This window comes from Oryza glaberrima, chromosome 4, assembly GCF_000147395.1.
Source record: "Oryza glaberrima chromosome 4, OglaRS2, whole genome shotgun sequence".
NCBI classification, from domain to species: Eukaryota; Viridiplantae; Streptophyta; class Magnoliopsida; order Poales; family Poaceae; genus Oryza; species Oryza glaberrima.
The window spans coordinates 605,365-748,451 of NC_068329.1; the positions used below are offsets into that span (position 1 = coordinate 605,365).

Consider the following 143,087-nt stretch of genomic DNA (forward strand, 5'->3'; position numbering starts at 1 on the left):
GTATTCAGGGACGCGTCCTGCTTGGAATAGCTCCCCGGCTGAGCCGCCGTCGTCTGGGAGTCGAGGCGCCGCCATAGCGTGACCGGAGTTGGAAGGAGCGCGGTGCCGGATTTGTTCCAGGAAGCCGCCGGCGTGAGGTGGAGGATGGTGCTGCCATTGTTGCTGCTGATCTCTGCGTCGTCGAGCAGCGCCAAGGTGTCCTCGATACGCGTGGAGGGGAAGCTGTAGCTCGTCTCGTCGCTGCTGCTACAGCTGCATGCAGATCCAGACGACGACGACGCTGCTGCTGATGCCGCCAACGACGACGAGCAGCAGACGAGGAACAGCAACCTCAGCATATTTGGACAACCCATGGATCTAATACACAATGCAAGGCTAGGCTACCTAGCTAGGCATCTCATTAATAGCTAACTTGCTAATAAAACACTGCTAATGCGGGGTAAACTAAATGTGCAGATAATGGTCGTACTTACATATATACGGAATACGTCGTACACATGCAAATGGAATAGTAATAAATTAATTAGTACTCCCTCCGTTTCTAAATATTTGACACCGTTGATTTTTTAGCACATGTTTAACCGTTCGTCTTATTAAAAATAATTTGTGAAATATGTAAAACTATATGTATACATGAAAGTATATTTAACAATAAATCAAATGAGAGAAAAATAATTAATAATTACTTAATTTTTTTAATAAGAAAAATGGTCAAACATGTTTTAAAAAGCCAACGGCGTCAAATAGTGACAGAACAGGATCGAAGCCATTAAACCACCTGCTGATGTACTCCTACCAACGTCGGTCCCGGTCCAATTGCTGACGAGCAAGTCTTCCCCATGTTGTCCTTTTTAATCAAGTGATTATACCATTTTTGAGAAGTTAGCGGAGATACCATATGTTTTTTTTTTTCAAAAAAGAAATTGATATCTCTCAATTAAAAACCGTTTAGTAAAATTGACATCCATATATATGTTTTTTCTACACCTGTTTAGTAAACCGACACCATTCTCCCAGCCAAGCGAAGCTAATCGATCTCCCAATTCAGCCCTCTAGTCACTGTCTCCACGTGGCTCTCGTCCTGTTTCAGGGAGTTTCTAACATTATTCTCTCCTATTTTTTTTTTGTTTGACGTTCTAGTTCATACTCAAAAGGCGTTTTTTTATTTGACGCTCGTAGATCAGAAGCCCTCCTCTCGTACGCATATTTCTTATCTTCCCTCCTGTATAGACGAAACGTATCAATCAAAGGGATAAGGGTGAAGGGCAAACAAGTCAATTCACAACTTTCTTAATTTAATCGAACCGGTCGGTAACATCAAAAAAAAAAAAGAACTGGAGGGAGTATGTAGTTATAGAATATCTATATCTATATCTAATAAAAAAATACATAAGGCTTCCGATTTTTATTTGGTCTGTCCTTTTTTTCCTCACCGTTCTTTCTTTCGGTTCAGCTTTTTTCCCACATGCGGAAGGTTTTTTTCTAGTGCTCGGGCATCGGTTTTTCTCTTTGTTTGGGATTTTTTTTTGTGGCCAGTCTTTCCGATCTATTATGATTCGAAGGCATCTATTTGCAACACCCCTTCAGCCGCCGCCGGGCCGAAACCAAGCGCCGCAGCCACATCAATCTGCCTTCCCATGCGTTTCCTCCTCCAATTGATTGCAAAAACGATTTCCCACTCATATCTCATCATTTTCCCCATGATTTTCTCTTTTAATTTGACTTTAATTCATCGCATTTAATGGCTGGCCGGCAAGCTTCCCCGACTGTTTTTATCTCGAGCGATCAAAAGCCATCAACCAATTTTTGGGATATCGAGAAATATTCGACCGAATTTGATGGGGAGGATCAACTTTGGCATAGTATGGACACGGGTCTTCATGAAGTTGTAAGACAATAGTCATGGCATAGTACGGACATGGGTCTTCATGAAGTTGAAGATAATAGTCATCTGTGCGAGTCGGGCTTATGGCTTCACTTGTGGGTTGGGCCAAAGAAAGACTGCCAAGTGGAGTGAGGTAACAGAGTAAGCTGAGTCTGAGAAAGAATGAGAGAATGAGCTTTCAGCCCAAAATCAAGGCAGAATTTTCATTAACTTATTCAACTGTAATGTATAGTGATTCTAATATTTTAATTTATTGCTTAGCTCCTAATAGCTATGGTAGCACTGAAAAGATATATTTACCCGTTGCAACGTATGGACATTTTTCTAGTAGAAAATAAAGTAAAAATCAAAAGCTGGGAAACCTAGTTTTTAAATTTTCAGAAGTTGACCACCGACAAACTGCTTCTGAGAATGATAATCTTCGGCAAATAATGACTCTATCTCTTCCCAGGTTTCACTCATTTCCATTCCCTATAGAGGGATGGCAGTCTGCCTGGCGGATGCTGGAGGCGAGGCCTACGAGTCCGTAGGCGAGTTGCGGCGGCAGATATGATCCATATCGAGCAGCACCCATATATAGTGGATCCATGTCGAGCGGCGGTGGATATATCCATGGTGAGCTGCGGTAGATCCACGACGAGCAGTGGTGGTCGCCTCGGTCTTTGTCAGTTAGCAGCTACAATACATGCAACTGTGGGGGTCCTAGAATCTCCTTGGAATGTTCCCCTCTTCTTATGATTATCCTATGTTCTTGTGATGAATTTGTTGAATGTGGCTTTGTGATGAGACATGTATTAAGAGAATGATTCTTTATTTGCTTTATTACTTAATCTTGTGGTTGAATCCGGTTTTATGATGCATCGGTTTGGCTCAAATCGAGCCGTGCTGCCTCTATTTCTTTCAAGTCGGGCAAACTCATCGAATTTGGCACTTATGAGCACCTCTCATCAGTGTTAATCATCGTAGTGTTGGTTCTAAAACCGGCGTTGCAGTTTGGAACCGATATGATAGTGATGTGCTGGTTGGTAGCAGTGAGCTCAACTACCAGAATAACCGGAGTTATCACTGGATAAGTTGCATCTCACTCTCACGCACGTGTAACTATGACGACCACTAACTCCAACGTACCAAACAATTTAGTTCACACTGCCTCGGTTTATATGAAACGGCTAATTATGTACAAGTAGAAACTCAACGTTGTAGTTTTAACGTGCAAGTAGCAGGAAAAATTTCTGTCTGTCTGTCTGATTACTGCAAGTCTGAATCTGAAGATAGATAGCCTTTTATTTTTACATATGTAAACACGAGCGAAATATCCATACGCTGTAACAGGAGAGGAAACCCTTGTTATACGCGCGCACGTGCATCACTGGTGGAGAAACAATTTTTACTTCCGGTTGGAAACCCCCCTATAGTCCCGGTTTTTCAAGCGGGAGTCACAATCTAGGACTAAAGATTCTATCTTTAGTCCCGGTTCAAATATCCGGGACTAAAGATCGAACTAACCGGGACTAAAGATGTGGTCCCAGTTGAAGGGTTTTTTTCTTTTTTTTTTCTTTTTTCTCTTTCTTTTCACTGTTCTTTTGCCCAAATCATCTCAATTCACAGCAAATTATTCACAACATTATCTCAGATCAAACATTCACAACAGAAAATCATTCACACAATAGTTCATCCCAAATCATTCACACAATAGTTCATCCCCAAATCATTCACAACAACAACACAGATCAAATCACACATTCAACGCAGATCGTATCAATCAACACAGAGCGAATCGCACATTAAGGAAAAAAAAGAAAAAAAAGAAAAAGAAATTCCACGATAGCGCCGGCCTCCACCGCCTGCCGCCGCACCGGCCTCCTCGCCAGGCGTGGCCCTCCGCACGAGGCCGCCGCCCGGTCGCCTCCCCCTTCAGATCCGGCGGCGGCCGGCCGCCTCCCCTCCGGATCCGCCGCCGCCTGGCTGCCTCGGCACGAGGCCGCCTCCGCCCCACCGCGCAAGGGCCCCGCTGCCGTCGCTCGGCTGGCCGCCGCGGCGCGAGGCCGCCTCCGCCTCTGCCCGGCCGCTAACGAAAGAGAGGGGAGGAATAGAACGAGGAGAGGAGGAGGAGGAAGAGATGGGAGGAGGAAGAGAGGGGAGGAATAGAATGGAGAAGAGACGGGAGGAGGAAGAGATAAGGTTAGGGAAGAGATAAGAATATAATTTATTAACTCCTCGATCTCGTGCACGCCTCGTCCTCTTCGCCACGCATGCACGCATGCCGATCTTTTGTTCCGGTTTAGGCTATCAACCGGGACTAGAAATAGATCTTTAGTCTCGGTTAATATTACCAACCGGGACTAAAGATAATAGGGATCTTTTTTTCCGGTTGGTGTTACCAACCGGGACTTAAAAATAGATCTTTAGTCCCGGTTGACAACACCAACCGGGACTAAAGATAAAAAAGTAGGTATAACATTTTGAACCGGAACTAAAGATAATCTTTAGTCCCGGTTTTTATTGCAACCGGGACTAATGTTGATTTTGGCTGACTGACCAGAGATGGTTTCTCCACCGGTGCATGCACTCCAACGTCGGTCCAATTCTGCTGACCAGCAAGTATTTCCACTGGCCTTTTTAGTCATCGAGGTGTTTTACAATGATTTTTAATTACTCGTTGTAGATACTATTAGAATAGTTCATATTCTATAGTTTACTGGTTAGTATCCATTTACAATTTATTTGTTTGTACTATACCTTGTCCATGCTGGGCCGTGCTCCACATATATAATTAATCTGTTTACAAATTAAGCTGTGGCTAATGGTTCGTTGGGCCATGACCCATATTTCATTGGGAATAAGTTCATTTCAGATCCCTCAATTTATCGCTGAGATCGAAATTCATTCCTGTACAGCAAAACCGGATACACCGCATCCCCTAACTTCTAATGCAAAACCATGCAAACGAGGTCTCTCAGCAGTATTGTCCTCGGTTTTGGCTGACGTGGCGCTAATGTGGCACTTTTGACTAGGTCTACGTCTCACGTGACATTGACGTAGCACTTACGTGGTAATTCGATCCAAATATAATAAAACTTGTGGAACCCACATGTCAGTTTCACACAAAAAATAATAAAAAATGATGGAGCCCATGTGACCCCACATGTCATCCTCACTACTCTCGTCTTCTCTCTATCCTCTCTCCCCTCTTATCTCTATCCTCTCTCTTTGGCGGGAAAGCAGCGGAGCGCGGGCGCCAACCGGTGGGAGAGGAGCGGCACGCGAAGGCCCAACGATGGTTGTTCTGTTGTTTTATCTCCTCCCTTGTTTGTTTTTCTCCAATTTCTATGTTGAGTCTGTTGCATGGCCGAATTCTGTTCTAGTCATGCGTAGGAACAAGGCCCGGCTCGTCACAAAAGGCTACATGCAACAACAGGGTGTGGACATCGATGAAGTTTTTGCACCGGTGACAGGAATGGAGTTAGTGAGGATGATCCTCCCTGTGGCGGCGCAAGAAGACTGGCGTGTTCAACATATGGATGTCAAGTCAGCATTCCTCAATGGGGAACTCCAAGAGGAGGTGTATGTGCAGCGCAGCCCCCCCCCCCCCCCCCCCCCCGCCTCTGGCTTCATGTTCGAGAAACCCGGACAAGTGTTGAGGCTAAAGAAGGCACTGTAGGGTCTTCCCCAAGCACCAAGGGTGTGGTACGCCAAGCTGGACGCCTGCCTCAACTCACTCAGCTTCTCCCGCAGTAGCCATGAACACACTAGGCATACACGGTGTGGGTCGAGCAAGCCCCTAGTGGTCGGCGTCTACGTCGACGATTTGCTGATCACATGACCCATTAATAACGACATCGGGCATTTCAAGAGGGAGATGATGGAATGCTTGGGGATGAGCGATTTGGGATTGCTCACCAATTACCTAGGTATCGAGGTACGCCAATATGGTCATGGCATCTCTCTCTGTCAATCCTTTTATGCTTTGAAATTGTTGCAGAAGAATGGTTTGGAGAATTGCAATCCTTGCTGCGTGCCGATGGAGCCAAAGCTGAAATTGATCAAGGCGAGTACAAGCCCACCTGTTGATGCCACAGCCTATCATAGTATTGTGGATGCACCGCGGTATCTTGTCAATACAAGGCCAGACATGGCATTTTCTGTGAGCTATGTGAGCAGGTTCATGGCCAAACCTCGTGAGGATCACTTGGTGGCAGTCAAACACATACTTCGGTACATTGCTGGGACACTGGAGTATGGTGTGTGATACACTAGGGGAGAGGTAGGGAAACTTCGTCTATGTGGCTACTGCGATAGCGACATGGCCAAGGACGTGGATGATTGCAAGAGCACCACAGGCGACATCTACTTCCTCGCACAAAGTCCCATCACTTGCCAATATCAGAAGCAATAGGTGGTGGCCCTCTCCTCGTGTGAAGCTGAGTATGTTGTAGCAACGTCTATGGCGTGCCAAGGCGTGTGGCTGGCTAGGCTGCTTGAAAAAATCATGGGAGCGCCGCCTGCTATGCCGCTGTTGAAGGTGGACAACAAGTCCACCATTGCACTGTCCAATAACCCCATCCACCATAACCAAAGTAAGCACATCCAAACTCGTTATCATTATATTCGAGAATGTGTTGAGGCAGGGAAAATCGACATCGACTATGTGAGTTCATCGCTGCAACTTGCTGATCTGCTGACCAAGCCACTGGCTCGGGCCAGATTCTAGGAGCTTCGCGAGCTTAATTGTGTTGTCAATGCCAAACATGAGCACCACAAGAATTAGGGGGAGATTGTTAGAATAAATTTTGTGTTTTGCTTAGCCGCTGGTTTTTCTGCTGTTTTATCTCCTCCCCTGTTTTTTCTGCACTCTCTATGTTGAGTCTGTTGAGCCTGTTGCATGGCCGAATTCTGTTCTGGTCATGCGCTCGTGGAGCTCTGCCGTGTGCGATTCGTTTATTATGAATATAAACAGGCAGAAGTATATATATTACACAGCAGACCGCAATAGCTAATTGATTTGCATAACATATCACATGCTCAGGCATTCAAATGATATGATCATACTGCAGGATGTTGCAGTGTGTGTTACTAATCTGTTCGATGAAATGCTCCGCTGAAGAATTACCACTGTGCAGTGGACATTTCGAGCGGCAAATCTGAATAAGGCCATATTTGAATTTGAATATAGAGAAAACCAGAAAAATCATGTAAATCTATAGAAAACCACGCAAATAACATCGATACGAACACCACGCAAATGGCTTACCGCATACTGATATGGACAGCACAACTAGTATCTCCCGCCGTCCCATAATATAAGGGATTTTAAGTTTTTGCTCGCACTGTTTGACCACTCGTCTTATTCAAAAAATTTGTGCAAATATAAAAAATAAAAAGTTGTGCTTAAAGTACTTTGGATAATAGAGTAAGTCAAAAAAAGTAAATAATAATTCCAATTTTTTTAATAAGACGAGTGGTCAAACAGTGCAAACAAAAACTCAAAATCCCTTATATTACGGGCAAAGGGAGTACACGGTACCGATTTTAATTTGGAGACAATTTTACCTTTTTTTTCTACTAGCAAATTTATTTCTTTACCCTTTGTACCTATACTAATACTTAAAAGATATAGATGTTACCTTTCATCGAGGAGCGTCGGATCATATATACTTATATAGTTCATCCCCACTAAGTGTAGTTAATGTTATTTCTGTCTTATTTCATTAAGCCACATCACCCCAATTATTTTTTCCCTTTGGATAATATATCTATGGTTCAAATTGTCTCTTCTTTCTTCTCTCATAACACCATGCAATCTCAATTATCTTTAGACTCAAAATTCATAAGTATCAATTTGTTTTAGTTGTAATAATCATATTGCATCTTATTGGTATATATTATGCAACTTAATTTTCCACAGCAACATGGCGGAGGATTCATCTAGTTTTTAGTATTTTTGCAACGCAATCACCATAAAAGATCTCAAAAGAGGAAACATTAACAGTTTGAGATATTGCCATATTCTTCTCCAGGGAGTGTCTGTTTTGAGATGTGTCGGCCATCCCATCAGTGCTTTATCCACGACGATGGCAAAGGAACCGGAGGGCGAGCGATGAAAAACCATCTCCCAATTAATGGCCTATTCAAACTCACATCTAAAAATATAGTATCATCTCCAAAGTATATACAATACGTAGTACGTACGATAATTTCATTTTATTCACATTCAGTTGCCGGAAAATAGTACTTGGTGTATTGCCTAATTCGCTCCGTCTCCAGCGCCCGTCTCCGTGACACCATGTAGCACACCACTAGGGATGGCAACGGGGCGGGGCGGGGGCGGGTTGGGCTGGAACGGCCCCGCCCCGACCCCCGACTTCACCCCCCGCCCCTGGCCCTGACTGGAAATGCGGGGCCAAATCAGGCCGCGTCCCCGACCCCTCCGGGGCACCGCACCCCGACCGGGGCCCCGCATTGGATAAAATCTCCATCCCATCAGCACAAAAAATACAAGATAATCATCAATGGCAAATATTGTACATAATTCACACACCATCAAAAACAGCATAATTGTACATAATAGACTTAGTGTGTGAAGCCATGAATCGCCGGCCGCTGTGCCTGTGCCCTCACCGGCCGCCGTGCCTGTGCGCCATGCCGACCACCGCGCCTATGCCCTCGCCGTGCCTGTGCGCCCTGCGCACCACCCGTGCCATGTGCATCGCCGGCACTCGGCAGATCGGAGGGAGAGCCGGAGAGGGGAGAGGAGGGGAGTTGGGGATGGGAGAAGCCGAGAGGGTGACCGGCGACCGCCGTGCCGTGGCGCCTTGCACCGCGCCGCCGCCTGTGTGTGGGACGGCAGACCGGAGGGAGAGCCCGAGAGAGGGCGACCGGAGAGGGGAGAGGAGGGGAGCTGGAGATGGGAGAGACCGAGAGGCCGACTAGCGACCGCCGCGCCCTGGCACTGTGCCGCACTGGGCGCCGGTGCGCCGCCGCCACCGCCTGTGTATGGGTCGGGAGGGGAGATGGGGAATGGGGAGAGAGTGGGGAGAGGGAGAACTAGGGTTTTGTTTATATATGTCAACATTTTGTTGGGTTGGGCTCTTTTGGGCTTTATATGTGCTACATTCTGAGAGTTTAATATACACCCTCAGGGCCCCGCGGGTCACCCTCGGGGCCCCACGGGTCACCCGCGGGTGAAATGTCTCCACCGTCCCCTCCCCGCTCAAATGCGGGGCCCCGGGCCCGACTCCCCCGCGGGTGACAAATTGAACCCGCCTCCGCCCCCGTAGGGGCGGGTCCCTGCAGGGACCCGACCCCGCGGGGGAAATTGCCATCCCTATACACCACCACCGACGTCACAGTCACCACCGCCGCAACGGCACCGAGCACGGCGAGCAGCGCCACCAGCCACGGCGACGGCGGCGTGCCCTTCTTCACCTGTTCATCAACGTCTTCTCATTGCAGCCGCCCGTCGCCCGGGATCCTGTCCACCGTGAGGTTCCAGTCACGGATGCCGAGGACGGCGTCCCTGACCGTGCCGGCGAAGAAGCCGACGAACGCTCTCTGTGTGATCCGCCGGCCGGGGAGGTTGAGCGGCAGGTCGATGACGGATTTGGCCGGCCTTGCCTCGCCGGCGGCGGCGACGTACACCCACAGGTGGTGCTCGACGGCGCCGTACTCGATCCACACGGTGAGGCCATGCGGCGCCGCCGTGCGGTTCGCAGACACGGTGATGTTGAGGCCGACGTTGGGGGATCGCCGGCCATACGAGTTCACCATGCCGACCTCGACGGTGGCGAGGCTGCCGGTGGCGTTTGGGGTTGGTCGTCATCATGGCGCCGCCGTCGGTCGGTGCCGAAACGCCGCGGTGGCTCGCCAGCGGCGGGAAGCTGTCGAGGAGGACGACGAAGGCGACGGCGGAGGAGAGGAAGGTGAAGGTCGTGTTGAATGACGCCTCGAGGGCCGGCGGCATCCTGGCGGCGGCGGCGCGCCAGAGCTGGAGCGTGTCGGCGAGGAGGAGGAAGCCGTCGGACTCGTTGAAGACGGGGAATGTTAGATAAACACAGATTAATAGATATAATCTGTTTATGTAATCGGTATGCATGGAAAGGTGTTGGTTCGGATAGATAGATAGGATAGAATCATTATCCCTTGTATTTAGGATCTCTGAACCAACACAGCCGTGTATACATATATCTGTAATCCAGCGCGATTTATCGCTTAATCAATTAACACGCAGCGCGTCCACCGCGGCGCTTACCACTCGCATCTGATATTTTTCAGGGAACAGCTGGGCGTCGAAGAGGAACGTGGCGGGAGACAGGATGGACGAGTTGGTGGCCACCACAAGGCCGTTCGACGCCGCCCTGCCGCCTCCGACGGCGGCGAAACTGTAGGAGACGACGTCGGCCATCGCCGGAGAGCCGGAGACGGCGAGCAGCAGGACAAGAAGAAGAAGCTCCATGCTGTATAGCCACTACTGTAGTAGCTAGCTAGCTAGTCGGCCGGTGAACTGATTTTTTTTTTTCCAATTTTGATTGTATGCAACGGCCAGCCGGCGACGTACGGAACTTAATTTATACTGTGACAAAAAGAAAATGTCAACCTGCAGGTGAAGCAACCAATGCATGCATGAGTGCGTTAGGTCGCTTGCATTGTCAAATAGTGGTTTATCTGTTGCTAGTGCTACCAGTTAAGTAATGCTTTCTCCATCGTTTTGCTAATTAAAAACATTTTTTTCAAATATATAAAATACATGCAAGTTAGTTTTCTTTAACCATAAAACATAAAATGAGTCCCAACAAAATAAATTATAATTATGTAACTTTTTAATAAAGTAAATAGTTAAAAACCAGCATTATATATATTAAAAATTGGAACGAGTAGTAAGCAATTTGCTGAATGCATGCATGCATGATATATACTGTAATTCCATGGTTGGTCTGGATCCAACGTCAAAATAAGGGGCAGTTTAGGAAACGGGAACTCACATATCGGATGTTTGACACTAATTTAGAGTATTAAATATAGTCTAATTATGAAACCCATTCTATAACCTTGGACTAATTCGTGAGACAAATCTTTTAAGCTTAACTACGCCATGATTTGACAATGTGATGCTACAGTAAACTTTTGATAATTATGGATTAATTAGGCTTAAAAAATTCATCTCGCGGATTTCCTCTCATTTATGAAATTAGTTTTTTACTAGTCTATATTTAACATTCTAAAATAACGTCCAAACTAACATCCGATGTGACAGGGAGTAAAAAGTTTTAGCCCTATCAAAACAACCCCTAAGCCTCCAAACACTGACAGTGGTGTTGACGAAGTTAAAGTGACGTGCTGGCCGGAAAGCAAATTAAATCAGATGTTGAAATCCGTGCCACCACGTGTCAACGTTTGGGCTCACCTGCACGGCCACACTGGCACATATGAGCTGCCAGCATCAGCATATCCGACGCATTGGCGTCGTGAATTATTCGTAGGCAACTCAAGGCCTCAATTACGTACAATTAATTAAGCTAGCCTACACACTAACCACGACGGCGACTCTCCCTCTTCCGGCCGGCCGACCGGCGGGGCTCCACCGCCGCCCCACCGTCGCCCTACATCCTGAGCGATTGGTCGAGGAACTGCATGCAGATGTGTACGCTTACCCTAGTTGACTATTCACAGTAAAGAGAAATGTAATTTGAAGAAGTCCACTATACTACATGATAGATTTTTTCATACAATCCAAATCAATTTTTGCAGCTGGGAGGGTAGCCCATGTGCACTCAGGTATCTATGAAAATTAAATTTTTGCACGCAGGTAGAGTAATCGTATGCGAAAATCGAATAGCTCTAAAGCCAACTGTGAAAATAAAAAGTCACAAAAAAAGTAGTAATTCCAAAAATCGAAACCAAACCTAGCCCCGAAACCATAACCCTAGAACTCAGAAGCCGACACCACCGTCCTCATCGCTTGAAGCCCGCGGCGGATCCTCGCGTGGGGATGGGCGGGTAGAGAGGCAGCGGGATCCACGCGGTAGAGGGAGGAGGCGCCGGATCCGAACCTCCCGTCACCGCAGCCGACACATCCACTTGCATGGGGTACGGAGCGGCGACAGGATCTGTGCAAGAGGGCGAGGGAGTGCCGGATCCGCTCCTCTCATCGCCACCGCCAGCGGGATCCCTCTCGCCTGAGCCCATTGCCGCTCCCGCCACTCTCGCCCAAACCCGTCATCCTCGCCTGCCATGTCCTCATCGAAAGGAGAGGAAGTGAGATGAGTGGGAGAATTGGAGAGGGAGTAAGAGGAGTGGTGGACGGGAGAAACTCAAAGGACTTAGTGGGGGAGAGAGAGCGGGGGTAGGAGAAAAAAGGGTGGGAAGAGAGGTGTATTTTCGCATGCAGTTCTTGAACCGTGCTCAGGGGATCGATTTTGCAAGCGGGAGCAGTTATGTTCCACCTATAACCTAAAAGAGGATCTCGTCCAAAAAAAATTAATTCTATTGTAGTGATCTCTTCAAATATTTTTTTTAAGAAGAAATTGTGAACATGTTAAAAATTAAACATAAGATTTAGGGTTGAAACCATACCTTTTATCACTGTACTATATCTCTTACTCCACTTGACTAGCTAGCCAGAAATCAATTGTACATGAATAGGAGGCTAGCCATACATATATAATTAATATTCATTGATCGATGGTAGTCCCTCTCTTCAACGATCGCACATTCTGACTTTCTTGAAAGCTTTGTGATTGCTAACAATTTTGATTTGTCATGCGAATTGAGTTTTTTTTTTTTAGCTTCGTCAGCACGAAAACAACACTTCCGTTGCCTGCTGTGTTGTTGTTGCTACCGGTACTGTCGCCGCACTGCACCGCCAGTAGCTGGTAGCCCTACTTGAAGCCCTTTGAGGTGAGCACTTGAATAGCTCTACTTGAGGCTCAATCAACACAGTTTCGCTACTCCCATATATGGGTGTGGTGGTGTTGTCATTTGTTTGTGGATGCTTTGGGTTAGGTTGAGGCATATCGTTTTCTTGTGGATAAGTGTGAATATCAAGCCTAGTACCTATTAGCAGTGAAAACGGATCGGATAATATCATATCCGATCCACTTCGTCTCGGGCCGGAGCAAGGATATTTATGATACGTGTTTTTTTAAAATCTGGCAGATTTTGATGCTGATGTAGATAGTACAGTCATACGTGAGTAAGGGGCTCGAACCATTCTCGCACTTTTATTGTGATGAACATGATAATAATCTATATAGATTTGTGCCACCCAAAGGTGTAATACCCTACTTCTATTGTGATGGTTTTCTCTCCCTTTGAAGGATCTTAAGAGTCTATCGACTACATAGCACATGACCGAAGTTTAAGGAAAGATTTTATTCGTATCCTTATATATTAGGTAAGTTTTGACAGCAAGAGAGCAACTCCCTTTCTTGCTTGCTTAGTTTGCCTCGGGGCCAACCTTGGTAGGGCCTAGCATGCTATTCCATCAAATATCTTTCTTACTACTCGGCGTCATGGTTAAGATATTGAAAAGTGTCAAACGCGATCATGGTTGTATTGAGAATGAGTAACTATTTATATACGTGCATGGATCTCACTCATCAAATACACGTGGTGGTTACGTTAGACACTAGACGGTATATTATTCAGGATGCTCACAGGGCCAGCCAACCCCAATGGGGCCAACTGTGAGTTGGGCACCACGAGGGCTCGCCACGCAAATTAACCCGCAGAATCCACTAAGGTTGTGTTCTTACCCCAAGTTTTCAACTCATCTCCCTCGTTTTCCGCGCGTATGCTTTTCAAACTACTAAACGGTGTGCTTTTTGCAAAAAGTTTCTATATGAAAGTTGCTTAAAAATCATATTGATCCATTTCTAAAAAAGAATAGCTAATACTTAATTAATCACGTGCTAATGGACCGTTCCGTTTTCCGTGCGCACTGTTCTGGTTGGAAACACGCTAGAGCGAACACAGCCTAAGGCCTTAGGTCAGCCAGGAGTGGGGCCAGCTGTGAGTTGGGCACCGTGAGGGCTCGCCCGCGAACCCGCAGGATCCATTAAGGCCTCAGGGCAACCATGAGTGGGACCTGCTACAAGTGATGTTTGGCAATAGCCTGCCACGAACCCTAACTTAATCCACGCACGTGCAGACCATGCCTGGTTGGCAATTGGGCCCTCCTGTCATTGTCTAGTAAAAGGCTGTCATTGTCAACCACGCCCTCCAATTACCCATGCTCGTGCGAGGTATGACACAATGGAAGTGATGGGTTTCAATTAATTACTACATTTGCGCGCCACCTTGTCTTCCATGCTTCATGCCTCAGGGTAAATAATTGTAATTGTCCCATCCAACGTAAATGGTGCAATCTTACAAAAACCAAAGACCACCCTGAATGTGTCGTCCAATTTTCGTCTAAGGACTGGCATAAGGTACCTTGATATTCTTCTTGTTTTGGGATGAGCCAAGTGCCACCCAAATTGATCCCCACATGTGGATCATGTGCCGGAGGGACTGACTCATGGCACCTTCATGGGTAACCCGGTTCTTGTTTACCTATAGTACTGGTAACAACGACTTCTCCCATCTACATTTTCTTCTTAACAAATTATAGACTTCCACCTTTTATTCTTCACCTACTTAATTATTCTTTTTAACCCATCATAGCCTTCTCCTATTTAATTTCATCTAATTTTTTTATACACATGTTTAAACCTAAAACTTTTATTGAACGGAGATAGTAGGGTTTAAATAGGATGAGAAAAAAAATCATTAACCAGCCTTCTAATATCAATTCTAGGTAACAGACAAAGCCATGCATTATATGAAATTAGGGTTCCTCCTTTTTTTTTTTGTCATCCAAAGAGTTAAAAAAATTAAAAATATAAAAAGCTAAAATAATAGAATAAATGTCTCCTCAACGAATTATAATCTATCTTTTATATTATATTAAGATAGTCTCGAAAGAAACCACATGTTCACCGTGAAGGATACAAATTTTCACATTAATATAAAAAAAATATTAACGTTACTATTCCCTTGAGAAGCTAAAAAATTGGCGGTCAACTCGATCTAGCTAGCAAGCCGCCAGGCCGGCAGTAGCGATCCAGGAATCAGCATCCTCCCAAAAGCCCCGTAATTATGGAAGTCAGCGCTTTATCGCTTGTTAATTATCAGCTCTAGCTAGCTGTTCTTCTCCGCATCTCGAGATTCATCTAGCAGCTGTGTGCGTGTCTGAATAATACATGCAGTGCGTCGCGTGCAGCATCAGCATCAGCCATTAGGGAAGGAAGGGGGTGGACGTGAATACTGCACAAATGGATCTTGTCAGAGATCGATCGATCGAGTTAGGCCTAGTTAATTTACCAGTTCCTAAATTTTTTTTTTCTAAAAACGTTAGTTTCTAATTCTTTTTTCCAAAAACGTCACATCGAATATTCATTCGATGACATATGTATACAGCATAAAATAAAAATAAAAATAAAAAAACTAAATGCATAGTTTTTATGGAAATCGCTTGACGAATCTTTTAAGCCTAAAGAGTCTATGATTAGCTATAAGTACTACAGTAATCCACCTATGCTAATGATGGCTTAATTAGGTTCAAAAGATTTGTGTTACGGTTTTCAGACGAGTTATAAATTAGTTTTTTTTATTTGTATCCGTAAACCCCTTCCAACATCTGATCAAACGTCCGATATAGCACCCTAAATTTTTTTTTTGCGAACTAAACAGGGCCTTATCCAATTCCCAGCTGCTTTCGCAACCTCTCGCGATCTGCCTCCCTTCTAGTCCTACTCCACTTGCTGCTGATCGCATCGCATCGCATCGCATGCATGGCGCCGCGGCTTCATCTCATCGAGCTCGACCGACCGACGACGCGCACATGCCTTCCCTTCCTGCCAATGGCCGCGCGTCAGCCGGAGAAGAGAATCCATGCATCGTCTCGCCGTCTAGCTTATTAATGTGTACTCAGTCTATAGTATCGAGATGTCTATCTATCTAGTCGACCGGCAGCCATGGCGCCCGGAGAAGCTCCAGCACGAAGCTTCGTGGTCGTCGTCCTCGCCGTCATCGCGCTCTCCGCAATCGTCGCCGTGGCCGGCAAGAAGAAGGCGCTGGTGATGACAACCACACGGCCATTCCTTCTCGCTCAGCGCCAGCCCTTCAATTATATTTGTGCTGAACTATAGCTTTCTGCTCTTCTCTCTTCTAGTCCACCGTGGACGTGGAGGACGAGCTCGACGCGGCGCGCGCCGCGATACGGCGGGCGGCGCGGCAGCATCACCGCCGCGGAGGCGGAGGTGAGGGCGGCGATGTCGGCTCCGCCAATTGGCTGAGGTTCTACGGCGGCGAGGCGGACTACGACCTCCTCTCGCGCGTCTACCGCAACCCGGCGGCGTTCTACCGGTATGGTTATTAGCTGAGCCATCGATCCGTACGCCGCGTCGTCTCCGTCGATCACGAGCGTGCAGTGCACCATGGTGGATGCAGGAGCTACGTGGAGATGGAGAGGCGGTTCAAGGTGTACGTGTACGAGGAAGGCGAGCCGCCCATCCTGCACGAGGGCCCGTGCAAGAACATCTACACCATCGAGGGCCGCTTCATCGAGCAGCTCGAGCTCATGTCGCCGCCGGACGACGACGGCGGCGTCCGGACGTGGGACCCAACGCGCGCCCACGCCTTCTTCCTGCCGTTGAGCGTCTCCCAGATGGTCAAGTTCGTCTACCGCCCGCCATCCCAGGACCGCGCCCCGCTCCGCGCCATCGTCGCCGACTACGTCCGCGTCGTCGCCGCCCGCCACCCCTTCTGGAATCGCTCCGCCGGCGCCGACCACTTCATGCTCTCCTGCCATGATTGGGTAAGTTAGTAGAAGCTTAGCTACATGTGCAGCAAGGTTTTTGATGGTTTTTGTGATGACACGTGTTCGGCGGAGTAGGGGCCATACGCGTCGCGTGGGCAGCCGGAGCTGTACACGAACGCCATCCGCGCGCTCTGCAACGCCAACACGTCGGAGGGGTTCAGGCCGGGGAAGGACGTGAGCGTCCCTGAGATCAACCTCTACGACGGCGACATGCCGCGGGAGCTCCTGGCGCCGGCGCCGGGGCTGGAGTCCCGCCCGCTCCTCGCCTTCTTCGCCGGCGGCCGGCACGGGCACGTCCGCGACGTCCTGCTCCGCCACTGGAAGGGACGGGACGCGGCCACGTTCCCGGTGTACGAGTACGACCTCCCCGCCGCCGGCGACTACTACTCGTTCATGCGGCGCGCGCGCTTCTGCCTATGCCCGAGCGGGCACGAGGTGGCGAGCCCGCGGGTGGTGGAGGCGATCCAGGCCGAGTGCGTGCCCGTGGTCATCGCCGACGGGTACGCGCTGCCGTTCGCCGACGTGCTGCGGTGGGAGGCGTTCTCGGTGGCGGTGGCGGTGGGCGACATCCCCAGGCTGAGGGAGACGCTGGAGAGGATACCGGCGGCGGAGGTGGAGCGGCTCCGGCGAGGGGTGAGGCTGGTGAAGCGACACCTGATGCTGCAGCAGCCGCCGCGGAGGCTGGACATGTTCAACATGATCCTGCACTCTGTCTGGCTCAGGAGGCTCAACTTGAGACTCCACCATTGACCTGCAATGCAAGCATCCCACTCCCACACAGCACAGCTAGTCAACAGAGGAAGTGGATTTTTGTGTCTTTTCGTTTGTGCATGACATTTAAAATTTTATCAAAGAAATTTTAAAAAAATTATCAAGATAGAACAATATATGATATAACATTTCGCAAACAAACAAGTTAAAATTCGACTTATACAATTTGAAACAAAAATAACAAATTTAACTGTGAACTACGCGTTCTATTTATTTCAATTTGTTATTTTTGTTTCTACTTGTATAAGTTGAAATTGAATATGCATGTTTATAAAATGACATATCACATATTGATCTATCGTACTATTTTCTTTTCAAATTTTTTGACGATTTTTTAAGTGATATGTAAAAATGAGAGGATATCCCCTTAAAGGTAGAGTTTTCCACCAACAGAAAACTCTCTCTCACTCTCTCTCTCTCTCTCTCTCTCTCTCTATATATATATATATATATATATATATATATATATATATATATATATATATATATATATATATATATATATATATATATATATATATATATATATATATGGGAAGTGAATTTTTTTCCTCTCGAGGAACATCCCCTTCTTTTGGTTAAGATAGATTAACATATGATATATGTTTCTATAAACATCCAAGATTAAATTCTACTTATACAATGCAAAACAAAATTATCTAATTTGATCAGACATTGCACGTTCTATTCATATTCAATTTGTTATTTCTGTTTCTTCTTGTATTAGTTGAATTTGAACATGCATGTTTATATAGTGACATATCACATATTGATTTATCTTACTAAAATTTTCAACTGCTTGTTAATTTTTTAAGCGACGTGTAAAAATGAGAAGATATCCTTAAATAGAGTTTCCCATGTATATGTAGTACTAGAAATGTTTTCATTGCAATTCAAAGCGAAAACGCCATCTGGAGGAAGATCAAGCAAACATACGTGGACACTACATGGAGTATTTTATAGTCTTTTAGAGGACCAAAATGTTATTACAGGTCGTTTTCATAAAAAGAAAATTGTTACACTGGAAGTGATGCCTGCTCTGATTTTGGAAACCAAAACCTCATGTATTTTTCTGTACCAATCCTTAAATCAGTAATGGTGCATATAGATATAGCCAATCTATAGTATATCTTGAAATAAATAAAGGCTAAATAGTTTAATTCCTTTGGTAAGGTTGATAGGACCATTTCCTATCAGATAAACAATAGTGAAGTCACTACTTAAAAAAATTTTCATGACACCACCCTTTTATTTTTATTGGCGGCTGTAACAAACACACACTTATGAAATTGTATTGGAGAAATTCAAGGCGAAAATCGATTTTCGCTGGCTATCACTTAAGATCTCTTAGGTGGCAGCCAGCAGCTACTAAGGAACAACACCAGCGAAAAGCATCACCATTGAAAAAAAGGTGACATCAAAAACCGTCGCCCACTACCACCCACGTATTTTCCAGATCACACCCTCCGCGTTCTCCTATGCTCCTCCTCATCCTCTCCAGATCCACCCATCGACGGCACCACCCTCACCCAACGTCAACCGTCATACCTTCTCCTCCTCTCCCCAACGGTGGCGGGTCCAGCGACGGCGCCTCACGCAGGTGGTGGCCACTTCGACGGTAGCAAAGGGGAGGGGTGGGGGCAGTGACCGGCGGCACCTCTCCCTTGCCCATCGACGTTCCCCTCTCCTCCTCCCTCCCCACCGACAGCTCGTGTAAGCGGTTGTGGCTCCGCCGGCGGCAAATGGGAGGGGAGCTACGGATCCGGTGTCTGCGGTGCTCGAGAGAGGCTAATTTGGCGGCCAGGGCTCCTTGGATCAACGACGGCATGGCCCTCGGCAATGTGTAGACCCCCGTTTTTATAACAGGAATCATTCGTGTAAACAGTACCATTTCCCTGGATCAAGTAGTTTGGTACACACGAGTTCATAGCTGAAATACCCAAAAGCACATACACGAGAGTCTAGTGCTAATTATTACATCATAAGCCCGCAGGCATTCTCTTAAATCATCGAACCGAGCGGTCCGGAATACATCCAAAAGCAGAAATAGATGAGGCAGCGGAATTCAGGCAGCGGCATGCCATTGCCATAGGCAACGACCGTAACTAAGACCTACTGAGCGCCATCGTCTTCTTCTCCCTCCTGGTAGTAGGCATAGGGATCCTCCGAAGCTTCATCTCCCGCTTCTGATTAATTTTATATTTGCAAGGGTGAGTACCAACCGTACTCAGCAAGCCACCACAGCAAGAAATGCACATGATAGGGGTATTCAAAGGATAGCTATGGTTCCTTTGCGCAAAGCCAGTTTTGTAATTCTTTTCGCAAGCCTAAGACCTAGCACAGACTAGTCAAATTTTAGTACCAGTGTTCATATTAAACAATGACGGTTCTGTCCACCATCCATTGTGATCCCAAGGATAGCTTCCCGCCATCGAGTCGTTATGGTTTTCTGAGGACGTCCACATTCCCACCTCTCAGGAAGTGGCTCCATCAGCATAAAAATCATCATGCAATATCCCATCCCACACAAGTTAAGAATTTAGAGTCTAGCCAAGTGTAATACATGTCCCGGTGCTCAATAACCGCGAGCACGGCTATTCGAATAGATTTGGTTTACTCACACTGCAGTGGATGTACACTTTACCCGCACTCCGCAACTGCCCAACACATGAGCCTCGTCCCAACACATGAGACGCGTCACGGCAAAGCTTTTCGATAACCTCGCATTGGCAGTACCCGCTCCATGAACTTAAATCCTCTTGCACTCTGGACGTCCATGTTTCTAGCAGTGAGAGGAGTTCTGGCGCTCCCGGGAAAGAGAAGTCTCACACACATATTAAATTAGGGTTCAAGTTAAGTTCTCTCTCTCACACACTCATGGCAGTCCTACCAATGGCGACACCGATGTAGGGCACGCCTCTCGGCCCTACCTCAACGGCTGTCCCATCGTAGCGCACCTGCCTCACTCAGGGGTGAACCATCTATGCAGGGATACTGCCTCCGCTCGGCTATCTAATCCGCTAGGTCTATACCCATTCGAGAAGTACGGTTGTACGGGGGTCGTTTCATGCTTAACTTCATGGCTCGGTCCTTAATTGACCGGGGACGGTACTAGCCTTTTCCAGATACCACCCAAATCCTCCGTCCGCCCCAGTCGAAAATAGTTGTTTAGTTTTATTTTTCCTTTCACAAATCATGTCATCAATATCATGGCAATGTGGCGCTCATGTCTCCACATGCCGCATCTCAATTACCTTCCCAAAGGTAATTGCCCAGTCATATAGCATTTGATAAATATGAGTATGCATAATTCTAGAATAGCATTTCTAAGCAATTGTCATAATTGACTAGGGACTCATACGTAAACATGGTTACGAAGGAATAAGGGCAAACAATAATCAAGGCATGGCATAATCACAAGTAGGATGTTCATCATTGCATGCAATTTTATTTGTAAACAAAATAATTTCGCAATTGGGATCAACATGTTCAAGGAATAGTGATGACTTGCCTTGCTCAAGGTCTTGCGGGTCTTGGTCCTCGCTTGGATCCGCAACTCTCTCGGGCTCTACAAGTACGTGCGAAGAATCGATTTTGAATTCGGTTAGAATTCAAGTAAAATCCAAATAAATCCAAATGGAAGTCGAACGCGAAAGTCGATTCTTTTATATTAACTTTACTATTCGCGGACTAGGGCAAACCCAATTTCGATTTATATATCCTAAGCTATTTTGCGGGTGTAAATATTTGGTTAGCATAAGTTTTTGATTGAATCTACCCGAGTATTATATTCATATATTTGGTTAGAAATTTCTATTGCGAGCTAAACATCGGACGGAATCCTAAAATTATCTTATAATATTATACGATTTAATTTAGTCTATGACTAAATGATTAAATATAATATACGTCTAAAATTCCTAGTGATTAAATCCGAATTTCTATCGTGAATCGATTTCTTATAGAGATTACCCAAATATAATTTATAATAGCCTATAAGAATTCATCTAATTAATTATATCTAAATTACTACCGCGAATTGATCATTTGTAGAGATCATTAAAAACAATCTACAATAATCTATATAATTCACCTAATTGTTTAGTTTTTAAATACATCTATGATTATAGCATTATTTTGCAAATACTATATTTTCGTTAATCCTATACTTAAATTCTAATATTTTTAAGTGTCCTAAATTTCTCCTAATTTTTCCTACTTATTTCCTTCTCTTTTCCCCCTTTTTCTTTTCCTTTTCTTTTCTTTTCTTTTCTTTTTCTCTTCCTTCTTTTCTTTTCTCCCTCTCTCTTCTCTCTTTTCTTTTCTCTCTCTCTTCTCTCTTTTCTTTTCTTCTTCCTCCTCCCGGCTCCTCCCTGCCCCTCTCTCTCTCTCGGTTCCCTCTCTCCCTACCCGAGCGGCGACGGCGGTGGACGCGAAGGGGGGGGAGAGACGGCTCACCGGCAGCGGCGGCGACGCAGACGACGGTGGCGCGGGGACGATGGCGACGGCGGCGCAAAGCGCGGCGCGGCGCGGCGGTTTTGTGGCGGTGGCGCGGCGGCTCTAAGGTGGCGGCGCGGCGGTCACGACAACGGCGGCGCGTGGGGAGAGGGAAGGGGAGGAGAGATGGGGTGGCCGGGGTGGAGAAGAGGAGAAGGAAGGGGGCGGCCGGCTTTATAGGGCGCGGGGAGGGGAAGAGAGAAGGGAAGAGGGGAGAGGGGGGGGCGCGCGGCGCGAGGCGCGGCTGCGGCGCGACGCAGCAGCGGCGGAGGCAATGGGCGACAGCGATGGGACGGCGCGCGGCGCGAGACGGTGATGCGACGCGCGATGGCGACGGCGCGGCAGCGGTGATGCGACGGCCGAGCGGCGACGGCGTGAGGCGACGAGACGGGCGCGTGGCGCGGCGACGCGATGAGCGACGGCGATGGCGATGGCGCGGCGACGTTGGCGCGGCGTGGCAGGGGCGGCACGGGGCTCGAGGCGGCGCGCGGCGCGAGGCGGCGACGCGACACCGGCGCGGCGCGGCAGCGGCGACGCGACGACGATGGGACGCGCGGGCGCGGGGCGCGAGGCCGACGGCGACGCGACGGCGACGATGGCGACGGCGGCGCGGCGGGCGGGCAGCACGAGCGGCAGGGGAGGGGTTAGGGCTAGGGACGCGATCGAACACCTTCGCCATAATGAACAGTGCATTTTCTTATTTATTCCACTTTTAGTTTATTTCCCCTATAAATTTGATTCTATAATTTCTAATCTTTGCATTCATGAATTTTACTCAACATTTGTGTTATTCCGACTAATGGATTCACTCTAGATTAATTTATTCCATGTTTTATATATTATTATTATAATTTACTTGAATTTAATTAGAGTTAATTCTCATTCCATTGCTCTTTAAATTTGATGGATATAAATATGGTCGTAATAATATTTTACTCATTTCTATCCATACCTAATCTTTATTTTAATTTATATTTATTTTACCAATTTATTTTTTAAGGTTTATTCCTAATTAACTATTCTTTACTCACGATTAATAAACTTCGAGATCAAATCCAAATAAAATAAGCGAATAGGATCGGCATGATGCAATTAATTTTTAAAGTTTTTGAAAATCCGTATTTTTAGAGTTTAGATTTTTGTCGGTCGAATTTTCAGGGTGTTACAAACCTACCCCCCTTAAATAAATCTCGTCCCGAGATTTCTTACCAGTTTTCGAATAGATGCGGGTATTCTGTCCTCAAGAATTCTTCGCTTTCCCAGGTGGCTTCGTCCTCGGTGTGATTACTCCATTGTACCTTGTACATACGCCACACTTTGCTCCTAGTCCTCTTTTCGGCTTCATCCAATATCCGGACCGGGTGTTCTGGATACGTAAGATCATTGCTAATGTGAATCTCTTCCAGCGGAGCTTGTTCTTCCGGCACTCGTAAGCATTTCTTTAATTGAGACACATGGAAGACTGGGTGCACATCAGCGATATTCTCTGGTAACTGTAACTGATAGGCAACTTCTCCTCGTCTTGCGACGATCTGAAAAGGTCCCACATATCTTGGTGCTAGTTTTCCTTTGACCTTAAACCTTTTTGTTCCCCTCATCGGAGAAACCTTTAAATAAACGTAATCTCCTTCCTTAAATTCCAGGTTTCTTCTTCGAGTGTCGGCATAACTCTTTTGTCGTGATTGTGCTACCTTTAAACGGTCACGGATCAAGCGAACCTTTTCTTCGGCTTCTTGGATAATGTCAGGTCCAAATACCGCCCGTTCTCCAGTCTCAGACCACATTAGCGGGGTACGACATCGTCGACCAAACAATGCCTCATTGGGCGACATCTTTAGGCTTGCTTGAAAGCTGTTGTTGTAGGAGAATTCGGCGTAGGGCAAACATCTCTCCCAGTCCTTGCTAAAATCCAGCGCACAAGCTCTCAGCATGTCCTCCAGGACCTGGTTGGTTCTCTCTGTCTGGCCATCTGTCTGTGGATGATAAGCTGTGCTAAACGCAAGGTAACTTCCTAGGGCTTCATGGACTTTCTCCCAGAAATGCGAGGTAAACTGCGTGCCTCGATCAGATATAATCCTCTTAGGTACACCATGAAGACATACTACCCTGGTCATGTATAACTCGGCTAGCTTGGCACTGCTGTAATTCGTCTTAACGGGGATGAACCTCGCCGTCTTGGTGAGTCGATCCACGATCACCCAAATAGAATCATATCCTGTTGCGGTCTTGGGCAATCCAACAATAAAATCCATACCTATCTCATTCCATTTCCACTCGGGAATCCTAAGGGGTTGCAGCAAGCCTGCCGGTCGCTGATGCTCAGCCTTCACCTTTTGGCACACGTCACAGAGTGCTACGTATTCCGCCACATCTCTCTTCATGTTGGGCCACCAGTATCCTTCCTTCAGATCTTGATACATTTTCGTACTTCCGGGGTGCAATGAATATGCCGACTCGTGAGCCTCCTTTAAAATTAATCCCCTCAGTCCACCCTGTTCGGGTACGTAAATTCTCTTTTTATACCATAGGACATCTTTTTCGTCAGTTGAAAATTCCTTTGCACGTCCTGCAGCTAAGCGTTCCTTCACCTCTCGGATTTCCTCGTTGTCCTTCTGCGATTCTTCTATTTGGGTTCTCAAAAGAGGTTGAATGTCCAGGGTGTTTATCTGTCCACAAGGTACTACATGTAGGTTCAGCTGAGCTATTTCCTCCCTAAGCTCAGGGACCATCCCTTCCATTCTCAGATGATTGCAATGGCTCTTACGACTCAGAGCGTCGGCCACAACGTTTGCTTTGCCTGGGTGATAGTGAACCTCTAGATCATAGTCCTTGATTAATTCTAACCATCGCCTTTGCCTCAAGTTGAGATCTGACTGGGTGAAGATATACTTCAGACTCTTGTGGTCAGTGTAGATATCGCAATGGTTTCCAATCAGATAATGTCTCCAAATCTTTAGCGCATGAACCACGGCTGCGAGTTCTAGGCCATGGGTAGGGTAGTTTTCCTCATGTGGTCGCAATTGTCGTGACGCATAGGCCACAACCTTTCCGTCCTGCATCAGTACTCCTCCTAGTCCTTGTCTCGATGCATCACAATATATGACAAAGTCTTTCCTATTGTCAGGGAGAACTAGAATAGGTGCCGAGGTCAGCTTTTCTTTGAGCTGCTCAAAGTTTTCTTGACACTGTTCTGACCATACAAACTTCTTTTTCTTCTTGAGTAATTGTGTCATAGGTCGTGCTATCTTAGAGAACCCCTCAATAAACCTTCGGTAGTATCCGGCCAAGCCTAGAAAACTCCGAATCTCGGTCACCGACTTGGGTGCTTTCCATTCCGTAACGGCCTCTACTTTTGCAGGGTCCACTGCTACTCCACCGGCTGAGATTACGTGACCCAGAAAAGCGACTTCTTTTAATCAGAACTCACACTTGCTGAATTTTGCATATAACTTATGCTTTCGAAGTTTCTGGAGTACCAATCGTAAGTGTTCCGCATGTTCTTCCTCATCTTTGGAGTAGATCAGAATGTCATCGATGAATACTACCACGAACTTATCCAAGTAATCCATGAACACTTTGTTCATAAGATTCATGAAGTACGCTGGGGCATTGGTTAGACCAAATGACATTACGGTGAACTCATATAATCCATAGCGTGTTGAGAACGCGGTTTTGGGTATATCCCCGGTCCTGATTTTCAATTGGTGGTATCCTGATCGAAGGTCAATTTTAGAGAACACCTTAGCTCCTTTGAGTTGATCAAAAAGATCATCAATCCGTGGTAGTGGATATTTGTTTTTGATGGTTACTTCGTTCAGTGAGCGGTAGTCCACACACATTCTCATGCTACCATCTTTCTTCTTGACGAATAGCACTGGAGCTCCCCAAGGTGACGAACTGGGGCGTACAAAACCCTTTTCTTGCAACTCCCTGATTTGCTTTTTAAGTTCTTCTAACTCATTGACCGGCATCCGATATGGTCTCTTGGATATGGGGGCAGTTCCGGGTATCAGGTCAATAATGAACTCTATGTCACGATCTGGTGGCATTCCAGGTAAATCTTTTGGGAACACATCAGGAAATCGCTGCACTACGGGCATTCCCTTTAGGGGTAGCATGGTAAATATACCTCCAGCACGTTCGGTTAGCCTAGGATCTTGATCTATGGTTGCTCTCATATCTGATCCCCATGGTGTGGTCAGGGTAACTTCTCTACGTCTACAGTCAATTACTCCTCTATGCTTTGCTAGCCAATCCATGCCCAATATGACATCAAGGGTCTGTGGTATCAAAACCATAAGGTTGGAAGGAAACACCACATCCCTAAGGCGAATAGGTACGTCAATGCAAGCTTTGTCCACGGCTATTTCACCCCCAGGTGAATGTACTAACATTGGTTGCCTTAGTTTAACTCTGGTTAAATTGTGTTGTTGACTTGCTTTCAAAGATATAAATGAATGCGATGCTCCCGAATCGAAGAGAACTTTAACTGGAGTGGAGTTGAGTGAAAACATACCCATCAGTACGCCTTGGTCTTCCTGGGCCTCTTCAGCTCGAACGTGGTTCACTTGCCCGCGTCCAAATCCGGTAGCGGTCCTGTTAGTCTGCGGAGTCCTGAATAGACCTCGTCCAGCAGCAGGGGTAGCAGTCCCGTGAATAGCCGTTGCATTAGCTCCGGTGCGAATGGGTGTCTTGTTTGGATGAGGACATTTATTGGCGAAATGCCCATACTCTCCACAGTTGAAACAGCTTCCCGGCCTTACTAATCCAGTGGCGGCCTGATTCGGTGTAGGAGCTCGGTTCTGAATGGTAACCGGCCTATGGAAATTGCTGGAGGCGGCAGGTCGACTGGTTGTCACCACTGTTGGTCTCCATGCCGAGGAGGTTGTCCCTTTAGGACGCTGGGGTGCGGTCTGAGGCGGGCGGTTCATGGCAAGCCTCCTTTTACGATTGTGCTCCACGACCTTCCGGTCGTTTTCCAGCCTAACGACCTTATTAATTAGACTCTGGAAACTATCGTGGTCTTGTCCAATCATGGGCCCACGCAACTCGTCATTCAAGCCTTCAATGAATTTGTCGATCTTTTCCTCTTCGTCGGCAAGATCTCCAGTCGCGTAGCGTGCCAACTGAGTGAAACGGTTCAGGTACTCTTGTACTGTGGTATTCCCTTGCCGTAGTCTCCTGAACTCATTCTTCTTCATCCGCATCACTGCGGCAGGCACGAAGTTGTCACGGAAGGCTGTGGTAAATTCTTCCCAGTTTGGTTCTCCAGCATCTTCTTCCCGAGCTTCTTTGTATGTGTCCCACCAGTCTCCGGCTGGTCCTTCCAATTGGTTTGCCGCAAAGATCACTTTATCGGCCTCCCGTACTCGAACAAGAGTTAGCTTCTTCTCAATGACCCTTAACCAATCTTCAGCATCCATAGGTTCTTCAGCTGTGGCGAATGTGGGTGGCTTGGTCCTCATAAATTCTCCAAAGCTTGATCCGCCGCGGTTGCCTTGGTTATTTGCGATGGCTTGCAGAAGTTGGGTTTGGGTGGCCATAATTCCGGCCAGAGTGGTTAAGTCAGGTGTCTGAGTTTCATCATTGCTGGTTGTTGCCCGACGTCGGCTTGCCATCTGTGCGGGTTGATTGATTGAGTAAGTATCCTAATTCTCTAGCTATCTTTTACGGCTTTATCCCATTAAGGGGGGGGGATTGTTTTGATGTGAACTTTGTTTTGCCAGCATGGTGGAATAAACTCATTTATAACACAACAACAATATATATCATAAATAACATCACAGAGTTTCACAAATAGTACATAAATCATGATGCAATCGACTGCATACATACGCAGTCCAAATAAGATTCATCCAAAGATACATTGAACTAATCATCAAACTACTCGTCCATCTAGGTAGGGAGGGGGGTGTCTCGCATGCTATCCAAAAACTAACTGAAGCGAGATCGAAGCTGCAATAATCCTCCAGTCTAGTCATCCAGCCATCCGCAGGATCCTGGGGTAGGTAGAGGGTGGTCGCTGGCACGCGCAAACCTGAGTCCCCACGGCTCAGAAGTAGTGGCCTCTGGATCTGGCTTGGGCCTCTTGCCCGGAGGTCGTGTGCTCTTGCGAGCAGTGCTGAGGGTGCGAGGGCCTCCGAGGAAGGTGATGCGGGGAACAGGGGTCTCATCCTCTGAAGGATCAGTGATGTCTGGCTCGATCTCTGGCTCGGTGTCGGTCCCCTCTGTCTTGGAGTCGACCTGGATCGGAGTCTCCAAACTAGAACCCAGCTGCGGAGAAGGTGTAGGGATCAGTGGAGTGTGCACAATCTCCGGGGCAGGTGGCTGTGTCACTGTCGGGTCCACCAGGTAAGGTGCTGACTCGGTAGCTAGCATACTAGCCTCTCCCAGAAGAGCGTGGAACGCTGGTGGGTACGGCGGGGTGAGGAAGAAGTAGCGGTCACGGCCTACTGCTGTGGAAGTAGAAGCCCCTGTGGTGCTGATCGTGGCTGCTCGAAGCTGCTCCTCCAGCTGGCTGACGTGCTCCTGACTCTCTCTCAGCTGCTCCTCCAGTGTATCCATCATCCCGCGGCGGTCGTTGTACTGGTCAGATAACTGCTGGAACTGGTCGCTGTGGATCTGGAGCTGTGCCTTCAGTGAGTCTATCTCACTGCCCCAAGCCTGGTGCTCCTCCTCCAGTTGAAGCTGCTGCGCTGTGAGGTCGGTCACCTCAGTCTCTAACTCTCCCATACGTCTCTGGTGGTCGTCAATCTCCAACAGAGCCTCCTCGTAGTAGTCATCTACTGCCTCAGCCCATCGTGACAACCGAGTCACCATTGGGTTGTAGCAGCAGGGCGTGTCCTGAACTGTGCAAACTGAGTTGCCCTCCTCCCGGAACGGGTGATGAGCAAACTCGGTACTCGCTAACTCAGCTCGGTGGATAGAGCTGAGTCGGAGGAAGGCCTCCCGGGCTGCATCCTGCATCGCGGTCTCTGGCAAGTCTCGGTAGTGACGTGTCTGAAAACTATAATCCAACTCGGAAGGGACTCGGGGGTGAACCTCGACCCGAGCCTCCCAAACTGAACCACACTGTCTCACTCGGTATGACGGGAACCCAGAGTATCGCAGACGCCTCAACATCCGATGCAGCTCAATGACATACCCCTCTGATTGAGGTAAGCTCAACTCCTAGGTAGCGGGTGAATCCTGGTCTGCCATCTAAGTTTAAGAAAAACCCAAAGTTAGCTATGAGTAAAACTTGTTTTATGAAGAAAATAGTTAAGAGTAGGATGAAAATCGTTCCGAGTTTTGTAAACATAGCGTTTTTATTTTTGAAAGTATTACTAAATGGGAATTTCTCCCTTGGCCAAACTTAGGAAAGGGGTGGGGCGCCTTTTGGTCTTTTCCTACAGTCGTATGGCTCTGATACCAGCTCTGTAGACCCCCGTTTTTATAACAGGAATCATTCGTGTAAACAGTACCATTTCCCTGGATCAAGTAGTTTGGTACACACGAGTTCATAGCTGAAATACCCAAAAGCACATACACGAGAGTCTAGTGCTAATTATTACATCATAAGCCCGCAGGCATTCTCTTAAATCATCGAACCGAGCGGTCCGGAATACATCCAAAAGCAGAAATAGATGAGGCAGCGGAATTCAGGCAGCGGCATGCCATTGCCACAGGCAACGACCGTAACTAAGACCTACTGAGCGCCATCGTCTTCTTCTCCCTCCTGGTAGTAGGCATAGGGATCCTCCGAAGCTTCATCTCCCGCTTCTGATTAATTTTATATTTGCAAGGGTGAGTACCAACCGTACTCAGCAAGCCACCACAGCAAGAAATGCACATGATAGGGGTATTCAAAGGATAGCTATGGTTCCTTTGCGCAAAGCCAGTTTTGTAATTCTTTTCGCAAGCCTAAGACCTAGCACAGACTAGTCAAATTTTAGTACCAGTGTTCATATTAAACAATGACGGTTCTGTCCACCATCCATTGTGATCCCAAGGATAGCTTCCCGCCATCGAGTCGTTATGGTTTTCTGAGGACGTCCACATTCCCACCTCTCAGGAAGTGGCTCCATCAGCATAAAAATCATCATGCAATATCCCATCCCACACAAGTTAAGAATTTAGAGTCTAGCCAAGTGTAATACATGTCCCGGTGCTCAATAACCGCGAGCACGGCTATTCGAATAGATTTGGTTTACTCACACTGCAGTGGATGTACACTTTACCCGCACTCCGCAACTGCCCAACACATGAGCCTCGTCCCAACACATGAGACGCGTCACGGCAAAGCTTTTCGATAACCTCGCATTGGCAGTACCCGCTCCATGAACTTAAATCCTCTTGCACTCTGGACGTCCATGTTTCTAGCAGTGAGAGGAGTTCTGGCGCTCCCGGGAAAGAGAAGTCTCACACACATATTAAATTAGGGTTCAAGTTAAGTTCTCTCTCTCACACACTCATGGCAGTCCTACCAATGGCGACACCGATGTAGGGCACGCCTCTCGGCCCTACCTCAACGGCTGTCCCATCGTAGCGCACCTGCCTCACTCAGGGGTGAACCATCTATGCAGGGATACTGCCTCCGCTCGGCTATCTAATCCGCTAGGTCTATACCCATTCGAGAAGTACGGTTGTACGGGGGTCGTTTCATGCTTAACTTCATGGCTCGGTCCTTAATTGACCGGGGACGGTACTAGCCTTTTCCAGATACCACCCAAATCCTCCGTCCGCCCCAGTCGAAAATAGTTGTTTAGTTTTATTTTTCCTTTCACAAATCATGTCATCAATATCATGGCAATGTGGCGCTCATGTCTCCACATGCCGCATCTCAATTACCTTCCCAAAGGTAATTGCCCAGTCATATAGCATTTGATAAATATGAGTATGCATAATTCTAGAATAGCATTTCTAAGCAATTGTCATAATTGACTAGGGACTCATACGTAAACATGGTTACGAAGGAATAAGGGCAAACAATAATCAAGGCATGGCATAATCACAAGTAGGATGTTCATCATTGCATGCAATTTTATTTGTAAACAAAATAATTTCGCAATTGGGATCAACATGTTCAAGGAATAGTGATGACTTGCCTTGCTCAAGGTCTTGCGGGTCTTGGTCCTCGCTTGGATCCGCAACTCTCTCGGGCTCTACAAGTACGTGCGAAGAATCGATTTTGAATTCGGTTAGAATTCAAGTAAAATCCAAATAAATCCAAATGGAAGTCGAACGCGAAAGTCGATTCTTTTATATTAACTTTACTATTCGCGGACTAGGGCAAACCCAATTTCGATTTATATATCCTAAGCTATTTTGCGGGTGTAAATATTTGGTTAGCATAAGTTTTTGATTGAATCTACCCGAGTATTATATTCATATATTTGGTTAGAAATTTCTATTGCGAGCTAAACATCGGACGGAATCCTAAAATTATCTTATAATATTATACGATTTAATTTAGTCTATGACTAAATGATTAAATATAATATACGTCTAAAATTCCTAGTGATTAAATCCGAATTTCTATCGTGAATCGATTTCTTATAGAGATTACCCAAATATAATTTATAATAGCCTATAAGAATTCATCTAATTAATTATATCTAAATTACTACCGCGAATTGATCATTTGTAGAGATCATTAAAAACAATCTACAATAATCTATATAATTCACCTAATTGTTTAGTTTTTAAATACATCTATGATTATAGCATTATTTTGCAAATACTATATTTTCGTTAATCCTATACTTAAATTCTAATATTTTTAAGTGTCCTAAATTTCTCCTAATTTTTCCTACTTATTTCCTTCTCTTTTCCCCCTTTTTCTTTTCCTTTTCTTTTCTTTTCTTTTCTTTTTCTCTTCCTTCTTTTCTTTTCTCCCTCTCTCTTCTCTCTTTTCTTTCTCTCTCTCTTCTCTCTTTTCTTTTCTTCTTCCTCCTCCCGGCTCCTCCCCGCCCCTCTCTCTCTCTCGGTTCCCTCTCTCCCTACCCGAGCGGCGACGGCGGTGGACGCGAAGGGGGGGGAGAGACGGCTCACCGGCAGCGGCGGCGACGCAGACGACGGTGGCGCGGGGACGATGGCGACGGCGGCGCAAAGCGCGGCGCGGCGCGGCGGTTTTGTGGCGGTGGCGCGGCGGCTCTAAGGTGGCGGCGCGGCGGTCACGACAACGGCGGCGCGTGGGGAGAGGGAAGGGGAGGAGAGATGGGGTGGCCGGGGTGGAGAAGAGGAGAAGGAAGGGGGCGGCCGGCTTTATAGGGCGCGGGGAGGGGAAGAGAGAAGGGAAGAGGGGAGAGGGGGGGGGGGCGCGCGGCGCGAGGCGCGGCTGCGGCGCGACGCAGCAGCGGCGGAGGCAATGGGCGACAGCGATGGGACGGCGCGCGGCGCGAGACGGTGATGCGACGCGCGATGGCGACGGCGCGGCAGCGGTGACGCGACGGCCGAGCGGCGACGGCGTGCGGCGACGAGACGGGCGCGTGGCGCGGCGACGCGATGAGCGACGGCGATGGCGATGGCGCGGCGACGTTGGCGCGGCGTGGCAGGGGCGGCATGGGGCTCGAGGCGGCGCGCGGCGCGAGGCGGCGACGCGACACCGGCGCGGCGCGGCAGCGGCGACGCGACGGCGATGGGACGCGCGGGCGCGGGGCGCGAGGCCGACGGCGACGCGACGGCGACGATGGCGACGGCGGCGCGGCGGGCGGGCAGCACGAGCGGCAGGGGAGGGGTTAGGGCTAGGGACGCGATCGAACACCTTCGCCATAATGAACAGTGCATTTTCTTATTTATTCCACTTTTAGTTTATTTCCCCTATAAATTTGATTCTATAATTTCTAATCTTTGCATTCATGAATTTTACTCAACATTTGTGTTATTCCGACTAATGGATTCACTCTAGATTAATTTATTCCATGTTTTATATATTATTATTATAATTTACTTGAATTTAATTAGAGTTAATTCTCATTCCATTGCTCTTTAAATTTGATGGATATAAATATGGTCGTAATAATATTTTACTCATTTCTATCCATACCTAATCTTTATTTTAATTTATATTTATTTTACCAATTTATTTTTTAAGGTTTATTCCTAATTAACTATTCTTTACTCACGATTAATAAACTTCGAGATCAAATCCAAATAAAATAAGCGAATAGGATCGGCATGATGCAATTAATTTTTAAAGTTTTTGAAAATCCGTATTTTTAGAGTTTAGATTTTTGTCGGTCGAATTTTCAGGGTGTTACGCAATGACGGCAGCGGGATCGCGGGGCACCGTCGGGAGAGCTCCGGCGCGCGGGTTGCGTGGATCCGACAGCCCCGGGTCCTTTGATCGACGACAATGACGGGGTCACAGGCGGGAGAGTTTCGACGCGGGGTGTGGGGCGAGGATTGATGATGGCATGCCCCCTGTCCTCCCGGATTTGGTGGCGGCGGGTCCGGTCGGTGGGCCTTGGAGCAATGGATCCAGTGGTGATGAAGGCAGCGTGGTCGCGGGCCGCGAGCGATGGATCCATCGATGGAATCCTGGGGAGAGATGCGTGCTGCGGTGAGGCTGGGTGTGGATGGCAAAGTTCCTCCCAAAGTCGCAAGCAGGCTCTAGATACATGGTGCCTATCGGCCTCGCCGCGCCTGCACACTAGTTGCCGTCTACCTCATCCTCTTCATTAGTTCGCTGATTTGTTGCTTTCAATTTGCATTGTGGATTTGTTGTGCATGAGCTTGGGAATCTGTAGTATATGAATTTGTATTGTGGATGAAATGGTTGATTTGTGCATAAGCTTGGGGAATCTATCGATTTGTGATCCATTCCTAGATTTTTTTTGAATTTGAGGCTGGAATTTGGATCTGTTTTTTCCCTTTTTCGCAAAAAAAGTTTTCATTGGCACGCCTGTGATAGTGTGATAATCAAATCTTCACTGGCGGTGCCTCTAAAGGGCTGTCTGCCAAAATCCCTTTTTTCCTACCGGGCGTGTTCTGCCTACGAAAATCATTTATTTTCACTGGCTTTTGATCGCTAGCGGCTGGCAGTGTCACCAGAGAAAATTGATTTTGGCCATTAGGAAAAACGTTTTTTTTAAGTAGCGCGTGAAAACTACAAAAATAATAGAGACCAAGCGAGATGACCACATAAAGTTGATTATCCTGCTAAGCATAGAAACATAAACAGCAAGTTCTTTTTCTCATATCTCTTATATATATATTTTACAAATTGAGTAAGACTTTATGGGATATACAAGCGGGGCAGCTGATCCCTAGATAGCATGTACAGTACATTCAAATGAAAGTTTTCATCAGATATATTTAGTATAAATTTTTATAATTCAACATGGAAGTGTGTTTATTAGGGCCTAGATGAAAATTAAAATTCCGTATGATTTGAATTTAAAGTTGTATGATTTGAGTTGGAAGCCCGGTGCTAGAGGGTTACAAAAAGCAACAAAAAGATTGGGAGGGATTATTGAGGCCCGTAGACGGACGTGATTGGGAAGGGCCGGCCGGTTACTCTCGGCCCAATCCACGGGGGAGGGATATATAGGATACGTTTCGTGTCCGTCGTCTGATATCCAGCAGACGCAGGCAAACGGACGGGTGAAAAGAAAACCCTAGAAATTAAAGCGATCGATCCAATCTAAGTTGGATAGCAAGAGCCGAGAGGACATGGATGTGGAGGCCTTGTGGAAGAAGCGAGTTGTGCCAAGCTTACTCAAGATGATTTCGATTATTTTGACTCTTTGATCCAAGATATGGAGGTCACGGGTCAAAAGATCATGCCGCCGCTGCGGATTATCAGAGATCCAGGTATAGTAAATATCACTAGAAAATTTTGGCTCACCGTCTAGTTTAGGCCGTGCATAATAATTAAGAGCGCTCTCAATTATTATATATTAATTTCTATGTTTTGTGTAACGTATAGCCGATAGTAGTACCACCGTGTGTGCCGTCAATTTATTTGGGGGGTCAGTTTAAAATTTTCTCTGGAGATAAGTGCTGCTGTTTTGTTTGATGCCAATTTTTGTGTCCTGAGAAAAGAGGATCCATTGGTATTTCAAGGTTTGTTAGGGTAATAAACAGTTGTTACATACTGTAGTTACACAATAGATTTATTTGGTTGTTCTTATTTTCGTGGCTATATGTAAAGTTTGATTTGTATCATCAGATTATTTTATGATTAGATTTTTTTTAATCACAAGGAGTCATGGCTTCCTTAAAATATAAGAATATCACACTTGGCTTTGCCATATAAAACATATCGGAGTGGAAAAAAGAATAAAGGAGGAAGGGAAAAAAATAGAAACAAAAGGGGAGCGTGGCTGGTCTGGTCAAAAACAGGCCCAGCAACTCCTCTTCCACCTGCTTGGCCACCTGAGCTGCAGCCAATGGTGAACCTACATACACTTATCTCGGTACACCAAAACCGGGTAAGATGTAGATTTGTAACCATTTTACCCTATATCAATTACAAAATTACATAATAATTATACTATTCGTATGTATTATACATTTGATGTTTTTTTTTCCGGGTTCATCACTAGCTACAGCCTAAGTGATACGGGCGGACAGTTTCACTCACATGTGCACAAGTAGAGGCAGAGCGTGAGCGCGCAATGTGCGGGAAGCACATGTCATGGGATTATTGGTTCCACGTGGTGTACAATTTTGCAAGCAAACCTACCGGCTTTAAGATATTAGATTGCTATATATGCATCATAATTATTTTTTTCTCGCCACCCATGTGTGTTGCTAGTAGTATTTCTTTTCTTTGCTATTTATTATTCTATATATGGTAGCAAACATGTAGTATTAAGCCCTCATACAGTAGCAGCATTTTATATCATAAGATGTTATAACTTTTTTATAAGTTAAACTTTTTTTCTCTCATCAATTCTATAGAAAAACATCAAACATTTTCAACACAAAAGAAATATATAGTATCAAAATATATATTCAATAAGAAATTATATTTAATAAAATTAATTTAGTGTTATAGATGTTGCTACATTTTGCTATAAATATAGTCACACTTAAGGAAATTTTACTTTGAAAAAAATCCAAAACATCTGATAATATGAAATAGAGAGACTAGTAATCTTTAATAATGTCTTTTTATTCAGCATTATTATTATTGATCTTTCTGGTCTCAAAATTAAGAATATGTGAAGAAACTGTGGGGTTGGGAAAGGCTGCTGCCATACGACTGCTCTGTTACATGGTCTCATTATGCCGAATATCTTCACAAATATTACGATTGCAATGCTCCAGAGCAAATTCTTGGTAGCAGCAGTGCTGATGCAGCTGAAATTGTAAGCAACCAGCTTATTTCTTTTTTGCTAGTCTTGTTAGCTAATTAAACAAATGTTTGCTCGCACCAATTATTTGCAAACACTAACGATGATCTGCGGTGCGATGGTTGATTTTAGTGTCTCAAGAAGGAGAAACAACTTGTGTCCAAGTGGAATGGTTTGAAAAAGGCTGATGATGTGGAGATGATCTCACCCAGCAAAACAATCATTCTGAGTAAGCTCATATATATAGGAGCGTGCACATTCAGGTGGTGTTTGGATCCAGGGACTTTAGTCCCTGTTTTTAGACACTAATTTAGAGTATTAAATATAGACTACTTACAAAACTAATTACATAAATGAAAGCTAATTCGCGAGACAAATTTTTTAAGCCTAATTAATCCATAATTAGAGAATGTTTACTGTAGCATCACATAGGCTAATCATGGATTAATTAGGCTCAATAGATTCGTCTCGCGAATTAGTCCAAGATTATGGATGGGTTTTATTAATAGTCTACGTTTAATATTTATAATTAGTATCCAAACATCTGATGTGATAGGGACTTAAAAGTTTTAGTCCCATCTAAATAGGGCCTCGGTCCTCAGCACGGCAGAGGGTGCATTTTCTGCTGCTTCTTGCGCCGCTTTTTTTTATAATGGATTTTCATTAATCCGGCCTCTATATCCACGAAAGATATACACAGCCAAAATGATACAAGAGCACTGAGACTCATTCCTCAACGAGGAAAACACACAACAAAAAAAGAAAAGAAAAACAGAACGACCTCGGCACACCCCTGCTTCTCTTCTACTTCCTGACATACTCTCCTGAAACGACCAAATTTGACGAGTGGAATTCGTCTAGTCGCCGCCACCCCTAGTGTGCCGTCGCTACAAACCTCCGTTGACGCTATCTTCATCGTTTCAGGTGAGCTGGCGCTACGTGCCACCAATTAGCCCACTTTCATCCATCGTCACTCGTCATTTAGTCGGAACTAGCCGACGGGATCGGCTTCCACTTTGCCGGATGCCTCCATGCCCATAGTGTTGCAGTCGTCGTCGGGGAAGCTCTTCCGCCGCTTTGGTGGTACGAGAACCGAATTCTGTTCCTCTCTGTTTCTGGTTAGGGAAATTTCACTATTTTTAAGAAGATATCAGGAGATATATTTTATAGTATATCTCCAGGTACAAAATTTTGGTAGCTACGTGTATTTTCTCAAGGTTCGTATAATTTTTCCTGGTTATCGTTGTGAGATAAAAACTAGTCATAACAAGATAAGATAAAATGCAAGTGATCCGATCTCTTTCATGCAATTCTTGAAAGCGTTGCTGGGTGTTCATAATTTGGGAATTAATTTGCACAACTACAAATTAACTGGCGTTCTTTTCATGGATTTTTACTGCAAAACAATGGTTTCTAGTGTATCGCCACGGAGGCTGACCTGATCTGCGAGTCGCTGAGACGCGGTGCCGATGCCACTGATTTCTTGATCGAGCAGAGCTGTGAGATCCGCATGTGTGCCTTGAGCCTTATGAACTGCAATTCGGACCATTCTGTTGCTGCCGCCGCCGCCATGATGGTATGTGCCTGCCAAAACCAACTTAATTTTGTCCTGAATTCATCCTTTTTTTTTAATTTTACTACCAACTTAATTATGAGCACTCACTTACTGATGGATGGCTTCAATTCAAGGGTATCGCAAAGGAGGCCAAAGCTAGGATCGAGTGGATGATAAAAATGAAGGAACTTCTTGATGACTTTAACTTGCCTGACGATCAGCTCATGGAAAAGACTTTCTTTGCTCCTGGCGGTCATGTGGATGACATTGCTTCTTCTGAAGCTGCAAAAACTACCAGGTACTGACATAATTTTTGCTGACTCTGAATGTCTTCAAACCTACATCTTCATCAACTTTTAATTGTTATGTAAGCTCATGGTTTACAACATTATATATCGTCTCTTGACTGGCATCTCTCTTTTGCAGGGACAAATAGTCCAGTTGAGAATATTCAGGAATCAGTATGGTTTTGTTGGCTGTAGATCGGAGGGCGTCAAATTAAAAAAAACAGTTATATGTTGTGGACTGAAGGTTGAGAGCACTGAGATATCTTGTCAATGTTTGTTCCAAGTAGTCATTGACATGTTTTCAAACAAATAATAGGGCTTGTTTCTTAAAAAGTGATAGTGAATCATGTCTTCTATATGCAGTTGCATGTGTACCTTGCTGGCTTTCTGAAATCTGAAATATATAAAGAGCACAAAATTCGGCTTCAAACTGTTGGACGACAGGGACTAATTGCACTTCAATTCTACAGCTTGTGTCAAATTCGACAGGGACAAATTCTTTTTTGCTTGTATCATTGTACCATTGTACAATTGATTAGGGAGTTACTTTCCTTTTGAGGTTATATGTCAGTATGTTACGGCCAGCTAGTACTACTACCAACTAGGAGCAGGGTTCACTATATCGGTTTAGGGTTTTTGATCGGGGTCACCGAAATCCCGTAATTTTAGAAATTTCGGTCCGAAATTTTGAACAAAATTTAGTTGAATTTGAACAAATATTATCTAAATTTATGAAAAAATTCAAAAATTTCGGCTGAATTAATATCATATCGGGGGTCACCGAAATGACCGATTTCGGAAATTTCGGTCCGAAATTTCCAACCCTGACTAGGAGTGCTCAATGCTTATTTGGAAGGATGAACAGGTGGCTATGGCATGTGCAAATGTAACTTGAGTAAAAGAAAATATCCTCGTTTTGTCTCTTGCAAGCAACCAACAGCAGTCTTTCTCTTCTTTTTTTTTGTGCCAAAATTTCATTTTTCATCAGCATTTATTCTCCACATTCAAAAAAAAAGTTCCGATTTCTGAAATATATATTGATTGATAAAACTGAGCATTGGAGAAGATCAGCTCAAGCGACATAACCAAACCTTTGATTCTGGATGGAGCAAAGTACCTCTGCACAGATGGAGTATAACAAGAGATAATAGCACAGGATTTAACATGGAAGCCAGATTTTCACACGGTTCATGCATATGGTGCTGGAGAAAATTCAGATCACAGACAAAAGCAAGCAAAGTCTGCATGTTAATTAACGAAATGATCACCATAGCAGATAAGATGAAACCAGATATACAAAGATGACCACTGGACCAAAGCGCCTAATCCTGCAGAGGTATAATACTAAGCATTTTCCTCAACATTGCCAAGCACTTCATTGAGTTTAGACTTGAGACAACTCTCTTGATCTTCCTCAATAGAAGATTTCTCGCTGCATCTCCTCTTCGTCTTGGGTGTATCCTCAGACCTGGGACTTCTCACTTTGTCCTTCACCAGAGAGGCACTTCAAACTGAGAATAATTAATATGGTCTAATTACAGAGAGTAAGCCTGTCTAATTTCACTGATCAGCTAAGAAAGAAAAGACGGCAGCGCCAAATCTGGCTTAATGCAGGCAGCATCTTTTAATTAATCGAGTGAGGAAACAATAAGAACTGAATAAATGGTTCCTGGTTCTTGAGTACCAGATCAATGAACATAGTGCCTAATGCGACAATGACAAGAACAGCAACAGTGTGTATGAAACACCATCATGCATATCTTGTAGCATTTATGGTCATGAAGAAAAACATTATTGGTCCATCCATTCATGAATCCTCAATTAATTATAAGATGTGCAAGACACTAATCAAATATTTCTGAGAAAAAAAGGTGGCAATTAGCTCACTCCTGATCACAAATAGCACAATTCATAACTAGGCCTCGGCCAAATTCCAAATCATGCTGCGGCCAAATTAAAGAAATTTAATTAACAACATCAACAGTACTTTGACCACCAGCCTTTTCCACTGACCTTGGAAGAAGGAAAGGAAGACTGTTGCAGTATGGTCATCATAACATCCAAGGCTCTGATCCTGATCAATCGGCTCTCCTCGAGCTCACAACACGGAAGTGATAATGATTTGCTGAAGATGACAAGCTTGTTCTCTTTCTTCATCCAATCACACAGCATTTTAGCCTCCTTTGCAACACCCTTGAATTGAATCGAAGCAATCCATCATTTTAATTAATTTGCAGTTATGTAGTGGCAATACATTTAGTTTAAGCGCATTAGTGTTTTGGCAGAAGGATGACGCACCAGCATGGCACCGGCGGCAACAAGAGATTGGCATCCTTGGAGATGGAAAAGGCTCATGGCACACAGGCGGATGACACTGCTTTGCTGGATGATGTCATCCGTATCAGTAGCGCCATGCTTGAGCAACTCAAGCATCAGCTCAGCCTCCTTAGCGATACACTTAATTGGATCCATTCGTTTAAATTACATTATTAGTCAACACACGGCCAAAATGGGCAAATAAAATATTGAGTAAATTTTAGAAAACCCCAACTTTAAGATGCACAAAACTATAAGTATTATGACGCATGGAACATAAACACAGTTCTTATGGTCTACGTGTTTCATAAGACCCCGCCTTTATTAAAATCTTGGTTAGTTACAGCATATTTGAAACAATATTTTCAAAGTAGCGAAGAGGTGAGTCAAGAACTTAATAAATAATTTTTTTAATACATTCTATGTTTAGAATTTTATCTAAATTTTCTCAACATATACAAAGGTGGGGTTTCGTGAAACTTTCGAACCATGATATCTGGGATTATATCCCACAAGGCATAATACCTGTATTTTTCTGTAGCTTTGACCATAAAACATGGAGTTTAAGTTCACTCTAAAATAATCTATCTGGATGCTAGCTAGCTTGCTACCCAAAGGATTACATACCAGAAAAACTACTACTGCAAAAGCAGCAGGAGGCATTTCTTCACCCCCTGCAGAAGAAGAAGAAGAGGCAGGAGCAGCAGCTATGGTTGAAAGTGCACGATGCTTGATCAGGCTACTCTGAACAATGGTGTCGACGGGCAAGATATCCTCCTGTAAAGGTGTCATCCGGCTCTTCCCACTGGTGGAGAAACCATCTTTGGTCGGTCGACCAGATTTTACAATAGTCCCGGTTGTATTAAAAATTAGGACTAAATATATCTTTAATCCCGGTTTAAAAGCTACAGGGTACTTTTTAATCTTTAGTACCGGTTGGTGTTACCAACCGGGACTAAAGATCTATTTGTAGTCCCAGTTGATAACACCAACCGGGAAAAAAAAAGAGCACCATACGCTTTACTCCACTAAAGATCTATTTATGGTCCCGGTTGGTAAAACCAACCGGGAGTAAAAATCGACGCGGAGATCGGAGAGGTGTGCGTGATCGGATCGAGGTATCTCCTCCTCTCCTTTAACTCCTCTCCCCTCCTCTCCTCAGCCTTATCTCCTCCTCTCATTATTAACTCCTCTCCTCAACCTTATCTATTCTTCTTCTTATCTCTATTCCTCTCCTTCTCCTCTCTACTGCCAGGCCGGCGCGAGGGTGGCAGGGCGTGGAGGGCCGGCCGGCCGGCCGGCGCACGGCTTTCTCTTTTTAATTCCGAATTTCAACTATTTCTAAGTTGTATTTCTATATGGACTCTGTTTTTCTTTTTGTCCGATTAATATGAGAATTTCTAAGCCGTGAGAGCGAACGCGGATGCTTCTTTTTCTATTCCTTTAATAAGTTAATAGATGGGATTTTAAAAATCGAGCATAATTATTGTTTGGATTCATTTTTTTATTTTCTATAAGTCCCGCCAAACCATTAGCTGCTTTGCTACTATACTCTTCTACGGCTCGCAAGTTGCCTCCCCTCTTTATTGTCATTGAGATTTTAAAATCGAACATGATTATCATTGGGATTATTCTTTTTTTTTACTTTTTAGAAGTCCCAAACCTTCAAAAATTGGAACTTGTAGTTTTTAGAGTTTATTGTTGTCACGCCCCGAACTAGTCCCGAGCGGAACTAGCCCGTGACGCTCCAAATTAACCTGTTAATCGATACCAGTCCCAGGAAACAGTGCTGGTATCACAGGAAGACAGAATATCACAGCAACAGAGGTCTCTTTATTATAGAGTAGGGGTACAGTCATGTTGGGCTGCGGATAGATCCCAAGCTCACAACTGCATTACAAAAGGAACGCGGAAGCCAAGACTTGGACCACATATCACAGGCGCGACTTGGGAACTAGGCCAAAACCCTAAAACTCGTCGTAGCCGGCTTGCTCCTGGAAGAACTCCTCATCGGCAGGATCCACTTCATCTTCTTCAGCAACTGGGGGGGGGGAATATTTATATAGAGCAAGGGTGAGTACGGGAGTACTCAGCAAGCCATGGGAAATAAGTGTTTAATGCAGGCTTCAAGGAAAGGCTGTTGTTTTTGCAATTGATTTTATTTGAACTTATTTCTGAAACGACTAAGTGAGTGCTTCTCAAACGACACGGGTGAGACAGTGCGTCTCGTCCGGTCGGAGTATGTGCAATGTACCAGTCTTTTGAATTGATCAAGATTGGCACCCGGCCAACAGCTTTCAAACGGCCACCCAGGCCTGGCTGATCCCATCAGCTGCAGATTTTCCAAACATCAAACCCATTTCACAACAACAAATTTCACAAGGCAGTAGTCAAACAAAACTACGCTAGGAATCACCTCACATCCGCCCATGACCGTGGGCACGGCTGTTCGAACAGTTTAATAACCTCTGCAGAGGGGGTATACTTTACCCACACGACATTACTAACCCGGATCATCCAGCCCGTGCAGAACGGCCACGACTGGAGACCATAAGGCTTTCATAACAAGGCATTTCGAAAGCCGACACAGGTTCACCATATGCCAACGAGAGGGGTCCCAGACCAACACCAGATTAGGTCCCAGACCATACTGTGCCAGGAAGCCCAGGGGTCCTCCCCGACACCACCCGGCGAATCCACATGTCTCTTGGCATCAAGGCTCCCCCGATTAGCTAATTACTCAGCCAGGGGTGTCCCATTCCACCCATGTGGTCGTACTTGTCTTATGTTCGGATGAAATTCCAAGGAAACGGTCCTTAAGTGCAAGAGCGGGAAACCGTACACCCGGTACGTTCCCCGGTCCGCGATTTTGGAAATTCATTTAGTTCGCAAGCACCGACCCAGGTGTTGGGTTTTCCAAGTCTTTTGTAAAACCCAAGTTTTACCCAAGATTTTCCTCAGATTTTAAGTTTGAAGGCGACCGTCGATACCCGTGCAGGGTGCACAATTACCGAGGCGCAACTAGGTGGTTACAAGGGAACATGGTATAGCAATTACAATGGAAGGATCAGATGCAACAAGTTAGGTAGGCACACCGGTCTGCCTTGCAGACGGTGTAAACAGATTAAGTGCAATCCTATCTAAGCATAATATTTTTCAAATAACATAATTAAATTCAAATATAGGCTCAAGATGTTCAAAGGTGGCTTGCCTTGCTCGAGATCTTGAGCTTGATCCTCGAAATCCTCGCACTGCGGGTCTTCGGGCTCCGAAACTACACGCGAAACGGGACAACTCAACAAACGGCGAAAATAAGGCCCTATTACTGACCCCTAAGCGTGCCATTAGATAGATCTCGAGATTTGAGGATTTTTGGAAGTTGAACGGAGTCAAACGGACTTACGGTTGGGAAGATATTGAATTTCTAAGATTATTGGACTTTTGGTCTAAAGGAAAAAGGATTTATTTAAACCCTTTTGAAAAGAAAAGAAAGAGGGAGGAGGAGTAGACTTCCCTCGGGCGCCTAGGGCGCGGCCCGAGAGAGGAAGCGCGGCTCGGCCAAGCTAATGGGCCGGCCGGCCCAAGAGGACTCGGCCCAGTAGGGCGCGCGGGAGGGGAGGAGAGAGGGAGCCGGTGGACCGGGCTCACCTCGCGTGGTCCCGGGTGGGACCCGCTTGTCAGCGACTCGGCTCACCGTGAGCAAGGTGCACGCGGGCGTGCTAGGGTTTTGGGAGGGAGGCGCGGCGCATGCGCGCGGCTTGCGGAGGACGCGGTGCGGCGGGCCCACGCGCAGCCTCACGGCTCGCGGTGGACCGCGCGCACGGGGAGGGAAGCGGAGGGGCGGCTAGCCGGGTCAGTCGGCCTGGTTGCGGCCGACGTGGCGCCGACGTGACGCCTACGTGGCTGCCACGCGGACCGGCGGGAGGTAGACGACGATGGCGGCCGAAACGGACGGCGGACGGCGGTGGCGATCGGCGGAGCGAACCACGGCGATACAAGCGAAAGCGAGCACATCGGAAGGTTGCACGGGATGAGGGGAGACGAGCCAACGGCTCGGATTCGCCGGGGGATGCTCGACGGCGACGGATTGCGGCGGCGGCAACCGGCGGCGGGAGAAGGGGGAAACGGCGACGAGGTCACGAGGGGTCGATTCCCGGCGGTGAGAGCATCTACGCGGCTACGGGAATCCATTGCTAGCGTCGGATTGGGCGGAGCTACGCCGAGCGAGGCTGGCGACGAGCGGGCGCTACGGAGCTCGGGCGGCGACGGCGGTGAGCACACGGCGAGCGGCGGCAACGGTCGGGGCGGCGCCGGCTAGCTACGGGGAGGCTACACATGCTTCTACCGGAAACTAAGGGGAAGGGATGGATTGAGGAGGGAAAACGGGGGGAGGCACTACCGCGATGAGGAAGGGCGCAGTGAGGATGGGCCGATGGCACGAGAGCGATCTCTCCGGCCTCGGGCCGGGGAAGAGGAAGGAGAGGGCGCGCCCGGAGTCCCCTTCCGCGTCCTTGCTCGTGCCGGCTCCTCCGGCACACGCGTCGGCGGCGGTCGGCGAGAGGGACGGCAATGGCGCGGGCGAAAACAGGGAAGGTTTGGGAGGGGAAAAGGAAGGGAGGGTTCTTGAGTTTATAGGGCGGCGATGCCGGTTTGTAAACCGACCTTGGGGCGGTCAAGGAGAGCGAGCCAGCGCTCGGCGGTCAAGCGGCGCAGAGGTGGGGGAAGGATGACGTCGGCGGGGTGAGAAAAAGGGGAAAAGGAGGAGAGGAAAAGGGGGCTTGCCTCCTTGCCGTTTCGGGGAAAAGGAGGAGGGAGAGGGGAGGCGACGCGGCAGAGGGGGCGGAGGGCTCTGCCTCCGTCCCATGGAGGCACGCGCAGGGAGTGGCGGGGCCGAGCCGATGACGACGGCGATGACGGCGGGGGCGGTTTGGAACGGAGCGGCGACACGGGCTGCAGGCGCGGGCAGGCGCTGCAGAGGCTGACGGCGGCGGCGACGGGGGCGGGAGCGCTCGGCTCGGCGCGGCTCACGCGCACGCGTGCGCTGCGCACGGGCAGAGCGGGGGAGAGGGAGAGAGAGAGAGAGAGCCGGGGAGGGTAGGGGGAGATGGGCCGAGAGGGATTCGGCCCATCGAACCCTAGGGAGGCGAATTAGACTTTTGCGGAGGGATTTGATTTGGGAAGGATTTGGATTCGGGATTGAACTCGACGACAGATCGGGGATTTGAGATCTGAGATGGCACGGCACTAGACAACAAGCAAAGAAACGGATATCGCAATTAGGATTTTTAAGAGCTAGTTTTCCCGCTAGGCACCACGACGGAACGGGCGCTACAATTGTCTCGTTGGGTTTCATTTTTATAATTTTTAGAAGTCTCGTCAAACGCTACCACTATATTCCTCTATAGCCCGTCTGATGCCTCATCTCTTTATTGTCATTGGGATTTTAAAAATCGAACATAATTATTGTTTAGGTTCACTCTTTTGCCAAACCGTTAACAGCTTTGTCACTGTACTCTTCTACAGCTCGCCCTCGACCTCCCATCTTTATTGTCATTGAGATTTTAAAATCGAACATGACTATTATTTGGGTTTATTTTTCTACTTTTAGAAGTCTCGAACCTTTAAAAAATGGACCTTGTAGTTTTTAGAGTTTATTGTCTCGTTGGGTTTCATTTTATAGTTTTTAAAAGTGTCATCAAACGCTGTCACTATACTCCTATATGACTCGTCCGATGCCTCCTTTCTTTATTGTCATTGAGATTTTAAAAATCAAACATAATTATCATTTGGGTACATTTTTAACTATCTAGAAGTCCCGCTAAACCATCAGCTGCTTTTCCACTGTACAACTCTGCGGCTCACCCGCTGCCTCCCCTCTTTACTATCATTAAGATTTATTCAAATATAATTATTATTGGGGTTTATTTTTTACTTTTTAGAAGTCCTGCCAACTGCTGTGAAGTATTTGCTTAACGTCATGTCCGCTACCCCTTCTTGTAATCGTTTTTAGATTCTATTTGAAGTTTTATTAATAGTTTTTGGATCTCCCATCCGCCATCACCAATCTACTTCTTTATAGGCATGCTGCTTCTCTCATCTTTACTGCCATTTGTCATTTGTGTTCTAGATGGAATTTTTTGTTTGAAAATTCCATATTTTTCATTCCACAATTTTTTGATTTATAAATTATATTCCTACTTGAACTCTTATAATTATTTTTCTATTTTGAGAATTTCGTTTATTTTGTATTCAGAATTTTAATTAATCTCGTCACGCGTTCTAGATGGTCGTTTCTTTCATTAGTCTTTATTTTCTATTACAAATTTTAGTTATTTATAAATTATATTCCTAGTTGAACTCTTGTTTTTCTTTTTCTCATTTCAAAATTCATTTTATTTTTATTTTGATTTTTAATTAATCCCGTATCGTGTTCTTTATGGATTATTCTTTTAGTATTTCTTTTTTATTATTTCTAATTTTAGTTGTTCAAAAATTATATTCTTACTGGAACTCTCTTTTTATTTTTCTAATTGCGGATTTTATTTATTTTGTATTTCGAATTTTAATTAATCTCGTATTGTGTTCTACGAACTCTTCTTTTAATATTACTTATTTCTCAATTTCCACTATTTTTAAATTGTATTTCTACTTGAACACTTCTTTTCCTTTCTTATAATTTTTTATTTTATTTTATTTTTATTCTGGAATTTAATTAATCTCGTATTTGTTTCTTATATGGACTCGTCTTTCAGTATTGCTTATTTTTAATTCCAAATTTTAGATATTTCTAAATTGTATTCCTACATGGACTCTCTTTTTCTTTTTTCGATTAATGTGGAAATTTCTAGCCTCCACAGCGAACGTGGTGTCTCCTTTCAAAGCTGTTTCAATAATACAATAGATAGATAGATAGATTCCCTTCTCTTTTATTTTTAACTCAAATACAAAACCAACAAGAACTAGATATCTAAATGAGCAAATCAAGTCATATCTGATTTTCCATTTGTTTAAATTATTGTTTTATTTATATTAAAGAAAAAAAATTAAGATTCACCTCACTCTGAGAGGTTGTGTCGCCATTTCTCGTTGTCGGGAATGGGTCTCCGTCTCGGAGCACAAAAATAAGTGCGTGTGGAAAATGGATCAAAGTCCTGTGCATGAATCAATGGCCTAAAATTCGAAAGTTGCTTATCCAATTTTCTGTCGCAAGAAATCTATAACAAATCCGTAAAAAGATGAGGAAATATGGAAAACGAAATAATACGCTAGTTAACGTACAAGCTTATACACCTATATATAGTCCTATATGAATATGACACTAGTGCTTAGGTTCCATGTGTCGTCGCTTGCGCACAAAGCGACACACCACCACAGACACCATGGCCGCCACGCCCGCCACCGACCCGACCACCGCCAGCAGTATCACCACCCACGACGTCCTCTTCTTCCCCCCGCCGCCGTCATCGCCGCGCAACCTCTCCACGGTCAGCTCCCAGCCACGGACGCCGGCGATGATATCCCCGATCGTCCCGCCAAAGAAGCCGACGAGCGCGGTCTGGGTGGTGCGCCCGCCGGCGAGGTATAGCGGCACGTCGAGGAGGGCATTAGATGGCCGTGGCTCGCCGGCGGCGGCGACGTGCACCGACAGGCGGTGCTCGACGGTTGCACGTCGCCGCCGCCGGCGTCGTACTGGATCCACACCGTGCTGCCGCTCGGCGCCGTAGTGCGGTTTGGCGTGACGGTGACGTTGAGGCCGACGTCGGGGGACTCCCTGCCGTAGGACTTCACCGTGCCGACCTCGACGGCGACGAGGCTGCTGGTGGCGTTGCCGTCGTCGCCATCGGCGGCGGATGAGACGTTGCTCCCACGGAGGCCACTCCGGTCAAGGAGCGGTGGATACCTGTCGAGGAGGATGACGAACGCGACGGGGGCACCAGGAGAGGCGGCGACGGTGAACGTCGTGTTGAAGGATGCCTCGCGAGCCGGAGCCCCGGCGGAGCCGACGCCGTCGCGCCAGACGTCGATGTCGCCGGAGAGGAGCAGGAAGCCCTCGGAGACGTTGAAGTCGTGGGGGAAATCGGGGTCGAAGAGGAGGCGGGCGGTGGTGAGGACGGACGCGTTGGTGGCGGCGACGAGGCTGTCGTCGCGTGTCGTCGTCGCGTTGAAGGCCGGGTAGCTGTACGACACAACGTCGCCGGCCGCCGCCGCCGTCGCGACGCCGAGAAGAGCTAGGACGACTAGCATCATCTTGTACAGATTATAGAGAGATTACATTTATTTGTGATGGATAAGAGAATGGGAGATGCGTTGATTTATAGCTGAGGTTTGGATCGATGCAGATTAGTGCAGAGGTCAAACTTACACTAGGAAAAGTCAGCGTCTCGATCAAAGCTGAAGATTGGTCAAACTAGCTAAGCTAGTCAAATGGATCAGTCTCCCTGCTGTTCTAACAATGGATTATTATATAAAAAATGCTTGTTGTCGGTCGCCCGATGAAGAGAAAAGTTATCGGGCTGTTATCCCATCCTCCTGCCTGCTTGGCATGTATACAAAACTTTTTAAGCGAACTTTAAATTATTTTTTCTCCTAAATTATTTATTCAAATCATGGTTCTATTACACCATTAAATTTGTTGCAATTAAATATTCAAAACATGACCACACATGGATATATTCCGACGAAAATTTTTTTAGGTTATTATTGAATTATCTTTAAATGTTGCACGATGTTTCACCAGGTATATCGGAATTGTTTCACTGATTAGATCGAAAATGTTTCAATCGTTTAAATCGGGTGTTGTTTCACCTTATATAAAAATAATGTTTCAGCAAATAGCGAAAAAATGTTTCAGTTCACTGCAACATTAGATCTGTACGCAGTGAAACATTGTTAGTACACTAGGTTAAACAATTTTCGGCGGAAAAAAAATAAACTAAATTCCCTTAATTGGGGGTTTTCAAAATATGTGGGTTTTTTTGTTGCAATGGAATGTTTTAGTTCTCTGCAACATTAGATCTGTACGCAGTGAAACATTGTTAGTACACTAGGTGAAACATTTTTTGTGGAACAAAGTTTCCAAAATATGTGGGTGATTTGTTGCAACGACGTGTTCCATAATATCATAATCCACTACAACATTTGATCCATATATAGTGAAACATCATGAGTATACTAACTGAAACATTGTAAAACTACTGGTTGAAAATCAAAAGTGACCATATGCAACATTCAAAAAAATATCAATAAAAAAGATAAAATATTTTTTTGTCAAAATATAATCATATGTTGTCTTGTTGTAAAGATTTAGTTGTAACGAATTTAGTGGTGTAATCGGATCGTGAATTGGATAAGTAAATTAAGAGAAAAAATAGTTTGAAGTTTGTAAAAAAAAATATAACCATCCTACTATTGTTTAGTGCTATGAATGCATGGCTTCTTCTGAGGCTTGCGTCTATGTGGTGGCAAAAAAAAAACTAGGAGGAGGCGCCCGATTTTTTATTAAAAGTTCGGGCGCCCGATCCGTAGATGAATGCTTATTATATTTATCTCTGGTTGATTAAAACTTAAAAGTAGAGAAAAAACTTAATTAAAACTTATAAGTAGAGAAAAAACTTACGTTTCAGAGAACATGTGAGAGTCAACTATTAAAAGCTACTCCACTTCACTAGTAACGCTCAACATGCTTTGCATTTGCATCGCTTTGAGAAATTCATTCGCTTCTCCGTGGTTTCTCCACTAATTAATTAACCATGTGGACTAATCAAACATTATCATACATATTGAATAGCTAGCTAGTATGTCATCTTTGAACATGAACTAAGGTTCACATGGCTTTTGATTTGTCCAGGTTCGTACGTATACGGCTCTAATAATTAGGCGGAAATCTACACATCCTCATCTCTTGTCCACCTCTATCTCTACTTACTAGCAAGTCCACCGTTAATTGTGCATTGCAACAGAAAGACGAGGAAGTTAATTAACAAGAGAGAGAGAGAGAGAGAGAGAGAGCGAGCGAGCGTGATCGGCTGACTGTTGAGTGAGATGACAACGTGGAAAGATACAAGGGGTGGTCAGGCAAAAATGCCGGCCGGAGCAAGAGGAGAGATAATTTTCCCATACAGAAAAATTAATAAAAATGAGTTTATGGTATAAAGAAACTTTCCGGCCAGCTTCTCATCCTTGAAATCATGGAATTTCATCTTGTTAACTTTGTGGTAAAAAGAAACTTTGTTTTCCCTTGCAGTCATCCCTCATCAGAAGAAGAAACACAGTTGCAAGCAAGAAAAACCAATTTAGAACCAAGCACTCATTTATTGAGTTCTATTACACACAAATCAAATCCAATTCTTGTGTCCTTGAGCAATCAATTAACATTAACGCGAGGGTACTGTACATGTGGCTGTGACACACAAACACAAACAGCCATAGGCCCTCTTATTCCACGCATAAAAGCAAACGAAATCAAACTCATCATCCACAACTCTTGATGCAAGCACACAGCACACACAAAATGTTGATATTAGTTTTCTTGCACACAAATAAATTATACACACGTAAACAAACAGCGGTTTAATTATTCTTCTTCTTCTTGAGATCAATCTCTTTTTGGAAAACATATACGTACCACACAAACGGCAAGCATAGTAGTCTCACTCGATCAGATGAATGAATCGCTTGTTTGCAAACACACAAACAAGGAGCAGTAATCTCACATGATCGAATCAGATCATATACAGCTTGAAATCCATTCACGGTTTTAATTAATTAATTAAGCAGCACGCAGCAGAACGTACGTGTAGATAGCAGCAAATGTTGGCTTGCTTACCTGCAGGTTAGATTACGCAGACGTACATGAGTAGTCATACTAGCTTGTAGCAAAAATAATGCATGGAACAGGAAATTAAGATTTGGATAGTAATTTGCCGGCCCAATCATCTAGTAATTATTTAATCTAATTAATTAGTGAGATATTATTCAAAGGTGATTTAATTCGTAAGACATATATAGTGCGTACTATATATACATATACAGTGTGGAGCAGAAATTAGACAAAATAATTAATGGTGCAACTAATGAATAGGAGCGTTATGTATATGTGCCTTGACCATGGGCTATGTGTCTTATGATAGAAATCGAAGATGTAAACCATTTGCATTATCTAAAAAATATATATATACCTTGGCTGCATGGAGCTAGCGAGGATCAGAATTTAGAAGAGGAGGGAGCCCCTGGGCAACTTGGTCCTGTAATAGGCCGGGTGACGCGGGTCGAAGAGAGATGGGTGGTGGGCTAGGTGACGCCGGTAGGAGGGGTGGTAGAGAAGGGATGGGTAGATACCAGCGTCGAGGCCGTCCCACTCCAAGCTATCCCACACATCCTTCTCACAGTTGACAACGGGGCGCAGGGGGAGGGGATGGTCGATGAGGGCCGGGAGGTGGCGGATGCTCTTGCAACCCCTCATGGTGATGGTCTCGAGTGCTGGTGCGCACATCTTCGACTCGCATACCTGCTCTAGGCTGGGGAGGTCATGCAGGTAGATGCGCTTCAGCGATGGGAAATAATGGACTAATTTTTGCCGTCTCCACTCCGGCAGGTCATCCTCGTCGGGAAAGATGTGCCTGAGATCACCGCAGGAGATGACATGCAGGATCTCCAGGCTTAACATTTGAGTGTATTCTGATAGGGGGAGCACAAACTTGAGCCTCGGGCAGAAGCAGACATGTACGCTCTTTAAATATCTTAAGTTGTCCCTAGATTTATAAATGATTCCTTTGCTCCAGATGCAGGTGGCTCTGAGGAGATGATCCACCAAAATGGTCTCTAGCCTCTCAAATAACTGATGGCATCCACTACCGAAAGATGCAAAGACGGCTTGCAGCTTGGGGCATCTCTGGATACAACAACTTTCTAATTCCCAAACAGTTAGCTTCCTGGCTGACTCGGGTAATTTGGGAATAACCGAAGAGGTTATGGAAGAGTTATCATGCACATGGAGGGAATCAGTATGTCCAGTTAGCAGTGTATAAATATCTCTGATCCCGCCTGGGCTCTCCACGTTAGTGACACTAACTCCTTGCCCAATCTCAACATGGCGATCCAGTGGTTGTGACCATGGTAGCATAGTATCGTGGTCATGAGCAGCAGCAAGCCCCTCAGTCAATGACGCATTGATACTACTAGTACTCACCATTAGGGCCCCCCCAGCTACTGCTTCTTGTTCGTAGTAGCAGTACTGATGATCTACAATCCCTATCTTGTTCTTCTTGATGCTGCTTCGACCTTTATCTTTGTTAATGCTACATGAACTTGCTAGTTTGTGCAGATTTAAATAGAACCGCTTCTCGATTGATTGTAAAGCAGGTTGCAGACATAGGGACTGAATAAACCTGGCATCTCCTGTGATAACAATGGCATCATACTTCATCTGGTGGTCGATACAGGGGGGTAAACAACAACAAGAAGAAGAACTCCCATGGATAGTGTCAATGCGTAGCACCTTCAGATTCCTATGGGTTGGCCACCATAGTACTGCACGCATCTGTTTGCAGCCCATTAGAAAGACACACTCCAGTTTTGGCACGTCAACAACACTGAGATCAAGCTTCTTGATTGATGTGCGTGATAGATCCAGCTCCTCAAGGACTGGAAATGTTCCACGCAACTTGAAATGCTCCAAATGCTTACAACCTTGTAAAGATATCTTTAAAATCTTGCAGCTTGTGTCTGACCCTACATCGAAATTGAACGATTCAACTGACGGGGGAAGGAGTCCTTGAGGGCCAATCTTCTCCAACCCAACACAACCATCTAGTACAAGAGTCTTGAGATTAATAGGCCCTGATAAGTTGGGCAAAACTTGTATGTCTTGGTTTCCAGTCAAGTCAAGCAACTCCAACTTCGCCATGCCCATGAATTCATCCTTCTGCCCTGTCTCCCAATTGCTGATAGGCTCAATTACGCGAAGCTTGTGAAGATTGCGACCCAGTCTTCTCCATGCAAGACTGTTGCTGCCCCAAACCCTTCCATTCCTTATATTTACCTCCCTGATGTTCTTACCCATTTCATCTAGTGCATTTTTAGGTATAGTCCAATCTGTGCTGCATATGTCCAACACCCATAGCTTCTGAAAAAATTCCATGGTCGTCGTTTCTCTTTCTTGTTTCTCCCCTGCTTGTTCCTCATGTGCTTGGTTCTTGGTTGGTGTGTCTTGCTCTTGCATCTCCCCTTCCCCTGATTGTGCTTCAATGATGTCCTTGCAAGTATCTAATCCAAGGAACCTTAAGCTCTGACAAAAATAGAATGGAGGTTCAGAAAAGCTGAATGCACACCTGCATAGTTTCAGCACATGAAGCTTGCTCGCCTGATGAAACATGTCAATTGGAATGGTGGTAATATTTGCCATGAAAAATGATGTTGACTGATCTGTAGGTACACTTCCCTTTTCACTTGCATCGCCAGGAATAACAAAGAACCACCGGACCGGCTTTGCCGTGCTGTCAGCAACAAACATCCATCGCCTTGACAGAGTACTATTGAAAGCATATTCAAAAAAGTTGGTCAGTATTGCATTAGATGTGTAGTCATCCAGCCATATCTCTCGATGCAAAGCTGCAGCATGTTTCCATGCTTGGTCTGGATCGCCCCCTCCTTGTATAATCCCATCGCAGACCCAGTAGTTGGAAGCATGGGTGGTCCAGTTGAAGTCGATGATTTTGCTACCCGCAGAATGCAACATCAACAAATACAGGCAGCAATTGGTAGCTGTTTCCTGGGTGATGCCAGGGGCAATCTCTCTGGTCTCCTCCTGTAGAAGTCTCTCAAGATGTAGACGAGAAACCCATTGATCACAATACAACTTGAGATGTTCACCTCCTACCTCAAGATTCCCACTTAACCTAAGCCTCCCTCGAAATGTCCATAATATTTTACAACCCAATGCAAGCCATCGACATGTTGTAAGTTGTGGAATGCCAAAATCGTGTAGGTCAATTATTTTGTTGCTCCCATTATGGAAAAGCACTAAGCATCTGTGCTGTTGTAGGGCTTGGTGGATCTCCGTCCCCACGGCTTCTATCTCAAGTCTAGAGATTTCATCCACCCCACAGAAATCCTCCTCCTCGTCTTGTCTATTAAAAATAGCCATTACCCATTGAGGAAGCATAAGTTCTTCTGCAATTGTCCTCTGTAGTGCTCTCCGACTTTTCCATCTTGACCAATCAATGTGGATGATCTTGCTAAACTTGCTCTTGAGATCAGGCGGAGGGTCTTGCGCTGTAGCTCTAAGCACTTCAGAAGTAGCCAGCCCATCCCATCCATCCAAGTAGATGTCCGTGTTTGCATCATCTCTTGTGTCCACTAAATAAGATGTTATTACCCTTACTGCTTCACTGACATTGATCGGGTATATTTTCTGCAATAATTTGGTAAATAACTTCATTCTTAGGCCACGGAGACAAAAGAAAAACTTAGATATCGCTATAAAAAGCAAAACATCTGTACTCTGTCGGTGACATTCAACTCGGGTCCCTATATGTAACGCACCGATTTTTCAAACCGCTAAAAACTATCTATCTATCTACCTATCTATCTATTATCTATTATATACTAAAATTTCATTAAACTTCCTATAAACGCTCTCAAACCGCCAAGTGGCACTCTATAAACGCTCTCGAGTCGCCAAATGGCACCTTAATAAATAAGAAAAATTCGACCATCTATTTTTATTTAAATTGGTGGACCCATTATTTTGGATGGTTAGATCTACTCCCTCCATCTACTTTTGATAGGCATATTTCCAAATCTGAAAAATTTATTTTTAATAGGCATATTCCAATCCAACCACCTATCATCTTAATAACTTTTTCGGATTTAATGAGTGACTCTCCATTCTTCCACACAAGATTGGCTACATGGGCATCGAAAAATATAAATATTAATGAATCGCTTGTTTACGAGGAATAAATAGTAGCATATTGAAATGGATGATATGTAGATAGAGGGAGTATTTTGTAAAAAAAAAAAAGAAAAACCCGGGACCAACCGACGGAACAAACACAACCGACGGAACAGACGTACAAACGTACGTAACAGTGGAACGTACGTATGTACTGTACGTACTTCTTCTGTTCTTACTTTGTTATTTTCTATTTGATGAGAAACTAAAATTAAAATTACTTTTACAGGAAAAAAACACAAATAGACCAATACTAGGTCTAGCAGTTCTCTCTCCGTCACTTTAAAGATCCTACGAATGCTCCTAAATCGCTACATAATGCTATTAAAATAATGAAAGTACTAAAAAAATTTTTAAAAAATACAAAGCAATCGACCATCGATTTCTACTTAAATTGTTGGATTTAGGTCGTTAGATTTTTTGATAAAAAAATTCCCAAACCTCTCTCCCTCCCCTTCACACCCGTGCAATGCTAAAATCCATTAAATGTTTTATAAACACCTCTAAGATACTATATGACATACTTAAATTAAAAAAAATCTTAGAATATTTTTTAAAATAAACTATTATATACTAAAAGTTCATTAAACATCCTACAAATACTCCTAGGCCGCCAAGTGGCACCTTACAAACGCTCCTAGGTTACTAGGTGGCACTCTAATTCATCCATCGATTTTTATTTAAATCGGTGGATCCATTATTTTATTTTATAAGGTTAGATCATTTTTTTAAAAGCACACATCCAAAACCTCCCCATCACGTACGTATCAACGAACTATCTTCATGAGGAACTAAAATCAAAATTATTTTTACATTAAAAAACCATCATTAAAAAAGACCTCCACCTATTATGTCTATGAGAAAATCCCTTGTATACCCCTGAAATTTTACCTAATCCTTTCTATACCCCTGAATTTTTCTTACTTCCTTGTATACCTCCAAAATTTGATTTTGATCCCTTGCATACCCCTCCCATCAGTTGACCGTTAGTTGACCATCTATTTTCTATAAAAATGACCATTTTAACCTTGGATGAACAAAGAAATTCATGAATTACATTATTAAAAATATAAAAGCTTCTCGCATGAGACTATTATACTTATGAGTTTGTTGTTCAATGCATTATTTATCCCAAAAAATATTTTTAGATAATAAAATAAAAAATACATATTTATTTTTTTTATAAAAAAGTCATAAAAATGAGGAGCATTCAAATAAAGATAGGACTACCAATGTTCACAACATTTTTTTTATAAATGCTCCCGATAAAAAAAAATCTATTATCCTATTAAAATTTCAAATAAAAATTTTAATTTACTACATTTATTTTATTTTCAAAATTTATGTCAAAATTTTCTGCACTAATTATTTAGTCTCATTAGTTTTATAAAATGCACATGCTGTGCAATCAAACAAAATTTTCAATTGTTTTTGAAGCTTACATTTAAACCTAAAGCATCAAGGGCAAAAAGGACATTTGCAACCAAACGTAACAGTGAAATAATGGAAAATGTAACGGTAGGGGCATGGAAGGGATCAAACTGAAATTTCAGGGGCATAGAAGGGATCGGGTAAATTTCAGGGGTATGAAAGGGATTGAGTGAGTTTTCAGGGGGTACACAGGGAATTTACTCTATGTCTATCAGCTCTCGCTCCGTCACTCTAAACATCCTATGAATGCTTCTAAGATGCTACATGGTGCTATTAAATTAAAGAAAATACTATAAAATCTTAAAAAAACAAAGCACGACTATCGATTTGTTAGTTTTTTTAATAAAAAAACCAAACCTCTCTCCCTCCCTCCCTACCGTCGTGCGGTGTTAAAATCCATTAAACATCTTATTAATGCTTATAAGCTGCTATATGATGTTCTTAAATTAGTGAAAAATCTTAGAAATTTTGGAAAAAAAATCAAACCATCGGATTTGACATAAATCGATGGACACATTATTTTAGGTCATTGGATCTATTTTTTTAAAAGAACACCCTAAACCTCCTTCCCTCCCTCCTTCTTTGCGGCATGTGGTGTTGAAAGTCTATTACACATTTTATAAATACTCTTAAGATGTTACATCGTTCTCTTAAATCAGAGAAATTCCTAATACTAGAAAACAAAACATCCGACCATCGGTTTCGACATAAACATCCGACACATTATTTTAGGTTTTTTGATTAATCATTTAAGAAAACATACCAAACCTCCCTCCTTCCCTACCCATGTACAGCGTGTGCCATTATTTTCTCTCTTTTTTTATCTCCTTGACAATTAAAATTAAAATTATCTATATGGGAAATAAACACAAATGGACCTCCATCTATTACTTATATCCTGTTAGGCATCTAACAACTTTATACCAACTTAATTAATTTCTTAACATGCATATGAGTGCTACGTACCTATACAAATTGACCTTGATACTTTTAAAATGATCATTTTAGGAGATAAATAAATATTTTTAAGAAAGATGATCATAGCATCCGAATTACACGTATGATCTATGAAGTCACTAATCATAGCACGTATTCATCTAGCAACATAGACAACAGGTTGAAAATAAAGGTGTGGTTAACCACACCGATAAACATGTGGGTTGGACCTAGGAATCTTAACAGCGGAACAACCTTGAAGTGGTCTTAGCAATAAATCAAGACAGTTCCGTATATGAATTGAAGACCATGTCCATTTTGTTATATTTTTTGTTAAACTTGCTACAGTATGTTGTAAAGTCTCGACATAGAACAATCTAGAAACATGTATTTTTTAGTACAAGATAATCCACTTTAGCGATGATTCGCTAAATACACTATGACCATTACTTCAATATTTCAAGAGAGAAAATTTAGGACGTATGCCTTTACCCATTGCCAGGTTATATGCACTTATATTTTCATCCCAAATTGCGAAGATCAAATCATTTCGAGGATGATTCATAAAATGAAAATATCCAAAAGAAAAAAAATAAAAATGGACATATAAAATAAATTGAAAATTGAACAAATGTTGCCGGATTGAAAACCCGTACTTAATAGAAATATTCAAACATTTTACAAGGACTATTAGAATGAAAATATATATAAAATTTTAAAATACAATAAAAATTATATTATTGGATTTCTTTTGGGGTTGTAAGATATTCTTCCAGCGAATTAAGATACCCAAAATTTTCTTATAGGAACCACCTCTATTGTTTCGACACAATATTTTCTCATCAATTCAAAATCGTATGATCTCAAATAATTTTATTTTAGAATTTATCTATTGCAAGGGTAACTATAAAATATAACCAGCATTCAAAGCACACAAAAAAAAGTTTAATTTTAGTTTAGAAACCACCCACACATAAATATTCATAATAAAATTTTATTCACATTATATAAGAAGGTACCCGCGCATATGCGCAGGCTACCTTTCTAGTTATTATATACTAAAAGTCCATTGAGCTTCCTCAAAACGCTCTCAAGCCGTCATGCGGCGCTCTAATAAATTAGAGAAAATTCTAGAAAATCTGAGAAAAAAGCAAAACATCTATCCCTCAATTTTCACTTAAATCGGTGATCCAATATTATAAACCGTTAGATTAGATTTATCTCAAAACTGCTCCTCTGTTCCGTTCTATATCTAGGTACGTATTGCTGGCTTCCATTCAAGGACCTTGTGTTGATCCGATCCATTGAAGGTACGGTACTGCTTGCATGCGTTCCGTTAAAGGAGTGTACGTACATAAACTTTCTTTTTTTTTCCAGGTACGTAACTATTCTTTCTTTTTTTGGGTATATAATTGAGATAATAATAATAATAATAATAATAGTAGTAGTAGTAGTAGTAATGAAAATTATTATTATTAGTGATAATAAATTTTGAATAAAAATTACTTCACAAATATAGAATATACAGCATATAAATCTCTACAAGTAGACATAAATAAATTAGCTCTACAATATTTGAAAATAAAGTTTACAGCATTATATTATATTGTGTACCCATTATTTTAGATTATTTTTAACAAAAACATTTATCCATCAATGTCCACTTAAATCGGTCCTAAGTTGCCACGTGGCATCCCTACAAATACTCCTAAGCTACCACGTGGCGCTCTAATAAATAAAAAAAAATTTAAAAAGCAAAATATTTGACCCTTCAAATATTCAATTCAATTAGTGGGTCCGATATTATAAACCCTTGGACTAGATTAATCTTACCGCATACAACGGCCCCACCTCTCCCATAAGTCTATACATATGAAGTATGTATGTATGTATGTGTGAAACCGCTCACCCTAATCACGTCCATATTTCTCTCCTTTCCCTTTTATAATTTCGGAGGATAATTGAAATAACATTAATTATTAGAAATAAACAATTCTAACTTTGCAAACGTAGACTGCATCATCATAAACGTCTACAATGTTTGAAGAAAGTTTACTGTATTACATTCTTTACACATCTATCTATATATTATATACTGAAAATCCATTAAACATCTATTATATACTAAAAGTTAACTGAACTCCCTACAAACGCTCTCAAACTGTCATGTGGCGTTTTACAAATGTTCTTAAGACGCCATGTGACAATCTAATAAATTAGAAAAAAAATCCTAAAAGTTTTGATAAAAAAGAAAAAAATATAACCATTGATATTCTTTTAAATAGGTGGATTCACTAATTTTAACCATTAGATCTCTAAAAAAATCCAGTACCCCCAACCCCACCGTATGTGGGCACACACGTAAGTACGTAGTCCCTCAACCCTCCAACTCTCCTCAGAGATCCCACTGTACTCTCCTATTTCCGAGCCAACATTTCCTATTTTCTAACTAACACATAATACATAAATAATAATAATCAGGTAGTTAAATGATCATGACTCTCAAAGATACATGCACTTTTTCTCAATTTATTTGCATCTTGTCGTGTTATTTATAATTAAATACATAATTCAAGATCCATTTACCCATATTTACTATATAAAATTTAGATAATGTAGCTGTTCTAACTACAAATATTTGAGTCTGAATTCCAGATTCAATCACCACCAAAGAGCTTGGAACCATAATGTATACTCTGGGCCTGAACTCAACAGAGGTGGAGCTGCAAGATATTATTAGGTTGTGTTCATTAGATGGGTTTGGGAGCTAATCTCTCCCCCACACGTAAAACGAAGCAGCTCATTACATTAGAGCATTATTAATTAAGTACTCCCTCCATCCCATAATATAAGGCATGGTCAAACTTGACACGGTCTCTAAAACTAATGTTTATCTTATAATTTCTCACATACTATAAGGTTTGTAGTAACAAAATTATAATCATATGAAAGTAAATTCAAATGTGAATTCAATGATATAATTTTTAGCAAGTAAAATTCAATTCATATTGTACTAAATATTGGTCAAAATGTTTTGAATGTGGAATCTTGAAATGCGTGGGTGCCTTATATTATGGGATGGAGGGAGTATTAATTATTTTTTTTACAAAATGGATTAATATGCTTTTTTAAAAGCAATTTTTATATAGAAAACTTTTAGAAAAAGCACCGTTTAGTTGTTTGGAAAACGTGCGCATGAAAAACGAGGGAGCGAAGTTGGGAAAGGAGGGGGAAGAACACAACCTTAGCGAGGTGGACACCGATGGAAGCGCTAGCATCGACTTTCCATGACTTGCTGAGGCTAATAGCACACTAGATGATTAGGTGAAGGACAAAGGACTGAGATTAGGGCCAGAGGGAGATGTTCCACATCTTCCACGAGGACTAGAAAACAACTTCATTTCTATCGCTGAGGAGTTCATAACTAAATTCAGAAAAAAAAGCAATTTAATTAAAATACACATTCAAAAAATTAGAAAACCCATTAAAACTATACAAAATGCATAACAAGATTCCATGTAGAATGTAAAATATCAACCGTCCATAAAAGTATAAGTTATAAACATCTAAAATTTGGAATAACAAAATAACTATTAAAAGATGAGTCCAAATATAACACGATACGGGATTAAGTACAATTTAAAATACTTAAAAAGAAAATCTAGAATAAAACAATAATTTGATTTGAAAACAAATTCGAAATTATAATCACTCAATCACTAAATTCAAAATAAAACAAATATTTTTTAAAGAACTTATCATTATTGATTCATATGCATAACAAATTGAATATATATGAATCAATTAAAAAGATGATTGACAGGGTGGTAAAAAAAAATTATTGCCAATAAAACTTTATCGAGATTTCTTAAAAAAAAACAAAGATACAATGAACACACAGTTAAATATAACAAGAACTTACTTTAATTTCAGTTTATATTATTAGAACTATTTTCTGAACAAACTAACATGCATGCCCGCACGAATGCGCGGGCTATCATCTTAGTTTAAATAAAAACCCTTCTCTCTCCGTCCTAAAATATAACAACTTTTAGCACTTAGGATTTGTCCCAAAATATAACAACTTATCCACCAACATTCCCTTCCCAGCCAATCATAACCCTCCACCATTCACTTTTCCCACCTACCTCCACTTCTCAACCAATCACAACACCTTCCTATTAATTCTACATACTTTCTTAATAATCGTGTCCAACTCTAAAACTCTCTATATTTTAGGACGGAGGGAGTATTTGCAAAAATCTCGGTTCTTTGAGTGTAAATTAAGGACTAAGTGCCAGATGATCCAAAAATCCCTCCCCTGCCACCGAAAATCCCGATCGCAAACCCAAAAATTTCTCTCCAATTTTAAATTCCGAAATTCAAATTTTGCAATTTGGATGTTCCCTCCAACACCTTTCATAAATTTCTCCTCATTTATTATATCAAATTCAATCAATTCCCCTTGAGTTCCTCCCCTTTGAATCCCTTTAATATATTCAGTTCAAATATTACGTTTGAATTCAAATCCAAACTCAGAATCTTCAAATTCCAAACACAACAAATTCCTGGTAATTCTCAATATTTACTTTTCACTCACGCATCCTTTCCTTTTTCTTTTTTTATTTTTAATTTTATTCATTAAAATATTTTTTGTTTGAAAAGTTTACAGAACTAGTCACCCAATGCCCTTAGGGAGGGCGTTTTTTCTAAAATATCTCTCCCATAGGGCGATTTTTCTGACGTGACATACGGTCGTTGGCCCCCGCCTAACAGCCTGCCGTCGAGAGAGCGCATTTTTGCAGGCGGCGCCTTTCCGCCCTCCTCGAGTGCGTTTTTTACGGGCGGGGGGCCGCCAGCAAAAGGGCGGCAAGGTCAGCCTGGCTTTTTTGCAAGCGTCCTCCTTGCCGTCCTCCCATATCGTATTTTTTACCGGCAGGGGGCCGCCTACAAAAGGGCAGCGAGAGCGGCCTGGCTTTTTTGCAAGCGGACTCCTTACTGTCCTTACGGAGGGCCATTTTTAAGGACCCGGGGTATAAAACCTCCTCCCTCTCCCTGAATTTTCATTATGATCACTCAAAATCCAGAAAAAAGAGATAGGAAAGGGGGGTGACGGAGAGCGGAAGGGAAGCGGCAAAGCCCTGCCGATTTGCTGGCTGCACCATAGGTAAATACATTCTTTCATACTGTTTCATAAATTTGTGTACCATTGTAGTATTCGTAGCACATATCATATTTGTAGTGGAACGAAATCTAGAGCATTCCAGGGAAACAAGATCTAGAGCACACACCATATTTGTAGAATTTGAGACCTAGGGCACTCTACATATTTCTAGAATGAGACTTGGGACATAGTACAAATTCATGAATGCGACATTAGATCTGGTTAGTATGATTTGAATTTAGTTAACCCAACTTTTTTTCATCGGTAAAAATGTCAAGGTCATATTTCAATTAGTTCACGGTCAAGGCAATCTTAGATTTGGTCCGATGGTAATGATCTGTCGGATTTTAGCATGACATCGGCCTGCTGAGAGAACCTTTCAGTCAATTTATAGTTGGTTGCTGCGAGGATTCAGGGTCGACCCAGAAATCAACGCAATGTCCGTATCTATCATAGTGAGTCGTGCAATAGAAGGCTATTTCTGGGAACTAATATTGATGAATAGCATTGTCACCTAGAGACGGTATGTGGAGATGGCTTTTGAATGGTCATGACCCCTTGTTATTTTTGTGTCGGTGCATGAAAATGATAGCAGAGTTGCAATGGAAATAGAAGATGTTGAGGATCCAAGCCATGTGGAGGATTCTGTTGGAACATCGATGGAAAGTGAGAGAAATCAAACAGAGCTGGTATAGGCCATGCAGGCGTGGCGGACAAGGGGGAGAGTCGGTATAATCGTTGATAAAATGGAGAGGGAAGATTCGGGTAATGAGCAAGTGGAGGGCACTGCAGGCCACACTGTAGACAAGGAATTGATCCACTACACAAAGGCCATCACGGATGTTGAGCCAGGCAGCGTGCCACAGTGGAGCTGCGAATCTGCAGTGCTAGCAGCCACTTACCGTGGCCTGTGTGATGCCTGCACGAAGACCGATGCGGGATCGATCATCACTGACTGCCCTCTGCTCCTTCAGCTTTGGGCAGCTAAGAGGTTCGTGATAGGTCCGCTACGAGTTGGGATCCTCTCCTGTAATACATGTGCAGTAAGTGCCACTGACATGTGGGCTTGGAATAGGTGGGACCCACATGTCAGTGACACATACTGCAGGTGCAGTACAGCAGTGGATTTGCATCCGTCAGCTACATCCCATCTACATCACTGCCTGGCTCAAGACCACATTGCTACTTCTTCTACATCTACACCAGCAGAATAGGAGGCCTTTTACGGTGTTCGCATTCAAAAAAGGTAAGGTAAAAATCATTGCCTCATCTCCAATGCGTATGGCAATCCTATGTTACATTATTTTATATCTTTTTTAAGATCTACATTATTTCCTAGGAACATAATCGGCTGGTAAAAAATGATTGAATACGATCATATTTTGTGGATTTACATTTTGTTTCTAAGAATACAATCGGTTAAAATATGATCGAATATTAGCCTGTTATTTTGATATTTACATGCCATTGCAAAGAATTAACCTTGGTAAAATATCAGTGGTTAGTAGGTTCATATGTAATTCGCCCTCAGTACACTATATTTACATGATTTCTGCATGTTGTCTCCCCGATGACATTTTGCTTGGAAGTGTCGAAATTAAAAAGCTTATTTTTCCTTTAAAAAACTTATTTTGTAATGTCTCACGCAGGCAAAATGGAAATCACCTCCTAATTGCACGTCCATTTATTGTGCATGCATGCGTGGATACCACGAATTGCGTGCCATTCAAAATTGACCATCTCTATGATTATAGGACTTATATATTTAGAATAGAGTAAATTGTATTGGTGGTACACAAACTTGTTAGGTAGGTGCAATTTAGTACATAAACTTGTAAAATGCTCGTTTCAGTACACAAACTTGTCTAGTTTGTACGAATGAGGACCAAAATAACTTAGCAATGTTAATTTTATGAAGCTGGTGTTAACTAGGATGTGACGTGCATACGTGTAGTGAATGTGCATAAGATATTCAATATTTATAAATTTGTTCGCCACTTTATCGTTCATCCTGGAATGATGAATTTCATATATTTCTAACATTTATATCATTGCTCGGTTTTTTTAATCTTTTTCTACTATCACTGTATCATATTCTATTTTTTAGTGAAGAGGTGTATGTCTAATAGCAACATTCCCAAATTTATCCCCTAAATCAATAAGATTGGCCATGTAGTATCCTTTTTGCCTTCCTCCGCACGCACCAGACAATTCATGCACCAAAATAAGCATTTTATAAGTTCGTGCACTAGATTGCACCCACCTAACAAATTTGTGTACCGGCGATGCAATTTACTCAATAGAGTAAGATATAGGATATCCTGATCCAGGTGCCCCTGTATGCAATATTATGAGGAAGTTGTTAACTACGTAAATTACTAATCAACTATGTAACCACGTAAAGAGAGGTCATCCCATGCATTTGCTTAGTTTCAATTTCATGCCCTTGTCTCTCCACCGATGACTGCGATCTGCTAGCTGCCATTGACTTCGTTCTCCAACTAGCTAGATCAAACCCTAGAAGATAAACGGAGGCAAGAGAGAAGAAAGGAAATTGTTTCTTTCTAGATCAATACATACTGATTCTCTTTTTTTTATATGGATAAGTACCTGTTCAGTCAAGAAAGGTATTCATATCAAATAAAACTACCATTATTTTACTAGTTAATTACCTCACTACCATCAATTACACAATTTTTTATTACATACCTTACCCCTCTTTTAATCAATGGTTTACATTGCACCACCTCTTAGTACCTCTACATATCTCGTAAACACCGTAAAAGATCTCGCAGAATAGGGAGGAAAGAAAAGGTACTAATGGCTTTAATTCACACCGGTCAGTGGACCGAAATTTCGCATCAGATCAATCGACGATATATAAGTTTTGTGATATGTCTTAGGGTAAGCTATTAGACCTAGGGGCGAATACAGGAAAGATTAACAGGAGGGTCTTAACAAACTATACAAAATTATAGCCCCCTCTTCTAATAGATGTACGATAGAAAATTTTAGTGGGGTCTTCATGAGGTCTCCCATGGTTACAATACAGGTAGTGGGGTCTCAAGACTCCAGAGACCCCATGGTGGATCCGCCACTGATTAGATCTGAGTAGCAGTTAGATCTTGTTTTAAGATAATGGATAAAAATTCGGCATCTATATTCATATTCATAAGTGGATATCTACACACATAGCAAACAGTTCAATGTATATATGTATAAATAATTTCCTACGCTAAGCTCACTAGCTAATAATAAAATTTAACTTGTATTCTACAATCTGTAAAAGATTTATATATCATAATGCATATGCACGTAGAAATAGAAAGTTACCTCCTCTCTGTATGGCATAACGAACTATATATAAATATATGATCCGCGCGCGAATTGAAGGCCCAGAAGGATACCTCAACTTGCTGCCACAAATGCATACAACAATAATCAAACATAAGAGTGCATACAACCATGCCATGCATATATCAATTAACATTAGCAATTAATAAGAAGATCGAATGTTGATTAGTATATACTTACATTACCGATCGACTAGATGCTACATATATGGATCCGGGCTGGTCGATAATATTAATATATATATCAAAAACCAATGATGCTGGTGTAGTTTCCTCCAAGGAGCGAGAGGGCAAGCTAGCTACAAGGAATGGGCCGAATATAAATGGAGATGGGAAAATTAATCAAGCAAGCAGCTATCAGTAATGAAAAGCTACAGTGTCTAGCTATAGCCAGCGAGCAGCAATGAATAATGTCAAGGGTACATGTGCTTTCAGTAAAGAGCTAGCTAGCGCATATGGCTCTTTGCTTGGTGTTGGAGCAATGAATAAAGCTTAATTACTGTTAGATTCTCGATCCTACTGTGCTAGTTTGCCAAAGTATATATTCTTACAGCTGCAAGCTAGCTAGTATCATGCATCATGACTCTTTGTTTCTTTAAATTAAAAAAAAACATTTTAATGTACATCTCAACGCATACAGTAAGTTTTCCTGCTTGAGTAACAATGGAATTTAATTACATTTAATTTTCCTGCTTGAATAAAACACATGCACAGGACAGTCGTTTCTTGAGGAAATGAAAGGAAAAAAAAAATATTACAGTACAACCTAGCGGCAGCCGGCAGCCTCGATGGAACCAGATCTGGGCCTCCAGTGCTAAGTCAGTTGGGCCTAATTGGTTGCTTTCTTGATGGTGGGCTAAAAATAGGCACAGTAGTGGGCCCTGTGTAATTGAGTTATCATGGGTCTCATCGACATGAGCCCATCTCTCGATCTCCTCTAAAGGAGTTCACTTTAGGTCTCTCAATTTGTCGTCCCCGACCTGATTTTCATCCTCAGTCCGGAAAACCGGAAACGATGCATCCCCTAACTTACAAAACTAGTGCAAACGAGGTCCCTCGGCAGTATTGACCCTGGATTTGGCTAACGTGGTACTTTTTACGTGGATCTTTTGACTAGGTCTCTTTGTCCTATGTAGCGTTGACGTGGCGCATACATGACAGTTTGATCCGGAAAAAATAAAATTGAGAAATAAAAAATTACAACAGAAGATGCGGGGCTGATATGTCAGTCGAAGATAAAAATAGTGGGACCCATATGTCAGTGGGTCCCACTACCTCCACCTCACCCCTCTCTCTATCTCCTCCATCTCGGTCCCAATGGGGGGTCAACAGCGACGCATATGCAAGGCAGCAGCGGCGAAGGTGGCTGGCGAGGCAACGAGGATCAAGAAGCTGTGGCATTCTGGCAGTGGAGGGAAGAATGGAGGCGAGGGAGCCGGCGAGCTCGAGCTCGTCATCCTGGCTCCAGCCTCACCAGGCATTGAAGGAGGAGGCCGAGCTGCGTCAGGGGCCACCACCAGCAATGGCGACGGGTGGGAAAGGCAGCGAGGGCAACGAGGTCGACGCCGATGGTGCCTGCGGGTGAGCCTGGCGGATGGAGATTTTCTCGACGCCAAGGAGGGATCAGCGATTAGGGGGCGTCGGCGGCGGTTGAGGGGCGGAGATGTTGGCCTCCTTAGCTCCGGTCATCTCCGCCCCTCCACCGCCGTTGACACCTACGACAACGGAGGTCCTTGTCGGGGACGACAGCGGAGAGGCGGCGGCCTAGATCTGCGGGGACAAGAAGGGTGTGCGGCGGACGGGTGGGTGGGTAGCAAGGAGAACGGCGGAGCAGGCGAGCAAGGCGGGCGGTGGGCGGCGGGCGGTGATCTCTGCTCCGCCCGCTGCCCGCCGTCCCTCTGCTCCTCCCGCCGCCCGTTGCCGCTCCGCCCGTCACCCCCTCTATGCCGCCCACCACCATTCGCCCTTCTCCTTGCAGTGTAGGGGAGAGAGAGAGGGGATATAGAGAAGAGAGAGGAGGATGACATGTGGGACCACATGGGGCCCACCCTTTTTACAATTTTGTGTGTAGTTGACATGTGGGCCCTATGATTTGCATTATTTTTTACAATTGCCACGTAAGCGCCATGTTAATGCCACATGCGACAAGGACCTAGTCAAAGGAGCCACGTAGGTGCCACATCATCCAAAACCGGGCACAATATTACTGAGGGCCTCATCTGCATGGTTTTGTAAGTTGGGGGATGTGTTGTATCCGGTTTTTTTTACCGAGGATGAAAATCAGACTAGGCGATAAATTGAGGGACCTAAATTAAACTTATTCCTCCTCTAAATGAGAGTCGGGGACAAAGCCTCCCACAAAACTCGAACCACCATACCAATACCAATTATATTTTTTAAACAAAATGCTAAGTTAAATCTTTCTAGCTTTAACCCTCAATAAGAAAAAAAATCATAAATATTAACACGTAAGAATAATGATGCTAGACTTACCGTGAAACAAGCTATCCCTCGATCCCAATTTAATCGTCACCTAATATCATCATCTAATCAGTATACATTCATTTATTTGTGCAGAAATAAATAACATTGTCACATATCTATTCACTTATGTGGGTAGATTGTGAGGACATCACCTCTTAGGATACACACGAGGCTAGGAGATGGAGGCCTAATTCATCTCGTCATCCAAAAGAAACCCCACATTCAAATCATTGTCCAGACCTCATTTGGACTCTTTTCTCAACGTTCTACACATGTATGGAGAGCTAACTAGACCATCTTTTCGATGGGATTGGTTTCATTTCAAAATTCCTTTCAAGTCAAAAGAAATCGATGAAACAAGAGAGCATCACCGTCTTTAGGCTCGTTAGGCCATGCATCATGTTGGAGTCCTTTATGGACGCGTCGAGGGGTCCTAAAATTGACTCGAAAACATATTTAATTGGTAGACATCATCGAATTAGGATTGGGTTTTGCTTAGATTATTATGTAATTATAGTTTCCACAATCGACTTACCAATATCTAACAGAAAATCAGGACTCTAGTTCTCATCAGTAGAACTAAATGACCATTAGATACCACTACAAATCATGTGTCCGATTTTTCTTCAAATATTGGATGTTGTTTCATCGTATTATAGTTTCACCAGTTTCATACTATTAAACTAGTGAAACATTGTTAAATCATACACTAGAGCGGATATCCTCATCTCAATCGGGCGGTAAGCCCCATCTCAATCTGGCACAGCGTTCGTCACAGGCTAGAAGTCACTGATGTGAAGAGTTATCTCAATCAGGCAAACGGCCGTCACGAATGAATATATCTCAATCGGGCCCTAAGTAAAGCCCGTCACCGATAGCTTTGACCTAGACGACCAGTCAAACTATAGCCCGTCACAGATGACCTATCTCTACCGGGCCACAACTAGCGCCCGTCACAGATGACTACTAACCTTTATCGGGCCTAAACTAGAGCCCGTCACAGATGATACTCATCTCAATCGGGCCTAAATTATAGCCCGTCACAGATGACTGATGACCTCAATCGGGCCTAAAATAGAGCCCGTCACAGATGACTACTGACCTCGATCGGGCCTAAACTAGAGCCCGTCACAGATGACTACTAACCTCAATCGGGCCTAAACTAGAGCCCGTCACAGATGACCTCATCTCAATCGGGCATTTAGTTATGGCCCGTCACAGATGACTATAATCCACAAAAAAAATAATTTTTGTTTTTTGGCTAGCCTCAGGCCTTTGCTAGCCATGCCGCTGCAAAAATGACAGAAACAAACACAGATATCCAATATCCCCAGCTCCCCAGCATCACCCATTCATATACATATGCATTCACATACACATACACAGACATCAACTTATTTCACACAACCACACATTCACAACCAGCTCATATTTCACATCCATTCACATATTTCACATCCATTCAAATATTTATCATATTTCACCTGCAAAACCGAGTTAATTGGATCAAATATTTATTTAGCAAGTCTTAACATAAACATATGAAATATATACATAAATATAAACATCACAGTTACATCATCACAGTTGCATAATAAGTGTTCATCATTGCCTAAACATAAAAGTTCAACATTATTCATCATTTTAGTTTAAGCCTAAACATTCCTTTGGGGTTAATTATTTTGCGGAGGATGAAGCTGGCTATCTCCTCGTGAACCTCCTCAAAGTTGGTAGGCAGAGACTTGGTTATTGTGCCCTACATTGTCATAATTCCAGATTAGTTGATCGATCATATATAAGTACTAAAATGTAGTTAGTCTATCACAATTGAGACCACCGACCTCAAACTCAGCCAAAGTCTTCACCTTTTCTCTATACAGAAGGCACATGTTGTGGCACACATGGAATCCGCACTGGTCACCTATTTGTTGCTTCACCGGGAAGTCTTTTTTGTGGATGAGGGTGTCATGTCCTGTCTTCCTGAGGCCTCCTCTTTGCACGTATTGGGCCCACGCTTCATCTATCGCTAGTTGAATTGGGGTCCAATCATATGCGTTCTTATCAATTCTGGAGTTCAGGTAGTGACATGTACTCCACTTAGGTGTTATGACCAGAAGGATCCAATGGGCACTGCGGCATTAATATAGTGAATGTTAATTAAGTACTCAAGGAATGTGTCATGCTGTTGTGTATATCCAGGGAACAGAAGACCCAACGCCCCGTGTCCGTCCACGGTGTTCCTTGTTGCCCAACGCTTTCGTGAGGAGGTCGTCCTCGCGTCTTTGAGAGCAGGCCTCTTGCGAGGCTTGTTGCTCGGCAACCAACTCCTTCTGCATTACAATTTAGTGGGGTTAAATAAAATGCACGATGGGAAACAATGCGAACATCTAGTTTGACTAGACACTTACTATAGCTTCGTATACTCGTTGATCTTATGCATTTGGCATGAACATTGTGCCATCATCATTCTTCTGGTACCTGGCCCTGGCCCAGTTCCTAGCCCGAGGGTGTGGGATATCGCCAAACACGAGCGGTGTGCACGATTCCTCCGCGTCTTCATCCTCACGCTGCCATTCCTGTTCCTTACCGGCATATCCGGCGGTGCCAAGCCGGTGCGGATGCTGGTTCCTGGTCTGGTGCAAGCGATATGCCTCGCTTCTAGCTCTGGACTCGGGGTCGACTTCTTCGCACGGAATTCCTCCCAGACCTGTTCCGTGATCCAAGGAAATTTCTCTCTTGGATTTGGATTCGCCGGGTTGTAGACGAACTCGCCAACTAGCTTAGTCTTGAAGTTCTTCCAAGCATTGCCCATAACCTTGAAAGCAGCCCGCCTGAGACGGTCCTTATGCTCCGTAGGATAGTCAAAGCTCTCCTTGAACGTTAGCCAAGCAATGTCCTTCTCTGCGGCCGGCACGAGCTTGAAGTCATCTTGCAGAATACTGAATTTCTGCCTCCTTATGACCCCGCAGATAGACCTAAATCGGCTCAATATTTTCCTTGGAGATGTCGGCAACCCTACGGCGTCCATCGCTGTTATGCGGAACCGTTCCTTAGGGATTTTGTTCCCTGTCCTAGGAGTACGTGCCCTTGAGGACCCACTAGTTGTCGTCGACATTGGTTCGCCTTGCTGAGACATTGTCGACTTTTTTTCAAAATAACAAAAAAACACAATTGAGTGCTACAATCTATTACAATCTATTAACCACATTTCACAATAATTTCATTAATGCACCACATTTCATCCCAACATGAATAAACCACATTTCATCCCAACATAAATAAATCACATTTCATCCCAACATAAATAAACCACATTTCATCCCAACATGAATAAACCACATTTCATCCCAACATCGACATGTCTCACTCACAGTTCAATCACATATCATCCACATCCACATTTCAATGACATGTCATTCACAGTTAGCAGAGGGTGGCGCGATGGAGGACTCACCTGAGGATGGCCGGTGGGGCTTGGTGGCGGCGGCGCCCGGGCTCGGTGGAGGGTGGCGCCGGTCGGTGGAGACGCCGATCGGGCAGGTCAGCGCCGGGCGGGCGGCGTCGTGCTCGGTGGGGGTCGGCGACGTGCGTCGGTGAGGACGCGGGCGGCGACGACGAGGAAGGCCAACACCGGTCCGGTCGGTGTAAAGGCTCGGTGGCGGCGGCGGCGGGCTCGGGGGGGGGGGGGTCGTCGGTGAGGAGGCGGCGGAGGTCCGAATGGAGGGCCGAGGAGGCTCGGTGGTGGTGGCCGCGAGCTCAGCGAGGGAGGCGGCGGCCTCGGCCTCGGCGTCGGTGGTGATGGCGGCGGGCTCGATGGCGACGACGGCGGGCTTGGCGAGGGAGGACGACTGTGGCGGCGGCGGGCTCGGTGGCGACGGCAGCGGGCTTGGCGAGGGAGGATGACAGCGGCGCTAGGGTTCTAAGGAGGCGGGAAACTGTAGCGGGACTTAGAAAAATTTTCAATCCGATCTGAGAAACCCTAGTTATAGTAGAGTGATGAGTCATCTCAATCGGGCTTTGCCGTAGGGCCCGTCACAGATGACTCATCGGTGACGGGCTCCATTCTAATGCTCGATTGAGATGACATTCAGGCCCGTCACGGATGACTCATCTGTGACGGGCCCTAAGATAATGCCCGATAGAGATAGATTAATCTCTATCGGGCTTTAACTAAGACCCGTCACCGATGACTATTTTTCCATTTTTTTCAAACAAGTCTTTATATTTGTGAGTACAAAATATATAGCTGCTGTATAATAATTCATTTTATTAGTCATAATACATTTTTGGATAGTAAATGATTTCAAATCGAAATATGGTCAACAACAAAATTGTAGAGCCTTTCAAGATCTACAACTTTTATTTTGGCCATTTGTCTATATAACTTTGTTCCCAACAGCTTGAAATTGATTTTGACAATATGACAAATCTAAACAGCATTTGTAAATACTAAATGATTTCAAATGGAAATATGGTCAAAAACAAAGTTGATCCTCTCATCAGGATCTACAACTTTTGTTTTGGTCATTGTCTATATAACTTTGTTTCCAATAGCTTGAAATTGATTTTGACAATATGACAAATATAAATAGGATTTGTAAATACTAAATGATTTCAAATGGAAATATGGTCAACAACAAAGTTGATCCTCTCATCAAGATCTACAACTTTTATTTTGGTCACTTCTTCATCCGACAAAGTGATAGTAATATTATTCACAAAAATCACATTTCTCTCATCTGGTTTATAAATATCAACACAGATATGTCAATTTTGTAAACGTTGGTACTATCACTTTGTCGGATGAAGAAGTGACCAAAATAAAAGTTGTAGATCTTGATTAGCTGTACAAGTTAGCTGTTTATGGCTTTCCCATTTAAAATCATGTAATATTTACATGATTTCTTCAGCCACCGACTTCGTGTATGTTCCTTGCAATCGGAGTATGCTTTCTTTCCTTTTATAGTTTGTCCGGAAAGATTACCGAGTGCAGGGTAGTCATTAATGGTGCAGAACAATAGAACTCTTAGCTTGAAGTTCTCCTGACCATATGCATCCCAAGTTTCCACACCTTCTTTCCAAAGAATCTCCAGATCGTCGATAACAGGCTCCAGGAATACATCGATATCATTGCCGGGTTGCCTTGAATCTTGGATTAACAAGCACAACATAATATATTTCCGTTTAAAGCATAACCATGGCGGGAGGTTATAGTTCGCAATAAAAACTGGCCAAGTGCTGTGAGTACTACTCATGTCACCGAAAGGATTCATGCCATCCGTACACAGACATATCCTCATGTTTCTAGGGTCAGCAGCAAAGTCTTTTTGTTTTCGATCGATATTCCTCCATTCAATCGAATCCGCTGGGTGTCTAAGCATACCGTCATTCCTTCTCTCCGTGGCATGCCAACGTACTAACTTCGCTTCGTTCGGGTTGGCAAAGATTCTCTTGAAACGATCAATGATAGGTAGATACCACACAACCTTTGTCGGACCACCCCTCTTTGACTTATTTCCTTCGTCAGCACTTTTCTTTCGCTTGTGTCGAGAAGCCTTGCAGACAGGACAAGCATCCAAGTCCGCATATTGCTTGTGGTACAATATGCAGTCGTTGGGACAAGCGTGAATTCTACGGACCTCTAACCCCAGTGGACACAGAACCTGCTTTGCTTCATATGTCGTCTCGGGCAATGTGTTCTCAACAGGAAGCATAGCCTTCAAAATTCCTAAAAGATCTATGAAACTCTTGTCTATCCATCCACTACTTGCCTTCAGCTTCATTAGGTCCAAGGTAACTTACAACTTAGTGTATTTTGCTTTGCATCCAGCGTACAAAGGCGTCTCGGAATCACTTACCAACCTGCTGAACTTCATTCCATCTCTCTCATTCTGGACTGGGTCCTCAACGTCACGTAACATGTCTTGCAGTAGATCGTGATCCACATCAACCATTTCACCGCCCAATGGAGAAGGTATAAACATGTCATGCTCATCTTCATCTTCCTGATTATGCGCACCACTTCTGTCTACTGATGCTCCACTTCCTGATTCTTGCTCTCCATGCTTCACCCAACGTGTATAGCCCTCCATGAATCCTCGTTGTATCAGATGACCGTGTACGTCCTCTCCGCTATCAAACATATTCTCATTCTTGCAATCTGCACATGGACAACACATGTAATCACTGTTTCTTCTTATCCGATCCTCCTCCGTGGCGTTCATAAAATTTATTATGCCCTTTCTGTACTCCGTAGAATGACGTTTCAAATTTTTCGCATACATCCAACTTCGATCAATTGCTACAAAATAAAAAAAAACAAATTAGAGGCACATATTATAAGATCAGTATTGCAAAAGTAAGGCGTGATGAAATTGCTCAATTAATGATTAATATTACTCACTTGATTGATCCATTTTGATCACTTTTGGGAATTTAATTTTTGTTTTCCTTGGAAAAAGGACAAAAAATCGCCCCTACAGCCTCCCACCAAAATAGTCAACAGTGGGATACAGTTACACTAGGTGGTGGGGGGTATTTATACTGTGCAACAAATATCTGTAACGGCCCTAAAACAATTAACCGTGACGGGCAAACAAGTAATCTCTATCGGACCTTAATAAAAGGCCGTCAGAAAAGTGTGTCATCTGTGACGGGCACTAAACTTATCTCAATCGGGCCTCTAGTTGGAGCCCGTCACAGATGACCCTTATCTGTGACGGGCTTCTTTTAGGGCCCGATTGAGATATGGAACCCTCATCTCAATCGGGCCTCAACTATAGCCCGTCACAGATAAGTGTCATCCGTGACGGGCTTTAGTTTTATGCCGATATACCATGACTGTGCGACCATATCTCAATCGGGCGAAACTTCACCCTGATTGAGATTACTTCCTTGTGACGGCCCGCAAATTCTAGTCTTGTTATGGGCCGTTACAGATGGAAGGATCTGTACAAGTGATAGTTAAACATTTCACTCTCGCAGGAAACACCAAGATTTCATTTGTCGAAACATCAATAGATCCACGAGAAATTGAAGAAAAAAAATGTGAAACACCATTTACATACCCGATGTAAAATTTCCATCCAAGGTAAGAAACATTAAAAAAAAAGAAATGCATTGACTGAAACAGTAGAAAAATCGCAAATTAACATGCATGTACCAGACTAGATATGGCTCGGATCTCCACCCCCTTCTTCCCAATCGAAGACCCGATCGATGGGCACGACACAGAATATGTGCCTAGCTACTAATTAACCATCATACATGACTCTCATCACTAGTGGAGAAAAGGTCTTTGGAGGGTCGGCCGATTTCCACGATAGTCCCGGTTCCAAAACGAACCGGGACTAAAGTGGCTTATTAGTCCCGGTTTATTACTTCAACGGGACGAAGGGATCTTAGTCCCAATTCGCCTCCTGACAGGGCATGTCAGACCTCTGTCAGGGGGCTTGGGATCTTTAGTCCCGGCTGGTAATACAAACCGGGACTAAAATGATTTGAGATCTTTATGCCCGGTTGGTGTTACCAACCGGGACTAAAGTTGCACAGCTTTATATACCCCTTCTTCCTCCTCCAGCCCGAGCCATTGCTTCAAAATTAAGCTTTGAGGGAGGGAGGTGCTGTCAAAATTTTAAGCAAATTTTTTTGGTGGTAATATACAAATTTGAGGTCTTCAAAAGGTTAGCAACTTCATCCTACTCTTTGTTTTGCTTAGCATTTACATTTGGAGCTATTTTTTTTTACATATTTTTCCCTCTAGAAAATGTGATGGAAGATGATGAGAGAGAAAGTGTGTGTAGGGAATAAAGAAGATTATAAATACTTGTTTGAATAATTACATATAATTTTGTATGAAATTATAAAACTAAGCTAATTTAATATTAAAATAAGAAAAACATATTAAATATTTGTTTATAATGTAATTAAAACATGAAAAATATGTACAATGAATTTAATAATAATGATTAATTGTATGAATAATTATATTCAATTATTGTATTATTATTTAATTACCTTGTAAATCTTGGATTTTGTATAATTACGATTTATATGTATTTCATATAGATGGATCGGCAATGGATGTACGCGGATCGGCGGTCGAAAGAGTTTATTGATGGCGTGCATTATTTTTTGGGTGTGGCCAATGATAACAAGCATAACGGTTTTATAAGCTGTCCATGCAACAAGTGCAAAAACCAGAAGGAGTATTCCACCACACGAACTATTCATGCCCACCTGTTTCAGTGGGGGTTCATGTGTAGCTACAATTGTTGGACCTCGCACAAAGAGGTTGGGGTTGCAATGGAAGAAGATGAAGTAGAAGATGAGAACATTCCGGACTGGGCTCAGTATGGCGGATTTGAAGAAAACACAATGGGCGAGGCGGAGTTGGATGTTGAAGGAAATGACGGTGCTGATGAACTTGGTCAAATATTGCGGGACTTACAGGAGGACTGCGAAAGTGAAAAGGATGTGCAAAAACTGGAGCGCATGTTAGCGGACCACAGAACAGCGTTGTACCCAGGTTGCGAGAAGGGCTACAAAAAGTTGAGTACCATCCTAGAATTCTTGCAATGGAAGGCTAAAAATGGTGTGAGTGACAAGGCATTCGGCAAGTTATTGAAACTCGTAAAGAACATTCTTCCGGAGGGGAACGAATTGCCAGAAAGTACGTACGAAGCTAAGAAGATAGTCTGCCCTCTAGGTCTGGAAGTACAGAAGATACACGCGTGTCCGAACGACTGTATCCTGTATCGCGGTGAGTACGAAAACCTGGAAGCATGCCCTGTTTGCAAAGCATTACGATACAAGATAAGACGAGATGATCCAGGTGAAGTTGACGGACAGCCTTTGAAGAAGAGAATTCCTGCTAAGGTGATGTTTCCCTATAATACCAAGGCTGAAGCGGTTTTTCAGGAACAAATCACATGCTAGAATAATGCGGTGGCACGCAGAAGAACGTAAACAGGATGGGATGCTGAGACACCCCGCTAACGGGTCGCAGTGGCGAAATATCGACAGAACATTTAAAGACTTCGGCGAGGATGCACGAAACGTGAGGTTCGGTTTAAGCACGGATGGAATGAATCCGTTTGGAGAGATGAGCAGTGGTCACAGCACCTGGCCAGTCACCATGTGCATCTACAATCTTCCCCCTTGGCTATGCATGAAGCGGAAGTATATCATGATGCCAATTATTATTCAAGGCCCAGAGCAACCTGGTAACGACATTGATGTGTACCTAAGACCATTGGTTGAAGATCTAAAAGTGTTGTGGAGGAAAGAGGGCGTCCCCGTGTGGGATGAGGACAAGCAGGAGCAATTTAACCTACGAGCGTTGCTATTCGTTACAATTAACAATTGGCTTGCACTTAGTAACCTATCCGGACAATCAAACAAGGGGTACAATGCTTGCACTCACTGTTTGGATGAAACTGAAAGTACGTATCTGAAGCATTGCAGGAAGGTTGTGTACATGGGCCATCGTCGATTCCTTGTTGCAAACCACCCTGTACGGAAAAAAGGCAAGCACTTCGAACAGAAGGCAGACCATCGTACTAAGCCTAAACATCGCAACGGGAAAGCAGTGTTCGAAATGGTGAAGGATCTGAAAGTAGTATTTGAAAAGGGGCCTGGCAGCCAACCTATAGAAAGCGAAGATGGTCACGCGGCGATGTGGAAGAAAAACTCTATTTTTTTGGGAGCTACCCTATTGGGAGGTCTTGGACGTTCGCCACGCAATCGACGTGATACACCTCACTAAGAACCTTTGCGTAAACCTGCTGGGCTTCTTAGGTGTATATGGGAAGTCCAAAGATACACTCGAAGCACGCAATGATCTCAAGCATATGGAACAACGCGAGGGCCTTCATCCGGAACCGAACGAGAAAGGAAGCCATTACTTAAGTCCGGCGAGCTACACCCTTAGCAAGGAAGAGAAGGAGAGTATGTTTCAATGCCTAGAGAGCATCAAGGTACCGTCCGGATACTCCTCGAATGTAAAGAGAACAATAAGCACGAAGGATAAGAAGTTCACAAACCTAAAGTCTCATGACTGTCACGTGCTTATGACACAGCTGCTTCCTGTTATAATTCGTGGTATCCTTCCTGATAATGTGCGGGCAACAATAACGAAGCTTTGTGCTTTCATGAACGCAATTTCACAGAAAGTCATCGATCCAGAAAGTTTAGCCGCCCTTCAGCAGGACGTGGTGCAATGCCTTGTCAGCTTTGAGTTGATCTTTCCACCGTCATTTTCAATATAATGACGCATCTTCTGTGCCACCTTGTAAAAGAGATCGGTATTCTCGGTCCTGTGTACCTACACAACATGTTTCCTTTCGAGAGGTACATGGGCGTTCTAAAGAAGTACGTTTGTAACCGTTCTCGTCCAGAAGCAAGCATCGCGAAGGGGTATGGAACAGAGGAGGTCATTGAGTTCTGTGTAGATTTTATTGAAAACATCGAGCCAATCGGGGTACCTGAATCAATCCATGAGGGGAGACTACGGGGAAAGGGCACACTTGGAAGGAGAGCAATTATGACTGTAGACAACGATTTATTTGTATTGTATTGAAGATCGAACAATTTGGATCAATATATTATTCTCAACTGCTTAATTTGTAATGTATTACTATTTTTCAACCATATGATATTTATAAATGGTTACTTCCATTTATTTACACTTTGAATACAATTAATTCGGCAATATGTTATTTATAAATGATTATTGGTATTTATTTCCACTTTGAAAACAATTAAGTAGGCCATATCTTAATTATAAATGATAATTTCTATTTATTTACACTTTGAATAGAATTAAATTGGCCTACTGTTAATTATAAATGATTATTTCTATTTATTTATACTTTGATACCATTTCCTTAGGTTTTATGTTAATTATATATGTTTATTTCTATTTATTAAAATTTTGAAAACATTTAATTTGGCCATACGTAAATTACATACGATTTTTGGTATTTATTTGGACTTTGAAACCATATAAATCGGCCATGTGCTAATTATATTGGATTTATTGGTATTTATTTTGACTTGTAAGACAATTTAAGAAGGCCATAAATCGGTTTTGTGTACACATCTTTAGTCCCGGTTATTAACAGTATCCGGGACCAATACAAATTTTGGAATAGCGGGAAAACATCTTCTGTCCCGGTTCGTGGCTTCAACCGGGACTAAAGATATCTCTTTAGTCCCGGTTAGTAGTAACAACCGGGAGTAAACATTTGTTCTTTACTCCCGGTTGTTACTACCAACCGGGACTAAAGATATCTTTAGTCCCGGTTGAAGCCACGAACCGGGACAAAAGATTACCGGGTATAAATATCCACTGCATCGGCTTCCCCGCGCCACACTTAGACTTCTCCACGATCGATCTTCTTCCTCGCGCACCATCACCGCCCCAGACGCCGCCGCCGCCTCCGCCGTCGTCGTCGTCGTGCTCGCCGCGCTTAGCCGCCCTCGCCAACGCCACCGGCAGCGTCGCCTCCCTCAAGGTGAGGGGCGCAAATATTGCGCCTACAATCTCTCCATCTCTCTCTTCCCGTCGATCTCTCTCTCTCTCAATCTTGACGACGCCGGCCGACCGGACTTCGCTGCCATCGCCGTCGCCGCCACCACCGCCGCCACCTCCGCCGCCGCCTCGCGCCGCACCCGCCGCCGCGCGCCAACACCACCGCCGCCACCTCGCCGCGCGCCGACTCCACCACCACCGCCGCCGCCGCCGCAGCGCGCCGACTCCACCGTCGCCGTCGCCACCGCCGCCGTCACCACCGCCGCACGCCGACTCCACCACCGACTCCACCGCCGTCGCCGCCGCGCGCCGACTCCACCGCCGCCACCTCGCGCCGACGCCGGCCTGCACAACACCACCGCCGCACAAACGAACGAGAACAACGACGTTTTAGCAAGAACGTTTGAACGAAAATATAAACGGTCGAACGTTTGAACGAGAACGTTTTAGCTAGCGAAAGAGAACTATTAACGAACGAGAACGACTTCCCGGGCAAGAACGGCCGCCCGCTCCTCCTTCCCCGCCGCAAGCACAGTCTCCTCCGCCATCACCGGCTCGTCAGTCTCCTCCGGCTCCTTCCCCTGCACCACCACCTCCTCCGCGTGCACCAGCTGCCAAAGTCTGCACCGTCGGGCCCGCGGGCAACTACTCCTCCGCGTGCACCTGCTGCCAAGTCTACACCGTCAAGGTCCCACCCATACGAACCCGCACCGTCAAGGCCGAAGAAGAGCTCCCCGCTCTCAAGAAAAGGGCGTACGACTTGACTCCGAAGGAGCTCGATGAAGCCGTTAGAGCGGAAGTTAGGGAGCAGCTGAAGCCACGTAGTCCGGAAAAGAAGATCCCTATAGCCCCGGAGGTTCAGGATCACTTTATTAAGATGGCCGAACCGGGCAAACCGGTCGAAGTTTCTGACTATGATCGAACATTGAGGAAGGCTCTTCAAGCCAAGCCTGCAGCAGTGAAGTGCGGAAAGGAAGTCCCTCAGCTGGGGCAATAGCCACGACAAGAGGTTGAACCGTTAGTCGTAGAACCGGCACAACTAGAGATATGCAACTTCTTGAAAGATACGGGACTGAGTATGGAGCAGTTGCTAGAGGACGCACCTATCGAAACGGCTCCGGCCATGTACACGTTTAAACTCGGTGAACCGCTAGTCACGCCTGATAAGATCAGAGAGCTACCTACACAGATGTACCGGTTCCATCAATGGTACATGGACAAATCAGTGATGGGTAGAGAGATGTTCGGAACTAGGGTGCGAAACTCAGATTATTACCAAGGAGAAGATGTTATTTGGATCCGCCACAAAGAAGTCTTCGACTTATACCACCTGAAGGCCCTCGACGTCTCTATTCTCAGCGCGTGGACTTTGTAAGTATTGTTTATAGTTCAATTTTGTTCCTCCTTTGAACGTTGCTCACACACATTCCTTTTTCCCCGTTGTAGAATGGAGATTCAGTTGTGCCGTCAGCACAACAAATTCAATACTGGATTCATGGACCCACGCAAAGTGAACACGCTGATGATACAACAATACGAGAAACAAATCGAGGACAATATCGTCCATTTCCTGGTGCAGCAGCATTATAAGAGGTTCATACTACTTCCCTACAACACATCGTGAGTTCCTACAATCATAATTAACTTCAATTTTGTTCCTTCAATTTTGTTCCTACAACACATCGTGAGTTCCTATATATATATGTATATATCATGTAATGCAAATTGCAGATTCCATTGGGTCCTTATTCTTTTCGACCTTGAGAAATCCAAAGTTCATGTCTACGATTCAATGGATAAACCAGAGAAAACTTTCGCAAAGATTTTCAAAGTGATAGATAGGTATTGTCATATATTGCACTGTCATTATGAATCATTGTACAACTACTAGATCTCGGATAATAAATTAATCCTTCCTAACAACTCTAAATAGAGCATGGATTCGGTTCCGTACATTGGTCCGCGGGATATGGAATGAAAAACTCACCCGGAGGTTCAATTTTCCGGTTAGTACATGCTAGCTCCAATATTGTATTGAATCACTTCTTTGTTCTAAATCAGATATGCATACTAAATCTCTCGTTGTTTCTCTTTTAGTGTGTAAAGCAGGAAAATGGGACTAACTTGTGCGGCTACTACGTATGCCATTACATGCACTGCTTAGCACACCAAATCAGGACTGGCCAGGACCTTGAAGTACGTAAAATTATTCTTCTGTCAATTATTGCTTACTGGTTTCATATATATAATCCCGGTTTTTTCCAAATAATAGATGATTTACCTGATAGATAACACCACCCACGATGATTTCATAAGGGCTGTTCAAGAACAGATAATGGGATTCTTCAACAAGCAGATTCTTGATCCCACAGGGGAATTCTATTACAATGGATCGACTATTCATAAAGCCGGTCCTTCTTCTTCCGATGCCACCAAGTCATAGTAACAGAAACAAAGATTACAAAGTCCGAAGGAATTGTAATATATATGTATATATTCATATATGCACACATGCATTTACTTTTGTGTACTTGGTTTGGTAATATATGTATATATTTACTTACTTGCAAACTCATATTTTGTTAATATATATATGCATATGGCCTCTAATTACTTAAGTGTATAATATTTGTATATACATACATACATACATATATATATATATATATATGCATAATATAGAAATGTATATATTACACACATGCATATATATGTGCACTATATGTATAGATATACGTATAGTGCACACATATATGCATGTGTGTAATATATACATATACATATATATATATATATATATATATATATATATATATATATATATATATATATGTATTTAAACATATATATATACATGATATATATTCATATATATATATATATATATATATATATATATATATATATATATAGATATATATGTACAGCAGGCAGCACAACCAAATTAAAAAAAATAAAAGAAAAATCTTTAGTCCCTGTTGGTAAGATGAAGATTTACTCTCGGGTATTTAAACTGGGACTAAAGACCGCCATCTTTAGTCCCGGATTCTCCCTCCCGGTTCGCTACCCGGGAGTAAAGGGGTTGCGAACCGGGAGAGATGAGCACTTCTCCACTAGTGCATAAACAGCTCAAATATCCATTTTGCCGTCCCACGTCAGAATAGTGCCTAGCTACTGCAGCTGCTGCAGCTTTCATGTTCCTGTTATCCAACACTCAAAACAGAAGCAACCACCGGTTGTTGGGATGCAGCCATCAAAACGCATGAGTGGTTGGGCAAATGTTGGGCGTGCCCAGCTATATATGATTATGATTATCCCAGAACAAGGGAAACTAATTGTTCGCTCCTTTCAGGTTTGCAAAACCCCAAAACTCTGTGTAGTACTACATGGTGAAGCTACTAAAATATTTTGGGTAGGAACATGTCGCTCTTACCTTTGTCTGAAACGTTCGTTTTAAGATATATAATGCCGATTTCATTCAGGAAGACCATCATGTTGTCTGAAATGGTGTGAGTTACAACATGTGTGAGTTCATTTTCGCATCCTAGTTTCACTGACCTGTCCAAAAGGTTCCAAACTTTTATCAAAATAATTTTATGCAAAGCACATCTGGGAAACTTGTTTTCGTCTGAAATCCTGCGAGAAAGACGCTTTTACACAGATATTTAGGTTATATTTGAAGGGTTCCCAACCCCTCTCCCCCGTTTTCCGCGCGCACGCTTTTCAAACTGCTAAACCGTATATTTTTTGAAACAAGTTTCTATACGAAAGTTGTTTAAAAAAATCATATTGATCTATTTTTGAAAAAAAAATAGCTAATACTTAATTAACTACGCGCTAATGGACTATTATGTTTTCGGTGCTGGAGAGAAGTTTTCCCAACCATGAGGAAAGAACACAGCCTAATCATCAATCGTTGTTGTTATGCCAAAATCTTATTTACTTTTATGTTATATTTTACAAAACATTGTCAAACATAATTCAGTTTGAATATGTAGACCAAATTAAATCAATACAATATCCAAACTGTTGGTAATTCAAAACCCATCCAAAAAATTCAATTGAGAAAAATAACCTTGAAAGACAGTGGGCTGAAAAAAAGTATAATACAGTTCTTTAGGAAAAATATTATCTCCATTCTACCTTATTGATTTTTAGCGTAATGTTTGATCATTTATCTTATTAAGAATTTAGTATAAATATACAAAAGTATAATTAAGATTATAGTATCTTTGATAATAAAACAAGAAACAATAAAATAAATAATATTTATATATATTTTTAATAAAATGAATAATCAAACATTATAAAAAAATCAATGGGATCATATATATTTTTGACATAGAAAGTATAATAAAAATGTGGGAAAGGTTAGGTGGGTAAGCTCTCCTATCCTTAATTAAGAAGTGTGCTTTCTCGTTCCTACACTCAGTGGTGCGTGCGTGGGTCACTAGATCACTGAAGCGCACCAGCTAAGCTCACCGTCTTCTTCCTCACCGTCGCCGGAGGCCGGAGCAATGCCGACGGTGCGGCGGCGCCACCCGGACGTGCACGTGAAGGCGCTGGAGGGCATCGTGTCGGCCAACACCTTCTTCACGGTGGCCGTCTTCATCGGCATCACCGGCACCATCACGCCGTCGTCGTCGATCCCCCCCAACTGCGTCGCCGGCGACGACATCGCCCGCAACTTCTTCCTCTTCGAGATCCTCTCCTTCGGCTTCTACCTGCTCTCCAGCCTGGTGGCGCAGGGCATGAAGCTGGCCGTCACCCTCCTCGCCACCGACGACTTCTACGGCGACGGCGAGCAGAAGCCCCCGCCGTCCGACGACTGCGAGGAGATGCCCGCGTGGCGCGCCGCAGCCCCGCGGGAGCGCCGCCGCGCCGTGCTCCGGTTCGCCCGGCCGATGATGCTGCTCGCCGCGGGCTGCTCCATCATGGGCACCTTCTTCCTGCTGCTGTCCATGGTGGACGCCATCCAGCTCAAGTTCGGCCTCGTCTCCTGCAACATCCCCCTCGCCGTCGGCACCACCTTCGCCCTCGCCGCGCTCGTCGTCGCCGGCCTCGTCTTCTACGGCGCCACCGTCGCCTACGCGCTCACGCACTACCTGCCCTGACCATCAATCACTCATCATCACTTAAATTAAATAGTTACTCCAACTCCTTCTTCTGCTGCTTAATTATTTTCAGTTTTGATTTTTGCATGAAATGTACAGATGTCTTTGATTTCTTGGTCAGATGATGATACGAATGAGAGAGACTTCATCATATTAAGCGTCGATATGATTGGATTCTTGTTGTTTTCGTTTGTGAAAAGTGGTACGAAAGAGTAGGTTTGAAGAAATTGGTAGCTTGCAGATTCAGGGATTTCATTCATTGGGATCGATTTTGTCAGTTTCAGTCATGTGCACATATTGACCGATTCCAATGGGTGGAGTAGTTGAGAAATTGCATCTGAATGTACCATCCAAAGCATCTTTAATCATACAAAGCAGAGTACATAATACAGAGCACTAGATCGAGCAGAGAGCAGAGCCACCCCTACTTCAACTGCCGTGCTGCTTGTAATTTTTCTGTGAAAAATGAGAAATTTCAAACATAACGTCATAAATTTCTTGTTTTTATACGCAAGGAGCGCATCTTTGCATTAAGAGAAATAAAGTTTATGTACAAGCTGTAGCAAAAAGGAAAAGAGAAGGGGGACGGGATACAAAAGATCAACAGCTAGCTTAAGCCTATTCTCGCGGTAACAGAAGAGGACGGCCTAAGACGAGACCTAAATGGTCAGCACCGGCAGCGCCGTGTGTGCCAACCGCCAGAGAGTAGCTTCTACCGCCATTGCTCGGGCTATCTCTGACCAGGGCTTCTGCTGAGAGTTGAAGACCCTATTGTTCCTCTCCTTCCAGATTGTCCACGCAGTAAGGGTTGCAATTGTGTCAAATCCCCGCCTGCTGGCCCTCAACTGTAAGGCAAGAGTTGCAAAGCCAGAGATAGAAAGAGTCTTCATTCAAGGGGAGACACTGTGGCAAACCAATGCTGGAAAGAACGACCCACCAAAGCTTACGAGACTCCGGATAGGCGACCAAAATGTGATCAATGCTCTCTTCATGTTGGTCACAAAGCACACATCTGTCTGGATGAGGCAAACCCGAGAACGCAAACGGTCCGCCGTCCAACAGCGCCTCATCACGACCAACCAAACAAAGAACCGGCATCACGGAGGAGCAAGAGTCTTCCAAATAGGTTCGGATTGGAACGGAGCCCTTCCCAGGAAAAGCGCACGATACGCCGACCGTGAAGAGTATACTCCCGATGCTTCCCACTTCCAGATGAAATAGTCGGGGCGGTCAGAGAGCCGCACCGACGACCTCAGGAGGCTCCAAAGCTGAAGGTACTCGAGGATAGCTTGCATACCCAGCGCCCCAGTGCAGTCCCTAATCCATCTCCGGTTTTAAAGGGCTTCGGCCACCGTTCTACGATGGCGAAATTGTGCCGGGACAGATGCAAAAACCGCAGGAGTGATGCAGAGAATGGAGGAACCCTCCAGCCAATTGTCCTCCCAGAAGAGGATGGACTCTCCATTGCCCAAAACACAGATTATTGAAGCCGTCGCAAAACTTCGCTCCTTCAAGGAACATAATGTCATAAATTTCTAATAAATGTATGGTTAGGGGTCTGTTGGCGGTTATTAAATGCCAATTATATACCGCCAACATCTGCATAAAGTCCAGATAATAAAACATCCAACATAGTGATAGGTGTTAAATCTCACATATTCCACACATGTTGGTGTTTATTTGATGCAGGTGTTTAACCCAGAAGTTGGGAGGAAAATCAAACTAAAGTGAGGGAGAAATACATATACATATACTTCGAGAAATGGATAAAGGAGGACCAGGAGAGGAGATGGGCCGAAGGCCAGGCCAGGAGGGCCTAGTTTAGGTTCGGCCGAACCCCTGGTTGTGCCGAACCACTATCTCCACCGTTCATCCTGTGGTTTGGCGTGGACGTCCCAGATGCACTCCTAATGACGGTTGGAGGGTACTTCGGACATTTCCCCTTCCACAACCGTCGTACCTACCTCTATAAAAAGAGCTTCACTCCTTCACTCTCACACACACTTCTAAGCTTGAGCTGAATTATAAGGGGCTCTATTATACTATATTGTATACTAGAATAGGAAGAGAGTAGAGTAGAAGAAGTCAAAAGAATTCTGGAGTTGTCGGTAATCTTCTCTCATTTGTTTTATTCTGTTTATTACTCTGATTTCAATAGAATTATCTTCCTGAGTAATTAATGTTTATCTTGTGAGAATTATCTCTTGGTTAGTTCCTAAATAGCATACAGGATTATTGTTCACTATAATCAACTAAAATATAGTGATTGCTTTGGTGAGTTATAAACACTATAGTGATTGCTTTAGGTAATTGTTATCCAATAATTGCTGTGTATCCCACAGTACGTTTGAGGTAGGTGTAGAGGTGGTAACAGCTCTCGAGATCACTTAAATCCTCCCTGTCCGGGTACGTAGTAGAGCGACATCTAGGAACAGCGGGTTGCCAGTGCTTGAAGTATTGCGTTAGGATTAAACTTAAGCTTTTCCTAGACACTGTTTCTCATTAGTAAATTCTCTCTGTCCTAACCTATCATTTGCTCGGTGTTCTTGGATGAACCGAAGGAAGATCTGACTGCACACGTTCCCTTGGATTCGATACCCTTTGGAACTCCGTAAGGGAAGTGCTACATCGATACATCCGTGCGCATGCGGATTTTATCTGTGACCGTAAGAATTATCAACAGGGTCAAACCGTCAAACGTTGGTGACTTGGTAGGCTGTGGGATGGGCCATGGAGATAGATTAGGCCCTAAATGTTTATGAAATCGATAATCCAATTTAATAGACTAGTAATATACTCCCTCCGTTTCAGGTTATAAGACTTTCTAGCATTGCTTACATTCATATATATGTTAACATATATATGCTAGAAAGTCTTAACATATATATGAATGTGAGCAATACTAGAAAGTCTTATAACCTGAAACGGCAGATTCATTAACATATAGTAGTATATGAATGTGGGCAATGCTAGAAAGTATTATAACCTGACGGATGAAATATTTGTGTTAACGCCACCATGGTACCTTGATAATGCAAATCAAACAACCAAAAAATGATATGTTTCACGCACACATTGGACTAGTAGTAAAACCCAAGAAAAGAATTCAGAGTGTATCTCATACCACACAGATAGACACTCTGCATACGTGTTTTTTGTTACATCTAAACGTCTTAAAGCTCTATGTTGGATTTGAATTTTGAAGTTTGCATGTTAAATTATAGTGATTTAAAACTTTGTATTTCATCTAAAATAGAAACAAAATGATTCACTCAAATGTTATCAACGAAATTGAAGATCTATATTCATATCCTATCTTACTATAAAGTTATCCCCCACTAACTCCTTAAGCTTGACATGCAAAAATGCCACATCATCATCCACTAACGAGATGCCACATCATCATCCACTAAATAACAAGATGCCATATCATCATCCACTAACAAATCATCACATTTAACAATCATGCAAACATGCTATATCTTTATAGTTTTTTTTTAATTTAACAGCTTTCAAATACAAACATGTTAAATTATCATCCAACATAATTCACATAACGTTTCAATGTGTATGTTTATTATGTTTTATGATATTCTATATACTTATATAGTTCATCCTCACTTAGTTAGTGCTTAAATGATTAATCTATGGTCCAAATTATCTTTTTCCTTTTTTTCTCTAATTAAGTCATATAACATCAATTGTTTTTAGCCTTTAGATGATTAATCTACGGTCCAAACTATCTCCCTACTTTTCTTCTTCTATAAAGTCATAGCACCTTACTTTTTACGTTTGAATCACCATTCTACATACTATTTAAATTTAAATTATCATAAACCACATCAATTTACTTAATCTGATGTTAGCTAGCTATCTAACACGTTATTTTTTTTATTGTTATCATACTAAATTCCCGCAACAATGCGTGGGGTTTCACCTAGTATTTATGAAGCTAAGCTAGTACTCCCTCTGTTTTATTATAAGTCGTTCGATTTTTTTTTCAAACTATATTTACTTTGACGAAGTTTAAAGAAAAAAAATAGCAACATCTAAAATATCAAATTAGTTTCATTAAATATAACAATTAATATATTTTGATAATATGTTTATTTTGTGTAAAAAATATGATTATATTTTTCTATAAACTTGGTTAAACTTAAAATGTTTGACTAGAAAAAAAATCAAATGACTTATAATATAAAACGGAGGGAGTAAGAGCATCATGAACACTCCTTCTGTATTCTTCCCAAAACTAATTTTGAGGGTATTTAGGTGAAAAATCGGATCCAACATATCCCCTATAGTTCTCAACACGTTTTGGAGTTGAGGGAGAGCAAGTGCTCGTCTTCGACTCCCGCATTTCTCGCTCCGTTGATTTGAGGGAGAGCAAGCGCTCGTCTTCGACTCCCAATCGCGTCTCTCCCACATAAGGGAGGAGTGCCACGCCAGAAGAGCGCGCGATCTATTCTGTGGGGATGGAGGAAATCATAGATTTTTGTTGATAGTTTAATAGAATGACTCACTTTTAACTTTTTTTAAAATAAAATTTAGGTTTCATTCTGGAGAGATCAGTTTTGTGTTTCCTATTTTCACTTTAAGAAACCCAAAATCAAATTTTTGAGAAGAGATCCTCTAATACCTATAGCTCCACAAATGGATCAAAACTGTGCCAACAGGACAAAAGAAACCGAAATAATAATAGTACTGGTAAGTACATACTAGTAGGTCCCACCTGTAAGTGAGACGGATACGCTGACCCTGGTCAACACTCGACCAGAGTTCAGTTCACCGCTGAGCTGACTGACATAAATAAATGCGGGAAGAGAAGGCGCCGCCGACGACGCCAAAAATGGAGCCCAAACCCTCGCCGCCGCCCGCCGCCACCACCGCCACCGCCACCTACCGCCGCCGCGGCAAGCCCAAGCCCAAGACCAAGCGCAAGGCAGCCAAGCCCCCCTCGCCGTCCCCGCCACCCAAGCGCCAGCAGGCCAGGGACGACCCCCCTCCCCCGACCCCGCACTCGCCGCTCAACCCTGCGCCGGAGGATGCGCCGCCCCAGCTCGACGCCGGGGAGCGCGACCCGCCTCCGCACGCCCGGGTAAAGGCGGCAAAGCTGCCGCCGGTGAGCGAGGAAGTCCAGGCCGTCCTTTCGCGCGGAGCCGGTGTCCACGTCGTCCCCTCCTTCGCAGGTAAGCCCCCGACTCCGGAATGAACTAAAATGAATTTAGGGCTATTTTGTTCTTACAAAGCCTTCGTGTTTGTTAAACAATGACTTCATGGGTGTAATTGTTATACTGTCTGTCTGGTTGTGAGTTTTATCCAGACATGTAATGCCAAGTTAAATCGATTCTACTTGTATCAACGCGGTGAGGAACAAGTTACAAGTGTACGATTGTATCCTGATTAGGTGGCGGCGTCCCTTCGATTGCTCAAACTATTACATTTTCTGCTCTACTCGATTGCAATCTAGCTTTACCAGTGGGATTACTGTTTGTGCATAAATGTGGCTCAACACTTGGGAACATGGGACTGGACACTAGATGCAGAATATCTTCACATGAAAAGATTTATCTTGGTTCTTCACATGAAAAATATTTGCTTCTTTCACCAACTGTGAGTTGTTTTGACCACGAACTCATTAGTTAAGAAAAATTCACAAAACACGAATCGAGTACCATACATTCATAACATATAGTGTAAAATGGCAGGCCACTTCACTGGTTGAATCGGAGAAAACCAGGACTAGTGGCTTCGACGATCTGCCAGAATAAATGACTGGAAGGTAGAAAGACCGCTGTCTCTAGCATATATACATGGGGCAAAGAAGGCCCAACCCACTCATTGGATGAACCATGGTGAACTTTAGGCACAGTTTCATGGAAAGGAGTTTAAGGAGGGAGTAGGGATGTTAGATTACAGAGGCTGTCCCCACCGATCATCCCACAAGTGATATTGTTCTGTAACATGGTGAATATACAACCTATACAAATTCATTGCACTATACATGCTGGACAGCAGGACAGGCAAACCAGGACTCATGTAATCCAATTTTTATAAACTATGGCCCATACTTATCTTTATAAAATTGAATATCGTGTGCCTCTGTCATTCTTGTAAACAACTTTTGTTTTGCTTTTTTGGCATAACAACAGATTCAAAGGGACAGGTCAATAACATTATTTAAAGATAGTTTTTTTTCCTGATAAAGTTGATCAGTGGTAACTTGACAAAACTACAACTGCAGCCACACATACCCTACATTGATTTAGCTATCGATATAACATTAAAAATAAAATGCTGCAACCCTTCAAAATAATGTTGATCGTTCCCTAAAGAGGGGGTTTCTGTTTTTTGTGATAATGGAAAAATCATGTATGTCTTTCCTGCGACTGCGTCTTGTACAGATCAGTCACTATAACAGATCTAGCACCAATACCAGTTGTATAACACAATAGCTTTCATTTAACAGTGCCATATTTATTTCATCATAATGGGTATGTCTGACCTACAAAGGAGAACAATTCAGCTGTAAAGCATTACAAATTTGCAATTGACTTTTCCTTTTATTAACTGTGCTTGTTAGTTATTCTGAATTGTGACTAATCATTTTGTAAGTTGATTATTCTTCATTATGTGCTATCTATACTTCTGTTTGTTTATGTGTTTGTGTTATCCTTCAATTTAACACTCTCAAACTGTATGAATTGTCTTTTTTGTTTTTGTTTCACTCCCTATAGGATGGTTTTCATGGAAGGAAATCCACCAAATTGAAAAGCAAGCATTGCCTTCATTTTTTGATGGGAAATCTTTACGGAGGACACCTGAGATATATTTGGGAATTAGAAATTTTATTATGAAGAAGTTTCATTCTAATCCTCAAATGCATTTGGAGTTGAAGGATTTGACTGAGTTGTCAGATGGGGAGATGGATGCTCAGTTGAAAGTCTTGGAGTTCTTGTCACACTGGGGTTTGATCAATTTCCACCCTTTTCCACCAGCTGTACAGGGGATGAGTGAGCTGTTTGAGAGCATAACAAATGCTGATACAGAGGAGAAAATTTCTGTAGTGGAAAAATTATTTCAGTTTGAAACAGTGCAGTCATATCTCATTCCTGCTCCTAACCAAGCAGAGCTGACAGCTCCGATTCACACCCAGAGCTTGCTTTCTGAGCCTACTCTAGCTGAAGATTCGATTACCCAAGCTGAGTCTTCTGTTGAGTACCACTGCAACTCTTGCTCAGTTGATTGCTCGAGGAAGCGCTACCATTGCAGAACTCAGGTTTGTTCATTATATCTCATCACTTGAACAAAAAGAATTACCTCGCTTCATAAGTAATTATTCTCTATCATTTTGAGTTTTTGACCATGATTGTTTCATAATTCCATAGTCAAGTAACTGAGATGTGGGTTGTTCAAAGCGTTCTTTTTTAATATTGAGTATTATTTTCAAGAAGATAGGTACTCATAAACCCCTGAATCCCTGATAAATGTTGTGTGTGCCTGCTTATGCGTCTTTCTGTTATGCTCTTATGTAGCAATCCAACTGGTTGATTTAGCAGACTTAAGTATCTTTTGTAGAATAGGTCTATAGAGCTGCACTTGAATAACTTCTGTGAACCTGTGTAACTTCTTATCATCTTTTTAGCTGTTTTTTTTTTTACTAACATGAATAATGGATTACAGAGCATCTTGTTACACCTTATCCTTTGTGCATAGACAGTAAATTGGAGCATTGTACAAAAAAAGAAGAATAAATCCATTTACAACACTCTACTATTAGTCTATTACCTGACTCTAGAACACAACAATCAACTGCAAAACCATTTGATTCACATCCCTTGGCCTGATCCCACCCGGTTTCTTGCTTAGGTAGCTTCATGGTAAGGTCAATATGGAGCTGATGGTAGAAGGGAAGGGACTGCTAGGTGGCAGCTATGCTTCCCTTCTTGCCCTTGCATTTCCACTATCTGGGTTGCTATCTCAAGCCTGGTAGATAGGTGGTTGAACCATAGAAAGTGGTATCAAGGACTAGAGGGGCTTGATGGGATGGGTTTAATTGCAAATTTACATATTTGTTGCGAATAGATACTTGTACAATTTAATCAAGTACCATATTTACGCAATTCTTGCTGGGCAGTGGTGCTTGCATTAATCCCATACAAAAATATTTCCTGGCTAATTCCCTCAATTCTCATTCCCTGTCTCTGCTATTGTCATGCGCAGCCATTAGGGCCCATATAGAAGCAGCACCCTACCATTGTAGGGCCGATGGTACTTCAATGGTTCTTTTTTCTTCTTTTTTTGGCCTAACATAAGTACTGAAGCATAGTTCTGAGGTCTGATGATTTATTTAGCTGAATGCTGATTGTTTTCTCTTAAACCTTTCCAGGCAGACTTTGACTTGTGTTGTGACTGCTATGACAAAGGAAATTTGGATGCAGGCATGTCACAAACTGATTTCATCATTATGGAATCTGCAGAAATTCCAGGCTTTGGTGGTACTAGCTGGACTGACCAGGAGACCTTGCTTCTTTTGGAAGCTTTAGAAATTTTCCAAGCAAAATGGGGTGACATTGCCGAGCATGTTGCTACAAAAACCAAAGCACAGTGCATGCTACACTTCCTTCAAATGCCAATTATGGACTTATTTCTGCATGACGGAGATGTTAATGAAACATCTCAGGAAACTGCAGAGCAGGTCTCAGCAGAACTAGGTACTTCTCATGTAACTGAGAAAAAGGAAGTAGAAGACAAAGCAGAAGAAATAAAAACTAATGATAGAAAAACTGTTGCAAAACCAAAACTGAACTTGACAGAAACAGAAGTAAACCTAGACGACAATGCTGCAAATAATGATACCAAGAGTTCAGGTGATATCAATGTGGATGTATGTAGCAACACTGGTGTATCAAATAGATCTTCAGATACCGAACCTACAAAGAAGGAAACTTCTGGGGAGAACACATCAAACATTGTTAATGACGCCCTGAAATATGCTTTTGAGGCTGTTGGTCACATTCCAAAGATAGAGGAATTGGGTTCATTTACTGAAGCAGGAAATCCTGTCATGGCACTGGTAAATACATTCTTCTGGCTTTTATCAATTTTCTCTTATGAAGTTTAAAGCAGGAACGCCCTTTGATGTTTTTTTAAAAAATAAGTGCAGGCGGCATTTCTATCTGGCCTTGTGGATCATGACGATGTTACTACGTTGTGCTGTAGTTCACTGAAAGCTATATCTGATATGTCTCCTGCTCTTCAACTGGCAACAATGCATTGTTTTATTCTTCAGGATCCACCAAATGACCTCAAAGATCCACCGGTCAGTATAAGGTAATGTTGATCATACCATGAGTCTTGCTTAGAATAGAGTTGCTATTGCAAATCTCACTGATTGGGAAATTGGAACTTGTAGCTTTGCAAACACAGATGGTGGGCAACAAAAAGACAAGGATGCTACTTCAAATCCAAGTGTTACTGACAAGGATGACAATTTAAAAGAAGAGTCTGCTTTATCTGTGGAAGAGCCAAATACTACATCCCCATCATCAAAAAACACCAGGAAATTATCTAATGCAAAGGAATCTAAGGATGAATCTCCCCAAATGGAGCCCAAACCCAGTAGTGCTAACGATTGTGACAATCCAATTTCTCAGGTGGCAAAGAGGGCATCTGATAATATAAGAGGACACAGTTCCACTTCGCTTCCTGTCAGTCTGAATAATACAAATGAACCTTGTTTCATATCTTCCCAAGAGGCTAGTGCAGGAAACACAAAGGACACAAGTCATACGGAACGCATAGAAGGGGATGAACCAATTTATGAGGATCCACCATTACAAGGAAAGGTAGAGTCGAACAAGATTGAACATGAAGTCACTGACTTATCTACTGTACAGCAACATGAGTCCATCCAAACAAGTTTGAAAAAGGGCCACATACAAGGTAACTTGTTTAGCTTCTGTCTTCAATGTTTTGTAAGACCCATCAAGGATCAGCCTTGGCTGACAGGCATGGTTACAAACCTATCTATATAGACATATACTAATTGGCATTCCGAGGATATTCTCGTATTAATCAGATAAACAGTGAATTAAGTCTGTCGATCCGTCTAGGTGGACCGAATTATAAGTCCTTAGATTACATACAACATACCAATTATTGATTTCGAAATCTGTATTTAAATTAACAAGATACTAAATTGAGAGTCCAAGATGGATACAGCTTCATATTTAAAAATTCTGGATTTTAAAATTGTTAAAAAAAATCCAAGCTGCATGGGTTACGGACTGGTTACTGTTAAATTTTTTTTTGTTCAAATATCACCAGATTTCCTGGACTCAACCAGGATAGGAATTTCTCAATTATTATGGCATTTCTTGGATTATCTCTTATTAAAAAGTTTGACATGTAAGAAATACTGCTGAGCCTTCTGCTCTGCCTTGTCTGGATGTGTAGTTTCCTTTGATTTTCTTTTTCATGTGCCATGGAGATAACTTCCCATATTTGTCACTTTACAGATCATAACAGTATTAAGAAAATAGTTGCCGATGATGTCTCCATACAAAGGCTACAGCGGGCAGCAGCCAGTGCTATTTCAGCAGCTGCTGTGAAGGCAAAACTCCTTGCGAAGCATGAGGAATATCAAATCCAGCGACTAGCTGCACTTGTGATTGATAAGCAGGTATTTTATAACCAATGACTACAGTACCGTTTCCATACATACAAGTAGCATATACCTCCTGTGATATGCATGTATATATGACCATAAAAATATGCATCACCTCTGTTTTTTCCCTCATCTAATCAAGATCATATTTCCTGCAGCTCCACAAGATGCAAGCGAAAATGTCAGTTTTCACTGAAGTAGATAATTTGGCCCTGCGAGCAAGAGAACACACCGAGAGAACCCGGAAGAAGCTTCTGATGGAGAGGAGCGCGATAATCGCATCTCGGATGGCGGCATTGCCACCCAGACCAAACCACCAACCTGGGATGCCTGGGAGCAGATTGCCAGTAGGGTATGGTGTGAATCAGCATCTGAGGCGATCTTGAGGCCTACTTCGCACATGCTGATGACCTAATGTCCACCTTCCAAGAAGTATAGATATAGACTGTAGGGCTGGCTTTTGTAGTTGTTGTGCTAATCCAGTAATCCACCATGACCATGTGCAATATCCCATGTTAGTATGTTACAGGCTTAATATTTTGAAGCGTAATATTATTGCCTCACCTAGCTTTTAGTTACCCCTGGTAGTTTAGAACTGCTGTCACCTGGAATGCAGTATGTATCCTATCTTACTATAAAGTTATCCCCCACTAACTCCTTAAGCTTGACATGCAAAGATGCCACATCATCATCCACTAACAAGATGACACATCATCATCCACTAATTAACAAGATGCCATATCATCATCCACTAACAATCATCACATTTAAACATCATGCAAACATGCTATATCTTTATAGTTTTTATAATTTAAGAGTTTTTCAAATACAAACATGTTAGTTTAGCATCCAACATAATTCACATAATGTATATATTTATTATGTTTTATGACATCCTATATACTTATATAGTTCATCCTCACTTAGTGCTTAAATGATTAATCTATGGTTCAAATTATCTCTCATTTTTTTTCCTCAAATTAAGTCATATCACATCAATTATTTTTAGCCTTTAGATGATTAATCTACGGTCCAAACTATCTCCCTACTTTTCTTCTTCCATAAAGTCATACCAGCTTACTTTTTATGTTTGAATCGCTATTCTATATACTATTTAAATTTAAATTATCCTAAACCAAATTAATTTACTTGATCTGATATTATCTAGTTATCTTACACGTTATTTTTTTTATTGTTATCATACTAAATTCCCGCAGCAATGTGCGGGGTTTCACCTAGTTATAATGGTTTCAAGATCTAGGCTTTGGTGCTCCTGTCACCCTGTGCTTCTCATCTGCAATGCCAATTTTATGCTTTCAGAATTCTCACGGCAACTTGATGCAGTAGGATGCCAAACTGTATAAATGGTAATTCCTTGGTCCCAAAATAACTTTATCATATAGCCTCTACCATCTATCCCAAAATAAATTTATCTGTCATCCTATCTACCTTCGGTCCATAAATCGACGAGTTTCACACTTTTACCTGCATATCTACTTATACTACATTACTACCATGTTAAATGAGGGACACCTTGGACACTCTGTTTTCTTTTTTACTCCACATTAATCTGAATCCTCGTGGCTAAAAACAAGTTAGGTAGTATTTGTGTTGTCAAAGAACTGATGGATGGTGGATCACTGGGGGTATGAATCAATTGCTGTCTTTTTTTCACAGTGGTTCTGGTTAGATTAGGTAAAAGTGAGTACTGCTCCAGAACCACGATTAGCTAGTTAATAATGTGGCGAAGAAGGCAGGAATGCAATTAAAATCGTGGGTAGTCGCATCTAACAACGATTGATGTTGCACCACATGTGCATCGCAACATGTTTATCACGTTGGAATGATGGTGACGTGACCTTGGCACCCCAAAGTATCCAAACCAACCAATTTCATTTGCTTTTCTTGCTCACTAAACTCAAATGCATTTATTGTCCTACAAGTACAAGCAAATTACGTACAACAAAAAACAAAGAAAGTTTGAGAAATTTCACACGAATACAGCGCGGACTTGAATTTCCCCCCAATTCTAGAATTCAGAAATTTTGAAACCTGCTCTCCCATGAAAACTATCATGTACATCAAACTGCTTATCGAAATATAATTGGCAGCTCTCCTGTTGATTTTAATTTTTATCTCAATAAAAGTATGTACATTAAACCGACACTTTCTTTTTTTATAAATTTCAGATAAATACGGGGCAAACTAAAATTTCCTTGAAATTTCAAAAAAAAAAAAGTCTACAATTCTGAAATTTTGAACCCCTCCCTGGTCCGAAAGTCTGAACTTGAAGCCAAGCAAGGCAATCACCTAAGACTCGTTGTGTAGCTGCTCTCTTTTTATATATATATAAATTTCAGATAAACACGGGGCAAACTTAAATTTCCTTGAAATTTTTGGAAAAAAAAAAGAGTCTAGAATTCTGATATTTGGAACCCTGGTCTGATGAAACTCTGAACTTGAAGCCAAGCAAAGCATTCGGCAGTGACAGGTCCAAGTCAACCAACCACCATCAAACTAAAAAAACGGCCTCTCTTCTCCTCGCGCCGCCGCAGCCGCAGCCGCAGTGAATGGTCACGACGAGATGAAGCCCATGGCGCGGCAGCCGCTGCGGCTGCTGCTCGCCGCCGTCGCCGCCGCGGCGATGCTCTCCTTCCTCCTCCTGCTCGCGCCGCCGCCGGACGCCTTCCTCTCCGCCTTCCTCTCCCCTTCCTCCCCCTACGCCCACCGCCCCAAGCTCCTCTTCCTCCTCGCCGGCCAGTCCAACATGGCCGGCCGCGGCGCCCTCGCCCGCCCGCTCCCGCCTCCCTACCTCCCCCACCCGCGCCTCCTCCGCCTCGCCGCCTCCCGCCGCTGGGTCCCCGCCGCGCCGCCCCTCCACGCCGACATCGACACCCACAAGACCTGCGGCCTCGGCCCCGCCATGCCCTTCGCGCACCGCCTCCTCCTCCTCCTCCACAGCGACGAGGTGCTCGGCCTCGTCCCCTGCGCGGTGGGCGGGACCAGGATCTGGATGTGGGCGAGGGGCCAGCCGCTGTACGAGGCCGCCGTCGCCAGGGCGCGCGCCGCCGTGGCCGACGGCGGCGGCGATATCGGCGCCGTGCTGTGGTTCCAGGGGGAGAGCGACACCATCGAGCTCGACGACGCGCGCTCCTACGGCGCCAAGATGGAGCGCCTCGTCGCCGATCTCAGGGCCGATCTCCACTTGCCCAATCTGCTCGTCATCCAGGTTCTCTCTTCTTCTTGTTTTTTTATTTTTTTTCCTCTCAATCAGCCACCACCACCTTGTGAATTGTGATTGGTTGGTTCATTGGCGCTTGCTTGAATTTTGGTCTAATTGAGCTTCAAGCTAACTCCTTGTTATTATTATTATGGCTAACCTCACTACGGCACTACTCGATGGAGTATTTTGGGGAATTAGGAGAAATGTTCAGCTTGCAAGTCGGTCCTCTCGTGATTCTTACATTGAATCGCTTTCTTACTTTCATATCAAATCACTCTCAAATATTAAGGGTTACGTCTTGATTGACGTTCACGCCTGAAACAAACTCCACTTGGCACAAGTAGTAAATTGCATCTTGCCGCTCTATATAGAGGAAACTAATCCACAGGAAAGTATAGGAGTAGATGTTAAGAGATTTATGACCCAAGATTCTGATAAGTCTTCCATGAAATCAAGTCCCCTCCCCCCTCCCCCCCCCCCCCCCCCCCCCCCCTTCCCCCTTTTAGGCATAAGCCAGTTTGGCTGATTGCTTTGTGTACCAAAAACTCTTTTCCTGCTAATATATTGACGTGCAATCCTTTTGCGCGTTCGCAAAAAGAAAAAGAAAAAACAATCAATCCTCTAACATTGGTCATTCATAGCTGCTCTTCTACCTGCTATATGATATGGAACATCTTGTTGACAATCAATCTTCTAACATTGGTCATTCATCTTATTATCTCCCTAATCCAATTGCCTCACATCTTCACAGTATTTCTTTTGCAGAGATATCTTAACAGTACTATTGTTATTACATGGTCTACTTATGTAGTTTGTGAATCTTGTGTGTTGGTAGAGTCTGGATCATTGTTTGGTATATTACTATGATTCAATATTGGAGAACTTGGCGAATATGATAACCGAAAATAGAGAATCATTACATAATTCCATTTGAGTTGCTTTGCTGTTGCCTTTCTAGGACTAGAGCTATGAATAATAGTGGTTCATGCAATCGTAGGAAGTGATTTTTATACCAGTAAAGTTGTAGGGAAGTCATTGATGCAAATTCTGGACCTGCTGCATTTAGTCTTGACAAAAACCCAGCTATCTCCGATTTGCAGTTTTACACATCTGTACTCTCGAGCACAAATTTTTTTAGAGAAAGAATAGTTTAAAAAAGATATGGTTTGATCTTTTCATATGTCTATCTTGTACGGCAAATAAGAAATTTATATAATGGTTTCATGCTTTCAGGTTGGTCTTGCATCAGGAGAAGGAAATTACACTGACATTGTCAGGGAAGCTCAGAAAAATATCAATATTCCTAACGTCCTTCTTGTCGATGCTATGGGCTTACCACTGAGAGATGATCAATTACACCTCTCTACAGAAGCTCAACTCCAGCTTGGTAACATGTTGGCCGAAGCCTATTTAAAATTTAACTCATCTAGAGGTTCCATGCTATAGCATCACTAACACTGTTGGATTTCGTAGCTGCAGAGTGAAAGGCAAATACCATCATTCTTTCAAATATTTCGTTGTAGTGTGTAGATCATTGTACAATAATGAACGATTTTAGCTCACATGTTGTACATTATAGAGGAAAAGATTGTTCCAGCCGAGTAGCATTTGAAATGGGATCTTTGGTAATATTCCCAACAAATTCGATCTCGACTTACCCATGATTTATTGATTATATGCTATTTTCTGTTACCACACTCAGCTACGAATTCATGCCGTTTTGGATTAAAAAGTCGGTCAAATATTTTTTTAAAAATTTGAGTTTCAATATCATTTCGTATATACATATCTCATCCTTGCAAAATTTCAAGAACTATTTATCACCATTACTTGTATATGATATCATTGGACTCATCATGACCACACTATATATTCTATATCAAATAATCGGCCCCATCGTTTGGCTTTTTTCCCTAATAAGCCAAAACGGCTTATTAGGGATAAAAATGAATTTGTAGGTAAAACTTTTATATATGTGTTCTTGGTAACTTGAAAGCCAATGCTGAAAAAGAAACTACGTTGAAAATATCTTAAAATCAATCTTAAAATTAAGTTTGAAAATTTAAAATTTGGCTTTTTCTTTAGCTGATTAGGCCATCCGATGGGAGCCAATATTTATTGTTTAGTGATAACATTTTTATAAAATAATAATCTCAGGCAGGTTGAAAGATTGTAAGTTGTAACAATACCTTAAGCATCACTACATTTCTATAGAAAAGGGAGTAATAATAGATGGCCAGCTCAGCATTGAGCAAGTTTTCTGCCATCGATCCTCAGCCAGCAATGAGAATAATCTGCTTGTCAAAGCTTACAGAACACATGATCTGGCACCTCAAGGATGAGCATGCCACCAGGCAGATCATAGTTGTTGGAAAAACTATATGTGAAATGCTTAACTGTTTATTCACTTAATTAAAGAATAGTGACATACGATGGAAGACAACGGCCGTGCCGCAATCTTAACAGAAAATACTTAGTAAAATAACTTGGACAAAAAGAACCGCAGTGAATCACCTTTACAACGAACTGACATGTAAAATGTACTATGATTTGGGACAGGCAATGGCATAAAGAGGTTGAGTAATTAACAGCACCAAACAGTGGCAAGTCAGTTACAACCGAAATCCAGAACCCATTCAATTCAGCAGTAAGAACCATCTTCTGGTCTAACCTAGTACTGAACACTCGTATATGAAACAAAACAAATAAAGAATGTGCTTGTGGCCATACCATCTACACTCTGACAAACATGAAGGCATTGAAAGCACATATAAAAGGTAAATAATACACAAAAAAAAAAAAACTGAAAGAGGTTCCTGAGTGCAATGCACAGTATGCCTTTACGGCAAAAGGCTGAATTGTGTAAACTCGCTTCAAATTGATCAAGATAAAAGAAATTTCATCAGCTGTTATGAGCAGAGATTACTATTCCATGTATCAACTGTCTAGTCAAGCCATGCCCTATAAAAGGGTGTCACGTATCCATTACTAGCAATCAAGCGATGAAGATATATTAATCTAGTCTATCTCCCTCAGAGGTTTTTATCCGACTAGATTGTCTCCTCTTATGCCAATCAAGCTGACACCACCCTCTAGGCTGTGTAAACTCTGCAGTCTGCATGAACCCTAGCTCATAAATCAGTACATTAAAGTTTATATTGGACTCAGAGCAAAATTGTCAGTCCTTCGCATTTTAACTGACTAATTAGCTAATCTTCTCTTTGGTTCTCCACATGCCAACGTGCAAAGCAAGGAGCGTTCTCATGAAGGCTCAAAGGAAACTGCACCTGTGCTGAAATCCTGGCAGCACAAGAAGCTCAACAGAAGTCTGTGTGCCTCAACCTACATTTGTTTGAGCTTCAACATCTTGCAGTACACTGCAAATCTCAGCATACTGAGGATGCTGACTGCCACCAGCAACAAATTCATGCACCTCGCCTTTGAGCTCGATCGAGCTGCACCCAGGAGTCTTCTTCACCTGCATGCTGTTCATCTCCCTCCTCTCCCGGGCAAGACCAATCCAATCCTGTGCTTTAGCGTACATGCTGGACAGCATCACTCTCCCCCAAGGGTCATCTGGATCCAGCCTGGTGACCTCTTCTGCCGCAATCTTGCCGAGTTCCATATTGCCATGAACTTTGCACGCGCTCAAGAATGCACCCCATATTACTGTGTTGGGATCCATTGGCATCGTTCTTATCATGCTATATGCTTCCCGCAGTCGCCCAACGCGGCCAAGAAGATCGATCATGCAACCATAGTGTTCAATCTTGGGCGTGATTCCGAATTTTGCCTCCATGGAGTAGAAGTAGGCAAGACCTTCGTCTACCAAACCTCCATGTGCACAAGCATTTAGGACCCCAACAAGCGTGACATCATCCGGGCATATACCAATATCCTGCATCATGTCAAACATCCTCAAAGCATCAGTGGCGCGGCCGTGCATTGCCAGCCCACAGATCACCGTTGTCCATGAGAACAGGTCCCTCTTCCTAGGTGCCTTCTCAAACACCTGTAGGGCATTATCGATGCTTCCGCATTTGCAGTACATGTCTATCAAGCACCGATCCAGATAGCCATCATCATTCATCCTGTTCCTCTCAATATATGCATGGACCCAAATCCCGGTCTCCAAACAACCGGCGCCGGCACAAGCACCGAGGATAGTGCTCATCGTAGGCACATTAGGATGCACCGTACACGATGATGGCGACACCATCTGACGGAACAAGCCAAGTGCCTCCCTGCACCGGCCAGCAACACAGTACCCGGCCATCACTGTGTTCCAGGACACAACATCTCTCCTCGGCATTGCGAGGAACAGCTCATAAGCCGTGTCAACTTTCCCGTGCCTGGCATACTGATGCAACATGGCGTTCCATGTAATGGTGCTCCTCGACAGCATGCCATCAAACACCTTCCTAGAAACCGCCAGCTCGCCACACTCACCATAGACCCTTATTAGCTCGGTGGAGACGAACACATCTGGCTCAATGCCGCTGGTCACGATGAGAGCATGGATCATCTTGCCTGGATTCCTCCTAGCCGTCCAAGAGCCAGCGCCATGGCATGCCCCGAGCGCGACTGCCAGGGCGACATTGTCCGGGAAGACACCATCAGCCACCATGTCCCCGAATACGGCGATCGCTTGGGCCGCCTGCCCAGACGCGACGTGCGCCCGGGCCATGGCGGTTCGCGGGACAAGGCCTTGCTCGGGCATTTCGTCGAACAGCCTGCGCGCGTGATCCGGGCTGCCGAGGGCGGCATACGCGGAGAGGAGCGCCGTCGGGAGGTGCGCGCCGACGTGGAGGAGGCCGGCCTTGAGGAGGAGGCAGTGGATACAGGACGCCGACAGGTGGGCCCCACGCACCGCCGGCGAGAGCGACTTGATGAGGCGGAGGAGGGCGGTGGAGGAGAGGGTGAGTGGGTGCATGGGCGACGCATCAACACAGCCGAGATGCAATCTCCATGAAATTGGCGAGTCTGAGCCTTCTCCGTGTTCCCCCCTTCTCCCCGCGGGTGAGAGCTGAGAGGTGCTGTGCGGTGGTGGAGGTGCGGCCGGCCGGCCGGAGGCGGCGGCGGCGGCGCGGCGGCGCGGCGACGCCGACGAAGAAGTCGTGCGTGTGGGTGTTTTGGGCCTTTGGCCCACTTGTCTTTCTTCTTTCCTGTATGTTTTCTCCTCATTTTTTTTCTACTAGTAGCAACTCATCATTCTCGTGACGCTGTAATTATTTTTTTTTTTTTGCCTGGTCACTTTGATGCCAAAAAAACCTTACCAACTTTTGGCATTGTCAAATTTTAGCATAGTTGCCAAAATTTTGGTAACTTGCCAAAATTTTGGCATGATTTCTTATATAGTTACTAAAATTTGGCAGCAAACTAAATGTAGCCACTTTTTTGGCAACTTTACCAAAACTTGGTAAGGTTGAAAATGGCATTAAAGTGAACAGGTCTTTTATTACACAGTAGATATATGAGCATACACAACATTATACAGGTAAAACCACACTCACTACACTAAGAATGCGCCTTTTAACCTACTCTATAAGAGATGGAAAACAGCGACACATTCCTGATTTTACTAAAATCAGCCTAACTGCATAGGTGTGAGGGCACCAGAATTTAAACTTTGGTGAGGAGAGTCATGCTTTCCATGTAAAGCTATAATTATTAGTACATTTCATCAAATAGTGTTTCAATCAAACTATGGCTGTGTTTAGTTCAGCGCAAAGTTTAGATTTTGATTGAAATTAGAGATGATGTGACTGAAAAGTTGTGTGTTTATGACATGTTGATATGATGAAAAAGGACTGAAGTTTGAATCCAAACTTTGGATCCAAACACAGCCTATGATGGTTATTTTGTTTCCGAACCACTCATTTTTGCTAATAGTTGACATCAAGATTATTTTTCTTTTTGGAGGACGGTAAGATTTTGATATTCCCGAGAATTTTGCAGAAATTTCACCATATATTCTTTAATTTCCAACCGTTTCATACTCTCAGCATCTATCCATTTTCATGTCATTTCACAAGTCTTAAGAACCCTAGATGTACCTAGGTGTGAATCTGATTGTGAGCACCATGCTTCTGCACGCACTTGCAAACGCAAACAGTAATAATGACAAGGTACTCCACATATAATTCAGGGAATAAAACAGCAAAAGGTTTCGAATGAAATGAATGTGCATTACAGCATACAATTTTCTGTTCAATACAACAATACTGAAACAGGATTACAAAGACTTCACGGAGGTACATTTGATTCACAAGGCAATAAAATCCCCAACATTAGAGTCTAGTTCATCGTTCAATTACTAAAGAACTAATTCAATTATTCCCAAAGAACCAGATGACAGGCTGGTGCATTGCGGAACCATTTTATTCAAGCTTCGGACAAAAATAAATAGCAAACTTCAATAGAACGCGCTGGTAAAGCACTGAGGGGCAAACATTTAACAGCAGCTGAAGCACTGAGGAATCGAAACCCCAAAGGGAACAAATCCTGGCCGCCCAGGTAGTAATCACCAACAACAGATCCAGGAAACTTCAAGCTACATACCAAAGGCTCTCAAGCAAACTATAACACACCGGGATGAACCGATGCCTCTTTCTGAGTTTTGCACCTGCACATGATATCCTCAGTTACAATGAAAGGAAAAAAAAACAAATAGGAAACAGTAAGCAATGAGAATGAACCAACATACTCAAGCCTTATTATGTATGGAGTTTTTGTTGATATTATGTATGAAACACATATCACGCTATAGGAGTCACCACAAGAATGCACAACATATGAAATGTTAGAAGAAAATTTATATGTGAGAACATGGTGCTTATTGGTGGGTTTCTCAGAATTATCAAGGAATATAGCAATTTAAGCACAGAATTGGGGCATGGAAAATATGCACTCCTTCACAATATAATTTCAGAAAATTATTCAAGAAGCACAGACCAGCACAATAATTCAAAATACTAAGGCATCAAGAACAGGACAAGAATAACATATGTTCAAGGAAAAAACATGACACAATTGTCTTTCAATTATCAAAGACAGAGCAAAATTTTCCATTTTAAGGACTTGAAATGACCTGGCCTCTATACACATCATGCAGTCATCATTAAAACTGCCCAGGATCAAGTTCAGCTAGGCACAAGTGGTTCGACCATGACTAGAGTGAATTTAAACATCAATTTCATACAAGCAAAAAATGAATTCTGCATACAACATTCGCAACAAAAGAGGTGTGAGGGTGATCTATAGCCAAATTATTGACAAGTTTAGTTCAAAAGATTCATGCTTCACAAACCAAACCAGAGCTGAAGACCAATAAAGTTGAACAGAAGTACCAAAATAGGCAAAAGAATAATACCTGTTGCAAAAGGCTCGAGATGCATAGTTGTGATTGTTGCAGTTGCTGCACATCCAGTCTCCTTCGCGCCATTTTGCTCTAATAAGATGCAAGAACATGCGTAATCCATTAGCTATGCAACCTCTTGTGTAGATGGAAGTAGATTATTTTAGTGAATCATGAATTACATTAGCAATACATATATGTGTAAAGCAGAAATTCTAAGAATCTAACGTAACAGTAATAACTACAATTAAGTCACAGGACTTCAAGAGTCAAGAGTCTATCCAGTAATTCCACACATTCTGTTATATTGTTTTACCAACAAAAATGACCACGCAAATGATCGCAAACAGAACTACACAATACGAAGTATATGCTAATATACCCCATATAAACCCAACCTGTTTACAACCATCCATTGTTTCCTCAAAAAATTACCCAAGATTTGTACTAGTACAATTTCCTCCTGCACCTATCTATTATTGATCCTCTAACAACCATGGATCGTAATCACCTGTTTAATCTCTACTTCTATCCAGCATTATTCAGAATTCAGACCTCCCAATCTTATTAGCACTATTTATGATGGTAATGAACCATACATCAACTATTCCTCCATCTGCCAGTCCATCAGAGCTTGTTACGACAACTTACACAAGTCACCTCCATATCAGTGTGACACTGCTCTAATATAATAGTTAATTTCGTTTTTCTACGTTCGTCACTGCCTTGCAAATATTGAACTGATGAAATATGTTTTTGCCACTAATCATAAGTTCTGGTTTTGTCACTGAGTTCTATATCTGTCGTGCATCCAGTGCTCACTTTTCAAACAGATAGCCACAGGCAAAAACCAAGATGAGGACACTGCTTTATGGCCAAAAAAAATGTAACTGAATGGTCCTAATGAATTGAATATTCAGCAAAGTTATCAGAAATGATTAGTCTTAAGCCATAATACATCCATGCCCCCCAAAACAGCAAGTTTATAAAACAGTACAACTAATACAATGTGTGCTGATTTGCAAATTCAGAGTATTCAATTAGGCTCATTTGGGTAGCCACAAATCCCAAACCATCCTGGCCAGGATTTGGGCATTGCCAAAAAAGCCCTTTTAGCCATTAAAGGATGTCTCTTACCCTTTTCCAATAAGACCAGGCATTGCTGAGACCTGCCCAGAGGGTAACGCTATTGAGTTTCCATTGTCAAACTTGGAATAAGGTGTCTGGCCATTGCTGCTTCCAGCTCCTTGCTCAATACCACCAAATAAATTATCCGTGCCTGCTGTCTTCAATCAGTTTGGAAATAAATCAATACCATGTAAAACTTAGGGAACTCACCTATGATAACAAATAAAAAGGATCGTAAACACATACTGAAAGTGGATAGCTTGCATTTCCTGGATTAAGCCTTTTGTTATCCCATTCATTGGCAAGTTCCTCTGACGCCAACCGCTTAGTTCCTAATGCTAAAATAAGAAGAGATTGAAGACTCACAATTTGATTATTTGCTGGCACCAATTAATGTAACAAGAGAACTTTAATTTATAACAGATCATGAAGCACAAGTGTGACAAGAACAGGGAATAAATGTCGAAACTACAATATAAGATTCATTACAGTAGCAATATGAAAAAAAATAGCAAACTGGAATGGGTCATGGTTATTATCAACTTATGTTAAATTGTTAATCATGGACATATGACATCACAAAGAAACATCACCCCACATTACCACAGATGAAACATCTGAAAATAGTTCTGACTTCCGAATTTGCATTTACCACTAAGAATCATTTGCCTTATTAAAGAGGCAAAGTTGAAGTGCCCTTTTGAAATAGAGAATATAGTTTTTAACCCATCAGAAGATAATTTTTTTTTATTTCACTGGCTAGGAGCATGAGGTAAAGAAAATATTTTGGAAGTAAGAAATTTGTCTTACTGGAAGAAGAATCTGGTACTGTGGTTTTCATTGTTGTGGAGGGAATGCCTGATGGTACAGGAGCACTACACTGTTTACACTGAAAAGGAGAATAAAAAAGAAGATATCCAGTCACTCTATGCACTTGATAGATAAAATGTACACTGCTGAGAATCTAGAACATGAGTTCACATTATATCACGAATAAAGAGCATGGGATATGTTTCTGGTAATAGCAAGCTAGTCGATCACATTTTTAGGACTAATAAAAAGGAAACACAAGTGTAGAACCTTAGAAGGTGAGAAAAGCAACAAGGTACTACATCTTACATAAAACGCTAATGTTGACCTGAGAACAGGTGATATCATATATTAATCAAATGTCAGGACCATAATTAAGTTAGCACCAAATAGCTGTATGCATGGTCTAGGAAATATTTTATTCAGAAAGCAGGTCACATCAACATGTTTGACAAGAAAAACAAATGTGGACAACGACGCATTATGGTTCAGAAGGCAGGTCAAAACTACACCAATAATGATTATGGGTGTGAATCAAGAAATAACTTAAAGCAGAGTATATATATAATTACCTGTGTGCGAGATGAGTAGTTATGAAATCCACAGCTACAAAGCCAGTCACCGCTACGCCAGTCTTTTGGAGCCGCTGAAAACTGATTTGCGTTGTTGCCGCCAAATGGCCAGCCAGCAGCTTGCATCCCATATCTACCAGCCAACGCATAAGGCCAGTTTGCACTTGCAAGTAGCTGCTGTTGCAAAGCTGAATTGCCAGCCATCCCAAAGTTCATGTTCATCTTAAAGCCAGCAAGGCCTTGCATCCTAGCAATATAATTTGCATATGCTGGCATAGCCATTCCTGCCATTGATAATGCTGGCATTGCTGCTTCCTCCTTCGGCAGGCCACATTTTTTGCAGTTCTTTCTGGATGCATAATTATTGTTACTGCAACCTATTCATCCATTTGGCGCATAAACCAACCAGCACACCAGGGAGACAACGCACCGAAGCACACGCACACCAACCAGCCATCCCGCACAAACCCAATGAAAGGAATAAAGACACACACACTAGTCATTTACTCAGCATGCTTAATGGTAATTTTCTAATTTTATATATGGATATCAAATACTCAATAAATAAATATAAATAAACAACAGCTGAAAATAAATAAATTCCAACAAGAAAGGCAAATAATTAATAGCATGGTCCCGGACAAATGTTGTTTTTCTTGATGATAAATTGCTCCCGGTACTTGAACCGCTAACGGAAATCATCCATATCAGAACTCTATCAGGAAACTGTAAATTTATTGCAAGATGCAGAGCTTGGTTGAAATGGCAAAGAAAGCCAAACATTCCACACATCCCTTTGGTTATCTCTCTATTTCCACTGTTATTATTCATTAAAACTCCCAACTCTTTAAACTATAATAGCAACAACGCGACTATAAATATGAGCGAGCACTGCGGTCTTCTCAGTTTCTAACAAGCCTAAAAACTAAGCATAAATAGTAAAAAGGGCATAATCTTGGTGTGCAGAGGTAGCATAATAAGCCATAAGTTGATCCCCCAAAGAAGAGGAGCCATGTTTGCTGCCCATCTCAATACCCCCCACCCTAAACATGAAACTAAGCCACAAAGCCATTATTTCCAGCATCTGGCATTGATTTCCCCTTTCCACCACATATATTATCATTTTTATGTAGAAACAGACACCAGTGTAGGAGATCAAAAATTAACAAGTGTGGAATTAATTAGAACAGGGCGGAAGGGTGGTAGGCGCGGCGGAGCAGGTGTTACCGGTGCAGATCCAGTCGCCGGCGCGGGGGAGCCACTTGGAGTCGGGAGGGGTGTTGGGGTCGACCAGGAGGCGGGGCTGCTTGCACCGGTTGCACAGCGACCGGAACGCGTAGTTGCGGTTGCCGCAGCCGCCGCAGTCCCAGTCGCCCTCCCGCCCCCCTCCGCCGCCGCCGCCGCCGCCGCCGGAGCCGCCCGTGGAGGAGCCCGCGCCGCCGCCTCCGGCCATCGCGCGCAGAGATTCCGAGGTGGGAATGAGGGATTTGGTTTTGGTTTGGTTTGGGGGATTTGATTTGATTTGGGGAGGAAGGGGGGAGGAGGATCTACGCGAGGTGAGAAGGGTATATTCGGATTTGAGAGGAGAATGGAGACTCCGCCTCCGCTCCGGCCTGGCCTAGGGTTTAAATTCCTCCTCCTTTTCTTTGTCTTTAATTTAATCAAATTTCATATAGTGGTTTTTTTTATGTCGTGGTTTTTGTGGTTATCTCTTTTTTTTCTTGTATTTTTGGGCTTGCTGGGCTGAAACTCATACGCAGGCTAGAATGCTTCATGGGGTGTTTGGTTGGGATAGTTCCTATCACATCGGATGTTTGGATACTAATTAGAATTACTATTCGTCCACACGGGATTTTATTTTTTTTATTTAGCTACATCAAGAATTCAAAACTTAGACTCTAGTAATACATGTGGCTAAATAAATTTGTTAGATGTTATTTCTTAAGATCTCTTTAATTGATGGCACTATGTTGATTAAAGACTAATAAAATGAAATTAACATTAAAATATTAAATCACTTATCATTGCTCCAAATCTTCAAAAGGTATTATTAGACTACTGTATGCAAGGTTATAAATAATGATAAAATTGCTTTGAAAATTTTATATTTGCATTATAGGATCGACACCTAATTTTCTAACTCTTATTAGATCTTCGTTCTACTTTTTACTCCGTCTTTTCTTACTCAATCTGTAGAAAAATGAGAGATCTGGCACTTATTTTGAGGATAAGATAGTAATATAAGATAAGGAATGTTTGTAGATTGGTCATGGTATTATACACAACCTATATTCAATTGACCTCTTCCTAGATTTTGTAGATCCAACAACCATGAACCATGGATGGGTCTTCTCAGATGCAAGCGAACCTGCTAGATCTGTAAATTAACATCTCAACACATTTTTTTTAGATCAAATAGCAACTTAGGTGAGTCCATATTGGATGAGAAACATGTAACCAAATTAGGAAATCAGTAAGAAAAATAGCTCCGGTCCAAATCATCATTCATTAAGGAAAAATAGCAGCCCACTACCAGAGATAACGTCAAAAGATTGGAACCTAAAAACAGTATTACAAATGAAGGCACCGTTGTCCCTGGATTCAAACATCACTTGATGATCAAATTTGAAGATTTTTTTTTAAAAAAAACAAAACACAATACAAATGAAGGCGCAAACAACACACACATACTCACCCCTTTAAACACGCACGCATGCGGAAGATTGGCCTGGTATATCTTGAGATTAACGAAGTTACCACCAGCGCCTCGTTGTTGACAGGCACGTAGCATACCATTGAAAGAACAATTAGTGTATGTTAACGGCAAAATTTGTTAAGATTCATGGAGATAAGGATATATTAGAAGCAGATTCGGTGGAAGAATTTGGTTTCCAAGAACAACGCAGCGCATTGGCTAGAAACTGTATCGGCCGATATATAATCGGACTCAGGTAGCCGATACTCTAATTGGATTCAGGGGAAGAATTTGGTTTGCAAGAACAGTGCAGCGCATCGACTGGAAACTGTATCGGCCGATATAGAATCAGACTCGGGTAGACGATACAGGCAATTCGAGTGTATATCAAGCTCGGGAGAGAAGATCTGAATATATTGCCAAACAAGGATAGAGTCCAAAAGAGGCAATTATAACTATTAATTAAGATAAGAGTCAGTTTTCCTTTTGTGTTTTAGAAATCTATGTTAGAATCTGCAATGGGCTGGTGTGTTTATATTTTGTAAAGTTTGAGTCATGTTCGATATGGAGTACTAAGGGTATAAATATATGCTCGGGGTCTTGTAAAAAAGATAACAACAGTCCCTCTCAATGCATCGCTAATCTTTTTGTTTTCAACTTTCTCAACGAGTTCTTGTTTCGAGTTGGGCATCGGCTTCAATCTTCTGACGAGAGGTACAACTTGTCATAGCGACATGTTATACATTAAAAAATAGTAGATGTATATGTTTAAATAATATGAAAATGATGTGAAGATAATGATTTGACATTGCTTGCATATTAAGTTCTAAAAATCAACAAAATTGTAAATGATATGTCATGTTTACATGATATTTAAAATAATCAATAATTGCTGGTAGGCGATGATGTGGCACACTTGCATGTGATTTAAAATACTCTAAATAATAATTACTAATGGGTGATGATGTGATACACTTGTATGTTGAGCTTTAGGAGTTAGTGAGCATCAACTTTATAATAAGATAGGATAAGATTGAGTTCATCTCTTCATGTTCCCAACCTAACTTTATAATAAGATAGGATAAGGATAAGGTTAAGTTCATCTCTTCATGTTCCCAACCTAACTTTATAATAAGATAGGATAAGGATAAGGTTGAGTTCATCTCTTCATGTTCCCAACCTCCACATGTGCATGCTTCCCAAATTACTAAACGATACATTTTAAAAAAAATCTCTATAGGAAAGTTGCTTAAAAATTATACTAATTCATTTTTCGAGTTTTTTTCTAACAAATACTTAATTAATAACTAGTAATCGTGCACGTACAAGGCACGTTGGGAGAAAACAACACTTTGCAAGAGTATGCTCACACACTTAAGTTAGAAACATTTCTAGGGCATGTTTCCACACTGAATTTAGATATAAGATATATTTCAAGTGCATGTTCAGATAATAATCTGGATTTTATAAGTATATATCTACCAAGTCCATTATAAAATCAAATAGTCTGTGTATATTGTATAATACCATTTCAGTATGAAGATCATACATATTGAGGTAACACTCACATGTATGAATTTGTAAATACTAATAGCTAAGCCCCAGACATTAAGAAGGGACCGCATAAAATATATGCAGATTGTATGAGTTTAGGTGAAAAGGAAGAAAAAATAAAATGCAATTTCCATGACTGATATACCAAAAAAAAAGATTTGAGTATGCATGCCCATGCTAACGGTACGGTAGCACTTGATAGTTCAAATCAAGCAACATATTAAGAAATAATATATGTTGTGATAATAAGTATAAAATGATATATACATATATAGACTTAAAAGGTTCATGAAAAGGGAAACAATAAAAATAGTTATAATATTGTTAATTAGGAGGCTACATGTGCACAATATTATCACAACTCGTGTATTTTCTGAAACCATCTAATTCTTTTTTTGCGGGGAAAAACCATCTAATTCTTGATGTTGTAGCAATCACTACTGTAGAAGAATAACCTCTACATATAAACCACCAATATAGTACATTCACCAATAAATGATAGTGCCTTTGATCATGAAAATAATCAAAGCTAAAAACTCACATATGTAAAACTGTAAGTTGGATATTTATACCCTTCACCACATTACATAGAAAACCAACAATTTGAAAACTTGATACAGCTGCGTTCAAGTCACTGATGGCAGTGAAATTTTCTACAACAAATCTATCAAAAGAAATTACCATCTTTCATTCAACAAGTTCCATAGGCTCGATCTGGTCAAATTTATATTCAGGAGCACAACATATGTTCAGTGCCACTTGAACCTCCATTTTTTTTTCAATCTGTCTGCCATATCAATCTCCTGATCTGCTTTACTTCATGCCACATTGCCACCTACCAACCGCTGCATATATATTGGACACGACCACAAATGTTACACCAAACTGAGGGTTAAACTCAGAACCTACCTTCCTAACCTCTTTAGGTATATCGGTCCTTCAGGCTGCAAGCATCAATTGCATCATTCCCTTGGCCTCTGCAAAGTGACCAACATGGGTATAGAAAGCAATCATACAACCACAATTATTCAATACAAAATTTCATGAGTGAAAGGAAAGGGATTTAGTCCATCTAAAGGCAATCTTAGTTTTATGAAAAAAATCATGAATTCTCAAAGATATGAAAGAAAAGGGATTTAGTCCATCTAAAGTCACTCTATAGTTTTAAATGCAGAGCATGCCCAAAACCAATTTGATGTGCCAAAAACCTTACGGTTTTAAATAACTTGGACCATATTACCAATGGTTTTGTAAAATTTACTCTAAATCTATTATATTTTATAAACATCCAGTAGCATAATATTTTAGTCAAACTTGCATCCTGAAGACTTAAAATATTTTAATTTTAGCCAAATGGAGTAATAAATTTAATCGGATAGTTAATCTCAATTTTATGTATCTGCACAAAATATAAATTAATTGAATATGGGTAGCCCTATCTCTTTGCCAAAAGGAAATGTCCTATAAAGTTTTACAAATACTTCCAGCTAATCTCAGTTTTTTCCATCCAGAAATTACTACCAGAATTTCACATCTAACAATCATGCTAATTTATCTTCATGTCTCCAACTCGTACCATAAGTTCTCAGACCCCACATATCTAATGTCTCCATGTCTCCAGCTCCAGCTTGTGTTCCCAGATGCCACATAATCCATCAACTTCTTTTTTCTAGGAGGCTCCAACAACTCCACCCGAGTAGTGCACCTAGATCAAACCCAAATAATATACCGTGCTAAGAACCATGATGCAAAGTTGTTTTCCAATGCCCATGCTAACAGTACAATGATGGTTGGTGTTTGGTAAGCAAATTATTACATGCAGTGGCAATGCAATTTTACTAATATGTATCATTCTCGAAAGATGTTTGACAAGTACCATATCATTCCTCATTACTTTCTCATCCTAAACAACACCAAAGTACAATTTGAAGTTCTCAAATAAGCTCATCTAAGTTCTGAAGTCTAAACATCTATGTTCTCTCTGAATTAGTCTGAATCACCATAGTAAACAATATGGAAACCCCAAAACCAATATTTGCTGGTCATGCCCAAAGCAAACAGGCCAATGAAGAAAGATTCAATATTACCATGTTCATAAATAAATTTCGCCCATTAATAACTGAAGCAGGACAATTATGCTCTAATTTTTGCATGCAGTGTGCATTGCTCTAATTTTCGCCAATATTGCTCTAATATCGGAGCAGTAGAAATTGTTATATGCAGTAACTTTGAATGGTTCACGAAGGAGAATATTTTCTTGTCACACAGTTAAACCCATATACAGGAAGATGCTAGGTTGATTTGTATTTATTCTAAAAGAGAAGAATCAGTAATAAAAATCCTCATTATCAACCAAACAAAGTCATAGAAAACTCCTAATCTAGTACAGTTCACTTGATCCCCATGGTGAATTCAATAGACTGAACTATCTTTTATTTTTTGAATGTGACAGAACCGAATTGGGAAAACAAAATTCTACTGTGATCCGAGTTCCGAGACAGTCATACCGTGGTTTGTCAAGGGCAAACAACCAAAGCTAAAAATTCAGCACACAAATTTTCTAAACCAAAAGAACCCATAGCAACGTCAAGCACCAGCTTTAACTGTTGGAGCAACCAGCAGCCACATGAATCCGTCGACGCAGCTTACCTCATCCACCTGCACAAGAACAGCATGCACTCCTCACACCTGTTAGAAAGCAACAAGCCAGCTCTGCAAGATCAAACCATGATGCGTGCAAAAATTAATCAAACCCGACACGATTGCGAGATCCAATTCCTAGTTCCAAAGCAATGGACCCACCTCCAGTCCTTCCCTCGCCTTCCTCTCTCACGCACCGCCAGTTTGGCCACTCCGAAGCCCGATCTGGCTGGATTGGATGGGAAGAAGAGGCGAGGCGCTAGCAACCCTGCCTAACCATTTGTCCCCAAAAACAAAACCCTAACAGCCTGTTTGGTAAGAGAAGGAAAGAGGAATGGGAGTTTGAAGGAGGGAGTTGATGGTGGGATTGGTCATGGGAGTTACATTTTTAATCCCCATCCCCTGTTTGGTTTAAGAAAGAGATTAAAGGTGGAAATGTTAGAGCCTCCGTTTGGTAGATGGGTTTGGGAATGGGATGGAAGTTTTACTTTACTAAAATACCCATGGACTATTTAACTCATTTGCTCCTAATTAAACAGTGAACTGCACGGCAAGATTACACCAACTTGTGACTTACTGATTGCCACCAGTTAATATACCCGCAATTAAAATTTAAAATCAAGAGACTCATTGAAGTAGGCAAGAAAATCATATTTAGGGAATAAAAATAACGTCTAATGAATTAAGTTGTCATACTACAATATTGTAAATCTTAAATAAAAAACAATTGTAACTTTTTAAGTTAAAAGTCAAAACATGCATCTAATTTCTTTTTGCCGCCTCAGCAAGCTCCTGGTGAACAAATACCACCTGGTAGTCAGGAGACATCGCTAAGAAAAGATCAATATTTCCAGCATCTCTACCAATTGTGCGAACAGCCATGACAACCTCTTCAATGGAAAAGTTTGGCAATTTCTTGATTGCATCAAATAACTTGGTTTTTTTAGTATCCTCCTGAACATCAAATCTATTCATCATCGCTAGTTGTATGCCATTGTCCTTTTCTGCTTCCAGGAACTTAGCAAAGGAATTGGACACATTGCAAAAGCTTGTCTCAAGAGAATCAACATCAGCAAAAACCCTCTTACGTCCTTTTGGGGCAGTTGGATTTTCATTACCATGTTTTTGAGCATTGGCTTTATCAACAACATGGTTGACAGGATCATCATCATCATCTACAGCTACAAAACCTTCTACCCGCTGTTGATCTCCAGGACCTTTAGCATTCCCTCCTTTAGCCAAATCACTAGCATAAATTTCACACAACTTATCAAAATGCAGCATCGGCTTCATGAATAGAGGACCGGCTCCTTCACGAGACTACAGAATAGCCAAAGGAAAAATATTAATACAAACCAATGTAGCAAAAATAATGGCATCACACAGCAACACATCAGATAATAATGCAGAAGGAAAAAAAAATCTAAGTACAGTACCTCCTCCCCATGATTATCTGCAACATCTTGTCCAAATCTTGGAGTAGCACTTACACCTTGTTCAAGATGCTTAATATAAAGTTTTGCCGACTTGCTTTTCTTTGTATAACTCAACATTTTACGAACTGAATGATCATCATGAAGTTTGTCGATCCCATTTTCAAGATTATAACCAGGAATAGCATAGAATAATTCATCTCCAGCGTTGAAACCTACATCTTTAGCCATGTCTACTAGACAAAAGTATGACAACCTCTCACTGTCACAGTTGCGAAAAATAGAGACTTGACCTCCAACATAGCAAAGTTCACCTTCCTTTGAAAAAGAACACCCATGGTGCATTTTGATTCTGATTAAATCCCCCTCCATTCTGTATGTACCAGGCAATAAATTGAGGAACACACTATACCCCTTTCTATAAAAATAAAAAACTTTGTAACAAATAGATCTATAATACGCATGGACAGGAAAGAGACCTAACTAAATTAATACTTTCAATGTCAATTTTGATGCAAGTCAAACTAACAAGAAGAATCTGTCCTAAAATTCTAAACAGATCATACATAGAGGAAAAAAAATCAATCTGAGAAAAAAAATGAGGAAGTACAAAGGAGAGCAAAATCACCCCAGTACCTTGTGCTTTTTGGTCTGTAGAACTGCAAGTCAAAAGTGAAAAAAAAAATTCGGGATTGAGTTTCTGTCTGGGAGGAACAGATAGAATAGGAAAAGGATCTGGTAAAATACTGAGCAACAGAGCAGTACCGTAGTCTTTTTCCTCTAGTTAACTATCCTTCCATCGATCTGTAGAGGAGAAACCAACAAATTACTGGCAACCAGTACTGCTACAATGGTCCGATGATGCAAGAAACAAGAGAAGAATCTTGATCTGAGAAGGGAGATTTGGGAGAGTTGCAGCCAGAAAAAAATGGCAGAGGATTAATCTCACCTGAAATAGTGGATTTCTAGTGGATTTCTTCACGGAAATAGTGGATTTGTTGGCGGTAGTCTCACCTGGGCAGTGGATTTCTTCGCGCGTGAATGAGAAGCGGAATGGGGGATTTTTGGCGCGTTTATTTCCAGCGACGGCGGAGCTTGCGGGACGTGCGTTGAGGAGGACGCCAAGCTGAGGGCATTTTCGTCTTTTCGCGGCGAATTCCCTCCAAGTTTCGCGAATTCACAGGCTCCCCCCATATAAGAGATCAGTGAGAGTTGGACCCCTTAATTCCCCATCCTAAACCCTCTCAAATTCCCAAGACTTTCAACCAAACAATAGACTTAAATTCCCCAGTCTCCTAAACTCCCATACCCTATCAACTCCCTCCGACCAAACAAGGCGTAAAGGCATATCATCAAGCCCGAAAGGAGCAATGGCACAATATACTTGTCAGGAGCCACATAATTTTTGCGGTGGAGCAACAACAGCGCAATGGAGACCACACGGTGTCGCGAGTCGATATGGAGGCGGGAATCGAAGGCGTCGTCAATGGTGTGGCGTCGGCGAAGTTGCGAGCCTGAGAGGAGAGGAGGGGGCGCCATAGGGAGGAGCACGATTTGAGGGAGAGGGGTGCGGAGGGGAGCGAATTTTTCTCATTTTCTTTTTCACTTTGACCGATCGCTGTAACCGCAGATTAGTTGAGGTGATCTAAGTCTACATATAAGCCGTTGGATTAATAGATCTAAGAGTCACCAAAAATAGATGCTTGATGAAATCGTATTTTTTATAAGTAGAGACCGAGATAGAGATAGAGATATGTTAATGAGCTGCTCAGGTTTTCTGTTCTGAGGGAGGAGTCTAAAAGGCTAGTTACTTTTTGGAAGGCTAGTTACTTTTTGGAATCCTCAGAAACGGGCTATTAACCAACTGTTTTTAGAAATATTAATCCCTTAGGTTGGCCTGGTCCTGGCTGGCGTCGTGGACGACGCCGGGGTAGTGCACGTTGACGGCGACGCAGAGGGTGTCCGCCGCGACGTGCTGCATGAGGCTGAGTTCCTAGTTGAGATTGTTGGCCCGCACGAGGCGGACCTCGACGCCGACGACGGCGATGACTAGAGCCGGTAGCATTATGGGCATCCCGCCATAGAAATTCTGTAGGTGATACATTGTGACGCACTTGGTTAGTCGTGGAACTACGCAAAGCACGTATGCGTCCAAGAGGTCGATATATAGGCAATTCCAGAGCGAGTTCATGTCGGAGATTTCGTGCTACTAGTATATGTAACGTTATTTGATATAGAGTTACCATCTGTTTTGGAGATTTTTGGAATCAGAGTCTCAGTCGAAACAAATACAGATTATTTTTTAGTGCTATAAAAAAGGAATTCACATGTATGTGTACTAGTCACCAACCCATACAATGCACGGACATACAAATATTTAAAATTTCAAATGGATGTTAATTATATTGGTAGCCTTAGAATTATAACGACTTTGATTAAAAGGAAAACTTAACACAATAAAACATACCAATTATTATTTTTGAAATTCAGAATTTAATTAATAAAAAAAATTTATAGTCACGATGGGTACAGCTTTATATTTTTAATTCAGAATTTTAGAATTTTTAATTTTTTTAAAAAATAAATATAAAGAGTCAATAATATCTTTTAAAGCATGTTTTATTCGATTTGGAGTGCAACATCAATAATATACTATTTGGAGAAAAACTAAAATTAATGGTATTTTTAGCGCTGGGTTTTATTTTAATATGGTAAATCTCAATATTATGATTTCATCTAATCAATTAAATACCAGATCTTACAAATAATTTGATAGGAGTATCCCGATCAACATAGGTGTAAATAGATGGATACATAGTTAGATTATGAAAATTCAGGTTTTATGTAAGAACTTTTTCATGACTTATGAGAGGAGGGCCTCTCCTCTAGAGCATACCCTTAGTTGCTTTGCATTCACACCGATGCTTGCCGTGTGGTTCCGTGCCTCAAAATAGATGAGGTAAAAAAGATGAACGTGTGAAGAGATAGGGTTATGAGTTTGTATTTGACCCCACTTTTAATTTTTATTTTTTTTCAAATACTAAATATGGTTATATCTTTGGTCTTTACCAACAGACACATGACCAATACGTATACGCTGGGTAAAGAAAAAGAGAAACAAAGGCTCTATTCAACTACTTCCTCCGCTCCATAATATAAGTATTTTTAGCATAGTGACAAATCAAACATTCTTAATTTTGATAATTAATAAAAAAATAAAAAAGATCAATCATGTAAAATTGATTAGATTTATTATTAAACAAACAATCATAATATGCAACTATTTTTACTTAAAACATCTTACTTTTATAGGTATTGTTGGTCAAAATAGCATCTCGGAGACCGTGCCAGGATAAAAATAATGCTTATATTTTAGGACGGGGGAGTATTTATCCACCACAGCCCATACACAATTGAAATTGCTTTAACCCGTTGCAACGTGTGTATTTTTTTTCAAGATAAATGAGCATATGTCGTGTAACGGTCTGAATGTATTAAAAAACTGATGAAGTATTTTGTTAAAGTATCCCAAACAATATGTTTGCTATATAACAGACCTCAATTATGGGGAGACATCATCCTAGTCCCTCGTAAAGCCACACGGATAGTAGTACACGTACGTTAATCCCTCTAACTTACTCACTACTACGAGTACTATGCATGCAACCAATGAAACGTAGAAGAACTAACGACGATAATCGCTTGCTCTTGAGCAGATTTTTCCTCAGGCAACGCTGACCGTCCAATTATTTTTTAACGTACACTGTGGCTGTCCGATCTAACCGAAGAGCTCACGTACTGAGATTATCGGGCGTGAAGCCCACATAGCTGGAGGCATTGCCTCCCGATCCCCCTTCCCCTCTCCACCCCCTCCCCGCCTCCTCCTCTCCAGGCGGCCGAGCCCGGGCGCTAGTGGCGGCGGCGGCGGCGGCCGCCCGGGCGGTGGATTGTGTTTTTTTTTTCTTTTTTCCCTATGATTTCTGTGAATGGATTGTGATTGGACTTGTTGTTGGAGATAATTTGTTCATTTCATCTAAGATTTGAGAATGTGAATGGTTTCTGAGAATGTTGTTGTGGATGATTTGTGATGATTATGTTCTTAGGATGATTTTTAATGATTTGGGGATATTAGATACTAGAAATGCAAAATAGAAAAAAAACTTTGCTACCGGTTGGTAGTTCCAATCGGGACTAAAGATTTAACACCAACCGGGACTGAAGATAGAATTTTAGTCCCGGTTGAAATAACCAGATTCCTACTCCCAGTTGGAAACCCGGGACTAAAGGGAGTTACCAACCGGGAGTATAAAACGTTTCTCCACCAGTGTTAGCAACAACAAAGAAATTAGAGAAGAATCCACTCAGCATCATCGAGTTTTCCCTACTTCTACAATCTACCACTGACTTTATCAAGTTGAATAATATGTCACCATGTTTTCTTAAACCTCTACTATATGTCATCATCGTCCACAAGCCGTTAATTGGACATCTGTTAGAGCTGTAAAAAGATCTATTCCTCGTATATTCTCTTTTTCTATGTTCTTCTGTTCTGTAACGCACCTGCGCGTACGCATGCGAAGCCTGCCCTGTATAAAATCATTTGACACAATAAGAAAAAATGCCGCATCTGCCCATGACCACCGCCCAATGGCGTACTACAGTACATACTACGACTCCATCCACAATTCCCCATCTATTGCTTCGGTTGTGCGTGTGCCGTTGGCGCAGGAGGCGGCGGTCTCCCCTCGCGCAACCAGGCCGGCGGTGGACCTCGCCGCGCGCGGCCTCCTCTCCCTTGGCGGGTTGCTCGGCGCGGCGGAGAACGGGCGTTGCTGCGCGGCCTCGCCCTAATCCACCAACAGGCCGTCGTCAGAGGATGGAGAAGCAGCGAATATGTTCGGTAAAACTCGATTACCGACAAAACCCAACCAAATTTGTTCTATTGGTCCATCTCGTTTTTTTAATTTATTTTGCTGATTTTTTTTTCGGTTAGCATTCTTAATAACAAAACAGGTTGCTCACCCCTAACAAATTTGCTGTGTTCAAAAATGTCCCATGCCAAACTTATCGTGTTTCTCGGTTTTTATGTGTATGGAAAAACTAATATTGGTTTCTCTGCATGACGATAACAGCTCCTAGCCTTGCCATCAGTCACAAAATCATAGATTGACTTTCTGTAGATGTCCTGTTTACGTACTATCGTTTATATTTATGCAAGTCTGTGAAATTTTTTTTTTCAAATTACAGTTAAATAATAGACGCAACAGGACTTTGAGCTTCCACTGGATTGTATTAAATCATAAAACATCTCTGTTAAGCAGTTGTGATTCAACCAGGCAATCTTATCACCTATTTCTATCCAGCTTGGAGTAGGGCCAATCTCTGTTCATCATCTGATGTGGAGTATTAGTTTGCAAGGAAATTGCACAAATGATGAATAAACAAACCTAATGAAGACAAATCATATATTAGAGTTTAAGTTCACCTAATCAGTACTTTCTCCGTTTCATAATATAAGACTTTCTAGCATTGTCCACATTTACATAGATGTTAATGTGTCTAGATTTATTAACATCTATATTAATGTGAGAAAGGCTAGAAAGTCTTACATTATGAAACGGAGGGAGTAATTGATTAACTAGTGTAAGGACGGCATGACTTAGCGATAAGCAGGAATTAAGCTGCTATTGGCAGGCAACCGTTTCCTCTTGCATTTCTCACACAGAGAGGAAAGCTGAAGCAACGCGTTGATCATGGCGGAGGTTGGGTGGGCCGTCTCGGCGCTGGGGTGGATCACGTCGCCGGTCGCCACCAGGCTCCTCTGCGAGGGCTTGGAGTTCTTCGGCTTCAACGAATCCGAGAGGCTGCAGGACCTGGAGACCCGGATTATCCCGCGGATGGCACGGTTGATGGAGCAGGCTGACAGGATCCCTCCTGGGCAGAGGGCTCCCCTGGAGCAGTGGGTCACCAAGCTCCGATCTGCCTTCTATGATGCAGAGGACATCTTGGATGTCGCCAACTACCACCGCCTCGAAAAGGAGGTAATTACCATGAATAATTTTATCATCCTTTAGAAAGTACTGGGAGGTATCATGGGAGGTATCATGTTTTTTTATGTAAAATTTGGTACCTTCGGCTACTAGTTATGTTGTGGTACCAAAATTTTTAGAGTAAAATTTCTCAAGGACCATAAAATCTCTGAATTAATATATCCTGCCAACTCTTTTGTGTTCAAATTTCTGCCTATGTTTTATTTAAATTAGTGCATGAGCATCACTATTGACGAGTGCATATATGGATCCGATTGCTGTGATTATCCACAAGGAACAAAAGACTGGAGTTCAAATTCTATATCATTTCAAAAAACCGGATTAGTAATCCCCTGTCTCAAAATATAGCTATCTGTTGAAATTAAATTTTGTCCCAAAATATAGCCACTTCTCCACCTAACTTTTCATTTCAAGCAATCACTACCATCCCCATTTAATTTCTCCACCTATTTTCTCATCTCAACTAATCGCACTTATTGTTATATTTTAGGACGCAACAAGTACTTTTTCTTATCTTTTGAATGAAAATTTACCTATGTATTCTCATCACTCCCCATCATTCCCTATTTAAACATAATTATGTTTTTCTTAGATGAAACATTGATGAACTATTCAAACCTATACATAAGATTAGCAACAAAATTTTAGTAAAAAAAGTTAAACATCACACAACACTACAATATGAGGCTAAACGATGCGCAACTTTAGGGACTTGAAGATTAAAAAAGATATACTACTAGTATATTTATGGAAAAAATGTTACCAACCATTGAATCGTCACGAATTTAGTTTTATACCTTTAAAATCTTGGAGTGCACTTTAATACCCAGAAAATATCAGTATGTTCTACTACATTTCACCACTTCTGTCAAACCTGCTTTGCCATCGTCTTGAACAACTTTGCCTCTGTTTTAACCAATTGCCCTTCTTCCCTCCTTTCGTCCTTTGTTATTCGAGGGCTAAGGCATAGCAGAAGGGGCGTGTACATCATCAACCCACCCCTATTGGGATTTTCATCTGGAAGGGGGGGGGGGGGGGGGGTTCTCATACTTACTGTTATAAGCCATGGGCAATATGGTTACTTTGAAAACAATAGCCAAATCATGGTAAAGTAACAAAGGCTACATAGGTCAAAATAAAACCTCCCGGGGACGTAGGAGGTTGAATAAAACACAGGGTGTGGAATGAAAGAAAGGATTAGTGAAAACTCAAGGATATACAAAGAATTTTCCTTTATGATACTGTCGGAGTAATTAAATTTAAAATACATTGACCTCTGCAATTTGAAATTTAAATTTGGGAAATATGTAGTGGTAACTGTGTAACCATGCTGCCACATCTAAATGCTCCGTAAAAAAAAAATCTGAAATGTGTCACTGTGATGCAGGTCATTTCTCAATCGGGTATCATGCCAATGCTAGATCGTGCGAAAGATATCATCTCAGGAAAAACCAGCGAGTTGAAGAAAATTCTAAATAAATTAGAAAAAATAATTGAAGAAGGGTCTCAGTTTTTGCCACCTCCAGTGGGCACAACTGGCAATGGTACAAATGGCAGTAACATATCCAATACTGCTAACAAGATGACTGGGACTGTCACAACTTCGTCAGCTCTTACAGAAGTCATAATTGGCAGAGACAAGGAACGCGATGAAATATTAAGGATGCTACATGAAACAGCAGATGATTGTGAACCAAGCTCGTGGAACAGCAAGTGTTATTCCGTGATAGGCATCTATGGTATTGGAGGTTCTGGGAAGACAACGCTAGCACAACATGTCTGTAATTATGAACGGAGGGATAACCACTTTTGCCTTATCATGTGGGTTCATGTTTCTCAAAGTTTCAGTGTGAACAAAATTTATCGAGAGATGCTTGAGTCAGCTTCAGGGGAACCATCCCATGAGTTCTGTAATCTTGACTCCCTGCAGATGAAATTAGAAGCAGCACTGACTGGCAAAAGATTCTTGCTAGTACTAGATGACATCTGGCCTGAAAAGGATGTTAATTCACCATTGAAGGTCGGGAAGAGAGGGAGCAAGGTCCTAGTCACAACTGGATTCGCAGATGCCGCTATGTCTAGGTGCTCGGGACCCTCTGAAAGTACCTGACTTAAATGAGAAGGATTTCCTCCTGCTTTTTATGCATTATGCGCTTGATAGTGTGAGGCTTGACAGCCGACAAGTAGAACAATTTCAAACGATTGGGGAAGAGATTATGAAAAAACTGAAAGGATCTCCATTAGCAGCAAGACTAGTTGGAGCCCGATTACGCAAACAATTAAATCCAATGTTTTGGCGAAGGGTTGAAAACCAGGACCTGCTGACTCATACCATGGGAGCTCTGTGGTGGAGCTACCGGCAGTTGTATGGTCAGGTTAAGTGTTGTTTTGCTTATTGTAGCATGTTCCCCCCAGGGCATATGTTTGCACGTAATGAGTTAGTCGAGTTATGGATGGCAGAAGGCTTTATTAAGACGACCAATGGTGTCGAGCAAATGGAAGATGTAGGCCAGAACTACTTTGATGAACTAGTGTCATGCTCATTTCTGCAAACAACAAAAACAGCTGATGGTAGTGAGAATGAGCGGTTTACTATGCACGACCTCCTTCATGAATTGGCAGCGATGGTATCTGGAAATGATTGCTTTAGAGTGGAAGAAGGCGAGAACAAAGAATTTCCTCCGGATGCTCGTCATCTTTTTATCAATTTGTATGACCCAGTGAAGGCTACAGAGCAGATTTGCAAACTGAAAAAGTTGCGCACACTAATATTCACTACAGCTTTTGGTGGATCAGCAATGACCATAGAAGCCCTCGAGGGCATGTTCAAGAAATTAAGAAAGCTGCGTGTGGTGCAAGTATGCCTAGACGGTGATGTGATGATGATTCCAGCCAGTATCTGTGGCTTAAAACATCTACGATAATGGAAAATGTAGGTCAGAACTATTTCGATGAACTAGTGTCATGTTCATTTCTTCAGGCTAGAACAAACATTGATGGCAGTAAAAATAAGAAGTTTATCATGCATGATCTGCTGCATGATTTGGCAGTGAGGACTTCTGGAAATGATTGTTTTTGCGTTGAACATGGTGCTCAAATGAAAGAATTTCCTCGTGATGTCCGGCATCTTTATGTCAGTTTCTATGATCCAAGGAAGCTTACAGAGATTTGCAAGTTGAAAAGATTGCGCACACTAATCATTTACTATGGGCTAACCATAGAAGCACTTGAGTGCATGATGAAGAAATTAAAGATGTTGCGTGTGGTGCAAGTGCGTGTAGATGGCCAAATGCTGATGATCCCGCACTGCATTTGTGACTTGATACACCTACGCAGTCTCACCTGTACTGGCTTCAACCTGAGGAAGGTACATTTGCCTAGAAATTTGGACAAACTATATCATTTGCAGATCCTAGATCTCCCTCGTGAAGGAGTTTTAGAGTTCTCACGTGTTGTAAACATGAGCGACCTGGTTAGCTTGTGGCACATTCGAAACTCTCTTTATCATTTTAGTTATTCCGATATTTCGGGTTTTCCAGGCATCGGGGAGCTGAAATCACTCAGAGAGTTGAGTGACTTCACAGTGAGGAAGGAGAAGGGGTATGAGTTGCATCAACTGGTGAACCTAAATAAACTTCGTGGCAGCCTGAGAATCAGTGGCTTTGAAAATGTGGAAAGCAAGGAGAGAGCTCTAGAAGCCAAGCTAACTGAAAAGAAGCACCTCACAACATTGTCACTTGTATGGTCTAATCCAGGGGAAGAAGTGTGCTCTCCAGACCTCCAATTGGAGATAATTAATAGCCTCTGCCCACCATCATTACTTAGAGAATTGGAAATATGTGGCTACAGTGGATTGAAGTACCCAAGCTGGTTGACACAGAGTTTTAGGTGCTTGCAACGCCTTGAAATTAAGGAATGCTTCAATCTGAAAGCACTTCCAGATATTGGTGAGCTCTTTATTCATCTTCGCACTCTTGCACTCCATCTTCCAAAGCTAGAAATATTGCCAAGACTTCCAGATAGCCTGAAGAGACTAGACATTAAGCAATGTCATTCCCTGGTTCTTACTTGTGTGGAAGATGTGGAGATGATAAGGTCCCTCCTTATCGAGCAAGCATCTCATATTGACTCCTCCTTGAATAATAAGCTACATCCAGAGGAAATAGATAGGTTTGCTAATGAGCAGCCTGACAGATTTCATAGAATTGTGTCGGACATATTCGGCAAATGTGATAAGTTACTTCTTAGGCTTATCCAAGGTCAGATAAGAGTGGAAGATCACTCTCAATTTCTGTTTCCTGCATCAATGGACAGGCTCACTATCTCAGATTGTGCCATAACAGACACTGTCCTGCAGAACTGCTTGAGAGGTTCTACATCCCTAACTTTCTTGTTCTTATCAGGACTTCCTTTTATCAGATCAATCCCTTCTGAGGTGATGGATTCTCTAGCTATGCTTCATGACCTTCATATCATCAGGTGTGCCCAGCTTACCTATTTGCAAGGCCTAAATCATCTCAGTTGCCTGCAATCCCTCGAGATTTATCAGTGCCCCAACCTTAGGGCCCTTCAAGAGGATGAGAAAGTGCAAGTCGTTGACACAATCTACATTGATGATATCCCCCTTCTGCCACAACTGTTGTCAAGAGAAGGCTTCTCATCCCTAGATATGCTTTGTTTCATGGGTCAGAAGGAGCTGAGGAAAGAAGAAGAAGAAGAAATCCTGCGGCAACAGTTTGCTTCTCTAACGTCCCTCAGGTGCATCGTGTTTTGCAAGTGGAACAGATTGCCAGACACTTTGGTGAACCTAACGGGCCTCCAGGACTTGGGTTTGAAATACTGCAATATCTGATCACTTCCAACTTTGCCCGCATCTCTAAGGGTTCTTACATTCAATACCTGCGACAAGTCGTTCGTGAGGACCTGCCAAATGGTTGGACATCCAAATTACCAAAAGATTGCCCATGTCCCTGTGAAAGAATTCTTTTCTTACGAGTAGAAATCCTGCAGCTACAAAAGAACAAGTGGCATTATCACTCATCTAGGGCCCTGTTTAGTTCCCAAAACAAAATTTTTCACGCTATCACATCGAATGTTTGGAGAAAAATTACTAAATAATGCTTAATTAATACTATAGAATTAAATTGTCACACTATGGCTTTCATGATTCCTTCTTGAACTTGGACTCTCCTGGATAAGCTTTCCATTAACTTACCTTACTCTCTTTTTGGCGGCAAAGCTCTAGCTTAGCTAGTTATTCTTCCCTTCTCTGCCAAAGTGCCAATTCTTGTGAGAGATGCAAGCGGAAATGAGGAAGATGGGGACAATTATATATATTACTTTTTTGATTGTTGCGGGTCAAGTCAAGCTCAAACTGTGCCCTCGCAATACTGCTAAATAATTAGGTCAACTCAAACTTGGTCTTGATTATGTTTGTTCATTGAACTCAGATGGGAGATTTCCTTCCCAATTGCAGCAAGTTATGAGCAGATTGTGCCCTAGTCTGAGCTGGCGAAACAAGGCGATAAGGACCGATTGTTTAGCAAATCCTTCAACAACGACACCCTATGGTTTTGGATGATTCCTTCGTGAACTCGGACTCTTCTGGATAAGCTTTATATTAGCTTACTGTGCTTTTTTTTTTAACCGAATTCACTAATACTAAATTTTGGCGGCAAGCTCTAGCTTAGCAAGTTATTCTTCCCTTCTCTGCCGAAGTGCCAATTGTTGTGAGAGATGCAACCGAAAATGAGGAAGATGAGGACAATTAATGGGTGCTGATATTGATGCTTAATTATATTACTACACTTTTTTGGTTGTTGCTGATCAAGTCAAGCTCAAACTGTGCCATCGCAATACTGCTAGTAATTAGATCAACTCATACTTGTCTTGATTAGGTTTGTTCATTCAGGCCGTGTTTAGTTCATCGTTCAATTTTTTTAATTATACGGACACGCATTTAAAGTATTAAACATAGACTAATAACAAAACAAATTATAGATTCCGCCTGTAAACTGCGAGACGAATTTATTAAGCCTAATTAATCCGTCATTACTAAATGTTTACTGTAGCATCACATTGTCAAATCATGGCGCAATTAGACTCAAAAGATTCGTCTCGCAATTTACATGCAAACTGTACAATTGTTTTTTTCGTCCATATTTAATGTTCCATGCATGTGTCTAAATATTTGATGTTATATTTTTGGTCAAAAAAATTTTGGAATCTAAACACACCCTCAATTCAGATGGGAGATTTCCTTACCAATTGCAGCAAATTATGAGCAGATAGTGCCCTAGTCCGAGCTGGCGAAACAAGGCGATAAGGGCCGATTGTTTAGCAAATCCTTCAACAACGACACTATAACCTAGGCCCGGTTTGATTTAGCTTAGGATTATTATAATTTAAATTATTGGGAGTAATACGAAACAAGAAGTTAGCTTATTATGATAGATTATTGTAATATACTCCCCTCATCTACTTTTGATAGTCATATTTCATCTTGGCACATAGACCAAGAATAAGTAATTCTACTTATCATCCATTTAAACATGCTTCTAGTTATTCCTCGTAAACAAGCGATTCATTAATATTTACATTTCTCCGTGCCCATGTAGCCAATCTTGTGTGAAAGAATAGAGAGTCACGCATTAAATCCGAGAAAGCCATTAAGAGGAAAGGTTGTTGGATTAAAATATTCCTATCAAAAATAATTTTTTCAGATTTGAAAATATGACTATCAAAAGTAGATGGAGGGAGTATAAGCTAAATTAGTATAATCTAGTAATCCACTCTAAAAGTAATTTTTTCCAGATTATTGGGTGGCTAAAGGCTCACTACCCATAGATACTTGAAAAGAATTACCTACCTTGTCATCGAACTAAACATATTGGACTCATTTCCCACTTGGCACGCGCATTGACCTTCTCTCCTCGGCTGCGCATGTATTGGCCTCCTCCTCCCCCGGCCACGTCGCTGCTTTCTCCTGTCACCGTGCGCGCATCGCCCTCCTCCATTCCCTCAAACATTTACCAGAGTTTCGAGTAAACCACTTACATTCATCTCTTCGTAACGTGATTGAGTGTTCTTTTTTTATTTTGGAGATGAAATGGAGATTCTATTGGACTTAGCGAGTTATCCTATGCTCAAGCAAACAAAAATAATACATGCATGCATGGCGCTTCATAATTTCATTTGAGATAGTAAACTGAGTGATGAAGAGTTTGATATGTATGATAATGATACAAACTATATGCCGATGTCTTCATCTCAAGGGAATGGTAGTTAATTGGTTGACGAAGCGGGCGACACAAATATCTTCCGTGATAATATCACTACTGGAGAATGCGTTTTTAGTCCCGGTTTGTAACCCCTTTAGTCTGGGTTGCAAATCGGGACGCCAAATCCGAGACTTAGTCCCGGTTTAAATAACCGGGACTAAAGATGGATCTTTAGTCTCGGTTAGTAACATCAACCGGACTAAACATGATAGTGCCATGTGCGTGGTGCTACCACTTTAGTCCCGGTTGGTAACAAAAGTTCTTTTTCTTTTTTTTCATAGTTTTATGTTGTTTGCGTGTGTTTCTCATTGTTTTTCACATATCGGGATCGAATGAACATTCACATATCAAATTCACATACTCACGGATGGAACATTACATACTCAAATTCACAGATTGAACATCACAGATAGATCAAATTTACAAATTCACAGATCGAACATACAGATCAAATTGCCACCACAAATTCACAAAAACATCTGAAAAAAAGTTATCTAAAAACATCTAAAATCACAGCCGCCGCCTGCCCCCCTCGTGCACAGTCGCTTGTCTGCACCACCGCCATGGCCCGCGAGAGGGGAAGGGGAGAAGGGGAGGGGGGCTGATGTCGACGGGACCGCCGCCCGCTGGTGCCGCCACGGCCCGCTACAGGGAAGAGGGAAGGGGAGGAGGGAGGGGGGGACGCTACTGATGGGAGGAGGGGAGGGGGGGGGGCGCTGCCAACGGGACCGCCGCCGTGGGCCGCGAGAGGAGAAGGGGTGGAGGGGATCAGAGGAGAGGGAGGAGTGGAGGAGAGGAAGGCGTGAAGAGATGGAGAGCCGCGCACGAGAGGAGATAGAGATAAGGGAGGCATGCGGCAGCGGTTTCCGAGGAGTTAAGGACGAGTGGTGCGGCGGCGGTTTTTTTTTTAATATTTGGTCCCGATTGATATAAATAACAAGGACCAAAGATAATGGGGCCTGACGACTTTTTAAACGGGACTAAAAATGATCTTTAGTCCCGGTTGGTGTTACCAACCAGGAATAAAGATTATAAAGTGTCATTCGCCTTTTGAGCTAGGATTAAAATTATTTTTAGTCCCGGTTCCTATTCGAATTGGGACTAATGTGTTTTTTTTTCAAACCAAGGAAAGAACATTTCTCCAGTAGTGTATCGTCGATGCTTTATTAATTTGCTAGGAGATAATAATTTGGTGTTCAGTTTATTGTAAAAAAAAGGTATTCATGAATGTTTTATTTATTAATATATGACATTATTTTTAGCTATTTCAAATTTTGTATTTGTTGTATACAGTGACAAAAGGATGAACAAAGCATCCAAAATAGTTGAGAGTATTATAGGCATTAGCATTTCAAACACAGAATCCATGCATCCAATAATTAAGAGAAACAAACATCTCACAACTTATTATAATCCAGCTTATAATAATCTGACTCGATAATCTATATTACATTAATCTTAAACTGAAATAAATATGGCCTTAGAATACACAATATCCATTTTACTAAAAAAAACTAGCGGTAAACAATTAAAATGGAAGTGTTAGAAAGAAAATATTAATTGATGCTATGGATAATGTAGACCCAATACAACAATGGCACATAGTAAAAAAGAGATGGTAACATTGTGATACTAATTAACCACTAGTAATTTGCCCGTGCTAACGCTACGGCAATATTTAGTAGAACCCATATTATTAAAGAAAAAATATTCAGCTAAGTAATTCAGGGTTGCTTTTGTGATTTTTTAGCAAGATTGCCTTATTGATTAGTTGGTAGTTATAGTTAATTTAGCATTTTTTTTCCAAACTAAAGCATCAGATGTCAAGAGAAAAAAAATAGCTGAAATATATAGGAGCTAGCTTGTGATCCGATAAAAAAAAGGTATAAATATATTTTTATATGCATTATATATTGTCTTCAGATATCAGGTGTTATCTTACACGGCAATGTGACCAAAGTTACAGATCGCATCAATCACATATTTAGCACTGATAAAACAATGCTAAAAAGATTCAGTTTTACATAACCAACCGTTCTTGACTTTTGGGCTAGTAAATATGATACAACACCAAGTCAACAGGCCCGAACGTCGGTAGTTAACATGTTAAATTTCCACAGTTGCAACTTAAGGCGACCTCGCCAATGAATACGTAGACCACTTGACAGCGTCACCACTTGGAGCTCGGCCTTCATGGCAGTTCCAAGTTCCAAACACCGGTGCGAAGTTTTTCACCAGAATGAAAACTTTTAAAAAGCAAAAAAACATGATTTTTAGATATATTGGAGTGTATTGGGTGCGTTCGTGGCAAAAACTCACTTCGTTATTCACCCGACGAACTATTGTCAATTAATATCAATATTGACATATATTGGCATACGTGGGTACGAAGTTTTTCACCGGAATGCAAATGTTCAAAAATATACAAAAACATAATTTTAGACATATTGGAGTGTATTAGGTGCGTTCGTGGCAAAAACTCACTGCAAAAGCCGTGGTCTTTTCCATCGGCCACGGCCGGAGCTGACGTCGTCCCATCCGGCGCTGCCGCCGCAGTACGCTGCTGCCGCAGACATATATTGGATCCTCTTGCACGTGCATGTTCATGTTCACTAGGACAAAAGTAATTATATGTCGTGTAGATAATTCGGCGCGCATGCAGACAACAGGGGGAAAAAGCAATTATAGATCATGGTTAATCCCTAAATCAGGTTTGTAGTCCCAAGCTCCATACTACCTATTGCCCACTTATATTTTCTTGCTGGTGATCATCTCAACCGATTGCAATTAAGATCAATCATCTCTTCTCCGCAGCGTAATTCAATTGACAACGCCAGGAAGCTTCACCCACCCTGTTGCACTTCTGTTGTCATTGATGTAACAGTCATCGAGGAAATTTTCAGTTTTCCGTTTGTGCTGTTTTAATTTCCTCCATAATTATAACTATTTTGAAAAGAACTGCAGTAAGAGAAATGTTCTATTGTTGGAAATCTGCCACAGTGGCTCCTGATTCCAATGTGGTGTGTGGAATCAGCGAAAGCATGATGAAAGATGTGGATAAGCAGCAGTCAGGTTGCTTACTGCCATGTATGGACTAACAGGTGATTTTCATCTTAATATCATTCAGAAATATTGGAACGATCTCATTTTAACACTACTGTCTATAACCACCGTTTTACTCTAAGTGTTACTGGATGTGGATGTTTTCATTTAGTGCTATAGGTTGCTTATGTAATCTGTATGAATTTTCTGTAGGTGATGTATTCCTATTTCTCACAAACTTGATTGTGTGTGTGTCACTGGTGCTTACCATGTGAAGATCTTGCTTTACTATTTGATCGTGCTTCCCACTACAATCATGGTGTGAAAAATGAATCGAGAAAAAAAAACATGCCTTTCTGCTATGCAAAAAATGCAAACCTTTATTCTACGTAACCATGGTTCATGCATAATGGTCAGGAAGTTGAAGAGCTAGAAAAATATCATATGCAACTAGCTGATTTATTATTATCAGCTATATGTGAGTAGTAATTATTATTATTTTTCTAACGCGTGCATTGCGGGATTAATAGGTGCTTGCTGATATATAACAGAATGCATTTAAATAACAAGTGGTGGGCAGGAAAATCAGCTATTTTTTAACGCGTTAAATAATGTGCAGGGCAGTGCTTGCAGTAGCTGATTTTCCTTCAGTCATGTGTTGCTCTGCCCTACTTCTTGCCCACCTCTCCCCCAAGGTTAAAAGCAATATTGTTTTCAGGTACAATACTATTGATGCTTTTTTTAGATTCTAAAAAAAAAAAGTGAATTATGGGGAAAAATTACGAATTACCCCCGGAACTATTACAGTAGTACGATTTACCCCCTGAACCACGATACCGGACATTTAACACCCTAAACTCTTAAAACCAGATAAATTACCCCCTGACTCGACTGGAAGCGGTTTTCAGCCTATGTGGCATACACGTGGCGATACAGTCAGCAAAAACAAAGAAAAATCGGTGGGGCCCACCAGTCTGCATTTTTTTCCTCTGCTTCTCTACCCCTCTCCCTTTGGTGAACAGAGGAGGCGGCGGCTGGCGGGCAAGGGCGAGCCGAGGCCGGGGCGGGCGGGGGCGGAGGCAGCGGCGGGCGGCGGCGGGCGAGGAGCCAAGGCCGGTCCGACGCAGCGCGGGCGGCGCCCAGTCGGAGCAGGCTGGTGGCAGGTGAAGGCAGCGGCGGCTGGAGGAGGTGGTAGGCGAGGGGGCGACGCCCAATCGGAGTAGGCAAGCGGCGGCGGCTACGGCTGGAGGAGGAGGTAGGCGAGGGGCGGCGCCCAGTCGGAGGCAGGTGGAGCGGAGGCAGTTGTTCCTACGGAGCTACCACTTCTCGTGTGACGTCGAGCTCTCGCCGCGGGCGCGGGCACGGCGCGTCGTCTCGGCGGGGCTGCGAAGGCTCCGCCGCGCCGCGGCCATGGGGCTCCGGAGGCCCCGCGCGCGCCCTCCGCCTCTGCTTCGCCTGGGTCTCGCGCCGCCGGAACATCCACCGCGGCCGCTTCCGCTACAGCCACCTCTCCGGCGTCGACCACGCCCCGGCCGCCGCGTCTGTGTGCTTTTGGTAGGAGCTCGAGCTGCGACCGGCAAGCAGCATGCATCGATCAAGCAAGAAAGAAGCTTAGTTGGGTTGGTAACCTGTAGTGTAATTCCATGGAGTCGGTGTTTATTACTACCTAGGAGATTGCTTATTTTCAGTGTTCTTTCGTTCTTTTTTTCCTTTACTTTTGGCGGCGCGGCGGATGCGGAGGCGCAGGCCGAACTCCGGCGAGAGCGTGAACTCGAACCGGGTGAGGACGACGGCGACGAGCGTCTTGACCTCGACGAGGGCGAGGTTCTGGCCGAGGCAGGTGCGGGTGCTGAGGCCGAACGGCATGAACGACGCCTGCGGGTGCTTGCACGCCGCCGCCACGCCGTCTCGGAAGCGTGATGGGTCGAACAGCCTCGCCGTCGGGCCCCAGGCGGCGACATCGTGGTGGATGGAGGACACCGGGACGAACAGGTAGGTGCCCTTGAGGAGTTGGGGGCCAGCAGCTTTCCCAGCTACATGTCCCGTAACGTCTCCTGCACCACGAACGACGACGGCGGGAACAGCCGCAGCGTCTCCTACACCACCATCCCCACCGTCCATATCCGGGACACCATGTCGAAGTCCGGCGCGGCGGCGCCGTCACCGCCGCAGACCTCGAGCACCTCGGCGCGGGCGCGGTCCTGCCACTCCGGGTGCGCGGCGAGCAGCATGAGGCGGCGGCGTTGCCGTAGACCACGCTGAGGTAGTCGAACCCGGCCGCCGCCGCCTCGCTCCACGTCCCGCCGCCCTCACTGCCGCCGCCGCTGCCACCGGAGCCGGCCGAGCTCGTCGACCCGCCGCCGCCGCCCACCACCCACCCTCGCGCGGCGCCGTGCGCGCCGACCGCCCGCGGCGTTCGACCTGCGCCCGACGGCCCCAGAGAGAGGGGGAGAGAGAGACGTAATAGAGTATATATGACATGTGGCCCCACCATAAAAAAATAAATGCTGACTAAGATTACCACGTGTGTACGCCACGTAAGACAAAACCGCTCTGGATTAGGTCAAGGGGGTAATTCGTCCGGTATTGAAAGTTTAGGGTAAAGAATGTCTGGTTTTCGAGTTCGGTGGGATAATTCGGCCGACCATGATAGTTAGGGGGGTAATTCGTAATTTTTCTGAATTATAGATCATTATACTCTGAAAGCTCACTCATTCCATTCCTGAACCAGTCATTTGTGGTGTACTTGCTATTTGACATGCCATGCATATTTGCCTAACTGGATGTGGGTGACTAAAAGTAATAATGTTTATACTATTTTCTAGCATAGCTAAAATACTTCTATTTTCTCTTTGATGGTAAAATTTGGTTGCTCTAAGTTCGAGAGCATGAATAGACAATTCCATGCTCTGGTACCGTGGCAGTGAGTCGATCTAATTAATCATAGCTTCTACATTCATTGGTCCTACTGCTCCCAAATTTTGTTGGTGTTCTATATCTTCACTAGCACTTTTCTCTTGATCCCCTCTCATCCCTCTGATAAAATTCCTGAATGGAGAATTTTTAACATGCGGACCGTGTGTTTGATAAAATATTGTAGACATTTTTAAATGTTGTACTTTGATACATTTCGTAAATTTGCATCAGCCCTAATATTCTTATTTTCTCTTATGAAAGCATCACCATTCTATTTTTTTTCAGATTATTAGAATCATTGTGTTTTGTTTGCTGGTTTGCTGGTCTTTATGTGTTTTGTTTCTGTATGTTGTTAGGCTTTCTTTCAAGAGTTACGCTCCGGTGCTCTCTACTTAAAGTATCTACTACAAGTAGAATTAATCTCGACCCTTTATTTTAAAGGGTATATTAGTAATCTTTTAATACAGATTAGGGGTAATTTTGGCATGGGATATTTCTCTGTCTCATCGCTCGCATCAGGTACGATTGCTACTCCTTAAAAAAATTTATCGCTACTCCCGTCAGCGGCGACGCGGTCGGCGGCACTGCCAGCGTTGATTGAATGGGAAAATCGTTTCGCTCTGCTTGCACACATCGAACGTCCCTCGATGCGAAGGAAGCGGACGCGGTGACCGCGGCCGGCGTGCCCTACCAGCGCCTCGCTACGTGCGCGACCTGTACATGTCCGTCATCTCCAAGCTCCAGGAGAAGGACCACTCCTCCGTGGTGCACGTGCGTTGATTTGTGTGGCTCTCTGCCATGGAATTTGGGGCTTTTTCTTTCACATTCTGGCATTCTGCCTACTGAAATCTGTACCGGGCAACCAACCAGCAATGGTTGATTTTTTTTTCTGGTGCTTTCTTGTACAGCCACAAACCCATGTTGTTTTGGACAGATGTGCTAGCCAAGCTTCTGAAATTTTTTAGGATTGGTATTTGTAAATGGGTGATAGATGGAAATTGTATGAGTAGGTTTGGCTCGAAAAGCACTTGCTTTCCTGATAGCATTATAATTTAGGACACCAAAGTTGTGTTTGGGACATGAGAGAGTAGGATTCATCAAGAAAGGAAAATAAATTCAGGTTAGGGTAGTTATCCCCAACAGAACATATTTGCAGCCATGTACAAACATGGCATGATGCTCCAGTTTCCCTTTGATGATCTGTTCTGTCAATCATTTCAGTTCTTCAACGACCAAACCTTGTTCATTGCAGGGGAACTCGAGTTCAGGTGTTGGCACCTAACTTGGCAAATCTCTAGCACTTGTCTTACTACCAACTGTATCTGCAGGAAACAATATACAAATGTGCAGGCCTAATAGGCCGCGTTTGGTCGTCGCCGCCGGAATTGATCCCAACTCCAGCGGCGCCGGCGGGCTTGGATTCCAGGTGATGCTGCGCCGCCGCCCTCCTCGACTTCTCCTCCTTCTTCGCCTGCAGCACCTTGGTGACCTCGTCGACGGTGATGAGGCGGTACGCCTGGCCAAGGATCAGCGTGTCCCGCGGCTTGAGCAGCTTCACCCGCGTCACCCGCACCGTGCTCGTGCCGTGCCGCTCGGCCCGCGCCGGCGGCGGTGGCGGCAGCCACATCTCCTCGGCGACGCAGAGGGTGACGAGCGCGATGTAGTGGCCCGGGTTGGCGCATGGAGAGGGTGAGTTAGATACTGATAAACTATGATAATACCCCTACTTAAATTATTATCCTGGACGAATATACTCTTCCAAATTTCTACTACTACTAGCTCTGGTGGGAGTAGAACTAAATCTAAACCCTCCAACTAAATATGATCAACGGCTCAGATTGTTTTCTACTTCAGGTAGAAAGCACCGGAGCGGGACTCTTCTTTCAAAGCCGGGTCAATGCATTGATCTGTTCTCAAAAAAAAAAAATGTGTTTGTGTTCGTAGAGGCAAAGCATACGGGAGAGTTAACAGCTCCCTGTTGGATTAGCCATTCATACTTACTTACATTGCTGAACTTCAACATAAGCCAGCTGCGTAAGTTCGATTGCAATATTTTCTCAAGTCCGCATTTCAATTTTGTAGATTTTTTTCAATGCCACCTTTACTATCAGATTAGTAAATATATCTATGAATTGATGTGTATAAATGTATGGATGTAAGATGTGTTCGTTATTAAAGATCTCCGTAATTTTGGTGGCAGGGGAAGGATATTTTTTCCTTATATTGCTCGACGAAATAGATACTTGATTGTGTTGCGGACAAAAATATTTGATATAACATTTTCTTGATTCATGTAGATTGACAATTAATTTCATAATCAAATGAAAGAGTATGTGTTTTAGGCATTTAGTACGCACACAATTATCTATTGAGGAGGTGTTTTCACAGCTAATCTAGAATGAGTCAAAATTTAAATTCAACATCATAGCTACTATACTACATGTTGTGAATATCCGCGCATAAATATTTTTGTATATTCGTTTCTATTTTATGCTAAAGTTTCTGCATTGATGTCTCAATTGAAATTGTTTATATATAAGAATCATATGTTTATTTTTACTATGAATTCCTTATTTTATTTTGCACTTTCTTCGAAAATTTACGTATAATATTCCAATTTCATTTGAATCATATTTTTACTTGGGGGACTGGGGACGACCTTGTCTCCGGCGGCGGAAGCGGACGACGACGATAGCATCTGGGCAGCACGCGGGGAGGAGCGAGGAGGAGAGGAGGAGCGAAGCGAGGAGTCCGGCGGCGGAAGGGGACGACGGAGGTGGCGTGGCGTCGATCTGTGGCGGTGGGAATGCAGATCGGTGGCGCGGAGGCGAGTGAGGAGATCGGTTTTCCTCCACGCAGCATGGATGGAGACCGGCTGCGCGGAGGTGAGGGAGAGACCGGCGGCAGGCGGCGGAGGGTGAGTGCGAGCACGATCTGATCGATGTGGAAGAAGAAAGTTGTGCAATCTGCGCCCTGCGAGCCAGGTGGGGACTCGAATACTCAATCTACACGATCCTGATGGGGACGGAGAGATGTGCGCGATTTCTAATCAATCGGAGCCGTTGGATCGGCTTCATCGGTTGATTTTGGATCATTGGATGTGTCACATGATGAATGAGTAAAAGTATTTGTTGAACTATAGGGTAGATGATCAATGACTATGGTGGCAAAGGTCATTGTTAGCATCACTGAAAACATAATAATATTTATCTTTCTAAGATGAAAAGAAAGAAGTGAGTATCATAGACAAAAAGATTATATAGTTTGATAACATAAGTTTTACTTCATTATCTTAAAAAATACATAAGTTTTACTAGATTAGGCGCGTAATACATAGGTACTCTGCTCAGTTTTACTAGATTAGGCTTTTCGCTCCCAATGGGCTGGCTGCAGTTGCGTCTCAAGGAAATATCATTAATTCAAGGACGACTCGAGTACTTGACTACTGTGTGTTGCGATAAGAAGGAAATTATTTCCCATGCATGTCGAAATAATCCAACGACGACTTGAGTAGTTGACTACTGTGGCCTGTGGGTTGCGATAAGAAGGAAGCCATTCGATTCGTTTCCCTGTCATATACACGCAGTCTCTCTCTCTCCCCCTTCCTCTCTCTCTCTGAGCGAGAAGCAAAAGCAAGACGCCGATCATGGCGGAGGTTGCCGTGGTTGGGTGGGCCATCTCGGTGCTGGGGTGGATCGCGTCGCCTATAACCACCAGGCTCCTCAACCACGGCTTCGCCCTCCACGGCATCGACGAATCCGAGAAGCTGCTGGATCTGGACGCCCGCATTCTACCAAGGTTGGAGCTGTTGCTGGAGCACGCGGAGAAGATCCCTGGTGGGAAGAGACCTAGCCTGGAGAAGTGGGCAGGCAGGCTCCACTCCGCGTTCTACGACGCCGAGGATATCTTGGATGTCGCCGATTACCACCGTATAGAGAACCAGGTTATTTCTCCAGCTTTAACTACTCCCTCCGTTCCTAAATATTCGACTTTTTAAAACATGTTTGACCATTCGTTTTATTAAAAAAATAAGTAATTATTAATTCTTTTCCTATCATTTAATTCATTGTTAAATATACTTTCATGAATATATATAGTTTTACATATTTCATAAGATTTTTTGAATAAGACGAATAGCTAAACATATGCTAAAAAGTCAACGGTGTCAAACATTTAGAAACGGAGGGAGTATTATTTTTCAAACTCCTAATTGGACTTAATTGGTAATGCCTGGGTGCTCATATTAACCACTGTACAAATCTATTATATAAAAGCTGCTGAGTCATCATGTGCTGAACGCTCTGACGAGTGTTGTTAGGGCATGTAGAACGGTCTTTATTAGTGGTCTCTCTATTACGATGCAAGTAAATTTGATGACATAGAAGAAAGAGAAAGAGATATCGTTGTTATGAGTGATAATGGCTCAGAGTCGACTCTTAGCATTTATTAGAGCAAATTTTGTTACATGGTGGTGAAAGGAAAAAAAAGAAGAGTAAGAAAAAGTATTTGAATATATTAATGATTAGAGACCATATTGTTTGTAACTGTTGTAGAATGCTAGTCTCTAGTTAACATAGAGCTCATATCTGACTCTATCTTTCTACCTTTCTACATGCCCTTAGAGGACATGTTTGCTATATTAGGATATGACTGATTTTTTTTTGAAATCTTTCCATATATTAATCCTTCGTTATCTACTTCCCATGTAATATATACCGGTCTCTATGACTCAATGCAATCAATCCACATATACTATCCAACATGGTATCAGAGCGGACGACTAGAGCCACCGCTCACGCTTCCACCGCTGTCGCCCCCGGGTGATCAGGGGCGGCCACCGTTTTTTTTTTCCTTCATCGTTGTTACAATCGCCCTGGAGGAATCAATCTCCTAGGCAGCTGGTCACCGTTCATTTGTGTCGTCATTTTGTCGCCGAGAGAGATCGATCTCGGTCTCCTCGATCGACCTCGTCCTTCGTCGATTTTTTTGGTCAAGCAGCAGCATCTTCCTCGTGCCGCTGACGGAGCCTCCGGGCGTGACCTGGTGCCGATCTGAGACCACCGTGGCCCTTCACGGCAGCTCCTCTCCGGGCAGTGCTCGTGGTGGTCGCCGCGTTCTCCACAGGCCGGCCCCCTGTGCGGACCTCGCCGACGGGGCTTGCCTCTTCGCCGCGTCGAGGAAGCCGCCTCCGTGAACCAGGTCGTCGCACTGGCCGTCTCCACAGCCGGCTGCTGCCCAAGCCTCCGCGCCGCCCGTCGCCAGCCCCGGACGCGCTGCACTCTCCGAGAGATCTGACTCCTCCACTCAAGCCGTCCTTGCCAGATGGGAACTTCAGGCCCCTGAGGACGCCGGCACCCGCCGGTCTCCAGCTTCTGCCCTCTCGCCGCTCGCACATGGGTCATCATCACCGGAACTCCCGACTACCCCGACTTAGCTTCTGTGCGTGGAGTTGCCGTGACGTTGTTGATTGGCTTTGCCTTCTCTTTTCTCTGTTTCTCTCTGGGACCAGGATGCTCTGCAGTCATTGTACCGTGTCATTGTCACTTACATATGAACCCGATGTCGTCAGGCCTACATGTCAGTGATAATGGCGGATCTTAATCTATCTCTCTGTTATAATCTTTGCACGTGGCTAGCAAGGGATGAGCATGGAGCTGCATCAACATGGAGCTGCAACTGTGTTATCTTCTCGGACCGTAGCTTTACCGCTTTCGTCGTTTTCATCACCGTTCGCGCATCGTGTATCGCTCTTTTAAATAAATTAGAAATATCCTAAAATTTATATGAAAAAGGTAAAACATCCAACCATTACTTTTCGATTAAAAAAGCTGAACCGGCTAATATTCTCTTATCCCCTTAAGGCCTGGTTGTATTTATCCATATTATGGTGTGGAATTAATCTCCTCTAATCCTTCCTCTTGAGGATTAACCTCATGATACTTAGGTGCCTAGGTAAGTACTCCCTTCCACCTCTGACTCCCCCCTCTTATTTTCCACTCTTATTTACATTGCCCTGAAAAGTACCTGTATATAAGATTTTGATGGTGCTTTATTAAAAAACATATCATCGGTACTAAACCATAGAGCCCAACATATTGCATATCCTCCTATAAGGATACATTTCTTGGTCTTTTTATCAATACCCACAAACTAATCCCTAAAAATATGAAATATACTATGTGAAGGGTATAACCCAAAAGCAATATGTACTGCACTCCAAAGAAATCTGGAAAAATGACAATCCAAGAATAAATGATAAATTGTCTCATTTTTCATAAAAAAAAATCTCATACTACTATT

General features: G+C 42.9%; 13 protein-coding genes, 1 long non-coding RNA gene and 3 pseudogenes across 19 annotated transcripts in view; 8 read left to right on the plus strand and 9 right to left on the minus strand.

The window, feature by feature from the left end:
• Positions 1 to 421, minus strand: part of LOC127771675 (probable L-type lectin-domain containing receptor kinase S.5) — a 12,392-nt gene extending 11,971 nt beyond the window's left edge. The window contains exon 1 of the mRNA XM_052297602.1: positions 1 to 421. This exon is cut by the window's left edge and continues 974 nt beyond it. Within this exon, the coding sequence (XP_052153562.1) occupies positions 1 to 353 (353 nt within the window). The 5' untranslated portion in view covers positions 354 to 421.
• Positions 422 to 5,252: 4,831 nt separating this feature from the next.
• Positions 5,253 to 6,134, plus strand: LOC127770106 (uncharacterized mitochondrial protein AtMg00810-like). The gene is made up of 2 exons (XM_052295780.1): positions 5,253 to 5,447; positions 5,739 to 6,134. Exons 1-2 carry the CDS (start codon positions 5,253 to 5,255, stop codon positions 6,132 to 6,134), a joined length of 591 nt encoding a protein of 196 aa, XP_052151740.1.
• A 2,832-nt stretch (positions 6,135 to 8,966) lies between these two features.
• Positions 8,967 to 10,403, minus strand: LOC127772108 (uncharacterized; annotated as a pseudogene).
• Positions 10,404 to 15,897: 5,494 nt separating this feature from the next.
• On the plus strand, positions 15,898 to 17,565 carry LOC127770112 (probable glycosyltransferase At5g25310). The gene is made up of 4 exons (XM_052295788.1): positions 15,898 to 15,999; positions 16,095 to 16,288; positions 16,373 to 16,739; positions 16,818 to 17,565. The coding sequence occupies exons 1-4, from the start codon at positions 15,898 to 15,900 to the stop codon at positions 17,490 to 17,492; spliced, it is 1,338 nt and encodes a 445-aa protein (XP_052151748.1). The 3' UTR covers positions 17,493 to 17,565.
• A 19,655-nt stretch (positions 17,566 to 37,220) lies between these two features.
• Positions 37,221 to 38,544, plus strand: LOC127772332 (uncharacterized). Its single transcript, XR_008017356.1, has 4 exons — positions 37,221 to 37,375; positions 37,710 to 37,868; positions 37,982 to 38,145; positions 38,274 to 38,544. It is a non-coding gene; the product is annotated as an uncharacterized LOC127772332 (long non-coding RNA).
• A 9,031-nt stretch (positions 38,545 to 47,575) lies between these two features.
• Positions 47,576 to 48,724, minus strand: LOC127771852 (uncharacterized; annotated as a pseudogene).
• A 3,291-nt stretch (positions 48,725 to 52,015) lies between these two features.
• LOC127770113 (uncharacterized) lies at positions 52,016 to 66,633 on the minus strand. Its single transcript, XM_052295789.1, has 4 exons — positions 66,469 to 66,633; positions 66,268 to 66,350; positions 52,304 to 54,860; positions 52,016 to 52,068 (listed from the first exon to the last, which is right to left on the minus strand). Exons 2-4 carry the CDS (start codon positions 66,283 to 66,285, stop codon positions 52,016 to 52,018), a joined length of 2,628 nt encoding a protein of 875 aa, XP_052151749.1. The 5' UTR covers positions 66,286 to 66,350; positions 66,469 to 66,633.
• Positions 66,634 to 84,673: 18,040 nt separating this feature from the next.
• Positions 84,674 to 85,569, plus strand: LOC127771457 (uncharacterized). The gene has a single exon (XM_052297371.1). The coding sequence runs from the start codon at positions 84,822 to 84,824 to the stop codon at positions 85,416 to 85,418; it is 597 nt and encodes a 198-aa protein (XP_052153331.1). The 5' UTR covers positions 84,674 to 84,821; the 3' UTR covers positions 85,419 to 85,569.
• Positions 85,570 to 90,235: 4,666 nt separating this feature from the next.
• LOC127771645 (SWI/SNF complex subunit SWI3D-like) lies at positions 90,236 to 96,755 on the plus strand. The gene is made up of 7 exons (XM_052297571.1): positions 90,236 to 90,607; positions 92,156 to 92,697; positions 93,808 to 94,494; positions 94,585 to 94,751; positions 94,834 to 95,363; positions 95,939 to 96,102; positions 96,246 to 96,755. Exons 1-7 carry the CDS (start codon positions 90,268 to 90,270, stop codon positions 96,471 to 96,473), a joined length of 2,658 nt encoding a protein of 885 aa, XP_052153531.1. The 5' UTR covers positions 90,236 to 90,267; the 3' UTR covers positions 96,474 to 96,755.
• Positions 96,756 to 98,418: 1,663 nt separating this feature from the next.
• LOC127769917 (probable carbohydrate esterase At4g34215) lies at positions 98,419 to 101,007 on the plus strand. The gene is made up of 2 exons (XM_052295577.1): positions 98,419 to 99,316; positions 100,544 to 101,007. The coding sequence occupies exons 1-2, from the start codon at positions 98,672 to 98,674 to the stop codon at positions 100,754 to 100,756; spliced, it is 858 nt and encodes a 285-aa protein (XP_052151537.1). The 5' UTR covers positions 98,419 to 98,671; the 3' UTR covers positions 100,757 to 101,007.
• An 862-nt stretch (positions 101,008 to 101,869) lies between these two features.
• On the minus strand, positions 101,870 to 104,470 carry LOC127769568 (pentatricopeptide repeat-containing protein At3g29230-like). The gene has a single exon (XM_052295164.1). It carries the CDS (start codon positions 104,241 to 104,243, stop codon positions 102,648 to 102,650), a length of 1,596 nt encoding a protein of 531 aa, XP_052151124.1. The 5' UTR covers positions 104,244 to 104,470; the 3' UTR covers positions 101,870 to 102,647.
• Positions 104,471 to 105,462: 992 nt separating this feature from the next.
• LOC127771211 (ranBP2-type zinc finger protein At1g67325) lies at positions 105,463 to 110,810 on the minus strand. Its single transcript, XM_052297057.1, has 7 exons — positions 110,405 to 110,810; positions 109,178 to 109,554; positions 108,606 to 108,684; positions 108,042 to 108,133; positions 107,805 to 107,953; positions 106,683 to 106,760; positions 105,463 to 105,935 (listed from the first exon to the last, which is right to left on the minus strand). The coding sequence occupies exons 1-7, from the start codon at positions 110,628 to 110,630 to the stop codon at positions 105,890 to 105,892; spliced, it is 1,047 nt and encodes a 348-aa protein (XP_052153017.1). The 5' UTR covers positions 110,631 to 110,810; the 3' UTR covers positions 105,463 to 105,889.
• Positions 110,811 to 113,718: 2,908 nt separating this feature from the next.
• LOC127769488 (uncharacterized) lies at positions 113,719 to 118,642 on the minus strand. Of its 5 annotated transcripts, XR_008016792.1 has the most exons (6): positions 118,449 to 118,627; positions 118,265 to 118,303; positions 118,136 to 118,158; positions 117,503 to 117,872; positions 115,003 to 117,386; positions 113,719 to 114,403 (listed from the first exon to the last, which is right to left on the minus strand). XR_008016792.1 is itself a non-coding variant. In XM_052295076.1 (5 exons), exons 4-5 carry the CDS (start codon positions 117,869 to 117,871, stop codon positions 116,829 to 116,831), a joined length of 927 nt encoding a protein of 308 aa, XP_052151036.1. In that variant the 5' UTR covers position 117,872; positions 118,136 to 118,158; positions 118,265 to 118,388; positions 118,514 to 118,642; the 3' UTR covers positions 113,719 to 116,828. The 5 variants fall into 5 exon arrangements, 4 of the variants coding, with proteins under 4 accessions (XP_052151036.1, XP_052151033.1, XP_052151034.1 ...); XM_052295076.1 differs by having other exon boundaries at positions 113,719 to 117,386; positions 118,265 to 118,388; positions 118,514 to 118,642; XM_052295073.1 differs by having other exon boundaries at positions 113,719 to 117,386.
• A 3,754-nt stretch (positions 118,643 to 122,396) lies between these two features.
• LOC127771273 (disease resistance protein RGA2-like) lies at positions 122,397 to 128,699 on the plus strand (annotated as a pseudogene).
• Positions 128,700 to 135,305: 6,606 nt separating this feature from the next.
• Positions 135,306 to 136,602, minus strand: LOC127771654 (cytochrome P450 714D1-like). Its single transcript, XM_052297580.1, has 2 exons — positions 135,538 to 136,602; positions 135,306 to 135,438 (listed from the first exon to the last, which is right to left on the minus strand). Exons 1-2 carry the CDS (start codon positions 135,990 to 135,992, stop codon positions 135,369 to 135,371), a joined length of 525 nt encoding a protein of 174 aa, XP_052153540.1. The 5' UTR covers positions 135,993 to 136,602; the 3' UTR covers positions 135,306 to 135,368.
• A 1,494-nt stretch (positions 136,603 to 138,096) lies between these two features.
• LOC127772342 (uncharacterized) lies at positions 138,097 to 138,429 on the minus strand. The gene has a single exon (XM_052298372.1). It carries the CDS (start codon positions 138,412 to 138,414, stop codon positions 138,097 to 138,099), a length of 318 nt encoding a protein of 105 aa, XP_052154332.1. The 5' UTR covers positions 138,415 to 138,429.
• A 1,946-nt stretch (positions 138,430 to 140,375) lies between these two features.
• LOC127770997 (putative disease resistance protein RGA3) overlaps positions 140,376 to 143,087 on the plus strand; it is a 17,563-nt gene continuing 14,851 nt past the window's right edge. For both annotated transcript variants that reach the window (XM_052296776.1, XM_052296777.1), the window contains exon 1: positions 140,376 to 140,730. In XM_052296776.1, the coding sequence (XP_052152736.1) occupies positions 140,434 to 140,730 (297 nt within the window). In that variant the 5' untranslated portion in view covers positions 140,376 to 140,433. The remainder of the gene's footprint in view (positions 140,731 to 143,087) is intronic.

Excerpts from the sequence above, each read along its gene's own strand:
- LOC127770106 (XM_052295780.1), top strand. The coding sequence starts at position 5,253 with ATGCGTAGGAACAAGGCCCGGCTCGTCACAAAAGGCTACATGCAACAA. Across the intron at positions 5,448-5,738 it reads ATGGGGAACTCCAAGAGGAG|AGGGAGATGATGGAATGCTT; the intron begins GTGTATGTGCAG and ends GGGCATTTCAAG.
- LOC127770112 (XM_052295788.1), top strand. The coding sequence starts at position 15,898 with ATGGCGCCCGGAGAAGCTCCAGCACGAAGCTTCGTGGTCGTCGTCCTC. Across the intron at positions 16,289-16,372 it reads AACCCGGCGGCGTTCTACCG|GAGCTACGTGGAGATGGAGA; the intron begins GTATGGTTATTA and ends TGGTGGATGCAG. Across the intron at positions 16,740-16,817 it reads TGCTCTCCTGCCATGATTGG|GGGCCATACGCGTCGCGTGG; the intron begins GTAAGTTAGTAG and ends TCGGCGGAGTAG.
- LOC127770113 (XM_052295789.1), bottom strand. Across the intron at positions 52,069-52,303 it reads AGCCGTCTTTGCATCTTTCG|GCACATCTTTCCCGACGAGG; the intron begins GTAGTGGATGCC and ends CGGTGATCTCAG.
- LOC127771457 (XM_052297371.1), top strand. The coding sequence starts at position 84,822 with ATGCCGACGGTGCGGCGGCGCCACCCGGACGTGCACGTGAAGGCGCTG.
- LOC127771645 (XM_052297571.1), top strand. The coding sequence starts at position 90,268 with ATGGAGCCCAAACCCTCGCCGCCGCCCGCCGCCACCACCGCCACCGCC. Across the intron at positions 94,752-94,833 it reads GATCCACCGGTCAGTATAAG|CTTTGCAAACACAGATGGTG; the intron begins GTAATGTTGATC and ends TGGAACTTGTAG. Across the intron at positions 95,364-95,938 it reads GAAAAAGGGCCACATACAAG|ATCATAACAGTATTAAGAAA; the intron begins GTAACTTGTTTA and ends GTCACTTTACAG.
- LOC127769917 (XM_052295577.1), top strand. The coding sequence starts at position 98,672 with ATGAAGCCCATGGCGCGGCAGCCGCTGCGGCTGCTGCTCGCCGCCGTC. Across the intron at positions 99,317-100,543 it reads CCAATCTGCTCGTCATCCAG|GTTGGTCTTGCATCAGGAGA; the intron begins GTTCTCTCTTCT and ends TCATGCTTTCAG.
- LOC127769568 (XM_052295164.1), bottom strand. The coding sequence starts at position 104,243 with ATGCACCCACTCACCCTCTCCTCCACCGCCCTCCTCCGCCTCATCAAG.
- LOC127771211 (XM_052297057.1), bottom strand. The coding sequence starts at position 110,630 with ATGGCCGGAGGCGGCGGCGCGGGCTCCTCCACGGGCGGCTCCGGCGGC. Across the intron at positions 109,555-110,404 it reads CGGCGACTGGATCTGCACCG|GTTGCAGTAACAATAATTAT; the intron begins GTAACACCTGCT and ends ATGGATGAATAG. Across the intron at positions 107,954-108,041 it reads ATGCAAGCTATCCACTTTCA|ACAGCAGGCACGGATAATTT; the intron begins GTATGTGTTTAC and ends AACTGATTGAAG.
- LOC127769488 (XM_052295076.1), bottom strand. The coding sequence starts at position 117,871 with ATGGAGGGGGATTTAATCAGAATCAAAATGCACCATGGGTGTTCTTTT. Across the intron at positions 117,387-117,502 it reads CAGATAATCATGGGGAGGAG|TCTCGTGAAGGAGCCGGTCC; the intron begins GTACTGTACTTA and ends GCTATTCTGTAG.
- LOC127771654 (XM_052297580.1), bottom strand. The coding sequence starts at position 135,992 with ATGGACGGTGGGGATGGTGGTGTAGGAGACGCTGCGGCTGTTCCCGCC. Across the intron at positions 135,439-135,537 it reads GAAAATAAGCAATCTCCTAG|CTCGAGCTCCTACCAAAAGC; the intron begins GTAGTAATAAAC and ends TGCCGGTCGCAG.
- LOC127772342 (XM_052298372.1), bottom strand. The coding sequence starts at position 138,414 with ATGTGGCTGCCGCCACCGCCGCCGGCGCGGGCCGAGCGGCACGGCACG.